The 144,179-nt window shown below is 34.6% G+C and overlaps 1 protein-coding gene and 1 pseudogene across 1 annotated transcript; one reads left to right on the forward strand and one right to left on the reverse strand.

Annotated features, from left to right (window-relative positions):
• Window positions 1–3,937: 3,937 nt before the first annotated feature.
• LOC142627160 (NADPH:adrenodoxin oxidoreductase, mitochondrial-like) lies at window positions 3,938–68,413 on the reverse strand (annotated as a pseudogene).
• A 59,452-nt stretch (window positions 68,414–127,865) lies between these two features.
• Window positions 127,866–129,080, forward strand: LOC142627188 (uncharacterized). Its single transcript, XM_075800991.1, has 3 exons — window positions 127,866–128,309; window positions 128,403–128,590; window positions 128,711–129,080. The coding sequence occupies exons 1-3, from the start codon at window positions 127,866–127,868 to the stop codon at window positions 129,078–129,080; spliced, it is 1,002 nt and encodes a 333-aa protein (XP_075657106.1).
• The last annotated feature ends 15,099 nt before the right edge of the window (window positions 129,081–144,179 follow it).

Genomic DNA, 144,179 nt, shown 5'->3' on the forward strand with positions numbered 1-144,179 from the left:
TCCTTCAGATGGTACAAGTAGGTGAACTCATCCACCTTGATCATATCTCCCTCAGTGGCAGCCAACCATATCTCCGTATAGCTAATCACTATCCTTTACGAGTTGGGCATAAGTTGCCTAGGAGCAATATTGAAGTGACTTAAAAGCTCCATGATAAAGGAATGGACGGGGAATCTAAGCCTATATAGGAAGGTAGCCTTGTAGAAGCACACCTCCCCGGGTGAAAAGTGACAGGCCCGTTCCTACTTATGAAGAAGATGAACCCTAACCCTCTCGGGAAACTGAAACCTATCGCTAAACCTAGAGAGGGTCTCAATATCCATCCCACACTCCTCCCCAAGAGTAGAGAAGGCTCTAACCTCCCTGGGACCAGAGGTCGTAGTATCTTCCTCCACGGTATCATTGCTAGACGACAACCTCGTCTCGAGCTCACTAGATCTCACCTCTAACATCCCTCTTCGCTCACCTACCAAATCTTCAAACCAATTAACAGATTGACAAAGCAAGGGGACCAGACCAGCTAATGCCATGCCTAAACTATTACCCTTACACACAAAACCCTCAACTAAAGGAGAGAAATTGCGAGAAATTCGCAGAGAAGCCTCTAAATGCGCAAAAAGGAATGAAACAGAAGGGAAAGGGCAAGATCCTAAGAAGACCCAAAAAACAAAAACAAAAACAAAAAAGGGGGAAATCCAAATCCTTTGCGAAATTGCTATGGCAAGAGAAATAGAAAGAAAAGGAAGAAGACTTACCTCAGAAACGCAACCCCAAAAGAACAAAATGCAGGTAATCGCAAGAGAAGCAGCTCGGAGAAGAAGATGGCAGAACAACAATGGCATAAGAGAGATGAAAAGTGAAGTAGAAAGAGAAAAGGAAGGGAGTTTAAAAACTAAGCACAAAAAACTGAAAACCAGCGGGAAACCCAAAAAGTCACACAAGTGGAGCATTAACTCCGCCAGCCATAACTCGCCACGTGGCCACGATGTGTGTAGCGCAGTCACGACACATTAATGCGCCGCCACTTCGCATCAAATGCGGAACGGAACCCTAAGAGTCATGTCTGGGCAAAAGACCTTTCACCTCTTGGTGGTCGTTAGGAAATGCAATAACGACTATAGGGCTTGGGGGGGCATCTGATGGGACCGACGAACCTTCTTGCCCAGACGACATTACCAAACACCTTCGTCCATCTTGCCACGTAATGGACGAAGGCAGGTTAGTCATTAATAAGAAGCTTCAATGCCCTGGACGGCTACCAATTAGTTGTCAGACTATTGGGAGCTCTTAAAAGCTCACGTTGATAAACCCAGAGGCGTTACAAAAATCCTCAATTAAGGTCCCAACGGCTAGAAACTATGAAACCATATATATGCGCCCATCAGAACCAAACCAGGTACATACACACACACCCAAAATACTAGCATATGTAATTTTACTATTTTAAGTTTTCTTATTTCCTCAAAAGCTTTTGGGCACTGACTTAATCATCGGAGGTGTTGTGGCAGGTACCACACCAGTGACTATCTGAGGGAAGCTCTTGCATCACGTTTGTAGGTACAGTGATGAAGGCTCAACTCCATCTGGACGAACCTACACAATTGACGATTTTTGCATCATCATTGCACAATTTCAAATTCCAACTTAATTGTATTCTTCCTCGAATGAATAGTTTCATTTAGATTGCACTACTTTTTAAATGCACATCTTCTTAGTTTCTTTATTTCAGTTATGCACACTTTTGTATGTTATTATTGTCACATAGTTTTGTTGTGAACAGTGTGTCCAAAGGTTAAACTAGTGCGTCCAGAGGTTTATTACTTAATGCTATTGTCACATATTATGCTATTTCCATTGTATGCTATTGTCACATATTTACTTTTGCATGCACCTTGGGATACTGAATCACTGATCCGTTAGTTAAACTAGTGAGTCCAAAGGTTTATTGCTACGGTATTTATGCTTAACATTGGTATGCCAAAAATTTTAAGAACGACAAAAGCAACTCTGCCAGAGGATGGTCCACTTTAATCCATACCATCCAAGTCAGCATCTCCCCACCGCGCTTTCTATAGATACTAATATTGTTGGGCAATTGGCTCTTCTGAGAATTTGCTAAATAAGCTTACAACTCAGATCATGAGCAGTCTCATTGTTTCCCTATAGCTTTGTTGCACAAATCATCAATTTTTGCAAATGAGCTTCAAAAATCCAGAGTTCCACACGTATTTTTCACCTTCAAATTTTGAAAAGGCATAAGCAGGTAAAGAGTACATATGTTGAGCTAGTAAGGAAATAATAACCGCTAAAGAGGCTACAACAAGACCTAATTAAAAATGAATCGAATTATTTATTGTGTCAAAGACTATTATGTCCATGCCCTAATTGCCCGCCTAAAGGGGTATATGTGCTTCTAAAAGATCTATTATTCTGTTCCCAATATCGAAGTTCGTTCTATACAAACGATCAGTAACGAGAAAAATTAATGCAATAGCTAAATGATGATATATCAGTCAACCATAAACTCTACGTTTGCAGATTTAATCCCCTGTGAAAGGTTAGAATGGTAGTTCTTGCGCCTTGGGAGGTACCAAATAAATGATTACTTGAATCGGGGTTTTGAGCATAAAGATTCCATTAACCTGTAAAAAGTGGGCCTAATCCTTGGGGATGCAGCAATACTTATTCCATTGAATGTATTCCCCCCTGGATCCAGGAATAGTGACATGGACTAAATGTTCTGTCCAAGCCAAGAAATTTACTCCTAATAGGCCTAACAAATGATGACTATATTCTCAAGTCAAGACTGCAAATTCAATGATCTGAACCAGATCAAATTTCTAAATGATCTAAACAGTAAAGAAAAAAGAGAAGGTTTTGATCACCACTAACTTTAGTTCAATAATTTTCCAAGATTTTGTATATTACAATCTCAGCAACCATCATGACTTCATGTAATTCTAAGTAATTAACTACTCTCTCGAGATTGTGTATGTGATGTTGCTCCAGCATTTCAGTGCATACAATGGAAATGAGCTGGTAGTTGACATGCAAATGATAGGTCAGTTTAACGGACAGCTGAACTTCCTAAGTCAGCAGCAAAATGAGAAGGTAAGAAGAATGAATTCCTCTATAATTTTTTTGGCCCAAAAGAATTCATGGCTCAAACGTGATGCTCAACAGGGCATTCCAACAGGAAAAATAATGAATTCCTCTCCATAATTTTTCTTTATTCTATTTTCTGTGATACAAAAGGGGAAGGGGGGGGGGGGGGGGGGAAGGTTTGGGAAGAGACTATTCAAGCAAGAGAAAAAAAAAAATCCCTACGACAAGGGAAATAATGAATTCCTCTCCATAATTTTTCTTTATTCTATTTTCTGTGATACAAAAGGGGAAGGGGGGGGGGGGGGAAGGTTTGGGAAGAGACTATTCAAGCAAGAGAAAAAAAAAAAAAAAAATCCCTACGACAAGGGTGTTGATTTATTCCCTTGCAGCTTTGAGTACCCCTCCCACGTAGTTAAGAGGCTATTTGACAGTGTATTTTAAACAACAGTTTTCAGTGTTTAAATAATATTACACGCATTTTTACATACTTTTTTACCCATACGTATTTAAAAAAAAATACAAATAATGTTATTAAGAACGAATTCAGATCCTTTAGAATTCCTAGGGTACTCTACCAAGTAGAGTTCATTAAATCCTAACCACTCTTTAATGATTTAATGGTCTAGATTCTGCCATGTCAGCATTTCATTAACAATCATCTTAATTGTTTTGTTTAAGAATATTATTTTATTATTTTAAGAATATTATTAATGAAATGCTGACATGGCAGAATCTAAACCATTAAATCATTAAAGAGTGGTTAGGATTTAATGAACTCTACTTGGTAGAGTACCTAGGAACTCTAGAGGATCTGAATCCTATTAGAACAACATTACCAGATGAACCCTAATTTATCCCTGGGTTTGTTTTCAAGATTCCCAAGCCTATTTTCTATAGAGTCTAATCTTTTCCCAGGCCAAACTGCACAAATTTGACTTTCCGGTTATCTAATAAATGGAGTAGACCCTCTCTGCCAGGCTTGGGCAAGCTGGCTTTTGATGCCAATAGATTAAGATCTTCAAATATACTCACAACCTACCATATCAATAGGCCAGATTAGCAGACCTCTAAAAAGATAATGATAGACAAAATTTAAATTCTCATAAAAGTTTGCACTTTGTTTTTGTTGATAAGTAAATAAAAATTTGTACTTTCATTCTATGTAACACAATAGATCACTTACGGTTTCCTCGGCACAATAGAGGTTTGTAGCAATTATCCCAGTTGGTCCTCTTTTCAACCATCCACATACATTCAATCCCTCCTCAAGCAGAGTTGGATCTCCTGAAGTATCATGTAGAACTCGACCTCTGATGTTGGGAACCACACCTGAATACAAAGTCATTGCATGGGTTAGCGTATAAATTCATTTGTGAAGTTGTGCAGCAGGTGACCTACAAGCTAAGAGGCACGGACACTTTCTCAGGTGTGTCCAAAGACACTTCTGAATGCATGTTGGAAAGCTTTTTGGTAAATTCCTTTGATTTTAGACATGTTTAAAGATTTTGATAGTTTGTTTTTTATTTTAAAACTTAAATAAAATATACTTAAAGATATATATTTTGAGAAGTAACAGAGTTTTACTAAAACTCAAAGCTTTTATACAGGAAGTATACAACACAAAAACAAGGAAAGAAATATATACAGGACGAGAATTTGTTGGCTAATAAGTATCTACGAAATCCAAAAAAAGAATTCATAAAGTATAGGGCGTGAGCCACCACTCATAGAGTCGTTAGAAATAGGAACTTAAGATTTGGCAATTCGAATGATTCCTCTCTTTCCAAATGCACCACCTGAGACACATAGGAGCAGCATAGCAAGAACAGAATTGGGAATTTCCCAATTGAGTCCAACTAGGCAAAGTAAATAAACCCACAAATCTCTAGCAATAGTGCAGTGTAAAAGGAGATGGTTCATTGATTCTCCATTAGCCTTACACATACAACACCAGTCCATAATGAGAATGCCCTCTTTCGTAAATTATCCGTTGTCAAGATTTTCCCTAAATCTACTTATCAAAAACCATTTCTAGGGAAAATCGGTGGAACATACATATCCTTCTTGGAGCTCTCTCTATAAAACCTTTTAACCTGGAATCCTTTTGTTGGTGATGGAAGCCACACCAATTTATCACCTCCTGTGGGGGTGACCTACTGTATATTAATCATCAAAGATATGTGCCAAGGATTCTCTCTTCCAATCTTGAGCTTCTCTGATAAACACTGGCTTCCAATGTTGCTGACCGTTAACCTACTCCGTATAATCCAAAATCAAGGCCTTGTATCTCTAGAAAATCCGAATAACTCAAGGTACTTGCAAATGAAAATTCAATTGCTATTTACGCTTGCCATCACCCACCTCAAAGTGTGTATATGAAGCAAATTTAGCCCAACCATTTCTAATGTTTTTTCACAAATCCACCCTGTAAGGTCCTTTAACAGTTCCAAAGCACCAACCACCACTACTAATACAAAATATACCTAAACCTCTCTCTCTATATATAGAATTAATAAAAGCTATATTGGAAAAGTACATTGTGTTCACCATAGTGAACAAATTGTTCTTGAAACAGTTACAACAAATCAAGAAGGAGGACCAGCCAAGCAGAAAATTTCTGATATTTTCATCACAGAAGAATCCAGAGAGTCTATTAAACATGCTGTTAAGAGAGATAATGATGGTATGCCCATTTTTGATGAAAATATTAATCAAGGAATTCCTGATGGTGTTAATACCTTGGTTTATACTACTCTTAAACATTTTGTTGGTACTCCATCTAATATTTCATCTAGGATTTCTGATTATTTGAATAATTTGAGATGTCCTACTATGCCTGATTACAAATGGTACCAAGATGTGTTTATTTCCAGAGTAATGCTCCGGAAAGATTCCGAGAAGCCTTATTGGAAAGAGAGGTTTATTGATGGTCTGCCTCCTATCTTTGCTCATAAGGTAAAAAATGAATTAATAGGAAAAAATGATTCTATTGACTATGATAATTTAACTTATGGTGATATTTTCAGTACTATTAAAAAACTTGGAATTAACATGTGTAATGATGAAAAACTGTTAAAGCAACAATTAAAAAACAAGAAAAAAGCTAAATATGAAATGGGTAATTTCTGTGAACAATATAGTTTACCTCCTATTGCCCCTTCCAGGCAAAAAGAAAAAAGTAAACATGATAAAGTTTACAAAAGTTATTCCCATAAAAAGCATAAAAGATACACAAGGAAGGATGACAGCGCAGAAGGTGGAAGCACAACATATATATAATAATTCAAAATATTTATAATTGAAAGTAAGGTAGTAGAACCAGCCAAGCAGTTATATTAAAATAGATCAAAGATATTAAAACATAAGTGTTTATTGAAAGTAATTCAAAACACTTATAGTAGTTAAAGGGTTGCAGTAGTTACAAGATTACAATAATCAACAGGGATAGTAGTACAAGGCTTGAAAGTTAGTCCTGGTTCTAGTTACAAGCTTTGTGGAAATAGTGAGATATTCTGATCTAAGGGAAGTCCTAAAGATAGTTTTAAAGGAGATCCTAAGAAAGAATTCTGAATTGCAATAAGGGACAACCCCCCTTATATAGGTAAATAAAACAGTGAATAGTGATATTTTTTACTATTCATATCAGGACCCGTGAGGGGCAACAAGAACGCATAATTAGGACCCATGTAGGGCAGCAGGGGCATATAAACCAGAAGCTTATCAGGTTGGCTTTTGTGCCAAAAGTAGTTTGGCATGTTGTGCCGAAAGCATCAGTAGTAGGAAGTAAAGCAGTGGGAAAATGATTTAACTTGGGTAAATATTGTAGCAGTATTGCCCGTTATGCAAGCCAGACAAACAGTAAGATCATCATCATGCTCCTAGATCAGGAGTATTTTCTTCATCATATTCTTTATCATGTCCAAACCAATCTTTTGGATAAGGTTGGGGGTATGGATAATAAGGACTTTTTGCAACAAAGCCTTCTTCATCAGAATTTCTAATAGCAGCATCCTTTTCTTCTCTAATATTTTTTTTCGAGAAGAGTATATAAAGCTTCCTTGCATAGATCATCATAAGAATCCTTAATCACCTTGGAGGATGAAGTAGATGGTGTAATGTCAGCATGAGCCAAATGCGCCAGAGAAAGCTGCGTGGGCAGAGGCTTAGGAGACATTCTTTTGTAACCATTATCTATGATTTGTAGAACATAACCAAATTTATGCCACCATTTAACACACCAATGTCTGGTAAGGATATCATCTTCTTTTTCGTATTGCCATTTTAAAATCCAAGGGATTCTGACGTGTTTAACAAAATGGAGAAGGGATGGAAACTTGGCATTATGAGCATTTGTCTTAAGGTTTTTTTCAAAAGACTTGAAGCAGTTTGAAAGAGGTTTGGCGAAAATATCAGTACCAGGACCATATTGATTCCACCAACTAGTAAACCAAAGAGGCAAATTAACAGTTTCTTCAAATTCTTTATCAAAGTTAATAAACCATGAATGAGTCATTGTGTCATTCTGATGAAGCATGAATCGGAACCAAGTAGTAATATAATCATAATATAAGTACGAAATAGGGTGCTTTGGAAGTCTTCTTGATGTGGCAAGGGAGTGTCCCCATTTGGCTTCAGAAATAATATTTTTCAAATAAACACTGTGGTAAATAATTTTGGACTTATCATTTTGATACTAAATAGTTTGAATAACAATGGATACTTCCTAGCGCAAAATATCTAAATAATATTCTAACTTTTTATCACCATGTTCTGGAATGCAGTGAAACAACGGAGGGAAGTAGCTTTTTGCAATCTGAAGAGGATTCCTGATTGCAGACCGGTTTGGTTCAATAAAAAACAGGTTTTGGAAATATTGCTTTTTAATATATTAGGAAGCATTGGGTTTTCTTGGGTAAATAGTTTTAACCGGTTGGTTAACAGGGGTCAAGGCATAAGGATCATAGGCCGAGGCCAAAACAGATGAGTAATTGGGCTTAGGAATTGTTCCTAGAGGGGGTGAAACAGTTAACAATGTCATTGGGAGAAATAGGTTCTTTTTTCACAATTTGATTAGGTGGTTCAACAGGGTTTTTGTCTTTGGATATTTTACTTGCCATTGTGGTACTGCAAGAATTCACGAGTGAGGAAATCAGGAACAGTATTTTGAGAACCTTTTATATATTCAATAGTAAAATAAAAAACACTTAAAATAGCTTACCATCTGGCAAATATATGTTTTGAAGCAATATTTTCGACATCTTTTTCAATGACATATTTTGCGCTTTTGCAATCAATTCTCAATAAAAACTTTTGGTTTAATAGATCACTTTGAAACTTTGAAATACATAATACTATGGCTAAAATCTCTTTCTTTATAGTACTATAATTTAATTGTGCAGCATTCCAGACCCCAGAGTAGAAGCGAACAATTTGTTCGGATGAGTCTGATGAAACTTTCTGTTTCAGAATACCTCCATAACCAATGTCAAAGGCATCAGTTTCAACAATCATGAAAGCATTAACAGTAGGGATATGAAGACAAGACAAAGTTTTGACATGAGATTTGATTTGCTTAACAAGAGAAGTGTGAATGTCAATCCAAGGAGGAGGATTACTTTGCAACCGATCAAAGAGTGGTTTGCATTGTTTCCTCAGATCTTTGTAGAAATCAGCAACATAGTTTAGGGAACCAAGAAATCTTTGAAGTTGGGTTTTGTCAATAATTTCATCAGGAAATTTGTCAGCAAATTGAATAGCTTTGTCAATAGGATGGATTTGTCCTTCAAAAATATCATAGCCAAGAAATCTTACTTTGGTTTGGAAAAGTTTGATTTTCTTGGCAGAGACAACAAGGCCATTTCTTTTGATAGTATCTAGAAACGAGTACAAATGTTTCTAGTGTTCATCAATAGAATTGGAGAAGATCAAAACATTATCAATGTAAACAATAGTAAAATGACTGAAAGAATTGAAAATATCATTCATAATATTTTGGAATTCACTTGGAGCATTTTTAAGACCAAAAGGCATAACATTCCACTCATAGTGACCAAAAGGTGTGGTGAAAGCAGTCTTATACCTATCCTTTTCACTAACCTAGACTTGCCAAAATCCAGATTTCATATCAAACTTGGAAAAAACTACAACATCACTCAACCTATGAACTAAATCATTTTTATTGGGGACAGGATACCTAATCCATTCTAAGACTTTTTTCAAAGGCTTGTAGTTAATCACAAGGCGAGGGGTTTCTCTCTCAAGCTCAGCATTTTTTTGGACATAGAAAGCAGCACAAGACCAAGGGGACTTGCTATTCCTAATCCGTTTTTTCTTAAGTAAATCATTTATTTCATTTTTACAAAATTCAACAGTTTCAGCATTCATTTGAATAGGGCGAGCTTTAGTAGGAATATTCTTTTCACTAAAATCTTTAATATAAGGCAGGTCAACAATATGTTTCTTCCTATGCCAAAAAACATTAGGAATATCAGAACAAACATCATTCATCAGGATTTTCTGAAAATTATCAATTTTAGATTTTAATAATTTATTAAAAAGTTGTTCAACAATTTTTTTGTATCTAATTTCTTGCTTAAGGAAGTCGAGATGTTTAACTTTAGCATGAATTAGATTAAAGGCATCATTATTTTCAAATTTTGAACAGAATTTAAACTTTACTTTTTGTCCAAAAGGATCAGTAGTAATTCCATCATCTTCAACAAAGAAAGGATACAAGATAGCAATAAAAGGTAGACCAAGAATTAATTTATTAGTCATGTTTTCAACAAGCACAGAGGGTATCTTAAAACAAACATTATCATGGCAAACATGAGCATTATTCAATTCATACTTGATTTTCATTTGAGTTCCATTAGCAGAAACCAATCTTTCAGTAGATTTTTCAAAGTATTTAAAAGGAAAGATAGGAATAGTTAAGAAACCTAGAATTTCTTGTTCTTCACTTTTAGTTAACATATTTCCTTTGGTTAACATATTAATAGATTTAATAACATTACAACAAGAATCTCTACAACCAAATTTAACATTAGGAGAATTGGAAGTATCACTACAAGAGTGATAAGCCGAATCAAATGAGGAGGAGAAATCCTCTTCAAAGGAATCAATTAAAGTAGTAGAATCAAGAATTTGAAATAATTCTTTTTGATCATCATCATTAATGTTCAACATGTTCAATTTATTCTTTAATTTACCAAGCTTTTGGTTACAGTCTTTACTGAAATGGTCAAATTTGCCACAGTTAAAGCATTTACCATTACCTGATCTTTGTTTATCATGCTTTTTAAATGCAGATTTCTTTTTAGCATAAAAATCATTAGGTTTAACAAAATTGGTTCTGTATCTTTTATGCTTTTTATGGGAATAACTTCTGTAAACTTTATCATGTTTACTTTTTCCTTTTTGCCTGGAAGGGGCAATAGAAAGTAAACCATATTGTTCACAGAAATTACCCATTTCAGATTTAGATTTCTTTTTATTTTTAATTGTTGTTTTAACAGTTTTTCATCATTACACACACTAATTCCAAGTTTTTTAATAGTACTGAAAATATCACCATAGGTTAAATTATCATAGTCAATAGAATCACTTTTACCAATTAATTCATTTTTTTCCTTATGAGCAAAGATAGGAGGCAGACCATCAATAAACCTCTCTTTCCAATAAGGCTTCGTGGAATCTTTTCGGAGCATCACTCTAGAAATAAACACATCTTGGTACCATCTGTAACCAGACATAGTAGGACATCTCAAATTATTCAGATAATCAGAAATTCGAGATGAAATATTAGATGGAGTACCAACAAAATGTTTAAGAATAGTATAAACCAAAGTATTAACACCATCAAGAATACCTCGATTAATATTTTCATAAAAAATGGGCATACCATCATTATCTCTCTTAACAACATGTTTAATAGATTCTCTGGATTCTTCTGTGAGATGCGAATCCCACCATCCTCGAAGAGTATTAGAAAAACCAGTAGCAAGCAAGTCAACAATATCAGGGTGATCAAGATCATTATGGTTGTTCATGTATGCAATATCAACCATAGACATGTGAGCCATTTTGTTAATAATTTCTTGTTCAGACAAACCATCAATATTCCATTCATAAAGTTTTTTAGTAGAAACAGAAAATTGAGTTTGAAAAGATCTTTCTTCAAACTGTATATCAGGAGGAGTAGGTCTAGAATACTAATTTTTTGTAAAAGACACGGGATTGGGTTTTCCAACAAATCTTTTAACTTCTGGTAAACCATCATCAAAAATATTTTTGTAAGAAACAGAAGATATTGAGTCAGAATTTGTGTCTTCTTCAGAAACAATTTCTTTCTCATTTCTTGAAATAGCACAAGTAGCATTTTTTGAAGTAGAAGTCTCTTCAGGTTTGACTTTCAAATCAGTTTTGGCATTTAAATCAACAAGAATTTTTTCAACCTTGTCAAGAGTTTTACTCTGAGAATTTTTAAAAGTAATTTTTTCTCTTTGACTGGGTAGATCAATCAAAGGTTTCTCAGGTTTTGAGGCAGTAGGTTTTTTAACAATTTTTTCTTCAATATGATCAAGCTGTTGACCAATAACATGCAAAGATTCATTAGTAAAATTTTTTTGTTCACTAACAATAGGAGTTTTATCATTAGCAATTTTGAAAGGGGAGGCCTTCACCTCAGCATTTTGGTGAGATATCAAAACAGTTTCAAGGGGTGGATGACTAGACCGAACAACGGTTTTGTCTTCCTTTTTGAAATTTGATTTTTTTATTACATTCAAATGATTAGTATGAACATCATTTTTTGAAACATAATAATTTTCAAGATAATCAAAAAACAAAATATGTTTTCCCAACAAATTCATTTTTTCTTTCCATTTCCTCTTAACTTTATCTTTTTCAGACTGAGCAAAAGTACTTTGGTAATATTTCCTTTTACTTCTATTTTTTGGAAGCATAAACTTATTATACAAAGCAACCATATCAATTTCAAAATCATTATTGACACGAGTTAAAACTCTGAATTGATTTTGGTAAGGAGGAGTTTCAATAGGAGGAAAATCAGATCCAGAAGGAGCATCAGAGTTTGCATCATTTTCTTCTTCATTAGCATTCTTTCCTTGGCTAATAGTGTTGTTGTGTCTTTCATATTCTGTCTGTGTCTATCTGACCTTGTGATACTTCGTTGTTATGTTCCTTCTTACCGTCATTGGCGCCACCATAGCCGTAAATTGAAGTCCTAGATCCGAACAGTAAGGCCTATGAAGCCAGGAGAGCGTGAGGGCATGAGAGGAATAAGGTTGGTTGCGGTATGTGTTACGAAATGCAACGGTTGTGAGACAAAACATGATAATTGAGTGTTATAACTAAGATAGCTATGGATAGGATGTGGAGATCCAAGTCCTCTATTAGCTCTAGGACTGGTTGTTCTCCTGATATTGTGAATGAAGAAGATCACACTATAGAAGAAAGTGAGTACCCTGATTTCAGAAAATGGAATATTCCAAAAGTTTCTACTAAATCTGTTTACAAACTCAGTTGGAAAGAAAATAATGTTTTCTCCGAATATATAGTTAGAACTATTGAACAAACTTTTTCTATCTCTAGAACTCATGAAAAATGTTGCTTATTTTCCTAAAAAGATATTAATGATTTCATGACTAAGAAACTTAAATATTTACATATTGGTATTGTTCAAGTTGCTGTTAAACCTTTAACTAGAAAAGGTATTAATGCATCTGTTCTCATGTGTTTACGTGATGCTAGATTTAAAAGATTTAAAAGATTTAATGATAGCATTCTTGGTATGATTACTGCTTCTTTATATGATGATCCTGTTTTCTTTGATTGTTATCTTGATCTCACTCTTGCTTTGGATGATCCTAATATTGTTAAAGCTTTGACATTGAACATATTGACATCTGGTTATGATATGGTTGAAGGTAGTAAGCCTTTTACTCTTATTTACCGTATTTATTACCGATTGCTTGATTCTCAGTTAATTCCTCGTGCTAGAGGAAGAGATCCTGCAGGTAAGATTATGTTAATTCAATGTTCAACCCCTGATGCTAAGATCCAAGTCCACAAAATGATTCAATGGCAAGATATAATTCTTCCCAAAGAATGGACGGTGGAACGTGAAACTCCACCTGTTAAATCTGTTTTTGATGAACTCAATCTTACTAATATTCAACAATATGCTGATGGTACTGTTAAAATTTGTTTTGGTGAAAATAAACCTTTGAGGATCAACGAAGGAAGACCTTCCTTTGCTGGATCTAAAAGTTTTAGAGATCATGATATTGACGAGTTTTTGAAAAAGAATTTTGAAAAACCAGACTTAAGGCTAAAAGGAGTTGCGAGCAACAACTCTCAAGTTAGCACTGCTTTTTATTGAACTAGAGCTGAATCTCCCTCTAATATTAGCAAAAATGCTAATGAAGAAGAAGATGATGCAAAATCTGATGCTCATTCTAGATCTGACTTTCCACCTATTGAAACCCCTATTCACTACAATCAATTACGAGTTTTAACTCGTGTCAATAATGATTTTGAAATTGATATGGTTGCTTTGTATAATGAGTTTATGCTTGCAAAAAATAGAATTAAAAGGAAATATTACCAAAGTACTTTTGCTTAGTTTGAAAAAGATAGAGTTAAGAGGAAATGGAAAGAAAAAATGATTTTGATGGGAAAACATATTTTGTTTTTTGATTACCTTGAAAATTATTATGTTTCAAAAGATAAAGTTCATACTAATCATTTGAACGTAATAAAAAAATCAAATTTTGAAAAGGAAGACAAAACCATTGTTCGGTCTAGTCATCCTCCCCTTGAAACTGTTTTGATAACTCACCAAAAGGCTGAGGTGAAGGCCTCCCCTTTCAAAATTGCTGATGAAAAACTCCTATTGTTAGTATTATTGAACAAAACAATTTTACTAATGAATCTTTGCATATTATTGGCCAACAGCTTTACCGTATTGAAGAAAAGGTTGTTGAAAACCCTGTTGTTTTAAAACCTAAGAAGCCTTTGATTGATCTACCCAGTCAAAGAGAAAAACTAGTTTTCAAAACCTCTCAGAGTAAGACTCTTGATAAGGTTGAAAAGATGCTTGCTGATTTGAATGCTAAAACTGATTCAAAAATCAGAACTGAAGAAACTTCTAGTTCAAAAAATGCTGCTTGTGCTATTTCAAGAAATGAGAAAGAAATTGTTTCTGAAGAAAACACATATTCTGACTCATTATCTTCTGTTTCTTACAAAAATTTTTTTGATGATAGTCTACCAGAAGTTAAGAGATTTGTTGGAAAACCCAATCCTATGTCTTTTACAAAAAACTAGTATTCAAAACCTACTTCTCTTGATATACAGTTTGAAGAAAGATCTTTTCAAACTCAATTTTCTGTTTCCGCTGAAAAACTTTATGAATGGAATATTGATGGTTTGTCTGAACAAGAAATTATTAACAAAATGGCTCATATGTCTATGGTTGCTATTGCTTACTTGCATAATCATAATGACCTTGATCACCCTGTTATTGTTGATTTTCTTTCTACTGGGTTTTCTAGTACTCTTCGAGGATGGTGGGACTCACATCTCACAGAAGAATCTAGAGAATCTATTAAACATGCTGTTAAAAGAGATAATGATGGTATGCCTATTTTTGATGAAAATATTAATCAAGGTATTCCTGATGGTGTTAATACTTTGGTTTATATTATTCTTAAACATTTTGTTGGTACTCCATCTAATATTCCATCTCAAATTTCTGATTATTTGAATAATTTGAGATGTCCTACTGTGTCTGATTACAGATGGTACCAAGATGTGTTTATTTCTAGAGTAATGCTCTGGAAAGATTCTACGAAGCCTTATTGGAAAGAGAGGTTTATTGATAGTTTGCCTCCTATCTTTGCTCATAAGGTAAAACAAGAATTAATTGGTAAAAATGATTCTATTGATTATGATAATTTAACATATGGTGATATTTTCAGCACTATTAAAAAACTTGGAATCAACATGTGTAATGATGAAAAATTGTTAAAACAACAATTAAAAAATAAAAAGAAAGCTAAATATGAAATGGGTAATTTCTGTGAACAATATGGTTTACCTCCTATTGCCTCTTCTAGGCAAAAAGGAAAAAGCAAACATGATAAAGTTTCCAAAAGTTATTCCCATAAAAAACATAAAAGATACAAAAACAACTTTTTTAAACCCAATGATTTTTATGCTAAAAAGAAATCTGCTTTTAAGAAGCATGATAAACAAAGATCAGGTAAAGGTAAGTGCTTTTACTGTGGCAAATTTGGCCATTTCAGTAAAGACTATAACCAAAAGCTTGGTAAATTGAAAGATAAATTGAATTTGTTAAACATTAATGATGATGATCAAAATGAACTGTTTCAAATACTTGATTCTACTCCTTTGTCTAATTCATTTGAAGAGGATTTCTCCTCTTCATCTGACTCTGATTATCACTCTTTCAGTGATACTTTTAAACTTGGATGTAGAAACTCATGTTGTAATATTATAAAATCTGTTAATATGTTAACCAAAGGAAATATGTTAACTAAAAGTGAAGAACAAGAAAATTTGTTGTTAACCATAATCAGTAAAATTAGTAACCCTGAGTTGCAAAAAGAATATCATGACAAGTTTAAGAAAAACTTAACAAAAGATGAAAAGTCTAAAAAACTTAAATCTAAAATAAGTTTTGAAGAAACTTTGGAAAGATTTAATAAAAATAAATCCAAAGAAGTAACTGTTATCGACCTTCAACATGAAATTACTATTGTTAAACAAGAAATAATCCAGCTGAAAAATGATATGAAAACTGTTAAACATGATAATCTTGATCTTAAACAAGAAGTGTTAATTCTCAAACTTGATAAAAAAATGGATAAACATCAGTCTGATAGTGATGAGCAACAAGATGGAGATGAATCCACTCAACAAGCTCCTCCTTCTGGTAATGTTTCTGATAATGATTTGATTAATTCGATTGATAATCAACTTGCTCTTGTTAAACATATTATGCCTCCAAAATGTTTCACTAAAGTCAAGATTGTTGTTTCACATGATTATGCTTTCAAAATTGTTGCTATGATTGATTCTGGTGTTGATGTTAACTGTATCCAAGAAGGATTGATCCTTTCTAAATATTTTGAAAAATCAACTGAAAGATTGGTTTATGCTAATGGTACTCAAATGAAAATTAAATATGAGTTGAGCAATGCTCATGTTTGCCATGATAATGTTTGCTTTAAAATACCTTCCGTGCTTGTTGAAAATATGACTGATAAAGTGATACTTGGTTTGCCTTTTATTGCTACTCTGTATCCCTTCCTTGCTGAGGATGATGGAATTACGACTGATCCTTTTGGACATAAAGTAAAATTTAAATTCTGTTCAAAATATGAAACCATATTGATGATGCTTTAGTTAAACATCTTAACTTCCTTAAGCAAGAAGTTAGATACAAGAAAATTATTGAACGACTTTCTGATAAATTATTGCAATCCAAAATTGATAGATTTCTGAAAATCTTGATGGATGATGATTGCTCTGATATTCCTAATACCTTTTGGTATAGGAAGAAACACATTGTTGACTTACCTCATGTAAAAGATTTAGTAAAAAGAATATCTTCACTAAAGACGATCCTATCCAAACGAATGCTGAATTTCAACAAGAAATTCTTCATATTAATCATAAACTTTTGACCGAGTCCTTAGAATGGACCAGATACCCTATCACCAATGACCAGGTCAAGTCTTTTCTCTACCCCAGTACTTTCGAAATTGATCATTACCATTCTAGAGTCTGTCACCTAGCACAACTAATACATATACTATGGATTTTGGAAAGGAATTTTCAAAATACTTTCATCACAAGATATTTTATTATCTTTTTTCGTGCTTGGTAGGCAAAAGAAAATATTAATACCACTAATAAGTGGAATATAATGCCTTCTTTGGCAAAGAAGAAGAACAAGGGAAAAGTACCAGCAGAGGGCTATCCTCAAGACAAAAGGCGCCCAGCAGGTCAACCTTTTGTAATGCATGAAGGCGCGTCTTTTGGAACAAAATCCAATGGTGCAACATCCCTTCAGGAATTTTTCCCGGCAGAGGAGACATATTCTAGTGGTGATATCATAATTGCTTTACATGAAGTTTTGTCCAGAGAACTGCAATTCCATAATGGAATCTTTTGTAAACTGCCAGATTCCATTAAATTCATTCTTGACAACCTTCAAGCTGCCTTCCTATTAAACCGTCATAAACTTTTCAAAAGAAGTATGAGAGCACTTGAAATTCACCTTGTTAACCTAACTACTCAAAATGAAGCCTGCACAAGTCATCCTGCTGACCTTAGTGCTCAAATTGAGGCTTATGCCAACTACCTTGTTGACTACCTTATTAACTCCAAGAGCCATCCTAATAAACCAAATATTGCAACCCTCATTAGTCAACTCTTTGGCAAAGAGGAAATCCATTCAATGGATTAAAAGACTATAATGGGTACTGATTATGCTAGACTGAGTCTTAAGACCCAATCTTTGCTAAGAAGTGTTGTTGCCAACTTGCCCCCAGAAGTACAATCATGTATTTTTGAAAGCAAGGCTATGACCAATGATCTTAATCTTTGGCTCAAATATTTCAAAACTCTTGTTACAATCACTCCTGATCTTATTGAACCTGATGGCCCCAGTAGTGCTTACATAAAAAAGAAGTGCGGAAAGTACTTTGGGAGTAGTCTTAGAGTTCATGAAATGGGCCATCCTTTCCCTGGCCTTTTGATCAATTATGAAGACGGCTCAGATGATGATCCCTCCTGGCTATCTCAAATGTTTGAATTTGGCTTTATTAGACTCATAAGATTAACGAGTCAGGCCCAGATTAGCTAATTTCCTGATATTATTCAAAAAGCTGTTACAAATATTGAAAGTCCTTATGTTTCCATCCAATGTTGAAGCACTTTACCTAAATGGGAAAAGAATAATTGGATGAATGTTCAACCTTCTAAGCATATTGTTCTCATTAATGGTTATACTCACCAAGGACAATGGTATGAAGGTCATTCTTATGTTTCATATAAACGTCCTTAAACACTTGCTGAATGTTGGAGAAGTTATTTCAATAATCAGATTCTAGATGTCAGCCAAGAATTATGGAAAGATTACCACTTCTTTGGATGTACAGATAGAATTTCTATTTTTGTAAATAAACTGTATGCTTCAGCTGTCCACCATCTTCAATGGACAAAACATGATGACCTAAGAATATTTCTCACAAGAGATCCTGTTTATGAACCATTGTTTTATTGTGGCTTTTGCAACCAGTATGTTACTTATCATGAACATGATTGTGATGATGAATGGGATCCTTATCCAGCACGAGATCCCAATAATGGTTACCCATCTGATGCTTCCTCTACTAATTAAAGACCTCTATTTTTCCAGTCTGCATAAAGGCCAATTCCAAAAAATCTTTTCCCAAGAGAAATAATTACTATTTCTTTACCCCCTATTTCACTTCCTATTTCACCCATCAATGATGCTCTGGTTGACTACTTACTACAATATTCTACTTCTTTTTGACTTCTTTGGCTCCACTGACACTCCATCAATAACTATTGAAGTTCCTACTTTAATGATATATGATATATTCATGTCATGCCAAACTTTACAATATTCACCTAAGGTGAAAATGTTCACTATTGCCTTACCTGTTACCTTTAATGATGTTCCTAAGACCCCTTTGTTGACTGCTTTTGGCAAGAATCGCCAAACTACTTTTGGCTTAAAAGTATGTTTTTTTTTGGGATAAGCTTCCTATTTATGCACCCCTCACGAGTCTGGATTATGCGCCTCTGTTGCCCCTCACGGGTCCTGATATGAAGAGTGAAAAATGTCACTATTCACTACTTTATTTACCTATATAAGGGGGTTGTCCCTTATTACAATTCAGAATTCTCTCTTAGAATCTCCTTTAGAACTCTCTCTAGGACTTTCCTTAGATCAGAATATCTCACTGCTTCTTACAAAGCTTGTAACTAGAACCAGGACTAGCCTTCAATCCTTGTACTACTACCCCTTGCTATTGTTGTGCTCCTGTAACTACTGCAATCCTGTAACTACTGTAAGTGTTTTGAATCACTTTCAATAAACAATTCTGTTTTTAATATCTTTTGATCTATTTTGATATAACTGCTTGGCTGGTTCTACCGCCTTATTTTCAATTACATTTACTTTGAATTATTTTGATATAACTGCTTGGCTGGTTCTACCACCTTACTTTCAATCATTATTTTGATATAACTGCTTGGCTGGGTCTACCACCATACTTTCAATCATAACTATTATATCTGTTGTGCTTCTGCCTTCTGCACTTTTGTCCGTCCCACATTAAAAATCTTTTGAAAATCGTTTTCCAAAAACCATAATATAGCAAAAGTTTGTGCAAGATAACAGACTCTAGAATAGTACTAATCAATCTTGGAGGTATTGAGATAGTGGAAAAGCTTGGTTAGGACATTGGTGGTAGGGTACCTAGCCCACTCAAAGGAGTTGGTCAAAAGTTTATGATGAATGAGAGGACTAGGAATTCTTATTTGAAGTGCAACATACGTAGGACAATTTGTTGTAGAAATATTTTCACTAAAGTCTTTAACATAAGGTAAGTCAACAATATATTTCTTTCTATGCCAAAAAGCATTGGAAATATCAGAACAATCATCATTCCTCAAGATTTTCTGAAAATTATCAATTTTGGACCTTAATAATTTATTAGAAAGTTGTCCAACAATTTTCTTGTATCTAACTTCTTGCTTAAGGAAGTTGAGATGTTTAACTTTGGTATGAATAAGATTAAAAGCATCATAAGTTTCATACTTTGAACAAAATTTAAATTTCACTTTCTGTCCAAAAGGATCAGTAGTAATACCATCATTTTCAACAAAGGAAGGATACAGAATAGCAATAAAAGGCAGACCAAGAATCACTTTATCACTCATATTTTTAACAAGAACAGAAGGAATCTTGAAACAAACATCTTCATGGCAAATATGAGCATTACTTAATTCATATTTAATCTTCATTTGAGTTCTGTCCGTGTAACTACAAGGCGAGGGGTTCCTCTCTCAAGTTCAGCATTTTTCTATACATAAAAAGCAGCACAAGACCAAGGGGACTTGCTATTCCTAATCAGTTTTTTTCTTAAGTAAATCATTTATTTCATTTTTACAAAATTCAACAGTTTCAGCATTCATTTGAATAGGGCGAGCTTTAGTAGGAATATCTGTTTCACTAAAATCTTTAATATAAGGCAAGTCAAACAATGTGCTTCTGCCTATGCCAAAAAGCGTTAGGTATATCAGAACAAACATCATTCATCAATATTTTCTGAAAATTATCGATTTTGGATTTTAATAATTTATCAGAAAGTTGTTCAACAATTTTCTTGTATCTAACTTCTTGCTTAAGGAAGATGAGATGTTTAACTTTAGCATGAATCAGATTAAAAGCATCATCATTATGGAATTCAAACTTTGAACAAAATTTAAACTTTACTTTCTGTCCAAAAGGATTAGTAGTAATTCCATCATCTTCAACAAAGAAAGGATACAATGTAGCAATGAAGGGAAGTCCCAGTATCACTTTATCAGTCATGTTTTCAACAAGCACAGAGGGTATCTTAAAACAAACATTATCATGACAAATAGTAGCACTATTCAATTCATACTTGATTTTCATTTTAGTTCCATTAGCAGAAACCAATCTTTTAGTTGATTATTCAAAATATTTAGAAGGGATTAATCCTTCTTGAATACAATTAACATCAGCACTAGAATCTATCATAGTAACAGTTTTGAAAGCATAATCATGAGAAACAACAATTTTGACTTTAGTAAACTATTTTGGAGGCACAATCTGTTTAACAAGAGAAAGTTGATTATCAATTAAATTGATCAAATCATTGTTAGAAACATTACCAGAAGGAGGAGCTTGTTGAGTGGATTCATCTCCATCTTGATGCTCATCACTATCAGACTAATGTTTATCCATTTTTTTTTATCAAGTTTAAGAAATAACACTTCTTGTTTAAGATCTAGATTATCATGTTTAACAGTTTTCATATCGTTTTTTAACTGGATTATTTCTTGTTTAATAGTAGCAATTTCATGTTGAAGGTCGTTAATAGTTACTTCTTTGGATTTATTTTTATTAAATCCCTTTGGTAATTCAAAAATATTTCCTTGGCTGTTTTGAATTATTTTGAAATTAAGACTTTAGTTACCTCGGAGAAACATATTTGCCATGAATATGTTTGTTTCAAGATTCCTTCTATGCTTGTTAAAAATATGAGTGATAAAGTGATTCTTGGTTTGCCTTTTATTGCTACTCTGTATCCTTTCTTTGTTGAAAATGATGGTATTACTACTGATCCTTTTGGACAGAAAGTGAAATTTAAATTTTGTTCAAAGTATGAAACTTATGATGCTTTTACTCTTATTCATACCAAAGTTAAACATCTCAACTTCCTTAAGCAAGAAGTTAGATACAAGAAAATTGTTGGACAATTTTCTGATAAATTATTAAGATCCAAAATTGATAATTTTCAAAAAATCTTGAGGAATGATGATTGTTCTGATATTTCCAATGCTTTTTGGCATAGAAAGAAATATATTTTTGACTTACCTTATGTTAAAGACTTTAGTGAAAATATTTCTACAGCAAATTGTCCTACGTATGTTGCACTTCAAATAAGAATTCCTAGTCCTCTCATTCATCATAAACTTTTGACCAACTCCTTCGAGTGGGCCAGGTACCCTACCACCAATGTCCTAACCAAGCATTTCCACTATCTCAATACCTCCAAGATTGATTATTACCATTTTAGAGTCTGTTATCTTGCACAAACAATTGCTATATTATGGTTTTTGGAAAACAATTTTCAAAAGATTTTTAATGTTTATCCTTACCCTATTAAATTACCCAATACTAATAAATTATTCACCATTGCAACCTGTTTTACTATCTTCCCTTTTGCATGGCAGGAAAGAGAAAATATTATTAATACCACTAGTAAGTGGAATAAAACGCCTTCTTCAGCAGAGAAGAAGAACAAGGGGAAAGTACCGGCAGAGGGCTATCCTCAAGACAAAAGGCTCCCAGTGGGACAACCTTTTGTAATGCATGAAGGCGCATCTTCTGGAACAAAATCTAGTGGTGCAACATCCCTTCAGGAATTTGTCTCGACAGAGGTGACATATTCCAATGGTGATATAATAATAACCTTACAGGAAGTATTGTCCAGAGAATTGCAATTCCATAATGGAATCTATAGTGAATTACCAGATTCCATCAAATTCATTCTTGATAACCTGCAAGCTGCTTTCTTATTAAACCGCAATACCCTTCTCAAGAAGACTATGAGAGCACTCAAAACTCACCTTGTTAACCTTACTGCTCAAAATGAGGCTTGCACAAGTCATCTTGCTGACCTTACTACTCAAAATGAGGCTTATGCCGACTGCCTTGTTGACTACTTTGTTAACTCCAAGGCCCATAGGAGCCAACCTAATAAACCAAATATTGCAACCCTCATTAGTCAACTCTTTGGCAAAGAGGAAATCCATTCAATGGATAAAAAGACTATAATGGGTACTGAGTATGCCAGATTGAGTCTTAAGCCCAATCTTTGCTAAAAAGTGTTGTTGCCAACTTGCCTACAGAAGTACAATCTTGTATTTTTGAAAGCAACGCTATGACCAAAGATTCGGACCTTTGGTTCAGATGTTTCAAAACTCTTGTTACAATCGCCCCTGATCTTGTTCACTTAAATGGTCCTGATAATGCTCAATACAGGGCAGAATGGGGAAAACACTTTGGGAGTAGTTTTAGAGTTCATGAAATAGGCCATCCTTTCCCCGGCCTTTTGATCAACTATGAAGATGGTTCAGATGATGATCCCTCCTAGCTATCTCAAATGTTTGAATTTGGCTTTATTAGATTAATAAGATTAACGAATTATGCCCAGATCAGCCAATTTCCTGATATTATTCAAAAAGCTATTACAAATGTTGAAAGTCCTTATGTTTCCATCCGATGTTGGAGCACTTTACCTAAATGGGAAAAGAATAATTGGATGAATGGTCAACCCTCTAAGCAACTTGTTCTCATTAATGGTTATACCCACCAAGGACAATGGTATGAAGGTAACTCTTATGTTTCCTATAAATGTCCTTATGCACTTGCTGGATGCTGGAGAAGTTATTTCAATAATCAAATTCTAGATGTCAGCCAAGAATTTCGGAAAGATTACCACTTCTTTGGATGTATAGATAGAATTACTCTTTTTGTAAATAAACCGTATGCTTCAGCTGTTTGCCATCTACAATGGACAAAACATGATGACCCAAGAATATTTCTCACAAGAGATCCGGTTTATGAACCATTGTTTTATTGTGATTTTTGCAACTAGTATGCCACTTATCATGAACATGACTGTGATGATGAATGGGATCCTTATCCGGCAGGAGATCCCAATGATGGTTACCCATCTGATGCTCCCTCTACTAATTAAAGATATTCTATTTGTCCGGTCTGCAAAACTTTCCTCGGGTGAAAATAGTTACTATTTCTTCACTCCCTATTTTTACTTATCAATGATGATTCCTTGACTACTTTTGATATCACCATACGGCTTCCTTTATTGACTTCTTTCAATGTTGGAATATTTTCTCTATGGTGACTACCATTATCCTACATAAGAATAATGTCTCATTTATTGACCACTTTCCACAACGGCCAATACTGCTACAGTATTTACCCAAGTTAAATCAAAATAATTATAATTGAAAGTAAGGCGATAGAACCAGTCAAACAGTTATATCAAAATAATTCAAAGTAAATGATAATTGAAATTAAGGTGGTAGAACCAGCCAAGCAGTTATATCAAAATAGATCAAAGATATTAAAACAAAAGTGTTTATTGAAAGTAATTCAAAACACTTACAGTAGTTACAGGGTTGCAGTAGTTACAAGATTACAATAATCAACAGGGATAGTAGTACAAGGCTTGAAGACTAGTCCTGGTTCTAGTTACAAGCTTTGTGGAAATAGTGAGATATTTTGATCTAAGGGAGGTCCTAAAGAGAGTTCTAAAGGAGATCCTAAGAGAGAATTCTGAATTGCAATAAGGGACAACTCCCCTTATATAGGTATAAAGTAGTGAATAGTGACATTTTTCACTATTCATATCAGGACCCGTGAGGGGCAACAGGGGCGCATAATTAGGACCCTTGTGGGGCAGCAGGGGTGCATAACCCGGAAGCTTATTAGGTTGGCTTTTGTGCCAAAAGTAGTTTGGAATGTTGTGCCAAAAGCATCAGCAGTAGCAAGTAAAGCAGTGGGAAAATGATTTAACTTGGGTGAATATTGTAGTAGTATTGGCCGTTATGCAAGCTAGACAAATAGTAAGACCATCATCATGCTCCTAGATTAGGAGTATTTTCTTCATCATGTCCAAACCAATCTTTTGGATAAGGTTAGGGGTATGGATCATAAGGACTTTCTGCAATAGAGCCTTCTTCTCTAATCTTTTTTTCGAGAAGAGCATACAGAGCTTCCTTGCGTAGATCATCATAAGAGGGGGAAGAAAAGGGGGAAGGACGACGGCGCAGAAGGCGGAAGCACAACAGATATAATAGTTATGATTGAAAGTAAGGCGGTAGATTCAGCCAAGCAGTTATATCAAAATAATGATTGAAAGTAAGACGGTAGAACTAGCCAAGCAGTTATACTCTCATAGTCTTCTTGAGAAGGGTATTGCAGTTTAATAAGAAAGCAGCTTGCAGGTTATCAAGAATGAATTTGATGGAATCTGGTAATTCATTATAGATTCCCTATATGGAATTGCAATTCTCTGGACAATACTTCCTGTGAGGTTATTATTATATCACCACTAGAATATGTCACCTCTGTCGGGACAAATTCCTGAAGGGATGTTACACCACTGGATTTTGTTCCAGAAGATGCGCCTTCATGCATTACAAAAGGTTGTCCTGCTGTGAGCCTTTTGTCTTGAGGATTGCCCTCTGCCGGTGCTTTCCCCTTGTTCTTCTTCACTGCTGAAGAAGGCATTTTATTCCACTTACTAGTGGTATTAATAATATTTTCTCTTTCCTACCATGCAAAAGGGAAGATAGTAAAACAGGTTGCAATGGTGACTAATTTATTAGCATAGGGTAATTTAATAGGGTAAGGATAAACATTAAAAATCGTTTGAAAATCGTATTCCAAAAACCATAATATGGCAATAGTTTGTGCAAGATAACAGACTCTAGAATGGTAATAATCAATCTTGGAGGTATTGAGATAGTGGAAAAGCTTGGTTAGGACATTGGTGGTAGGGTACCTGGCCCACTTGAAGGAGTTGGTCAAAATTTTATGATGAATGAAAGGACTAGGAATTCTTATTTGAAGTGCAACATACATAGGAAAATTTGTTGTAGAAATATTTTCACTAAAGTCTTTAACATAAGGTAAGTCAACAATATATTTCTTTCTAAGCCAAAAAGCATTGGAAATATCAGAACAATCATCATTCCTCAAGATTTTTTGAAAATTATCAATTTTGGATCTTAATAATTTATCCGAAAGTTGTCCAACAATTTTCTTGTATCTAACTTCTTTCTTAAGGAAGTTGAGATGTTTAACTTTGGCATGAATAAGATTAAAAGCATCATAAGTTTCATATATTGAACAAAATTTAAATTTCACTTTCTGTCCAAAAGGATCAGTAGTAATACCATCATTTTCAACAAAGAAAGGATACAGAGTAGCAATAAAAGGCAGACCAAGAATCACTTTATCAGTCATATTTTTAATAAGCACAGAAGGAATCTTGAAACAAACATCTTCATTGAGAATATGAGCATTACTTAATTCATATTTAATCTTCATTTGAGTTCCATTAGCAAAAACCAATCTTTTAGTGGATTTTTTAAAATATTTGGAAAGAATCAAGTCTTCCCGGATACAATTTACATCAGTACCAGAATCAATCATAGCAACAGTTTTGAAAGCATAATCATGTGAAACAACAATTTTGACTTTAGTAAACCATTTTGGAGGCATAATCTATTTAACAAGAGAAAGTTGATTATCAATTAAATTGATCAAATCATTGTCGAAAACATTACCAGAAGGAGGAGCTTGGTGAGTGGATTCATCTCCATCTTGATGCTTATCACTATCAGACTGATGTTTATCCTTTTTTTTTATCAAGTTTGGGAATTAACACTTCTTGTTTAAGATCAAGATTATCATGTTTAACAGTTTTCATATCATTTTTTAATTGGATTATTTCTTGTTTAACAGTAGCAATTTCATGTTGAAGGTCGTTAATAGTTACTTCTTTGGATTTATTTTTGTTAAATCTTTCCAAAGTTTCTTCAAAACTTATCTTAGATTTAGGGTCATATACCATTTCATCTTTTGTTAAGTTTTGCTTAAACTTGTCAAGATATTCTTTTTGTAATTCAGGGTTACTAATTTTACTGATTATGGTTAACAACAAATTTTCTTGTTCTTCACTTTTAGTTAACATATTACCTTTGGTTAACATGTTAACAGATTTTATGGCATTATAACATGAGTTTCTACAATTAAGTTTAACATTAGGAGAATTGGAAGTATCACTACAGGAGTGATAAGCCGAATTAGATGAGGAGGAGAAATCCTCTTCAAATGAATCAGTTAAAGCAGTAGAATCAAGAATTTGAAATAATTCTTTTTTATCATTGATGGGGTACTGATTTTGCCTATCTCCAAGTCGTCCATAAAGGTCGTCCGTGGCCGGTTGGGAATTGTAAACACCCTTCGAAACCTACTTGCAGCTACCTCGTCCAGGTAAGAAGAGCTCTGGACGAGGTAGGCACCACCAGAAAATAGACACTCATCCAAAGCGCGGATAACCTCGTCCTGAAGGTGTGACTGTTAGACGAGGTAGCCTCTGCGCCTGTGCCGAAACATACTCGACTAAGGAATCCTAGGACGAGAGTATCATACTTAGAAAAATCTCCGAATATAATGCGGTAATTCCTTATCCCACGCATAACTGCCAGGTATCCGTTGTGGAGACAAAAGCATAACTTCTAAACGGTTATGCAAGTTACGTTTGATTTCTACCTCTCCTTAAATCCAGGAGAAGTTCCAATTTTGGTAACCGCCTATAAGAACACTATATAAAGGCTGTTTCAGACAAGGCCAAGGTATGTTCATTTTACTCCAAAAAAGTGGGAACTCAGATAACATAGAGAGAAAAACTAACTTTGCCATCGGAGGGTTTTTGGCCGGCAGCCCCGGTCGCCTTTGATTCGCTTTTCTTTCTTTTTCAGGCCGCAGAGAGAACCAGTAGTCCTTTGAAGTCCGAAGCATCCAGCCTATTGATCTTCTTTGCATCATCAATCATCATCATTAATGTTCAACATGTTCAATTTATTCTTTAATTCACCAGGCTTTGGTTACAGTCTTTACTGAAATGGCCAAATTTGCCACAGTTAAAGCATTTACCTTTACCTGATCTTTGTTTATCATGCTTTTTAAAAGCAGATTTCTTTTTAGCATAAAAATCATTAGGTTTAACAAAGTTTTTTCTGTATCTTTTATGCTTTTTATGGGAATGACTTTTGTAAACTTTATCATGTTTACTTTTTCCTTTTTGCTTGGAAGGGGCAATAGGAAGTAAACCATATTGTTCATAGAAATTATCCATTTCATATTTAGCTTTCTTTTTATTTTTTAATTGTTGTTTTAATAGTTTTTCATCATTAAACATGTTGATTCGAAATTTTTTAATAGTAATGAAAATATCTCCATAGGTTAAATTATCATAGTCAATAGAATCATTTTTACCAATTAGTTCTTGTTTTATGTTATGAGCAAAGATAGGAGGCAGACCATCAATAAACCTCTCTTTCCAATAAGGCTTCATGGAATCTTTTCGGAGCATTACTCTGGAAATAAACACATCTTGGTACCATCTGTAATCAGACATAGTAGGGCATCTCAATTTATTCAAATAATCAGAAATTCGGGATGAAATATTAGATGGAGTACCAACAAAATGTTTGAGAATAGTATAAACCAAAGTATTAACACCATCAGGAATGCCACGATTAATATTTTCATAAAAAATAGGCATACCATCATTATCTCTTTTAACAGCATGTTTAATAGACTCTCTGGATTCTTCTATGAGATGTGAGTCCCACCAACCTTGAAGAGTACCAGAAAAACCAGTAGCAATCAAATCAACAACATCAGGGTGATCAAGATCATTATGGTTGTTCATGTAGGCAATACCAACCACAGACATGTGAGCCATTTTGTTAATAATTTCTTGTTCAGACATGCCATCAATATTCCATTCATAAAGTTTTTCAGCAGAAATAGAAAGTTGAGTTTGAAAAGATCTTTCTTCAAATTGTATATTGGGAGGAGTAGGTCTAGAATACCAGTTTTTTGTAAAAGACATGGGATTTGGTTTTCCAACAAATCTTTTAACTTCTGGTAAACCATCGTCAAAAACATTTTTGTAAGAAACAGAAGATAATGAGTCAGAATCTGTGTCTTCTTCAGAAACAATTTCTTTCTCATTTCTTAAAATAATACAAGCAACATTTGTTGAAGTAGAAGTCTCTTCAGGTTTGACTTTCAAATCAGTTTTGGCATTTAAATCAGCAAGCATTTTTTCAACCTTATCAAGAGTTTTACTCTAAGAGGATTTGAAAATTATTTTTTCTCTTGACTGGGTAAATCAATCAAAGGTTTCTCAGGTTTCGAAACAGCAGTTTTTTCAACAATTGTTTCTTCAATACAGTCAAGCTGTTGACCAATAATATGCAAAGATTCATTAGTAAAATTGTTTTGTTCAATAATACTAACAATGGGAGTTTTGTCATCATCAATTTTAAAAGGGGAGGCCTTCACCTCAGCCTTTTGGTGAGTTATCAAAACAGTTTCAAGGGGAGGATGACTAGACCGAACAATGGTTTTGTCTTCCTTTTTAAAATTTGATTTTTTTTATTATGTTCAAATGATTTGTATGAACTTCATCTTTTGAAATATAATAAATTTTAAGGTAATCAAAAAACAAAATATGTTTTCCCATCAAATTCATTTTTTCTTTCCATTTCCTCTTAACTCTGTCTTTTTCAGACTGAGCAAAAGTACTTTGGTAATATTTCCTTTTACTTTTGTTTTTTGCAAGCATAAAATCATTATACAAAGCAACCATATCAATTTCCAAATCATTATTGACGCGAGTTAAAACTCTTAATTGATTGTAGTGAATAGGGGTTTCAATAGGTGGAAAGTCAGATCTAGAAGGAGCATCAGATTTTGTAGCATCTTCTTCTTCATTAGGATTTTTGCTAATATCAGAGGGAGATTCTGCTCTAGTTGAATAAAAAGCAGTGCTAACTTGAGAGTTGTTGCTTGCAACTCCTTTTTGCCTTAATTCAGGTTTTTCAAAATTCTTTTTCAAAAACTCGTCAATATCATGATCTCTAAAACTTTTAGATCCAGCAAAGGAAGGTCTTCCTTCGTTGATCCTCAAAGGTTTATTTTCACCAAAACAAATTTTAACAGTACCCTCAACATATTGTTGAATATTAGTAAGATCGAGTTCATCAAAAACAGGTTTAACAGGTGGAGTTTCACGTTCCAAAGTCCATTCTTTGGGAAGAATTATATTTTTCCATTGAATCATTTTAGGGACTTGGATCTTAGCATCAGGGGTTGAACATTGAATTAACATTGTCTTACCTGCAGGATCTCGTCCTCTAGCACGAGGAGTTAACTAAGAATCAAGCAATCGGTAATAAATACGGTAAATAAGGGTAAAAGGCTTACTGCGTTCATCCATATCATAACCAGATGTCAATATGTTCAATGTCAAAGCTTTAACAATATTAGGATCATCCAAAGCAAGAGTGAGACCAGGATAACAATCAAAGAAAACAGGACCATCATATAAAGAAGCAGTAATCATACCAAGAATGCTATCATTAAATCTTTTCTTAGTCATGAAATCACTAATATTTTTTCTGGAAAATAAGCAACATTTTTCATGAGTTCTAGAGATAGAAAAAGTTTGTTCAACAGTTCTAACTCTATATTCAGAGAAAACATTATTTTCTTTCCAACTGAGTTCGTAAATAGATTTAGTAGAAACTTTTGGAATATTCTATTTTTTGAAATCAGGGTACTCACTTTCTTCTACAGTGTGATCTTCTTCATTCACAATATCAGGAGGACAGCCAGTCCTAGAGCTAACAGAGGAGTTGGATCTCCACATCCTATCCATAGCTCTCTTAGTTATAACACTCAATTATCATGTTTTTCTCACAACTGTTGCATTTCGTAACACATATCGCAACCAACCCTATTCCTCTCATGCCCTCAAGCTCTCCTGGCTTCACGGGCCTTACTGTTCGGATCTGGGACTTCAATTTACGACTACGGTGGCACCAACGACGGTAAGAAGGAACACAACAATGAAGTATCACAAGGTCAGATAGCCTCAGATAGAATATAAAAGACACAACAACACTAAACAGTATGTAAGAAATCAAAAATGGAAAAACATTGTGTAAAACCCCAAATCCGAAACCTAAAAGATATATATTAATTAATTAATTAATCAATTGTTTTATCCTCACCATGTTGTATCCTAATTTTACAAGACTTGAAATGTTACTCATGTCATGTTGTGTTTGTGGCCGTTGTTAAAGTTGAGGAAGTGAACAATAGTAGCATGTGTAAAGTAAGGAAGAAAATAATAGAAAGTAGCAAAGGCATTGCATATGCCAGTGAAAGAAGAAAGAAGAAGTTAGTGACAGCTGTCAAGCATTGATTGGAGGAAACAAGTGTCAAGCATTGATTGGTTGTATTGTTGAAAGTTTGTTAGTTAGTTATTTAGGTGGGAAACTAGCCTCAGTTCTCAATGTATATATATAATAGGTGCTAATTATTTTGTAACTGTTTTTCATATCAGAAACTCTTAGTAATCAATAAGATCTTTCTACTTTCTTCTAGGATTTTCTTTTACATGGTATCAGAGCAATTTCCCTTTGTTTCAGAGATTTTTCTTTTGATTTCTTAGTTTCCAAACAAAGCTTGTTGAGATTTTCTTTCTCGTTCATGGCTTCTGATTCCACAAACAATACTCAATCTCCAACTGCACATTCAGTGCCTTCTTCAAGTGCAGTAATGGCAGATGTATTTGCGAATAATCCTTTCTTACTTCTAGAAAATGAGAATCTTGGTCTTGTTCTCACATCACAGCCTCTAATTGGCCCTGAGAACTATATGAGTTGGGCAAGATCTGTGTTCTTGGCTTCGAGTGCCAGAAACAAGTTTGGCTTCTTGAATGGAACAATTCCTGAGCTTGATCCATCTTCTCCATTGTTTAATTCTTGGAGTAGGTGTAACACTACAGTGCTTTCATGGTTAACAAATTCACTTAGCATGGATTTGAAAGCAAGTGTCATGTACATCAATATTGCGAAGGATTTATGGATTATCCTCAAGGACAGGCTTTCTCAAGGTAATACTCCAAGGTTTTTTGAGCTTCAAAAGGAGATCTCTCATCTTTCACAAGGATCACTCTCGGTGCGTTCATATTTCACAAAATTTAATACCTTGTGGGATGAATTTACCAATTATCAACCTATCATAGTTTGTACTTGTGCTTGTACTTGTGGATCCAAGTCTTCTTAACTAGATGCTCAGCACAAGGAGCACATATTTTATTTTTTGATGGGGTTGAATGATAGCTATGGGAATATTATTGGTCAAATTCTGTTACTTGAGCCGTTTCCCTTTCTTAGCAAAGTGTGTTCTTTAATTTTGCAAGAAGAGAAAAGGAGGAGTATTGGTCATGGTTTCAATCTGCAGATGCGTTGCTATGTATGTGAATAATAGCAAAGGTTTTCATGGTAATCAAAGTCATGATCATGGTGGAAAAAGGGGTAATTCTAAGAAAGAAAGGCATGTATGTAATTATTGTGGTCTCACTGATCATATAGCAAATAAATGCTATAAGCTTCATGGTTATCCTCCAGGTTATAAACCAAAAGGAGGTAACAAGGCTATGGCAAATCAGGTTTCTGCAGTATTTCTGTTGGGAAATTCTAGAAATTTTGGAGTGGATGTTTTTCCTTCACTACTGAGTCCTAGCTTAATGATTGCTGGTGCTTTGCCTACTAGTGTTTTACCCAATGTTGGTGTTCAATCAAACATAGTTCCTACCTTACAGAACTTTATTGGTCATTTTTTTGTAGGTTCTCATTTGCAAGCTAGTCCACAAACTCCTTTGTCTCAATGCCCTCTTTCTCAAGCCCAATGAGAGAAATGCCTCAACTTTCTGAAGAATTATATGGCTTCTGGATCAGGTAATGGTGCTTAGACTTCCCATTAGGTTGCTTCTGTCATGGCACCAAATCCTTCCATTCCACAAATCTCACCTTCTACCTCTATTTCACCTTCTTGCTCATCCAATTTTTCAGGTAATCCATATTGGATTCCACCTAATTTTTCTCATTCCATTTTTTTTTTTTGCTCAAAGTTGTTGATAGGCATGCATATAAATCTAATACTTGGATCATTGATACTGGAGCAACTGATCATATGGTTCATTCCATTACTCAATTCACTACAATTACTTCTATAGTCCAAACTTGCGTCTATTTGCCAAATGGGGAACAAGTTTTAGTCACACATGTAGGCACAGTGCAAGTTTCTTCCACACTCACACTCACTGATGTTTTGTGTGTACCTTCTTTTAGTTTCAATTTGATATCAGTTAGCAAACTCACCAAGAGTCTTTCTTGTTGCCTCATTTTTCTTGGTGGTTGTTGTTTCATTTAGGACCTTGCTCAATGGAGCACGATTGGTCTGGGTAAAGAAAACAATGGATTGTTTTTGCTGCAAGATTCAGATCCTAGAACTACTTCATCTGCTCTTGCTGCTACTGTTAGTCACATCTCTCCTTCAAATTTATGGCACAATAGGCTAGGACATCCCTCTTGAAAGTTCAAATAGCTTATAAAACACCAATGAATGTTTAGAATCCCAAATACAAAATTACCAACACAAGCTTATACACAAACAATATATGTGCAAAAAAATAAATATGAGCTATTCTAGATTGGTAAAACACTCTAAACCAAAATTAATTACAAACACAACAGTAATTAAATGGTAAAGAGTAAGGGAAGAGAGATGCAAACACAAAGATAACATGGTGATAAGTTATCGAAGAGGAAACCAAAGTACTCGGTGAAAAACCTCTTCGCCGCCCTCCAAGTGGTCAAATAATCCACTAGAGAATGAAGTTGGGATACATGAATAGCAATAGACCCACCAAGCCTAATCTACCTGATGCACCTAAGCCCTCCAAGCTTCTTGCTCCAATAGGGTTACGCCAAACCTTGTCTTCTCTAACTTACTGGATCTCGTAATAAGCCCATTACATCAACCAAGCGAATTGATCCTCTCTGAACTGCTTCCCAAGTACCAAAGTACCTTCTCACTGATATGGGTATGGTGAGATAAGGATTTGGCAAATGAACCTCTTAAGGGTATGTCAGTGGAGAGGGTGGGAGTAGAGGAATTTGGAGAATCAAAAGATTAAGATTGTGGATGAGTTAATCTTGTTTTTCTCTAGGGTTTCTCTCTTAAAATTCTCTCTAGAAGCTCTCTACATTCTGTGGGTATAAGAGGATTTATAGTAGGGAACGTGAGAAATATGAAAAGACATTTTTCATCCAAACAAGGCATTCTAGTGACTTGGCCTCTCAATTGGAACTAGTCGTGAGTCTGAGTCGCGAGATAACTGCCAAGCCAGACTGTACTTTTTGTCCTGTAGTGCTCCAGCTGTCGTGACCCTTTATCTCCTTGTATGCTTCACACGTGTGTCACTTTGGCGACTTGCCAGTCATGAGCCAGTTGCGAGATCCAGTTGCGAGACTCCTTTGAGTGCACACAGAGTTTTCTTCACACTTTCCTGCACACAACCCTTACATAATTTCCACCTAAATATAGGGTATCTAATCGCTAAATTACAGGCAAATTTGGCATGGAATAAAGCCAACACATGATGGAATAAATTCAACTTTACACCTCTCATTCAAAACTTCATTTGTTGAAGCAAATTGTACCTTTTAATGTTTCAAATAAAACACTTTGTTGTGATTTTTGTCATTTTTCAAAGCAAAAGAGGCTTCCTTTTGCTTCTAGTACTCATGTATCATCTAAACCTTTTGATTTGATTCATTGTGACCTCTGGTGCCATTTTGCTACTAGTATTGTTGATGGTTTTAAGCACTTCTTGACAATCGTGGATGATTTTACTAGATGCACTTGGGTTCACCTTCTTAAACATAAGTCTAAAACTCAAAATTTTCTTCCTCAATTTGCTTCTTTGGTGAATACTCAATTCAATATCAAAATTAAAACCATTAGGAGCGATAATTGTACTGAATTTTACTTAAAAGATTTCTTTCACTCTCATGGCATTTTGCATCAATTGTCATGTGTTGATACTCCTCAACAAAATGCTGTTGTTGAGAGGAAGCATCAACACATTCTTAATGTTGCAAGAGCTTTGAAGTTTCAATCCAAAGTTCCTTTATATTTCTGGGGTGATTGTTTCTTAACAGCAGTCCATTTAATCAACAGAATTCCCTCCAAATCATTGGGAAATAAAAGTCCTTATGAGCTTCTTTTTCACTCTCGACCTTCCTATAATCATCTTAGATGTTTTGGATGCTTGTGTTTCATTTCTACCCTACCTCATAATAGGAATAAATTAGAAAGTGTGTGTTCTTAGGCTATCCCTATGGCATAAAAGGATACAAAGTTTTGGATCTTGAATCAAATATTGTTCATATTTCCATAAATATAATTTTTTTTGAGCGTATCTTTCCATATGTTCTTTCATCTCAACCTTCAGCTTCCTATCTAGATGATTTTTTTATTGTACCTCAAACACTACTTCCATTCCTACCTCATACTCATCTTTACCATCAATTCCTCCTTTAGTTGCTCCTTCCTTACCTAGTTTACCCACTGAACCTAGTACTGATCTCCTAGGTACCTCCCTTGCACTTTTGACAGAACCCACTGCTTCCACTGATTCAATTCCCTTTATTCCAATCTATGACCTTATTCCATTTGATTCTTCCTCATCTATTACTCTTTTACCCATCTTAAGAAGGTCTACTAGACCTCATAATCCTCCACCTTATCTTTCTGACTATTCTTGCAAGTCTGTTAGTACCAAGCCTGTTTCTGGTTTGCCTTATGATATTTCAGATTGTTTGGATTACTTTCATCTTGGTCCTACCTTTCATTCTTTTGTCATGGCAATCACCACTTCTCCATTAGAACCTGTCTCTTTTCATCAGGCAGTTCAATATCCTGAATGGAGGGTTGCCATGGACAAAGAAATTGAGGCCTTGGAAGTTAGTGATACTTGGACTTTGACTCAATTACCACCTGGTAAGTCCCCAATTGGTTGTAAATGGGTATACAGAATCAAATACCTTCCAGATGACACCATTGAAAGGTATACGACTCGTTTAGTTGTTAAGGGATTCACATAAAAGCATGGTTTAGACTATTTTGAGACTTTTTCCCCAGTAGCTAAATTTGTTTATGTCAGAATTGTCTTTTTGTTGGCTGTTGTGAAAGGGTGGTTCCTCCACCAAATGGATGTCAATAACGACTTTTTACATGGTGATTTGGTTGAGGATGTCTACATGTGCTTACCACCTAGCTTTCACAGCAAGGGGGAGAATATGATTTGCAAATTGAACAAGAGTCTTTATGGTCTTAAGCAGGCTTCAAGGCAATGGTTTAAGAAATTTTCAAACACTATTTTGCAGATGGGTTTTGTTCAATCTAAATCTGATTATTCTTTGTTCACTTGCACTCAAGGGTTTTCTTTTACAGTGTTGCTAGTGTATGTGGATGACATATTGCTCATTAGGAATAACCGTGCATATGTTGATAGTTTAAAGAAGTTGCTTGATGACAGGTTTGGGTTGAAAGATCTTGGTTCATTAAGGTATTTCTTAGGACTTGAGGTAGCCAGAGCTGATGAAGACATAAGCTTGAACTAGAGAAAGTATGCCTTTGAGATTATGAAGGACACTGGTTTCATTGGTTCTAAACTAGTAAAGTTTCCTATGGAGTAGAATTTAAGGCTTTCCAAATATGAAGGCAAGCCACTTGCAGACCTTGGTCAGTTTAGAAGGTCAATTGGAAGGTTGTTGTACTTAACTTTAATAAGACTTGACATTACCTATGATGTGCATAGGTTAAGCCAGTTTGTATCACAACCAAGGGAACCTCACCTGCTTACAGCTCATAGAGTGCTTCAGTACATAAAAGGGTCACAAGGAAAGGGAATTTTCTTCTCAAGGAACTCTGATTTGCACATTAAATCATTTTGTGATGCAAACTGGTTTGATTGCCCTGACACAAGAAGATCATTGACAGGTTATGCAGTCTATTTAGGAGAATCCTTGATATCATGGAGATCAAAGAAGCATGGGGTGGTCTCAAGGTCCTCAGTAGAAGCTGAATATAGAGCAATGGCTAGTGTAGTATGTGAGATAACTTATGTTCTGCAATTGCTCAAAAACTTGAAGATTGAGCATCCGTGGTCTTAAGGTCCTCAGCAGAAGTTGAGTATAGAGCAATAACCAGTGTAGCATATGAGATAACTTGGGTGCTGCAATTGCTCAAAGACTTGAAGATCGAACATCCTAAACCAGCTATGCTATTCTGTGACAATCAAGTAGCGCTATATATAGCTGCTAATCCAGTCTTCCATGAGAGGACTAAACATATTGAAGTAGATTGCCACCTGGCTCGAGACAAGATTTTGGAAGGGATGATTAAGACTTTTCATGTGGCCACAAATGCTCAAGTAGCTGACTTTTTTACTAAAGCCTTCAGTTTTAGTTCTTTTACAAGACTTTCAGAAAAGCTAGGATTTAAAGATATATTTGTACCAAGACAATTGAAGGGAAATGCTTCAATTCAAGTCATTGATCTTAAAGCTCAGGACTTGAGGGGGAGTGTTAAAGTTGAGAAAGTGAACAATAGTAGCACGTGTAAAGTAAAGAAGAAAATAACAGAAAGTAGCAAAGGCATTGCATGTGCCAGTGAAAGAAGAAAGAAGTTAGTGACAGCTGTCAAGCATTGATTGGAGGAAACAAGTGTCAAGCATTGATTGGTTGTATTGTTGAAAGTTTGTTAGTTATTTAGGCGGGAAACTAGCCTCTGTTCTCAATGTATATATAAGATAGTTTGTAATTATTTTGTAACTGTTTTTCATATCAGAAACTCTTAGTAATCAATAAGATCTTTCTACTTTCTTTCAGAATTTTCTTTTACAGCCGTACTTCTTAAGTCTACAAGACCTTTTTTTATTTATTTATTTTCAATATGACTATTTTAGTCTTATTATTGAGGTTCTATTCATATTTTATTTTTTTTAAGGTTCAAAAAATTCAATATGTTAGGTACAGAAAAAACTGGTGAAAAAGTTAACAAAAACTCCACAAAATATGTACTAACTCGAGAATTACCGATCCAAGGAAGGGTTTGGATTGGCCACACACACATTCAATTGGCAAATGCTTTTGGAATAATAAAAATTGAATTCAATGAATAAATTCAAAGTAATTATCAGGTACTCAACTTTTGAATCTCCCTCCCTCCTCTCGCCCTAAGGTTTTACATACATGTTTTAATTAAATTTTTTATCAAGTATATTTTGGGAAAAAATTAAGAGCAAGTCTGGAGAACTTTGCACTTAATATAACGACATTTATGTTTGGGCTAAGTGGATTCTAGTAACAATGTTGTTAAAAGCGTGTTTAAGCGCAAAACGCACAACCCTTGGGGCTTTTTCCCTCTAAAGCGAGGCACCCTTACAAAAGCGTGCTTTAGGCGCACCTTTTTAAGCTTTTTTTATTAAGCGCAATGTGTGATTTAAAAAAAAAAATCCTTATTTGATTTTTAGCCATTAGATCTAAATATGTTTGATATAAGCCATTGATTTAATATATAAAAACGAATAGTGTGGTGTGCTACCATACACCTAATAGATGATAGCAATGAGTGGTTGACTGGAAGAGTAAAAGAAGATGAACTAGATGAATTTGCTGAAGATGATCTTGTGTTTGATGATGATATTTTGACATGGGGTAGTGTTGCTAGAGCTTCTGAAGTTGAAGAAGAAAGATTGAACTTAAGATCAAGAATGGTGCCCCTAGGGCAAGCAACAAGTTCAAGTTCTGGTTCACAACATGCTTGTCATGATGGAGACGAAGGTGATGAGGGCTACAAATCTTGTGATGACAATGATGATGGTCCCTTGCTTAATGAGGATGATGATAACATAGGTTAGGATTGCATTGCATATTTGCATTGATTTTGTTTGGCAAAGATAACATCACTTTACATTCTAGTACTTTCTAGCCTTTGCCTTTTTGGTTCTATACTTCTATTTTGATGCAACCATGTTTTGTAATCATGGCCATCAAATATCATGGTTACATATATTTTGTAAAGTACAAGAGAATTATATAAATGTTATATAAATTATATAACATGTTTTATTGTAATTTATATGATTAATTGATCACTTGATTGTTGTATTGACCATTAATAATTTTTTTAACTTTATTAATTTTTTTTAAAAAAAATGTGCGCTTCACATCGATCAAGCGTGCACTTGAGTTTTGCACTTAAGTGCATTCAACGCTTTTAACAACACTGGTCTAGTTTGTGTTTGATTTGGATTATGACCCAACCCGATATAAAAGTATTATGATTTTTAATGAGAGATTTTTTGAGGCTTAGTCCATTAACGCTTTGGCTTTTTGGCCTCCTTTTTTAGCCCATTGTGAATCCGCTATGTGGGATATAAATACCGTTGTTTCAAATCAGTGTTAGTAATGGTCGTGTTGTTTTAGAGAGAAAACTGTATTGCCGCACTTTTCGTATAATTTCCCTGAAATTAGTAAAATCACTGCACTTCGTGGATGTAGGAAAATTGTGGAACCATGTAATTTCTTGTGTTGTTTGATTGCCTTTGTGTGTGTGTTATTTTTCTTTCTTTTTTTGCATCTCACAAATTTGGGAATTTATGTAAGCAATGAGAATTGAGAAGAATGAGAAGACCAACTAGGTGCATCCATCCTTTTGTTTTACCTTTCTGATTATCAAAGGGTAACCCATCAACTGGAAATGATTTGTAACCAATGCTCTTTAGCACCATCCTACATAAAGAGAGGGCACATTGCCATAGAGTTAGTACCTTAATTCAATGACTTGGACAGAAGATATAGTAGGCACAATTTAGTTTGTTTATTCTTTATGTTGGTTTCACTGATCATCACCAAGAATAAAGGAATTCATTCATCTTCTAGTAATTTAGATGGTTTTCCTTTCTAACCATGACATGGCATGGCATGATCTAGAATTATATATATTTTTTTTATTAAAAAAGTTGTAATATTTACAATTAAACCTCAATAGAGTATTAGTAAAATTATTAATAGCTTACTATGTTAACTATATGAAGATTCAAAGCTTCTAGCAGAAATTACCCGCATTCAAGGTCTTTTCAAATTGTCCAGTACCAACTGCAATGCGTTTTCCACCGCCAACATCTACAAATAATATTGAATAAATTCCATGTAATTATGCACACCTGGACAAACTAAGGCTTACTACCTTTAAGAACTGTGTTCTCAAAGTGCATGCCAAAAATATGGCCTCTTCTTTCATCCGACTCTAGAAACCTATATGGTTTCCGGAAGAAAACGGAGTGGAGTTCATGTTGACCGGATCTTGGAAGGGAAGGTCCCTGTGGTGGCTGCCTTAGAGTGCATAGCATTTATTTTTAGCTGAAGCATAGCATTTATTTTTGCTACGCTCCAGTTGAGCCACATCAGCGTTCCCGTCATTATCATTTTTCTATAATTTTTTTTCTAACATTTACTCTTTTTATTTATTTATTTAATATTTACACTTTCTTTAATCTTTCTTTATCCCTTACGTTTTCATCTTCCCACTACTCTCTACCTTAATATCATTTTTCATCTTTCCTTTCATCTTTCTTTTTTTGTCCTTTCTTATTTACACTCTTACTATAATTTTGTCATTTTCTCTTCCATTTTTTACATACTTTTCCCTCACAAAAAAGGTTCTCTCTCTCTCTCTCTCTCTCTCTCTCTCTCTCTCTCAATTTCTTGGTGAATTTTTATTTTTTTTATTTTTCTTGCATTTCTGCTTTAGGTTGATAAATTTTTGTGTTCTTTAGAACTTTATATTGAGTTGATGTAATTTAGTTTTGTGATTTAAGTTTTTTTTTTCTTCTCTCTTTAATTGTTAATTTTATCACATGTGTTTTTCTTTAAATTCTTAGTTTGGGTTGCTTCGAATCCACCTATTTAGTTGTTCTATATATGTTATTTTTGGACAACATGACATTTGTTCAATGAAATTCCTTTTAGACTTGATACGTTATCTTTTGTTTTGATTTTTTTCCCTCCTATTGTGTAGTGATTGACTTCTATCAAAAAAAATATTCTATTTATATATTTAGAAATCTATTTCTTCTTAATTCCAACCGTTTAAATTTTGCATGGGCCATGGATTCCATTGAGCAATTAATATGAAAAATAAAATAAAAGCAAAATAAATTCTACAATAATTTGCTTTATAGGGATTGGCTTCTCTAAGTTATACATTGTTCCCTAAAAGTAGTGTGAGAGAAACTAATGTTTAGTCTGTCTATGTAACTAATGTTTCTAATCTTTTGAAAGTTTGTGGAGCATATACCCTACTAATTAGGCCATCTAAATCATTTGAATTAAAAATCAACTGTAACATAAGGAACAAAGGGGTCATTATACATTAATGTTCTCCTCATATCGTGATAAATCTGAGTAGTTGAATAGTATTGTTGTTTAATTTACCACTACTACATATTTTTTCTTGAAAGCTACATACCATCGATCGTAACACCAAATGGATATTTCAAAGTTCATTTGCATGATTACTTTGCTGTGTGGTGAGTTGAAACATTGTTGGGTAATGATGTACGTTAGATTGTATGTATAGCCTTTTGACTTGCAAATAATAAGTATTGATTTATACTAAGTTTTTCTTATTGATGTTCTTTAGAGCTATAATGGTTGATAGGTCTATTGAGGCTTCATTAATTTATATGAGGCTTCAATTTCACCCAAATGACAAGCAATAAAGCAAAACAATTAATGTTTAGCTTTCAGGTTTATTCTTTTTTTATTTATTTATTTAAATGCTTAGCTTTTGGGTAACCACCAATTCATTTTGTTAACCCAACATCATAAAGTAACTTTAATTTAGTTATATGGATAGGGTTTATCATTTTTCATGTTGCAAAAAAAAAAAAAAAAAAAAAAAAAAAAAAGCTAAGATTAATAGCATTACTACCATTGACCATTTAAATTTAGCCATATCTTTTATATCATTAAATTATTAATATTTTATTTTACAAGAGGATTAGAAGCATATTAGATTGTTGTTAGTTTTCTCTGTCGCTCAGAGAGGGGGAAAGCCTTGTCCCTTATTGTAAGGTGTCGTGTCCCCTAGGGTAACCCAGTTACCAGTAGAGCTAGTGGGTTTTTTTGTTTGTGGGGTTTGGGAAACACAGGCAAACGGAATGGACAACCTCATGAAGCATTGGAGCACTCTTTCTTTGAATGAGAGGGAGGGTGGGAAAATGGCAGTGACGAGAGGCAGAGGCTCAAAGGGATTCACTATTGTGGCGAAGTTTCTTACCAAAATATCACTAAATAAAGATGCGATAATCAGGACTTTCAGTCCATTATGGCGGTCAAAAAATGGTTTCAAGGTTGACATGGCGGTGGATCACACAATGCTGTTTGTTTTTGACAATGAAGATGAAGTGGAAAATTTTTGGCTGGTGAACCATGGAGCTTTGATAGGCACCTAGTTGTTCTTCAAAAAATGGACAACACAACTCCAGTGCAGGATCTAGCCCTCAATAAAGTCTCTTTATGGGTCCAAGTTCACAATATCCCATTTAGTTTCTTAAACAAGGGGGTCGCGGAGGAGTTGTGTGAAGTAGTAAGAGAAGTGAACCGGTCCTCGGAAGATGCAGATGTCGAAGGTGGTAGTTATATCAAGGTGTGTGTCTGGGTTGATATATCATTGCCCCTATGTAGGGGTCGAGTATTGTCAATTGAAGGTGGTGAAGATGTTTGGATTTCATTCAAATATGAACACCTCCCTAACATATGCTACTGGTGTGGATGCCTGGACCATTCCAATAGGGATTGTGATCTATGGATTGAAAGTGATGGATCTTTAGACAGAAGTGCTCAAGAATATGGGGCCTGGATTCGAGCAAGTATAACTTCAGCGAGTAAAAAATCTATGGTAACAGTGCCAGTATTCTATGAGACCAGGAAGAAGGGAGGGCTGAAGCCAAAAACCACAATGCCTCGGTCATCCATACCAGTGGCGAGGGTGGCTCCGGTAACGGCTACTAGGGAAGTAAGCACATCAGATAAGGAAATTGTGAGTGTGGGGAGCATATCGTGGAAAACTTAAATGCCTCAGAGTCATCCGTTTAAAAAACGCCTTCCCTTTCAAATATTAAAAATCCAAAAAATCAGGGAGAGTTAACTAACAGCCAGATTTTGGAGATTAATAGGGAGCTAAATAAATGCGATATCTCCAAGAACGAAAAAAGGGGTGAGACTAGGAGTCCTAATAAGGTAAGGGTGGACGACCACTATGTGGATACGTTGCAAAAGTCTCCTCCTCGGTTTGAATCAAATTCTAAAGCACGTGCTAGTCAAGTAAGTAAACCACGTGCCCCTCACGTTGAGTCTGAAGTTGAATTGCTATCTGACTTCCTCGTTAAAAATCTGGCAAAAAAGGCAAGGGGGGCTCTTCACCAAAAACTTAGAAGCGGACTGACAGAATTGTTAACAAAAATCAGGTGGTTCTTCGACTGAGGTCTGTTATTCCTCTGAACAATCTCACATGGACATGGACTGCTATGAATTACCAACTAAAAGAAGACAGGTTTTTCATGACAGTAAGGAAGAGGGTCGAGTGGTGGAGGCTGGTTCCCAGCCCGCCATAATCAATGAATGTCCTATGTTGGAATTGCCGGGAGCTTGGGAACTTTTCAACAGAACAGGAGCTTAGAGACTTAATCCGGGCACAAGATCCCTCAGTTGTGTACTTAGCCGAAACATGGCTAGATAAGGCAAGGCTAGAAGATATTTGGATTAGATTGAATTTTGGTGGTATGATAGAGGTTGGTTGAGAAACGAGAGGGGGAGGTATTGCTATTTTTTGGAAAATGGATGTCGACTTCTCCTTAGGCACCTTTTCTCCAAGTCACATAAATGGTATTTTGAACAAAGGAAAGGAAGATGAATGGAGGTTTATGGGGTTTTATGGGAAGCCGAATACAAGCAATCATCATCTTTCGTGGTCATGTTTGCGCAAGTTAAAAACTTGAAATTCCATACCTTGGCTTTGTGTCGGGGATTTTAATGAGATTGTTAGACGCCATGAGAAACTCAGGGGACGGTTAAGACCCAGTAGACAAATGCAAGAGTTTAGAGACGTGTTGGATGAGTGTGGCTTTTGAGACCTTAGTTTTGAGGGAGGAAAGTTCACATGGTGTAATGGACACCTCGATGGATTTACCATATGGGAAAGATTGGATAGAACGGTTGCCACTATAGATTGGCTTGACAAGTTTCCTGCAACCAAGGTAGTTCACTTAGAGTGTGGTTCTTTGGATCACAAGACGATTGTCATCTGCCTCAATGGAATACCTTTGCGTCGACAAAAACTGTGGCATTTTGAATACATGTGGTTGGAAGAGGATGGGTGTATAGAAATTGTAGAGTCAGCTTGGCGTTACAATGCAACTGGTCATGCAATGGCTCGGGTTGAAAGGAAGATTACTTACTGCCAGACTAAGCTCAAATGGTGGAGCCGTGTAGCTATAGGGAATATTACATGGCTATTAAAAGAGAAGAAACTTCTATTGCGAAAGGCTGAGGATGCTACCACAACAGGAGGGTCTATGCACTGGGTTTTATGGCTGAAAAGGGAGATCAATGACTTATTATCTAAGGAGGAAAAAATGTGGAAGCAAAGGTCCCAGGCACTGTGGCTGCATGAAGGTGACATCAACACCCGCTACTTCTATAGCAGAGCTACACACAGGTTTCAACAGAACAAAATAGATGCGCTGGAAAACTCTTTGGGTGAAAAGTGTGTGGATGAGATTGAAATTGCCAACATATTGGTGGAGCACTACCAATCCTTGTTCACCTCTTCTTCGCCAAACCTGATTGAGGCAGCACTTGAAGCCACCAACGTGGCTGTCACACATGAAATGAATCAGGAGTTGATTGCTCCCTTTAGGAAGGATGAAGTTGATATGGCTTTGCAACAAATGGACCCCTTGAAAGCGCCGGGCCCTGACGGAATGCCCCTATTGTTTTTTCAGAAATTTTGGCCGACTATTGGGGATAAAGTGGTAGAGGTAGTGCTGTTTTTTCTTAACACTGGTTGAATCCCACCTTCCATTAACCTGACTTTTATCACTCTCATTCCTAAGGTAAAAAGCCTGGTGAGAGTTTTAGACTATCGTCCTATTGCAGTTTGTAATATTCTCTATAAGCTTATTTCTAAAGTCCTAGCAAATAGACTTAAGAAAATTTTACATTATGTGATATCTGAATCTTAAAGTGCGTTTTAATCTTCTAAAGCTATTAAAGATAATATCTTAGTTGCTTTCGAGACCTTACACCACATGAAGTCTCAAAAATCTAAGAAGATGGGGTTCATGACCATGAAGTTGGATATGAGCAAGGCATATGATCGTGTGGAGTGGAAGTGTTTGGTGAGGATTATGGAGAAAATGGGATTTTGTGAAAAATGGGCCACCTTAGTATTGGAGTGTATTAGCACAGTGTCTTACTCAATCTTGGTGAATGGGGAGCCTAAGAGAGATATCAAGCCTTCTAGAGGGATTAGAGAGAGAGATTCATTGTCACCTTATCTTTTTCTTCTATGCTCGAAAGGCCTGAATAGGATGTTACAACAGGCAGCTGCTAATGATCACATAAGAGGCTTTTCCTTATGTAAATGGGGTCTAAGGATCTCTCACTTATTTTTTGCAGACGATAGCTTGCTATTTTGTAGAGCATCCAGGTCTAATTTGTAGGTGATTTAGAACATTTTAGTGCTGTATGAACAAGGTTGTAAGCGAAGAAACAAAAGCTAATATTTCAGATTTCCTTGGGGTGCAAGAAGGTAAAGAATATGATAAGTACCTTGGCTTACCAGCAGTAGTGGGGAAGAACAAGAAAACGAGCTTCAACTACATAAAGGAGAGGGTTTGGAGTAAACTTCAGGGGGTGGAAGGAGAAGTTATTGTCCCAAGCAGGTTGAGAGATTTTACTGAAGGCCATGGTTCAAGCAATTCCCACTTTCGCTATGAGTTGCTTCAAGCTTCTAGTGGGATTGTGTGATGAGATTGAGGCGCTAATCCGGAAATTTTACTGGGGGGTAGAAGAGCAAACAAAGGAAAGTCCATTGGAAGAGATGGAATATTCTTTGTAAGCCTAAAGGGGAAGGCGGGATGGGCTTTAAGGAGTTGGCAAAATTCAGTGATGCAATGCTAGCAAGGCAGGTATGGAGGTTATTGAAGGACCAAAATTCTTTGTTTTACTGAGTTTTCAAAGCAAAATATTTTCCTAGAGGGACAGTTTTTGAAGCGTCAACAGCTACTGGTTCTTTTGCATGGCAGAGTATCTTAAAGGCTAGAAAGGTGGTTTCCTTGGGAATGAGGAGGAGGTTAGGGGATGGAAGGAGTATAAAAATTTATGATGATAGTTGGTTGCCAGGTAAGGAGTCAGCCGAGGTGTTATCTCTGTGAATACCTGCCTTAGAAGGAGCCACTGTGGACTCTTTAATTAGGCCTGACATAAGAACATGGGACCACAGTGTAATTGATCAGCATTTCCTATGGTTTGAAGCTCAAAGAATAAAAGCTATCCCTCTCTGTTGGTCAAGTCAGGAAGATAGTATAATCTGGCCACACTGTTGAAGTGGTGAGTACTCAGTTAAAATCGGGTACAAATTGCTGTGTGAGGATGAAAGAAGTATGGATGCAGCAAGTTCAGACACCTTGAATCAAAAGACTTTCTGGAATCGTATATGGAAGCTTCGGGTACCTAATAAAATAAAAACTTTCCTTTGGAGGGTTTTTTCTAAAGTGCTACCTACCAAGGAGAATCTGAGGAAAAGGAAAATTAAGGATAGTGTAGAGTGCAGCCTCTGTCAAGCGGGGTAGGAGTCAACCTTTCATGCCATTTGGAGATATGATTCGTTGCAGCATATTTGGGCACCTGTATTTAGTTGGATCAGTTCAGACTTCCCAGGAATACATGATGTCTGTGAGCTAATTTAGCTAGTGGGGCAGCAACCAAGAAGATTGGAATTATTTGCTACTGTGGCTTGGTTTATCTGGCACCGTAGGAACAAGATCAGACTTAAGGAAGAGTTTTTGCCTACTAAGAAAGTGTTCGATGTAGCCAGGAACTATCTCACTGAGTATCAGAAGAAATTTTCGATGATCAAACCGAAGACTATACTTGCAAGAACCAAATGGAGACCACCGATGGGGGAGATGTAAAATACAAACTTTGATGGGGCAGTATTTACAGAGTCCAGAGAGGCAAGAATTGGAGTTGTAATTAGGAATTCAAATGGCGAGGTGGTAGCGGTGTTATCTAAGAAAATTCCATACTCGAATTCTGTGGAGATCATGGAGGCCTTAGCTGCAAGAAGGGCAGCTCAATTTGCAGTGAAGGTGGGCATATGTCAATCTATGTTTGAAGGTGACTTGGAGGTGGTGTGCCACGCTTTGAAGGCAGCTGATGGTGGCCACCCGTCTATTGGTTAGTTTGTTAAAGACTTTTTGTCTATTGTGAGTTCGCTTAGAACTTTCTATTTCTCTCATGCAAGGCGGCAGGGTAATAGTGTAGCTCATGCCTTAAGCTTAGAGAGCAAGAGGGTCATGACCTTTGTTAGTCTGGATGGAGCATGTTCCTCCGGATATTTATGAGTTTGTTTTTTCTGATTTTGTAATAGTTTAATAAAATTGCTTCGTATTGATTCTCAAAAAAAAAAAAATATATATTTTCTCATTTTTTTTAATTTTTTAAAAATGAAACATATAATTTTTTAATTAAATACAAATAAATAAAAAATTCCTTATAAAATTGTACTCATTTTTTTATATTAAAATTTACACTTTCTTCAACATTTCTCATTTCTTTCACATTTTCATCTCCCCACTACCGTCTACCTTAATATCACTCTTCATCTTTCCCTTTATCTTCATTTATTTTGTTTCTTCTTATTATTATCCTCTTATTATAAAATTTTCATTATCTTTTCTATTCTATATTTCTATGCATAATTTTCTCTTGTAAAAAAGGTTATTTCTCTCTCTCAATTTTTTGTTGGATTTTTTTTTCTTGCATCTCTGCTTTAGGTTATTAATTTTTTGTATTTTTAGGAACTCTACTTTGAGTTGATGCAATTTAGTTTTGTGTTTTAAGATTTTTCTTTTTCTTTTTTGTTCTCTCTGTACGTTTTTAGACCCCTTAAAACAATATGCTTAACCTAATATTATACTAAGTTGATTAACAAGATTGTTATTCAAGATTAGGTTTAGCACAAATAACCATAATAATAAAGCAGTGGAAAATATAAAGAATACAAAGATCTGATGACCCAAGAAAACCAAACCGGTAAAAAACCTGGGGAGGATTTAACTTAGCTATCCTCAAGGTAAAACAGATTCACTATGAAAGAATTAAAGTTTTTACAATAGAACTTAGACCACTAACATCCTATTCCTACCTCGAATAGAAAACTTACTACCATGACCACACGATAGTTCCGAGTCCACGGACTACTTCTTTCTTTGATCCACAACAACCACAAGTTCTCCTACTTGTGACTTTCTTTAAGTTCATTAAGCAGCAACTAAAATGATCACCAAGCTCTTGACATGAATCTTGATCTTAATAACCCTAAGTATGTATGAAGGTAAACACCTCTAGATTTCACAAGAGATTCAACACACAGCACATCAAAAGACTTCTAAAATGTGGCTAGGCTTTTTCCTTTTATACTTGGAGTAAAACATAAAAACCTACACGTCACATGGGCTTGGGCTGAGATGGAAAAATCTGCAGAAAATTAATTTGCACGAGGTTTGATCGATTGAGCCTAATTTTCGATCGATCGAGCCTTGCAGATTTAGACCAATAAATCCTGCAATCACTCAATTCCAACTTTACAAATAAACACACTTTGAGTAGTCTAAATCTAGACTCTAAGTTTTGATCATGGTTTGCCAACACATTACAAATTGAAGTTCTAATACATTTAGTTCCTAAAATCTTAGAACTTAGCACTCTTTAATTGTTAAATGTTATCCTATTGTATTATAAAGAATATAATATTATTCTATTACATAGCATGATTTGGATAATTTTTACCATATAAGAATTTTACATAAGTTACATAGACAAAAGTAAAACAATAATATATATATATATATATATATATATATATATATATATATATTTGTATATTTATGAGATAACTCTAAAAAAAATTATCACGTGTGACTAGTTATTATTATTATGGTTGCTATTGTTGTCATGCTATTATTTATTTATTCTTTTTGTAACAAATATACCCTATTAAATTTTGTGAACAGCATAAAGAAATAACTGAAAGTAGAGATATACCTCATCTTTCGAGGTTTTAAGAAGATCAACCTCTGTAAATGAATACAAAGATCTTTAATATCTGCAATAAGATGCCAATTATTCTATTAACTTCACATTTTAAAGGAGCACTTCCTATAACAACATCAAATTGCAAATAATTTGAAGCAATTGTTACTCATTGCATGATGAAGTCATATAATTTTTAGATGCAATAGAAGGCTGAACACTCGAAAATTTGCACACTGCATAAACAATTTTAATAAATTGAACATTGTAAGACTTTAATCAAAATATTATTTAAGTGGGGGAGGGGAGATTTGGAACCTCAGTTATCCTTATAAAGGAGACCAGACAATGCCACTAAGTTACAAGGCTCTCGACAACTTCAATAAAAATATTATATACATATACCCAATAAAATGGGGCACATGATTTGTGGATAATTATAAGTATGGTATGGTTAAGAGAGAGAGAGAGAGAGAGAGAGATTTAAATCAATTTAAATCAATCCGTTGTTCTCTAGTCCTTACTTTGAGGACAATGATCAAAACAGTGGATAAAAACCGAATAGTGGAACTTGATTTAAACTGATCAAGTCATTATCTATGAATGATAAAAAAAAACTAGTAGCATATGAACTTCAGAAATTTTTGAATTAAAGCAGTTGACAATGCCTGTCAAAAGACTCAGATGTTCTGCATATGGTCAATACAACAAAATGTATTTTCAGTGACGAAAATATTCGTCATTAAAAGTCTAGTTTTTCTTCGCAAAGGACCTCTAGCGATGAAATCTACTAATTAGCGACGAAACTCATTTCGTCGCTGAAACCCTATCACTAAAAGTCTTGGTGATGAAAATTTCGTCACTAAAAGTCCTGTCGCTAAAAACACTATTCCGCGAATAAAATATTTCGTCTCCAAAAACACTTTAGTTTATTTCATCATATTTAGTGACGAACAATTTTGTCACTAAAACTATTTTAGAGTGCATATAGTGTCAAAAAAGTTCGTCGCTAAAACTATTTTTAAGAAAATCTAGGCACATATAGCGACGAAAATTTTCGTTACTAAAACTATTTCTTACAAAATTCAGCTATATTTAGCAACGATCCATACATTCCACAAGTAAAAAATAAAACAAGTATCCAATTCAAACTCCTTCCATACAATAATTGTTTGCAACACATACAATAACACAAGATGTTTTATAACAATACAAAAAGTGTAGCATAATATAATTAGAACCAACAGAAGATGTCCTCAAATGTCTTCAAGTAATGCCAAAAGTAAATGTCCTAAAAGCCACCAATAAAAAATCTGCACAAATATAAAAACCATACTACATTAAAATCGTAAAGTAAAAACATTAAATATGTTATAAGAAACATTTCTAACACTGCATTAAGAGTAGCCATGCCAATGAATTAAAATCACAACTCCTAATGTATAAGTTGTAGAAAGCAAATATAGATTTTCAAGTGTAATATAATACAATTAGTTTCAAATAATTCATTAAAAAAAGTAGTCACACCATGTAGTGCGGGTTAATTGTTAAAATAAAGTACTAACTAGTAAGTGTTTTAACTTGAAGATGAATCACCCCTATAGGTAAGAGCATCATCATAACCCTTGCTCTTCAAAAAGTTAAGAATATTCTTTTGGAACTCTTCTTGCTTAGCTTGCGTGTCTTGGTCCCTAACTCTTGCCTCTTTGAGCTCAATTATCTCACTTTCTAGTCGATGAATATATTCCACCGAGGAACTAGATAAGACGGTGGTTACTAGAGAAGAGGAAGGTTTCATGCCAAGTCCTTTTACAATACCGGACTTCTTCTTAAAAACCAAGTTTGAGATCTCCTCTTGTGTAAGGGGAATTGCATTAGGATCTTGACAATGATCCTTTTGCAATTTGATAATAATTTATTATCATTTCGAAGAGAGAAAGAAAGAAACAATCACAACATTAATACTACATATGTTATATGTTTACAAACATGATAGGGATGGAATGATACACATACATATGTCGCTTCATCCTCATGGTGTATCCACATATTTGTCTTTGGATTGAAATGAACATCTTTGAAGATTGTTGCCAATTTAGAAACTTGACTGCCATTATTATTTTTCTAATTAATTAACATTTGAGTGTTAGATAGATATCGTTAATTAATCACAACATGTAATATACTAAGCTTTAAGAAAATGAAAAAACACGCACCTCCTCATCAACCTTAACAATAAGTGCCTTTGTTCCGCATCTATGTTTTCCTGAAATGTTTTCCTACTTTCAGAGTTTTTTATTTTATTTTATTTTTTCTAATAAAGAACATTCAAGATATTTATTAGATCATGAATAAAACAGTATACATTTACTTCATCTAAGTATTAATCTAATCATTTGACAACATAATATAGTAAACATTGGATAATAATAATATACGCATAAATAATTTACCAACCATTCCTCGTTCGTCCATTTCCCATCAATGAGTCCAGTCCACTACTTAAATGTGGCATTCTTTTGTGGGTGGCTTCTTGCATATTCAGCACCATGAGATTGTACGAGCTTTTTATAAGCCTGATGCAACTTGTTGGTGTTACAACTCAATAATCTTCCACATTTTGTATTTAATGTTTTTGTTACTAAGTTGGAATCTCCTTATAGCTCAAACTGATCCTTTAAAATGAAGTGTATATGTATTATAAAAATATTATTATATGAATTTAACATGCTTAGTGACAACAAAGACGAGTTAGATGTTATCAATGTAAATTTATTGCGATATTTTGAAGCACCACATCTCTAGTAGCAGCATCAACACTTTTCCAATTTTTCACGTTGTAACTGGACAAATTACTTCACACTTGTATGCCAATTTGATTGACAAGCTTGCATGCATTGTTCCCAACAGGAGCAGCATACTCTATAGCTATACGTACTGGCAGCTTACCACTTTTTTCAACAAGTGCTCGTACTGCTATACCACATGTTGTTCCACAAGTATTTCTGCTAGTACATCCTATTTAGACATTATCAATGTTAAAAAATTATACATTCCATGTACATTATAGCTAAATTAAGTAAAGTATAATCTCAACAGTAAAGACAGGGAGCAATTGTAATTAAGTATGTTCTATGTAATTACCAGTCGTGCTAGCTAATGTGTCGGTAGCCTGCGCCTTCGCACCAGAAGAACTTTGGACGGGAGGATTTGCTTCAGGAGGTGTTCCCGTAGATTGGACCACTGGCATAGATGCCTCACGTCGCAAGCGTGTAAGTCATCTTGGTGTCATTTGTAAGTAACAAACATACATATAATGGAACAACAAAGTCATTAAAAATAATGGAACAACAAAGTTTTTATCTAATGTAATAATTCTAATAACAATAACATCTATTGTAACAATACATCACATTTATAGTACCTTATGGATTAAAGGGTAAGACGACTCATCATCATTGTCATCGTCACCAAGAGGTGGTACATAATCATCATCTACCACAACACTAACTCTTGTTCTTTTCCCTTTTGCACAATTGGACTGAGCATAATTCTTTTGAGAAGTTGAGATGTGTTTCAATCCCAAAGCATCAATTCTCTCTTGGTTTTGCCTCATTCTATCCAATCTTGCCATCTCATACCTCGGTATATTATGAGTGTATTTGGTCTTTTTGGGCATTTTTTGAAACTATGTATTGACATGAAAGATAAGTACAATTTATAATTTTACAAATGACCACATCAATATCCATATCAAATTCAAGATAAGTACAAAACTTTTAGAAATTACTACTAACTTTACATATCATAGTCCACACCATTATCCATATCAAGCAATTCACAAGTGCAAAATTTGAACACAATTTCTACTAACTCAACACAACAAATGACAACATCAATATTCATATCAAGTTCAAGATAAGTACAAAACTTTAAGAAATTACTACTAATTTTACATATCATAGTCCACACCATTATCCATATCAAACAATTTACAAGTGCAAAATTTGAACACAATTGCTACTAACTCGACACAACAAATGACCACATCAATATCCATATCAAGTTCAAGATAAATACAAAACTTTAAGATATTACTACTAACTTTACATATCATAGTCCACATCATTATCCATATCAATTCACAAGTGCAAAATTTGAACACAATTGCTACTAACTCAACACAACAAATGACCACATCAATAACCATATCAAGTTTAAGATAAATACAAAACTTTCAGAAACTACTACTAACTTTACATATCATAGTCCACACCATTATCCATATCAAGTAATTCACAAGTGCAAAATTTGAACACAATTGCTACTAACTCAACACAAAAAATGACCACATCTATATCTATATCAAGTAAAGATAAGTACAAAACTTTAAAACAATTGCTACTTAGACAAGCATAATAATTTAAGACAAGCATAAAACATTTAAGACAAGCATAAAACATTTAAGACAATTGTTATGGACTTTACATAACATAATCCATATCAAGATCAACATTAGGTATGTCATGCTCTTCATTTTGATTAGTGTCTCTTGACGTTCCACCTTCAAGAACAACCTCAATTTCAACATCACCCATACAATACTCAATATTGTCTTCAACATTGATAGGGACAACATCAATAATCACTTCTTGTTGGAATGCATCACTATCTTCTGTATTATCATTGGATTCTCCACGCTCGACTTTCGGGACATCAAACACTCCACTATGTTGGATGCATTGCACAATTTTACAAGGTTTACCCAATTTGGTATCTTGAAGGTAGAAAACTTGTTTCGCTTGACTAGGAAGTATAAAAGGGTCATTTTAATACCACCGACTTGTAACATCAATGCTTGTGCAGTGTGCATCAGTTCTTATCATTCTCCTTCGACCATTTGTACCAGTATTGTACCATTCACACTGGAACAAAACAACTTTATGGTGAAACACATACTCTAATTCCCAAATTTTGCACACATGACCATAGAAGTCGTGCATTTCTCCCTCATGGTCCCCTTCGGTACATACACCACTGTTTTGGGTTACATGACGATTGTTTAGGTCCTTTGTATGAAACTTTACACCATTGACCATACAAACTGTGTACTCCTTCACATGCGGCTTAGGACCATTTGCTAATGACCATAGCTGTTTAGTAGTGTTTGATGACTCGTTAACTTTCAATCTATTCATCTATAATGACATACAACAAGTGATATTAATTAGTAATAAGCAATGACGAAACTATTTAAATGTTTAATTTTTATTAGTGTGTGATTAAATTTCAAATGTTTTACACATTCTTTGAACCACTTGGGAAACTCTTGTCGTTGGATTTGAGGTATGGCTTCTCCAGTAGGATTATGCAATGTGCTTTTATGTTCATTGTTAAAAATAAGGTGACTTATTTTTAGCTAAGCATTGCAAATAATATTCAAAAATTGATCAAAAAATATATACATATGAAATCACATACTTTAAATAAGGCTCTAACTAAGGACTATTGTTCAACAAGTACCAATGAGTAGCATCAAGCAATGCATGAGACAAGTTGCCATCATTCCGCCTACCACCTATAGGTCGGGCAGTTTGTGAAAAAGCCATCAATCCTTCGCTAGATTCACCAAAATATTAATTTCTTTCTCTTCGATTATGCATATTTTCGATCTCATCAATATACAAAGACCAGTTGTTAATACATTCTTTAAGAATGTAAGTCTCTGCAATTGAACCGTCTGGTCAAGCTCGGTTGGAAACGTATCTTTTCAATTTTCCAAGGTACCTATGTGGAAAAAATATTTGGAGCATGTGATTTTATACCACATGGGAAAGATGCAATTGATGGATGCATCAAATGATCTAATTACCTTTCAATTGGGTACATCCACCAATATTGTACTGGGCCTCCTAGAATTTCTACTCGAGGCAAGTGAATAGCAAGGTGGACCATAACATCAAAGAATGCTAGAGGAAAGAACCTCTCAGGATTGCATAGTATAAGAACTATACGTTCTTCTAGTTTCTCCAATTCACTCCGCTTTAGGGTCCTTGAACATAAGTCTTGGAAGAAGCTGCCCAACTCAAAAAATACAATAATAATGTCTTTATCTGCAAACCCTCACAGCCAAATTGGAAGAATTCGTTGTAGTAGTACATAACGGTCATGGCTTTTCAAACCAGATGATCTACCATTTTTTGCATTCACTGACCTTGATATGTTGGCTGAATAGCCATCCAGATACTTGACTGATTTCAAAAAGTCATAAAAACCACCCATTTCTTTGGGGTTTAATGAAAAGAAAGCCTAAGGTTTGTCATATGATCCATTAGGACGTTGTTTCAAATGCAATGTGTGCCTCAAGTTTATATTTTGCAAGTCTATTCGTGCCTCGACAGTATCCTTGTTTTTCCCCTCAATGCCCAACAAAGTACCATAAGTACTCTCACTAATGTTTTTGTCCATATGCATGACATCAATGTTGTGCTTAAGCTTCTTATTTTTCTAGTATGGAAGCTTATACAAAATACTTACATTTAACCAATTTGGCTCCCTAATGAGTTGTCTCCCTTGTTACTTGGATGCTTTCCTAAAATTATATTTGGCATTCTATCTAGCTGCTCTTGTATCTTTTCCACCGGTAACTCTAAAGATCTCTTCCGTTTCTTCAATAAACCATTATGCAACTAACTATGTCACCAACAATGTGCCATAGACAAATAAGCTCGATGGTTAATGAATCCAATTTTACTTTCCAAAGCTTTTGAATATGGTTTATCATTGCAAGTTTAACAAGAATGATAATCATTTGTCCTCCACCTAGAAACGTTACCAAATCCAAGATAGTCATGTATTGTCCACAACAAAGTTGCACGCATCTGAAAATGCTCTTTACTATAAGCATCATAAGTTTTTGCACCTTCTTCCCACAACTCCTTCAACTCATCAACCAATGGTTTCAAGTAAATATCAATTTCATTTCTCGGTTGATGGGGACCAGGAATAAGCAAGGACAACATAAAATATGGCTCCTTCATAACCAACCAAGGTGGTAGGTTATAGCGGATAAGTATGACAGGCCACGTACTATAATTGTTCATATTCCCAAAAGGGTTAGACCCATCTGTAGTCAACCCCAACCTTACATTGCAAGGTTCGAGGGAAAATTCAGGATATTGTAAATCAAACTCCTTCCACTCCTCACTATCAGCCGGATGCCTTATTGTCCCATTGTCCACACGTTTGTCTATATACCATCTCATGTCCTTAGCTCTTTTTCCTGACATGTACAATCTCCTCAGTCTCGGTGTCAACAGGAAGTAACACAATACCTTATGAGGAATCTTCTTACCTTGGGCACGTGTATCCTTGTACCTAGGCGCCTTACACACTGGACATTTATCAGGGTTTTTATTTTCCTTCCAAAATTGTGCACAATCATTTTTGCATGCATCTATATGCTCCTATGACATGCCCAAGCCATGTAATATCTTCTTTGCTTTATAAGTTGACCTTGGAACCAAGTTATCTTTCGGTAAAACCTTTGTTAGCAATTCTAGTATCATATCAAGTCCCTTATTACTTAAGTTGGTCATTATTTTTACATTCAAGATCTTAATAACAAACTTCAAGATACTATAATCAGTGCAACCTGAATACAACTCACACTTTGCATCTTCCTCAAATTTGTCAAAATTATGCACTTCCTCATCTTTGGTTGCATTTCTTGGTTCCCCTCTAATTCGGTCACCTACCAAGGCATTGATACCATCCATATGATTACCATCCAACATTTCAGTATCATGAATATTCTCGTTCAATACACAAGGTTTTCCATGATTATACCAATTAATATAAGATTGCATAATCCTATGATGAAGCAAATGGATACGCACAATATGAAGAGATTGTCGATAGAAATTTACATAGTGAATAAACGGGCACATAATATTACCACTCAAGTCCACAACTGCCCTATGAAAATTAATAAATGTATTGACCCCTTCAATATATAGATGACTTAATTTGCCATCAGATGTCTTACCCATTGTCATCCAACTTTTATCCATGTTTGACTACAATTACATGGTGAATGCTACTTTAGTAAATTAAGGACAACTCATGCATAATGTATTCTAACATCTAAGTCTATAAGCTACTTAGATAAAGTTCTATCATATTCATGAATACACAAGTCTATATTAATACTTAAACAAATATACATTGCACAATAAAACAATCCCTATATGAATTTAAACCACTTTATAACACCATATAAGCCACCCGCTTGCTCCAACACAACAATCCACCACAATACCAATCATCAACATCACAATATAAAATGTTTACAAGTATTGAAAAAAACGTTAATATAATCATACAAAAGTAACTCAACAACTCCATCCACAATTCCAAGAAATAAGAATTACTCCTAGTATAATATTAGACCACCTTATATCACCATGCAAGCCACCCGCTTGCTCCAACACAACAATCTGCCATACTACCAATTTTTAACAAAACTATATATAATACTCACAAATATTGAAAACAATTAAATAATATCCATCACATGTAAGTCAACAATATTCATTTACAATTCCTAAAAAAATAAGAAACACTTCCAATATAAATTTAAACCACTTTATAACACCATGCAAGCCATCCGCTTGCTCCAACACAACAACCCACAACAAAACCAATTACAAACACACAATATATAATTCCTACAAGTATTGAAAACACTTAAAGTATTATTCATCACATCTTTTAAAAATGTCCATTCACATTTGCAAGAAATTAAAAACACTCCCAATATGAATTTAAATCACCTTATAAGATCTTGCAAGCCACCTACTTGCTCCAACACAACAACCCACCACAAAACCAATCACCAACATACAATATATAATGCTTACAAGTATTGAAAACACTTAAAATATTTCCATCACATGTAAATCAACAATACCCAATCACAATTCAAAAGAATGAAAAACACTCCCAATATTAGTTCAAACCACCTTATAACAACATGCAAGCCATCTGCTTGCTCCAACACAACAACTCACCACAAAATCAATTACAAACATCACGACTATAATGCTTACAAGTATTGAAATCAAATAAAATACTATTCATCACATCTAATCAACAATACTCATTCACATTTGCAAGAACTGAAAAACACTCTCAATATGTATTTAAATCACCTTATAACACCATGCAAGCCACCCGCTTGCTCCAACACAACAACCCACCACAAAACTAATTTCCAACATCACAAGTATAGAGTTCTACAAGTATTTAAATCAAATAAAATACTATTCATCACATCTAATCAACAAGACTCATTTATATTTACAAGAAATGAAAAACACTCCCAACATGTATTTAAACCACCTTATAACATTATGCAAGCCACCCGCTTGCTCCAACACAACAACCCACCACAAAACCAATTTCCAATATCACAAGTATAGAGTTTTACAAGTATTTAAATCAAATAAAATACTATTCATCACATTTAATCAACAATATTCATTCACATTTGCAAGAAATGAAAAACACTCCCAATATGTATTTAAATCACCTTATAACACTATGCAAGCCACCCGCTTGCTATAGCACAACAACCCACCACAAAACCAATTTCCAACATCACAAGTATAGAGTTTTACAAGTATTTAGATCAAATAAAATACTATTCATCACATCTAATTAACAATACTCATTCACATTTGCAAGAAATGAAAAACACTCTCAATATGTATTTAAACCACCTTATAATACTATGCAAGCCACCCGCTTGCTCCAACACAGCAACCCACCATAAAACCAATTTCTAACATCACAAGCATAGAGTTTTACAAGTATTTAAATCAAATAAAATACTATTCATCACATCTAATCAACAATATGTTAGGATTAATGCCCTTAAATCCTATTGTATGATGCTATGTATGATATTATGTATGACATTATATATGACATAATGTATGACTTAATATTGTAATTAATAAAGTTGTTTTATTATAATCTAAAATAATGGCAACATGAATATTGGATATTATCATATAGTCCATGAGATGCATAATATGTGATTTATGTGAAAAGTCACAGAAGATATAAATCACAAGTTCTTTGTAAACTCAGAATTTTAGTTCATAGTCGGTGATGAAATTAGAAATTTCATCTGCGAAGACTATGACATATCAACTAAGATGATTTGTCTTGATCATGGAAGTCGAGACTTCTATTTGGTATGTTGATATGTTTTAAGAGTTAAGACATATTGAACTAGACCGCTTTGAGATTTATTATTCTTCTAACAACTGTCAAATGAATAATAAATCTCACGACTTCTATTTACCTAAACTCTTAATCCTGAGAGGATAATGGACCTGATCATGAAATGTAAGTTGCTTTGATATATCAGGAGTGAGATTTAAATACACGGTCAAAACCTTAGTATGTTGGGCAGCCACATTTAGTGTTAATGGAACATATATTCTCAAGATGGAATTCATAGTCTCTTAACGGAGATACAAAATATTCCCTTGAGATAAGTTTAATGGGTTTGGTTATTCAGAGTGTTAGGTTTAACCACTTTAGTAAGGAGTTATTAAAGTATATATTTATGAAATTGGATTTCATAAATATATGATGAATAACATAGAGGATTAAACCGGGTACTCAAAGGTTAAGATGTAGTAATTTACAAAGTGGTAGCGTACATTCATGACTTTGTATTATTACGAATATTTTATGAAGGGGTTGCATGTATAATAAGGTCTTGGGATATAATTTATAAATAATACCTAGAGTGCAACTATATTTATATAATGGTATTAAATATAGTTACTGGTAATTTTGGACTTGTCAAAAGTTGACAGAAAAGCCCAAGGCTCATTGGAGCTTGTATTTTATTGGTCCTTTTTTGGTCCCACTTCAAGCCACACACTAAAGCCCAATTGGAAAGACTCAAATGGCTAGCCCAATTAGATAATCAGTTAGAAACAAAGGGAGAAACATACAAAATATTGAGATAGAGAGTGACATTATTGTAAAATGGTGTGTATATAAGTGTGAGACACTTTCTAGTTCTCCTTTTGAAACTGATTGAGAGACCACACTTCTTGGGTGTAAAGTGGAATTAAGTGAAGATTAAAAGTGTTCCCGAGTACTTCTGATATTTTATTTTGAATTTCACCGCACCAAAGTACGTTTTCTTGTTCTTGAATTCTAAAATTTGCATAGTACATGATAACAATTGCGAATGAAGTAGATCTGTTAATTTTCTGCTGCGTATGTTTTGTACTCGATACAAATATGTATTTTCCATCACAATACTCATTCACATTTGCAAGAAATGAAAAACACTCCCAATATGTATTTAAACAGCCTTATAACCCTATACAAGCCACCTGCTTGCTCCAACATAACAACCCACCACAAAATTAATTTCCAACATCACAAGTATAGAGTTTTACAAGTATTTAAATAAAATATAATACTATTCATCACATCTAATCAATAATACTCATTCACATTTGCAAGAAATGAATAATACTCCCAATATGTATTTAAACCACCTTATAACACCATGCAAGGCACCCACTTGCTCCAACACAACAACCCACCACAAAACCAATTTCCAACATCACAAGTATAGAGTTTTACAAGTATTTAAATCAAATAAAATACTATTTATCACATCTAATCAACAATACTTATTCATATTTGCAAGAAATGAAAAATACTCCCAATATGTATTTAAACCACCTTATAACACTGCAAACCACCTACTTGCTCCAACACAACATACTACCACAAATCCAATTTCCAACATCACAAGTATAGAGGTTTATAAGTTTTTAACTAGAATTGCAAAGTTATTGCAAACAATGTGTATTTAGCCTGAAAAAGAAAAGTTAAATTTATAAATACTTCAGTCTTGAAAATGATCTTCTCATAAATAACTACACAAACTCATAGCTTACACATGTAATACAGCTGGTGCTTACTATAATCAGAAAAGTAATGAGAGGAAAGTAAGATGTAAAGAAACTTAAGGATATCTAATATAAACTATTTACACCAGGAAAGGGGTAAATTTCTTCTGCCTTGCCTCTCCACAATCCAGCAGTCATCCAAATTCCACATCCTACAAGAATATGACACCAACATGCTTTGTTGAACTAAACTTAGATAAACCAAATTGTTGTATGAATGAAAACTTTAGTATTCAGATTCTTCAAAAAAAAAAATTGTAGCATTTAGTATTTCCCCCCATTTTCTCAGCAACCAAATCAAATGCAAACTAAAGCAAAACAAACACATATATATACACATAATTTTATTAATAAAACTGTAAATTACAACAGTTTACACACAACACCATGAACTTCTAAAGTTGCAATGTATATTAACTTACCTCCCAAAACAGAAATAGCAACTCACCAACCATCTTAGTAAACAATTTGAAGCGGAGACAGCCACTAAACGGATTAGCCAAGCATTGGCCCTTCAGAACCAACAGGTTTTGAGCAACCCTACCAATCAAGGGAGTCAATACCGTACCGGAGGTTGTACCGGTTTGACCAGTGGTATGATATATTTCGAATACCGGTCAATACCGGTGTACCGTTTCGGGTTTACCGCTATATATATATAAATATAAATAGTGTTTAAAGCCCATATATATATATATATAAATTCATAGATTAAACTAATTTGTAATCTTAAACCCAACACAAGCCCAAGCCCAAGTCTATACATCTATATCTATAAAAAGAATTAAAAATCAAGTTAAATTCAAAATACTAAGCTTACCTTTCACACGTGAACTAGTTGAGGGCTTAAACAAAAAAAATAGAACAACTGATATTTGAGAGACATTTGAGAGGACTTTTGACAGTTTTTAGGGGCTAGGAAATAATTAAAAAAATGAAAAAAAATCTGACATATAAAAGTTGCTTTTGACTTTATACATAAACTTTGCAAGGTATCAACTTTATTGGGTGTTTAAAGAAGCCGAAAGTAAATCTATTGGCTGGCTTAAGTTGGACGCACCAAGAAAGAGGAAAGATAAAGTAAATCAGAGAGAAAGAGAATGCCGGAGGAAAGAGAAAGTAAATCTGAAAGAGAGAAAGAGAACGTCGGTTTTGCATGTCAAGAAGACCTAGAATTTGAGGGAGGAAAGACCATGCGCTATGAGTTTGAGCAACTGTGAGTGATGCCAGTGAGTGGAGAGATGGGAGAGTGAGAACTTTTTTTTTCTTCTTTTTCTTGCTTCCGTCCGGTATGCATTTACTGGCCGAAATGCGGTATTTTTCCAGTATGGTCGGAACGATCTGGTATGGCCCGTATTTAAACCGAAATGAAACAACCATGTTTCTGTACCGGCGGAGGTAACGGAATGGTAAATATCGGTTGTACTGGCCGGTATGGTACGGAATCAACTTCCTTGCCACCAATGCACATAATAACCTAAACCCTAGAAGCCTTTGCAACTTGGAATTGAAACATGAAACCCAAATAGTGATACACTAAATAAGAATCGCCAAAATAAAAATGACACAAAATCAACAAGGTCTGATTGGTAAGTTACAAAGGCACAGGTTCCAAATTCAAAAAAAATAAGCAAAAATTTCACAAATGATCTCTGGCTCAAAAGGGTTTAATTCATAGATTCAAAACCCATTGAGTGGGTGGGTTGCATAACTTGGAAAAAATTTTGAACAAAAAATCAAATCAAGCCTAAAATTCAATTCAAGAGTTAATTTGCGAAGGGAGATCGGAGAAGGGGAGAAAGGATATCGGCGAAGGGGAGGCTAAGAAGATTGGAGAAAGTAAACTTTACCATTGGCTGGGGGTGTGGCAGCAGCGTTGGCGTCGACATCCGTTTTGGCTGTGGTTGTGAGGGGAAGGGTGGTTGTGAGGAGAAGGGAGGGTCAGGATGGGTTTGTGAGGGGAAGGGAGGCGAAGGGTTGTCTGTTGGGGGTGGGAGGCGAAGGGTCGGCTGACGTTTGGCTTTGTTAGAGAAAGGAAGAAAGGAAGGGAAAGAGAGTAGGGGCTGGGGACAATAGTTTGTGCTTGGGAGGGAAGTGACTAAAACAAAGGTGGGAAGTGAAATATATTTGTTGAAATGGGTTAAGGGAATTAGAAACCCCTATAGCGACGAAATGGGTTGTCGCTAAAAAATTAAACTTTTAGTGACGAAATCTTCTCGTCGGTGTAGATTTATAAAGTTTCGCGCCCACATTTTCGTTTGGCGGCCTACATTCAACATAGCATATAGCGATGAAATCTAGGTTTCGTCGCTACATTTTATTAATTTTTTTATACATAGCGAAGAAGATAAATTTTGTCGATGTAGGATACGTTTTTGTGACCAAAAAAAAAAAATAATAATAAATTCATCGCCAAAATTCGTCACTAAAAATACAGTTTGTTGTAGTGGGTTTTATTTTACTTTTTAACTTTTGGCATGAATATACTCTCCATGAGATAATTTATCTGTGCTACACCAAAAACTAAATGCACTGTAATATAGAAAAGGGAAATGAATATTAGTTAACATTGTGCCAAAACAAGTAAATTCAAGATTTACCAAGAATTTCACGTAGCTCTTTAGCAGTACAAGCTGCTTGGACTGGTCCACGTCTTCCAACCAACAACACCTTCCTGCATTATTTGTTAACTTAAAAACATAACACACAAGTCATAAGTTTATCAAGCTGCTACATAATGGCAAGACAAGAAACCTGATAGAGCTCTCCTCTAAAGCAGCCAAAGCATGACTTGCGATATCAATTGTTGCCAATTCTGTTGTTGGTCGTAAAAAGATACGTGCTACGTCAAGAGCTACATTACCCTGAAAGTCTAGACAAAGATTTTTTTTACCAACAAATATTTTTAATTTACAACCTCATACTTTTGGAATCTCATGTTAATGTTATATGCTTTCCATCCATGTTTTATTGTTCTCTAGCACATCAATCTTCGAGTATAGTTTCTACGTATCTGTTTTCCGATTCACATATCATTTCTCTACTTAACAGAATTTAATCCAAACTATTTGGTATAGGTCATATCAAACAGAATAAGCAAGTTCACTCCATCTAGGGTCTTTTTTATTGTTAAGTTACACATGCACCCAATAACTCTTAAATCCACGATCTCAACCGTCTAACTAGCACTTACAACAAGAGAAGGTGCCAATTGAGCTAGAGCTCATTGGCCCATGTAGGATCATATTTTTAGTTCAATTGTAGAATACATATTAGTCCAAAAACATTTTGGGATTCAAGCTTGGTTGTTATTGTTGTTGTTGTAACTTGTAACCATACGCTAACTAATTCCTCCTTGTCCCTAATGGCCTGTTTGGATGGAAGGGGAGTGGAGGAGAGTAGAGTAGAGTTGGCTAAAAATAAGCTAATTTTGTGCTAAATCTATTCTACTCTACTCTACTCCCCCTCCCTCTCCCTCAATTCAAACGGACCATAAGTTGGGCTCCTTATCTGGGACCATACACTACCTATTAGTTTTGCAATACATGTCCTAAATGTGATTACTTATTGTGTTATAAAGAGGAATATTTGGACAATGATCTATAAAATACATTGCTTCTGTACAATCAATAAAACATGAACTTACCTGGCCAAGAATGACAGCTGTATCAGTGTTCTCCAAGTCGTGATCTAGGTTTTTGCAATCTTTTTTTTTTTTTGATAGGAAAACATATGAAATTTCATTCATATGAAATTGAATTACAACAGAGAGAATAAACTACAAGAGCAGCTAAAAGCCACAATCATCTAAAATTACATGCTTTACACAGCTTGGGCTAATGCCCTTCCAAACCTAAGAAACTCTTGAAAATCTTGCTGCTCTTGCAAGTTCGTGGGCAGCTCTGTTGCCACTAACGTTCTGGATGATGTGCCCCAGCTCACCACCCAGGACTCCTTCGTTGGTTGCTTGAACAACTGAGAGAGCATCAGATTCAAAAATGGCTTGAGAAATCCCCATTTTCGACGCAAGTAGCACCCCTTCTTGCAACGCCATTGCTTCTGTGATCTCAGAAGAGAAAGGTACTGGAAGGATCCTGCTTGAGGCTGCGATGGGAGAGCCTTGACAGTCACGAATTATCACTCTAATGCATGAGGGCTTGCCATCATCTGAAGCTGCGTCATTAACATTAACTTTGAAGAAACCTGAGGGAGGGACTGTCCAAATCGTTGGGGTTGGGGCTAGAGAGAGTAGGGAGGGAACATGCATCCTTATATCCACCAAGAATTATGTTTGCCATTTCCCATATTTGACTTGGAGGGGAACCCGAGTCCTCATATAATGCTTTGTTGCGATTCCACCAGATGGACCATGCCACTGCAAAGAAGAGCTCCAAATCATTTGGGGAACCTTTCTCAATGAAGTCCAAGGCAATATCCACTAGTTCTCTGGAGAAGGAAGTTACTTCAACTGGGCAATTATGCCATTTTGCCTAGGTCAACTTGGCATGATCACAAAGGAGTAGCGCACGGGCAGTGGATTCAATGGCCTTGTCACATAGAGGGCAGAAGCTTGAGCAATGGATACCTCTATGACTTAAGTTGTGCATGGTGGAAAGGCCATTTACACAAGTCCTCCAAGCAAAAATTTTGAGTTCTTGTGGAACTTTCTGGCGCCAAATCCTCTTCCACAGTAAGGTTCTTGAGTCATTTGATGAACACTCACCCTCCTCATTTGAATCCGTTAGGCTTGAGGCAATGTGGTATGCACTGTTGACCGTAAAAACTCCTTGTTTATTGCCTAACCAGATGAGGCTGTCCTCGGGTAAATTGTAATTCAGGGGAATTTTTAAAATCGTGCTAGCTTCAAAGGGTAAAAAGATGGATCTGACCACTTCTACTTTCCACCATCTAGTATCATTGTCAATAAGAGAGGAAACCATAGGATAGTTTTCAAAATCTATTTGGGGTGTGATCACTTTGTAAGATGTTGGCGTTGGCAGCCACTTATCATCCCAAATAAGGATTTGTCGACCATTGCCTACCCTCCATCTTGTACCCCTCTTAATTACTTCAAGACTATTGTGGATGCTCCTCCAAGCATTGGAGGGATTGGTGAGTATTCTCCATCCTTGCTTGGCCAACATGGCTAGGTTGAAATCTTGGAGGTTTCGGAAATCCATCCCTCCATGAAGCTTTGATTTACACATCTTCTTCTAGCTGACGCAAGCCATTTTGTTCTTTTCATCCCTTTGCCCCCGCCAAAAATTCCGCATCATATTTTCTAGATCCTTGCATAAAGTCCTAGGGAGTTGGAAGCAACTTATCGTATATGTGGACACTGCTTAGGCTACCGCCTTGATAAGAATCTCTCTCCCTCCAATTGAAAGAAGTTTTCCTTTCCAACCAGCAAGGTTTTTAGCCACTTGTTCCTTTATTTCCACAAACACCTAAGTTTTGGATTTTCCAATGATGGAGGGGAGCCCTAGGTATTTGTTATGCGTGGAGTCTTGCATTGGACCAAGGATATTCAGAATGCTTTCCTTTCTATCTTGAGGGGTGGTTAGGCTGAAGAAGACTAATGAATTGTCAGTCTTAATTTTCTGCCCTGAAGCCGTTTCATAGCTATTAAGGATATTGACAAGTTTCTGACATTCTTGGTCCTTTGCTTTGCAAAAAAGGAGGCTGTCATTGGCAAAGAAGAGATGAGTGATTATTGGGCAGCCTCTACCAATGGAAATTCCATTGATTTGTTGGTTTCGGGCAGCTTTTTGGATGAGCACTGAGAGGCCTTCAATACAAAGGAGAAAAAGACAAGGGTAGAAGGGGTCTCAAACAAATTCTCTGGCTAAATGAATGCCAACCAGATCCTAGAAAAAGTTTATTACATAAAAAACAGTAAGCAAACTCCAATCTTCAGCGTTTCATCTAAACCCAAGACTCTGCATTAGATATTTTCAAGGATAGCAGTCCTACTGAGCACTGACAAACTGAAGAAACAACCAAGCAAACTCTAGTTCTTATTAAACCTACTTCTCCTGGAATACCAAGCACTCTGTCACTTTCAGCACCGTAGGCAAGAACAACCTGATCAAATTGTTAAACTGTTAGTCAAACAAATTTAACACTCAGAACCATTTTTACCACCAAAAAGATTTTTTAAAAAAATAATAATAAAAAAATTCCTGCACAGTAAAGCAACGTTAGTGCTAGCGTTCTCACCACATGGTACAACTCGCGAAGCTCCAAAAGGGAAACTGAGGACCCAAGGGCCACATTTCCAAGAAATGAGCACCGGTCATGGCGTGCAACCCGAGAAAACTCGTTGATGACAATCTGTTGCAAGTTTTCTGGTAAACTAAACTCAATTAAAACAAGTATTTAATAACAAACATTAGAATAATTTGACTAAACACCTCAATAGGCCTTGGAATCATCTCTAAGACATACAAATTGTGACCCACACGACATGCTATTCAATTATAATTAGGACAAAGTTTAGTTATAAAATTGGTTACAGCTTTAGGCTATAAACTCACTCAATAAAATAAATATTACTACATATTTTGAAAATCTAACCGTTGAATTGCATGTTCTTTACGCTCTTAATACACATGTCAAATTTTGTGTTAATTAAATATTATTTACTATATAATCTATAAAATTATATTTTATGTATAATTTTAAATTACAAAAACTTGCAATTTAAAGCTTTATTGATGACAAAGTTATTAATCTTTAATTTTCTTGAAATTTTGCAAACATGGAGGATATAAAAAGAAGATGTTATCCAATGGTGGATTTGTCAAAATTCACCTCCAACAAAAAGATATTGAGTGAGTTTGTAACCTAAGGCTACAATCGATTTTGTAGCTAATCCTTATAATTATTACAAAATCGTGAAGAAGCAAAAATTGAAATACTTTCTTCACCTTTGTTTCAGGATGATCAGGTGCTACACCAGACCATACTAGTCCAAATGGAGTTGGCAATATATCGATGATATCAACTCCACATCTTGATGTGCCTCCAGCATCTATTCATTCGCAATTCAATTTCAAACACAGAAAAATAATGAAGCTTGTAATTATGAATTCCTTTACTTTCTTAGCAACCAAACGTACATACATACATACATTTTTGTGTGTGTGTGTGTGTGAGAGAGAGAGAGAGAGAGAGAGAGAGAGAGAGAGATTTACCTTTTAAGCAATGTAGAAGCTAGTAGGTCCACTTCGAATGACACAAACACGCAATGGATGGGAAGAGAGAGTTGAAAAACTTCTGCAAAGCCAGGTCTGGGTCCTTGCTTCGAAGATCACCATTTTTGTTGAGAATTTGAGCTTTATGCAGGTATTGATTTTAGGTTTCAATTCCAAATGTTGTGTGTGTATATGAAGGAATATAAAGAAATAGAATAAAAACTACTCCATTAGACTAAGAAGTTGATGCGTGGGAAGACATATTTATTATATTTGATTTGATTTTATGTATCAAGGGCAATTTTGTAAGTTCATAATATTGGAGAATAGACCGTGCTAATAGTTCATTAGGTCTTACTTTAGTTTTATTTTAGTTTAGTTATTTGGTTGGGCTTAGTACTAAAAACCCAAGAGTCCAAGTCTTATAAGGGTTCTAGGAAATCCTAGTTCTACTAGGAATAGGTATTAGTCTTCTATTTAAAGAGTTATGAAACCTTGTTTATGGTTTGTGTGTACTGATAGGGATAAATCCCAAGGAAGACAGATCCAATCAACAGAATTAGCCATAAGCGACGGTGTTGCCAAAAGAGATGGTCTAGATGGCATAACAGTCAAGGAACTAGTAGAAGGAATCGTGTCTCGGACAGAAAGGCAGATAGATAGACGGACCCTTTGAAGTGGAAGAACTTAAGTAAGACGAGCGGATTCTTCGTAATGGATAGTTCCAATGAGACAGACGAATACAAGGGAGACAAGTAACGGAGCCATGTGGCACCTACGTGGCCTATGTAGTCTCCAAGAAACCTAATATGAAAATGTCTTGCATCTCACGCTTAGAATCCCTACAAAGAAAAAATCTCACGATATATGGGCACTGAAGAGGATCTTCTCTATAAGGAAATACCTTCTCCATCAAGAAATGTAAGTCAGCTCTACACTACTATAAAAACCCCAAAACCCTCACAAATCAAGGTACGCATAATAATACCCTAACTCTAGCACTCTAGAGTGATAGAAAACTCTCTTTTCTAACTTAACATTCGGAGAGTCTTTGGCCGGTACCACACCGGTACTCTCTGCAAGGTTTTCACTTTATTTGTGTTCCGCAGGTCATCGAGGGCACGTGGGGACTATCCAATTTACTGACGATTTTCAGCATTATCATGTACTAAAGCTGTCTGTAGTCTTTCAATATAGTCATGTTTTGTGCGTAAGAGTATGGCTACTTGTGAGTTGTGATGGAGAGCGAAGAAGGGGTAACGGCAGTTTCAAAGACCAAAACCAAAGATAGTGACAGAGTTATTCATCTGGGATGTGATCTTTTAATGACCATTAGATTCTTTAAATACCACATGTCTCCTTACATCCAAAAATAGGAGAGAATTAGAGGTTTCTAAATTGAAGAGAAACCAGACTTAGAGAGTTATTCTATGCTTCTCCTTTTGTTTTTGTTTCTTTCTCACTCTTGGTATGATGACTGAAAACAAATTGTGGACTTAAAGCAATAGCATTGGCCTAGCCAAATTTTAACATAAGAAACTACTTTCAAAACACTCCACATCCGGCTCTATATTCTTTAAACTATATTCCATTTAAATATTCTTTCATTCAATGAACATATTTTTCAAACTCTAACTTTCTTCCCATGGTCATGTTTTTTCAAATTCTAGCTATCAAATTTAGCATTTGAAAGCTGTTTCCGTGTTGTTTCAGGCCATTTAGGGGTAGAAGATGAATCCAGGGAAATCTAAATTTGTTCTAGTGGGTGATGTATCGAATGTTGATGCCTTGACAGATATTTTGTGGTGCAAAGTATATAAGCTTCTAATGATTTATTTGGGGCTTCCCTTGGGATTCACTTTTAAGGTGAAAGTCGCATGGAAGAAGGGTAGAGTGACACTTATAAAGAGCACCCGTATCCAACCTCCCTACATACTACTTGTCTTATTTCCTGGGAGTTGTCCGGCATATACCGACGTTGTAGAGGGATTTCTTGTGGGGCAGGGTTAGAGACGAATTCAAATTCCACCTAGTGAATGGAAGGAAAGTCTGTGAAGTGTGAACCACTTTCAAGTGGCAGACTAGGCATTTAGAAGTTAGTCTAGTTTAATCAAGCTTTGTTGGGCAAATGGTTTTGGAGGTTTGCCCAACAATTTATTGATGACATAGCTCCTAGGATGAATTAAACTTTATGTTTTATTTCTCCGAGGAAGACAAGTACTTTGTTGTGTTTCTAAGTTTCTATGAGTCATATTTGATTTGTCAGACTAAGTGAATGTATTTGTTATTATTTACGTTTTCTTATGCTTGAGGGGCAATTCCAAGCTTTATTTAAGCATTTGGCTGAATCAAATAATATTCAAAGTGTATTTTCAGAATTAAAAACCTTGTGATTTTCAGAAGATGGATTTCTTCTAAATTTACTCTTATCCTTTGGGTGGCGAGTCTCAGTTTCTTATCTCTCGGGTGGCGATAATCTATATATGATAGAGTGGTGAGCCAAAATAGTTCTGTATCCTTAGTTAAATTCATTTGGGTAGTGTTATTTGTTTCTCTTTGGGTTTACTTAGATGGTAAACTTTTCTATCTTTTAAATTATTGAGTGTTTTATTATCCCATAGAACCAAAAAATATATAATATATTTTGATGGTGAACCAAAAATTGGACTATCTCCTGTTCGTCCATATGGTCGTCCAAGTCTTGAAGAGCAGTCCCAATCCAAGAAGGTTGTCCAAGTGTAAGAAGGTTGTCCAACATGGAAGCACCTGGATGACCTTCTAACACATAGAAATTCTCAAGGTAAATTTATATTCAAAAGCTTATAATCCAGATCACGTTCTACTATTCTGAAATACAAGAAAAATCCTTATTCATCGCTCTAACTTCCCACTAACTTCTTAACTTCTAATAGCAGTTATAGAAGATAAGTTTGAACCTTCTAACTTTTATAGCAGTTGTGGAAGTTAAGTCTGAATCTTCTAACTTCCATCCATGTTGAGGAAGTTACTAAACAAGTAACCACTCCAAAGCTCACTATAAAAGGACTCATACATATCAAATGAAGGTAAGTTTTCACCACTCCTAAAGTTGGAATTCTTGAGTTTTAGAGAGAAAACTAATTTAAGTATCGGAGGGTTCTTGGCTAGTTCACCCTGGTTACCTTTGATCTTGTTTTCCTTTCTTTTCAGGCCTTCCAAGCAACTGCTAGCTCATTGAAGCCCGAAGCATTCAGCCTACTGATTTTCTCTGCATCATCAGTTGGCACCGTATGTGGAAAAGTAAAAAATTTTATTTTTATCTTTTTGCAATTTATTTTTCTTTGATAAAAGGCTGTATGGTTCGGACAAGGTCAATGGCCACTAGTCCAGGCCACTAGGAGAGTGAAACACTTCCAGCCACCCCAACTGTGCTCACTAGTCAGCGCCTGTTATGCAACCGCCTTCCGTCCAACAACTGCAGTCTATAGCAGCTGCCATGGCAGAGCTAACCTGTCAGAACCAAGAGCTTACTCGGGAAATCAACCAAAGAAGGCAATGTCATGAACGATGTGTCGAAGGACAAGCTCAGAGTCAAGAAGTAAGAGAAGGAGAAAATGTTGAGCGCGAGAATCACTCAAGGGGTACCACTTTGCGTAGGGTGCCACACTTGGAAAAGGAGATGGATCAAATGAGGAAAGCCATGGACGAGATGAGGGAAAATATGAGAAGGACGAATCCTATAGATGACTTGGTTCATCGAACTGATTCCCCCTTCATAGCTTCCATCAACAGTCACCTCTTGCCTTCCAAGTTCAAGATGTCTGCGTTAGACTCATATGATGGAACGCGTGACCCATGTGATCACATTGCCACTTTCAAGACCACGATGCACTTTCAAGACCACAATGCACCTTCAAGGGGTTCTAAACAAGATAATGTGTAAGGCCTTCCCTACCACCCTTAAAGGACTAGCACTAGTGTGATTTAGTAAGATACCACCAAATACCGTTAATTCCTTCGAAGAGCTGAGTAAGTTGTTCATCAATAACTTCATTGGAGGTCAAAGGCATAAGCGCTCCTCGACCAGCCTATTAACTATAGAGCAAGGACATAATGAAAGTTTGCGGTCCTTCATCACTCGCTTCAATAGGGAAGCCTTGACAGTGGACAAAATGGATGATAAGCTACTATTAGCAGCCTTCCACAATGGAGTTAGTTCAAATTTATTCATCCACAAGCTCTATGATCAAGAACCATAGACAATGGCTGAACTCATTCATTCAGCCCAAAGCTTCATGAATGCAGAAGACATGATCATTGCCAAGAAGAGGAAGAGAGCAAAGCGGACAGAAGTGGAGCTCTCACGTCATCCTGAACAAGGTCCTTGTCCAAAGAAGGCCCGGATAGGAGAGAAGAAGGATAGCGACAACAGGAAGGCAGTTTCGTCTTCAGGACAAAATTTGCACTACACGCCCTTGAACGTTCCATCCTTAAAGTGGCCAGAAAAGATGAAGGGGGATACTATTAAGCGCAATAAGAACAAGTATTATTGCTTCCATAGAGATAATGGGCATGACATGGACGAATGCTATGATTTAAAGTAGCAAATTGAGAATCTCATCAGGCAGGGAAAGTTGAGAAATTTTCTTGGACGAGATCACAAGGATGAGAAGTTAAAAGGGAAGATAGAAGAGCCATCACGACCCCCACTTGGAGAAATAAGAGTTATAATAGGAGGAACTTCAGTAGGGCAATCTTCCCAGTCAAGGAAGACCTACGAGCACCAAGGACGAGGAGGGCATACGAGCAGGCTATCACTTTCATAGACGAAGATGCTGGAAGGGTCCATCATCCACATAATGATGCAATCGTCATAACTTTGCTCATAAAAGACTATAAGACTAGAAGAGGTTTGATAGACAATGGGTGTTTAGCAGATATCTTATATTATCGTGCCTTCCAGCAGATGAGATTTGGAAGAGATCAACTTCATCCAGTGAACACACCCTTAGTTGGATTCGAAGGAATGAAGGTACAACCAGTGTGTACTATTACTCTACCTGTCGTGGTAGGAGCATATCCACAGCAGATAGCAAAAGAGGTGAATTTTCTTATCGTAGATTACTCATCTTCCTATAATGCTATCATTGGATGACCAACTCTGAATAATTGGAAGGCAGTGACGTCCACCTACCACCTATCTGTCAAGTTCCTAACAGATTATGGAATAGGACAAGTGCAAGGAGATCAGTTAGCATCTAGAGAATGCTACTTAGCCATGTTGGCTATGGACGAGCATGTGCAGGCAATGAGTATAGAAGAGGGAAGGGTTGCTGCAGAGCCCACTGAAGTACTAGAAGACATTCCTCGGGACGAAATTAATCTAGAGAGGTTTACCAAGATTGGAACAAGCATGGAAGAGAAGAAGAAGCAAGACCTCGTCCAGTTCTTAAGGAAGAGCATTGATGTTTTCACATGGAGTCACGAAGACATGCCAGGGATTGACCCATGTGTCATTACCCATCTTCTAAATGTATATCCTTCCTCCCAACTCGTCCATCAGAAGAAGAAGGTCTTCACTCCTGAACGAGATAATGCAATCAAGGAAAAGGTTCAAAAGTTAACCATGGAAAAGTTTATTTGAGAAGTCTATTGCCCGGATTGGCTAGCTAATGTGGTGATGGTCAAGAAGGCTATTGAAAAATGGAGAATGTGTGTGGATTTCACCGATTTAAACAAGGCTTTCCTTAAGGATAGCTATCCATTGCCACGCATTGACTAGCTAGTGGACTCAATAGCTAGTTATAAGTTGTTAAGCTTCATGGACGCCTTCTCAGGTTATAACCAGATAAGGATGGACGAGGTAGATCAAGAGAAAACATCCTTCATCACTAGTCATGGCCTGTTTTGTTACGAAGTGATGCCCTTCGGTTTAAAGAACGCAGGGGCAACATATCAGAGGTTGGTCAATCATATATTTCGTCCACAGATAGGGCAAAATGTAGAAGTGTATGTGGTTGACATGAAGCTTGGACGAGAAGAAGTACCTAGATGACCTTCAGGAGACCTTTGATACGCTTAGACGATATAACATGAAGTTGAATCGAAGCAAGTGTGCCTTCAGGGTTTCATTAGGTAAGTTCCTAGGATTTATGATTTCACAGAGGGGAATTGAAGCAAATCTTGACAAGATCCAAGTAATACTAGACATAAAGCCACCAAAAAACATCAAAGAAGTCTAGTCTCTCATTGGACGAGTTGCAACCCTTAACAGATTTGTTTCGAAAGCTACTGACAAATGTTTGCCATTTTTCAAGGTTCTCAAGAAGGCGTTTGAATGGACGGACAAGTGTCAGAAGGCCTTCTAGGTTCTTAAGGCCTATCTTACAATGACTACTCTACTAAGTCCGTCTATACCTAGTGAGGAATTGTACTTATACTTAGCAGTGTCCCCACATGTAGTAAGTTCGGCATTAATAGAGAAGAAGGGAGGATATAGAAGCCTGTTTATTATACAACCCGAGCGCTAAGGGGAGTAGAGGGATAATATCCTATGATAGAAAATCTGGCCTATGCACTAATAACAACTCCAGGAAGCTAAGGCATTACTTCTAGGCTTATGTAATCAATGCCTTGACAAATTATCTACTCAAGAAGGCAATGAACAATCTAAAAGCCATAGGATGACTGATCCAATGGGCTATAGAGATAGTGAGTTTAATATCAGGTACCAACCAAGAAGTTCGATAAAGGCTCAAGCCTTGGCAGATTTCATTACAGAATTCACTGCAAACCATAATGATCTAGATGAGGTGAATCAAGCTAAGAAGTGGCTCGTTTATGTAGATGGTTCGTCCACACTATATGCAGGAAGTATAGGAATTAAGCTGAAATCCCCAAAGGGGGACAAGTTGAAATATGCAGCTCGTCTACAGTACCAAACAACCAACAATGAAGTTGAATATGAAGCCTTCCTTAAAGGGCTGGAATTGGCTAAGTTCTTAACATGTGAAGCTAAGGAAGAGCGAATGAAGAAGTACCTTAGTAAGGTGAAGTGACTTATTAAGAAGTTCAAGGAAACCAGTTTTCTTCAAGTTCCTAAGGAAGAAAACATGGAAGCAGATGCCTTAGCAAAAGCAGCATCGGCAGAAGAGTCTATGGACGAGCTTGATGAAGTCTAGTACATGCCAAGCATAGATCTTCTAGAGATACAACAGATACAAGGAGAAGAAAATTGGATGACCCCAATAGTGGCCTACCTCAGGGAGGGAAGGCTTCTAGAGAAAAGAGACAAAGCCAAAAAGTTAAGGATGAGATCAGCTAAGTATGTTCTAATAGACGAGGTGCTATATAAAAGAGGCTTCTCATAGCCTTACCTAAGGTGTTTAGCTCCAGACGAATCAAATTATGTGTTGAGGGAAGTTCATTAAGGAGCATGTGGAAACCATTCCAGAGCAAGAGCACTCGTTTATAAGGTCATCTGTGCAGGCTACTACTGGCCGACCATTAAAGTAGATGCTAAGGTTTATGTTAAGGTGTGTGATTAGTGTCAGCACTTCAGCAATATCCCTAGATAAACATTGAAGTACCTCACCCCGATGATGGCCCAATGGCCCTTTGCACAATGGGGATTAGATATTTTCGGTCCTTTTCCAACAAGAACTAAACAGATGAAGTTTTTAGTAGTGGGGATTGATTACTTCTCTAAATGGGTGGAAGCTAAACCTTTAGCAAAGATTACACAGTAGAATGTCAAGAATTTTGTCTAGAAGAACATCGTCTGTTGATTTGGGGTTCCTAGGGCATTGGTGTCAGACAATGGAAGGCAATTTGATAACACACCCTTCAAAGATTTTTGTGAGCAACTTGGGATAAAGAATCATTATTCCTCACCATCCCACCCATAAGAAAATGGACAAGTAGAAGTAGCAAACCGATCCTTGTTGAAGATCATCAAGACTCAGCTTGAGGGGGCAAAGGGAGTATGGCCAGACGAGCTACTAGGTGTTCTATAGGCCTACAGGACGACCGTGAGGACTCCTACAAGGGAAACTCCTTTCAAACTAGCCTATGGAAGTGAAGCAGTCATACTTGCAGAAGTACACATGGCTAACCATAGGGTGATGAAGTACAAGGACGAGAAAAATGAAGAGCGACTTCGTCTTAACCTTAATCTTATAGATAAGGTAAGGATGGATGCAGAACAAAGAACAACGAGGTATAAAATCCTCATGGATAGACAGTATGATACAATGGCGAAACCCAGACGCTTTAACATTGAGGACCTCGTCCTAAAAAGGGTCTCTTTAGCAACTAGAAACCTGGCCTATGGAAAACTGAGGCCTAATTGGGAAAGACCCTACAGGGTTATCAATTGCAAAAGGCAGGGATCATACTACTTGGAAACCCTAGATGGACGAAAATCAGAGCACCCCTAGAATGTTGAGCATCTAAGAAGGTATTATCAATAAGGAATCATCCTGAATGCGACTCATCTTGGACGAGCATCATCCAGGACGAAGTTGAAGTTATGTGTTAGTTGCCAGTATTACATGTTTTTTAGTATTTTAATTTCCTAAAAGTGCATTAGCCTCTAGCTTATGCACTGTCTATGGACATATTTGTTATGGATGAGGTCATGAACTTAGTCTATTTGTACATAACTATTTTCAATTCCCTTAAGGCACCAACTTCTAAGCATGTGCCATGCTTGTGGACGATATTTATGTTGTGTATATATAGTTTGGATTTCCAATGTACATAATGTTGTGTGAATTTTTATTTTATTGAAGGTCTCATTAAAACTAATCCACAAGAAGACTAAAGGCCCAAGACGAGCAAAATCTCTAGACGCAGGGATGTAACGTCTATAAGCTTTCCTTAAGTAAGGTAAAAGCAAGGTAAAATAAACCTAAGGTATATTTGTCTAACTAATGGACGAGATAAAGCGTACACGCAAGAATGTTCAAAATCCATGGATGAATGTGACCAGCTAAACAATCCAATCTTTGGACAAGTAAATGCTGAAAACGTCTTGCCCAAAGATGAGTAAAGAACCGTCCAACCTATGGACGAGAAATGATGCAAGCTACAAGTCAAATCTATGGACAAATAAAGCTAGAAAAGGAAATTCCATTCATAGATGAGTTATACTTGTAAAATATAAAGAATGGTAAAATGTTGAGCATGAGAAAGTTAGCCTAACATGGATGAGCTAAATGCCTTTATAAGTGGACGGGCCACACTTAAAACCATAGGATATAATATGGATGATGTAAATAAAAGAAATTCGTTCATACACAAAAAGTAATATGTTCAACAGTAAATAAAAGATGGAAACAGACATTCATTCATAAAAATTTAAAGAAGGGTAGATGATCATCGTCCAAAAAACCTTATGTTATTCAAAGCCAATGAAGGCTATTGTCTCTGTTGCATGTCCATAAACTTGGACGAAGAGATTGTACTTAAATAAATTTTAAAATAAAGCCCAAACAATGGGCATTCCCAACAAATTAAATAATTAAATTTTTCTAAAAAGAAATAATTTTTACTGGGATAAACCACGAGGGGCATTGCCCTTGGACTTTGGGTTGTCTTTGCTTCTCTCAACGGCGTCCGTAGCAAGTTTTGTTGAAGCGTCGTCCAAAACATTGATATCCTCGGAGCTCGTCTGAAGTAGGGAACTCTCTACTGTAGTAGGGATCTTGAAGGAATCAAAATCCATCTCAAGATAGGCCTCATTGGCGTCAGACAATTGGTGAAGTTGTTTGACTTCAAAAAAGTTGCAATGGCTTCTTTCTGAGTATTCTTCAAAGACGAGGTAATTGAGGAGGCACCACGTTCACTGCCAGGTCGTTAAGGACTACTGTTGTGCCTTGGGGCTTTAGAAACTTGGGAAGATGGGTCTTGCTAGATTTTTGCTTCTTCTGGCCTCGACGACTTGGAAGGTCTCCAAGGTCGATGTTGCTTGAAACACTTTTCCTTTTTCCAATAGGAATTCAGACAGCAGACTTTTAAACACTAGGTTTCTAGACAGTCAAGGGAGTTGGCTCGCCCTGAACCTGGACGTCTTCCTCTTTTTCAGTACCACTAGCCACTTTCTTCCCTTTGTTCTCTTTCATAGTGGCTAACTATGTGGTGAATAAGATATAGGCTTAAAAAAAGAGGAAAAAGGAAAAATATGATGGACAACACTTCAACGAGTGGTCTCCTCATGTGCAAGATTCTCCTCAGTAGGCTTAAGACCAAGTCCCCAGACAGCAAGACGACGAAAGGTCACCAAGCTATGGAAGGACCTCTCAGGATGAGCACAAGCTCTATCTATACGCTCCAAGTGAAACTTTTCCAAGTGTGGACGAGTAATAGTTGCACCAATATCAGAGAGGGTTAGATGAGGAAAAAAGTAAATAAAATAGACGAGGTAAAGAAAGAAAGACATACCTTTAGGACAAAGACGACCTAAGGCATTGGTAAAAGGAGGGAAGGGGGCATTATTTACATCAACTGGGTCCCTAACCCAATTTCCAGAGACAAAGAAAAATTCTTTCTTCCATAACCTATTAGAAGAACTACGACCCCTAATCAAACTAAATTGGGAACCCGTAGAAGAGAACTGATAAAAACCAGTGGATTGTTTAATTTCTGAGGGTTTATGGCAATAGAGGAACTTGTCTATTGTGATTGGATGATTCCCCTCGAACACCTCATGCCATAACACTTGCATGGCTACTATCATCCTCCATCCATTAGGATTGAGCTAGTTTGGTCCAATACCTAACCTATGGAAGAGACCTCTACAAAAAGAATTAAGAGGAAACCTAAGACCTGCTAACAGGTAAGATGCATATACAGCCAAACTAGAAATAGGAGAACGACACCATTCTCCACTTTCAGGAAGACAAGGTCTAAACTCATGGGGAATTTGGTATCTACCAACAAGGGTTGTTAACTTATTCGCGTCTAGGGTGGACGCTACTTCCAGGGCATAGCTATAGATGACATTTTCATCCTTCTCTTCGTCTTGAGGGGGGACTAGGTGACTTACTTCTTTTGGACGAGCTAGCCTCAGTCCCAAAAGTCGTCCTACGTTGCATTTCTTGGAATTTCTTTAAAGGAATTCCGGGGACGCTAGACGAATAATACTCATCTTGGGAACTACTATCACTGCTACCACTACTACCAGGGGACTTGTCCAGATACTCGTTTATTCCTCTCTCTGTACTACCACTAGACGTAGACATATTTATAAAAATGCACAGAACTTCCTAAAGACGAAAACCTAAAGAGGAAGGGAAGAAAATGCCTGACGAGAGACTAGAGACGAAGATGACTAGACGGAGCTCTTGGACAAGATGGAAGAAAGGAAAATATCAAAAAAGTGAAAGGGTAAGAGTGAGGGTGTACATATTTATAGGCCCTAGAGGTGGGTCAACGAAGTGACGTGGACCAACCAGGAGCTGACACGTGGCATATTTCTAAAAAAATGAATCAACGCGACAAGTCAATCAATGAGATTGTAACACGTGGCATAATATGAAGCGACAAAATCCTACCAAATCAGGGACGACACGTGGCACATCAATTGACCATTAAAATATCAACATGTGTCAAGAATAAATAGTGAATCAAAATTCTACTATAGTTTCCAAGGTGACCCTTGGACTGAGCGGGCAACTAATGGTGGACCAAAAATTGGACTATCTCTTGTTCGTCCATAGGGTCGTCCAAGTCTAGAAGAGCAGTCCCAATCCAAGAAGGTCATCCAAGTGTAATAAGGTCGTCCAACATGGAAGCACTTGGATGACCTCCTAACACTTAGAAATTCTCAGGGTAAATTTATATTCAAAAGCTTATAATCTGGACCACGTTCTACTATTTTGAAGTATAAGCAAAATTCTTATTCATCGCTCTAACTTCCCACTAAGTTCTTAACCTCTAATAGCAGTTGTAGAAGATAAGTCTGAACCTTCTAACTTCTATAGTAGTTGTGGAAGTTAAGTCTGAACCTTCTAACTTCCATCCACATTGAGGAAGTTAATAAGTACCTACTCCAAAGCTCACTATAAAATGACTCATCCATATCAAATGAAGGTAAGTTTCCACTACTCCAAAAGTTGGAATTTTTGAGTTCTAGAGAGAAAAATAATTTAAGCATTAAAGGGTTCTTGGCCGGTTCACCCCGGTCACCTTTGATCTTGTTTTTCTTTCTTTTCAGGCCTTCCAAGCAACCACTAGCCCATTGAAACCCGGAGCATTCAGCCTATTGATTTTCTATGCATCATCAAATAATTTGATTAAGGCAAAATGAAAACTCTTATGAAGAAAAGATACTACCTTTGGCTATACTTGAAGAGTGATGTTGCTCTCTTTATATAGAGATGTCTTAGATATCAAGTGGCCAAGGGTGGAATCCAAAATACAGGTTCACATTTGTTCTTACTGATTCCTAATACTCATTGGGAGCATTTTTCTATGGGATTTGTTCCTAATTTGCCTGGACAGCATGGTTTTCATTGCATTTTTGTTAAGACTGATCAATTTTTGAAGAAGGTTCATATCATTCCATGTATGAACTCTATTGATGCATCTTATGTCACAACTTTGTTTTCCAAAGAAGTGTTTCATTTGAATGGAGTTTTTGAGTCCTTCACTTCATATTGTGATGAGCATTTTGTTTGTTATTGGAGAATACTTTGGAAGCTCTTAATTGGCAAATTGCATTTCTTCAGTGCTTTCTATTCTAAAGTTGATGGTTACTCAGAAGTTATGAATAGATTTCTTGGGAATTCGCTGAGAAGTTCAGAAGGAGAGCATCCAAGGAAATGGGAGTTTGTTATTTCTCAAGATGCAAAGCCTCCATTTGAAGTTATTCATGGTAGAAATCTAATTCATGTTGTTATTCTCTTACAATTCTCCAATCAAGTTAAAGTATGAAGGCTAATGCTTATAGAAGAAGTTTGGAGTTTGAAGAGGGTCATTTGTTTATGATTTTCCTGGCTGGTGTTTATAAGAAACTCAAGCAAGGAAAGTTTGGTTCATGCGAAATAGTGAGGCGTCACTATTACAAATGTATTTTTGGCGATGAATTTTAGTGAGGAAAATTTTTTTGTCACGGAAAACTTATATTTAGAGACATAATATGAATTTCGTCGCCAAAAATGTAAAAAATAATAACCTTTAACAACGAATGTTAAATTTCGTCGTTATTTTTTAATCTGAAACAAGGGTGAATTCAATTAGTCTACAAAGATGAAAGTTTTCGTCACTGAAACTTTAAGTTTTTTGCGACAAAAAACTTTCATTGCTATAGGTGTTGCTAGGACATTATTGGTGAAGAAACAAATTTCGTTGCTAAAAGTCCCCAATAGCGACAAAACACAATCATTGCAAAAAAGAAGAAGACTGAAATTAGGATGTTTTAGGAGAAGAAACCGTTTTCGTCGCTAAAAGTACCCAATAGCAACAAAACAAAGTCATCATTAAAAATATTAAGGAGAACTTTTTGGCAATGAAACTAGTATTTGTTGCTAAAAGTGGCCTAAATTTCATTGCTAGGACATTATTGGCTTCGAAACAAATTTCATCGCTAAAAGTCCCCAATAGCAACAATTGTGAAAGTCCCCAATATAGAAGAAACACAATCGTCGCTAAAAATAATTGACTTAAATTAGGAAATTTTAGACGATGAAACCAGTTTCGTTGCTAAAAGTATCAAATAGTGAAAAAAAAAAAAAAGTCGTCATTAAAATATTAAGGAGAACTTTCAGCGATGAAACTGGTATTCGTCGCTAAAAGTGGCCTATAGAGACAGAAGGAATTTTGTCGCTAAAAGTTTTAATATAAAAGCATCTTTATCCTCTCATTTTTCAGAACCCTAGCCTAAACATATCTCTCTTATATTTAGAACCCTAGCCATTCAGCCTCGCCTTTATGGACACAACGGGGAGTCACCACCTAGTTTGCAATGTTCTAGGAAGCATATATATATATAGAGCATCCTCTCGAGGAAGGACTATTGATCTTACTACCAAAGATATGGGTTCGGAGTTAAGGTACGGTCTTGGGAAGGTGTTAGGCTCTCGAGGAAAGACTATTGATCTTACTACCAAAGATATGGGTCCGGAGTTAAGGTACGGTTTTGGGAAGTGTTAGGCACCCAAAACCGCCCAACCCTAAGGTTGGCTTCCTCTAACTCACACACACACTAACATACATCTAAGCATACAACATGGCATCAATCATCCCTAACCATACATCTATCATGGCAATCAACCAATGCCTAACATTCATCTATCATGGCATCCCCTAACATACATCTAGCATACATGTCAACCAACCTAGCATTCATCTAGCATGGTATGGTATAAACCCTAGCATATATCTATCATCACATCATTACACATACCCAAGGCAAAAAAACACAAGCATTAAAAAGGTAGAAATAAGACAAATCATGTTATCACCCAAAGCATTAAGAACATAAACATATCATCAAACCTAAGCAAGATCATATCACAAATAAAATGCATGTACATTTTGAATGCATGACTTAGCTCACTTACTTTCCAGCAACTCAGTACCTATGGCATCTATGCATGAGCATGTGAATGCGTGATCATGACATCAAAGCAAAGAAAACACAAGATAAACCCTAATTATAACATATGAAAGCAAACAAGCAATTAAACATGTGAAACAGAAGCTTATAATCAATAAAAACATAAAAAGGAGTCTAAACAGATGCATACATGTGAAAGCAGAAGCATAAAAAGATAAAAAAAAATTATTGTTTCTGGGCTAGTTTATGCACACGCATGAACAATCCTACGTGCGCATAATTAAGCCTGTGTGCGTAGGCAAGATTATGCGCGTGTGGGTTTCTGGATAGAAACCCTAGAAACACAACAAAGATTTAAAATGCTAAATCTAACATCCTAACATGCTTTTTAGACATACAAATACGTAAACCTAGACTACATAAATATATTTTAACATACCACAACAAGAAAAATAAAGCAAACAAAAAGATTAAAATGCAAAAAGGAAAAGAAAAGTTTAGACTAAATACCTCAAACAAAAGGTCTTTAAGGTAGATTTTTGACCATTCCCCTCAGTCAAATCTATTCACAATTCAATAAAAGAGTGATTAGTAATCTTAAACTCAAAGATTAAGGCTAGAAAAGGCCCTAATTAAAAGAAAATTGACTTGAGGATGTTTTGTGAAAAACTCCTTCTTTGATTCACTATTTTTAGTGAATCTTAGTGTTTTCTCGTGGGATTTCTGTGTGTTTTGAAATATACCATGTAAGGCTACTTATAGTGTGAAAATAGGGTTTTGGAATGACTCTCAGACGATGTGGGATTTGTTCCAAACCTCAATATAAATGTAGAAAACTTGTCTTGTTTAGTTTCTGGAATTCGCTATGCGTGCATAAGATCGTGCTTGCATGCGTATGCAGAAAGCTGCATGCACAGGCCGATTCTTGTGTGTGCATAACAAGGGTTTTCTTGGCCTCACTTTTCATAAAATATATTTATTTGCTCATTAAAATTTATATTTTTTATTTTAACATTTCTTAAGTCAATTTAACATTTGATTGGGTCCAAAACCAACCTTGGGTTTTAGAATTCAGCATCATTGGAGAATAGGGGCCCGAATTGTAGGGGGTACAAAATGTGGAGTCTATAGCCACTACCGCCGTTCAACCTCGACGCTGTTTCGTCTCCCCTCTGTGCCTTTCCATCTACCTTGCCACTGCCACCGATAACACTCCACCTTGGTGCAGCCATACTGAAGGAAAAATTCTGGTTTTGCATCTCATGCAAAACCCACAACGGAAGCAACGAACTAGGATCTATTTCATTCATGATTGATAACGTGCACTATGTAAATTTCGGAATTTAAGAACAAGATAGCGTACCTTGGTGTGGAGAAATTCAAAACAAAGATTAGAAGCACTTGGGAACACTTTTAATCTTCACTCCAATTCCACTTTACACTTTTAATCTCTCATTCAAAGGGAGAATGAAAGTGTGTCTCACACTCTCTCACACACCGTTTCTTTTTCTTTTCTAATCTCTTCACATAAAAATTCTGTATGTTTCTCCTTTTATAACTAACTGATTATCTAATTGGGCTGGCCTATTGGGCCTTTCCAATTGGGCTTTAGTGTGTGGCTTGGAGTGGGACCAAAAGGGACCAATAAGACACTAGCCCCAATGGGCCTTGGGCTTTTTCGTCAACTCTTGACAAGTCCAAAGTTACCATTAATTATATTTAATACCACTATATAAATATAATTGCACTCTAGGCCTTATTAATAAATTATATCCCAAGACTTTATTATACACGTAACCCCTTCATAAAATATTCGTAGTAACACAAAGTCATAAATGTAGACTGCCACTTTGTAAATTACTACATCTTATCCTTGAGTACCCGGTTTAATTCTTTAAAGTTATTCATTATATATTTATGAAATCCAATTTCATAAATATATACTTTAGTAATTTCTTACTAAAGTGGTTAGGCCTAACTCTCTTAATAACTGAAACCATTAAATTATCTCAAGAGAATATTTTATGTCTCCATCAAGAGACTATGAATTCCATCTTGAGAATATATGTTCCATCAACACTAAATGTGGCTGCCCAACATACTGAGGTTTTGACTGTCACTTCAGATCTCACTCCTGATATATCAAAGCAACCTACACTTCATGATCAGGTCCATTATTCTCTCAAGATTAAGAGTTCATGCAAATAGAAGTCGTGAGATTTATTATTCATTTGACAGTCGTTAGAAGAATAATAAATCTCACAGTCCTGTTCAATATGTTTTAACTCTTAAAACATATCAACATATCAACTAGAAGCTTCCACTTCCATGATCAAGACAAATCATCTTAGTTGACACGTTATAGTCTTCGCAGATGAAATGCCCAATTTCATCACCGACTACGAACTATTAATTCTGAGTTTACAAAGAACTTGTGATTTACATCTTCTGTGACTTTTCACATAAATCACATACAATGCATCTCATGGACTATATGATAATGTCACATATTCATGTTACCATTATTTTAGATAATAATAAAATAACTTTATCAAACACAATATTAAGTCATACATCATGTCATACATAATGTCATACATAATATCATACATAGTATCATACAATAGGATTTAAGGGCACTAATCCTAACACATACTAGATCACTCCAACTCACCTCTGCCTTCGACGACGACATTTGGCTCTGATCCTCCATGCTTGGTTCATCAAGCGCTATTCAACTTGAAAGGTATAAATGGTAATGTTGAGTGCTTTTGTTGAGAACTAATGAGATTCTACCTTTTTTCATTGGGTTTGTTTATTAGTATTGTTTTGTGACACTATTTGTTGAATTATTTTGTATATGGTTCTAGGCATCTAGAAATATTAAATTGGTAAGATTTTATACTTGTTTGGAGTGTTTGGGTGGGTTATTGGGTATGACTAAGTGGGTTATTGGGTGCTTATTTGTAGGTGTTGATATTTGAGTTTAAGATTGAAGTTTGGTGAGAACTTTTAATTTGATTTATTTTGAAAATGAATGATGGGCGGTGACATTCTATTGATATCAAAAACTGTAGTAGCATTGAGGAGAGTGAGGTCACTGAGGGATCCAACAACTAATTCTATGAGCAAATTCTCTTCATTCTTGTTTCTCTTCATTAATTCTTCAATCAATTTTACATTCATTTTTTGATGATGATGATGATGATTGATTGATTAGGGCTGAAATATGGGTACAAAGCAGTTAATTTGTTGAAGGGAGAGCGTTTCAGTTTCGGTGAGATTCCCTTTGCTTTACATACGTAATTTTTAAAGGAAATTATTTCCTTTCTACTACTACTGCTGTATATAATAGTAATATGTATGTGTGGTGTAGACTTTACAAAGCTCAATCCTATTGGTTATGTTCCCGTGCTTGTCAATGGACACTTGGTGCCTTTCGACTCTTGCCATTTTACTGGTTCATATCTATTTCATTTTCTCATCCTACCTTCCCATTATTTTATCATCAATTCATACATTTTTTAACTAAGTAACTTACACAGTATTTAGAAGAAAAATACCCCCACCACCATCCATTGTTACCTCAAGATCTTCACCAAAAATCCATCAGTTTCCAGGGACCATCTATCTGCTTTCTTTTCTTTCGAATTTAATGGGCCATGATTTGGCATGTTAAACATTATTTGTTTGTTGTCACTTTGGATTTCTTTGGTAGAGGTGTGTGCTAGCTTGAGCATACTAAGTAACTTCTTATTAAATTTTTGTAAACATTATATATTGTGATGTTAATAACTGGTTTTGTGGTGGGTGGTTATGTTGGAGCAAGCGGTTGGCTTGCATAATGATATAAGGTGATTTAAATTCATATTGGGACTGTTTCTTATTTTTTGGAATTGTGGATGGATATTATTGAGTTATATGTGATGGATATTAATTGAATTGTTTTCAATACTTGTAAGAATTATATATTGTGATGTTGATAATTGGTTTTGTGGTGGATTGTTGTGTTGGAGCAAGCGGGTGGCTTGCATGGTGATATAAGATGGTTTAATTTCATATTGGGAGTGTTTCTAGTTTTTTGGAATTATGAATGGATATTGTTGAGTTATTTTTGTTTGATTACATAAATTTTTTTTTTAAAATACTTCTAAGCTTTTATATTGTGATGTTGATGATTGGTATTGTGGTGGGTTGTTGAATTAGAGCAAGCGGGTGGCTTGCATGGTGTTATAAGATGGTATAAATTGATACTAAGGTTTCTTCTTAAACCTTAGTATATTATATGTTGTGATTAATTGACTACATCTATCTAACACTCGAATGTTAATTAATCAAAAAAATAATAATGGAGGTCAAGTTCCTAATTGGAAAAAATCTTCAAAAATGTTCATTTCAATCCAAATACAAATATGTGGATACACCATGAGGATGAAGCGACATATGTATGTGTATCACTCCATCCTTATCATGTTTGTAAACCTATAATATATGTAGTATCTATATTATGAGTGTTTCTTTCTTTCTCTCTTTCAAATGATAGGAAACTACTTTGAAAGTGCAAGAGGAGCATTGTCAATATCCTAATGCAATTCCCCTAATCCAAGAGGAGATATCAAACATAGTTTTTAAGAAGAAATCTGGCATTGTAAAAGGACTTGGCACGAGACCTTCATCTTTTGTTATAACCACCGACTTAAATAGCTCCTCATTAGAATATATCCATTGTCTAGAAAGTGAGATAATTGAGCTCAAAGAGGCAAGAGCTAGGGACCAAGAAACGCAAGCTAAGAAAGAAGAGGTGCAGAAGAATATCCTTAACATTTTGAGGAGTAAGGGTTATGATGACACTCTTACCTAAGGGGCAGCTCGTCTTCAAGCTAAAAGACTTATTGGTTAGTATTTTATCTTAGCAATTGAGCCACATTACATGGTGTGACTACTTTTAATGCATTATTTGAAACTAATTGTATTATATTACACTTGAAAATGTATGTTTGCTTTCTACCACTTACATGTTAGGAGTTGTGATTTTAATTCATTGGTGTGACTACTCTTAATGCGATGTTAGAAATGTTTCTTATAACATAATTAATGTTTTTACTTTAAAATTTTAATGTAGTATTTTTTTTTTTTTTTTTGTGCAAATTTCTTATTGGTGGCTTTTAGGCATTTTCTTTTGGCACTACTTGAAGACATTTGAGGACATCTTCTTTTAGCCCTAATTATATTATAGTAAAGTTTTTGGATTTTTATAAAAACATCTTGTGTTATTGTATGTGTTGCAAAAAATTTGTAGGGATGGATTGAATCGAATACTTGTTTTATTTTTACTTTTGGAATGTATGGATCATTTTCTTATAAATGTGTTGTTGAAATAAATGTGTTATTAAAATATAAGGTTTTAATAATGTAATGACAAGTTATAGGTTAATATCAAAGAAAGGAAAAAAAAATTAAAATAGAAAATTAGTTTTAGTGGCAAATTTTTCCGTCACCAAATATAGCAAAAATAAATAAATAAATAAAAAATTGGCAATGAAATATTTCGTTGCCAAAAATGGAAGAAAAAAAATTGTTTTGGCAACAAAAATTTTGTTGCTAAATGTAGCCGAATTTTCAAGAAATAGTTTTGGCGACAAAAAATTTCATCGCTATATGTACCCGAAACTTTTAAAACATAGTTTTGGCAATAAAATCTTTCGTGAATTAATAAAATAAAGTACATTTGGTGATGAAATATTTTCGTCACTGAATAGTGTATATTGCGAGAAAAACATTTTGTGACAAAATAGTTTCGTCGCCAAAAGTTTTTTTTTTTTTTTAAACTAATCGAACCTTTTGGCGATGAAATTTTTCATCGCCAAGACTTTCAGAGATAGGGTATTAGCAACAAAACGAAGTTTGTTGCCAAAAAAGCAGATTTCATCGCCAAAAGTCATAAGCGATGAAAAATTAGACTTTTAGTGACAAAAATTTTTGTCACCGAAGATATATTTTGTTGTAGTGAGTTGATATAAGCCTACAACCCAATCCAATCAATTTCTTAAGCCCAACCATTTTAATTTTCAAGCCCAACAAATAAAGCCATTATTTGCCCAACAATTCAGAAGATATTTGAAGTCATTTTCTTTGATTTCGTAAGAAACATTCAACCATTATGTTTTATTCTTCCTGACATTAGAGCATCCCAAGTTCCAGTCGGAGTGACCCAAGATCCAATAAGCCCGATCTAATGTCAGTCTAGCCCAAAAGCTTTCCTTGAAGATCAGAATAACAACACATTATTTTAAAACATTTTTTAATTATTAATTAAGTGAAATAGTTTTTATTTAGTGTCTCCTAGGATGAATAAGACTTTATGTTTTATTTCTCCTATGCAGACAAGTATTTTATTGTGTTTCTAGGTTCCTACAAGTCATATTTGACTTTGGTTAGGTTAAGTAAATGTCTTTATTATTATTTTTGTTTTCCTATGCTTAGGGGGTTGTTCCAAGCTCTATTTAAGCCTTTGGGTGACTCAAATAAAATTCAGTATTTTCAGAATTAAAAACCTTGTGTGTTTTCAGAAGATGGATTTCTTCTAAATTACTATTATCCCTTGGGTGGATTCCTTTGGGTGGCGAATCTCGATTTCTGTATTTCTTGAGTGGTGGTAATTTGTATCCTATAGAATGGTGAGCTAAAATAGTTCTGTATCCTTAGCTACATTCCTTTGGATGGTGTTATGTGTATCTCTTTGGGTTTACTTTGGTGGTGAGCTTATCTATCCTTTAAATTATTGAGTGTTTTTGTATCCCAAAAAACTAGATTATATAATATATTTTCATCCAGCTTATTTCCATTTATCATATTGGTTAAGTTTGGGTTATCCCTTATAAATCCTCTATCATCTCTCTTTCTCTCTTTCTTTCGTTGAATCACCATGTGTATGTGTGTGTGGGGGGAGGGGGAGGGGGAGGGGGGGGGTGGGGTTTGTGGTGTTTTGATTTTTTTTGGGTGTAATTTTGAGTCTTTGACCAATTGATCATCTCTTCCTATGTGTCTTTACTGTTAGTGTTTGTAATGTTTTGATAGGGAATACTATCCATACACCCCTTGAACTTTTTTAGTAGCCAATTTACTCTCTAAACTATGCACACCAGCCAAATCAATGCTCCAGTTAGTTTCATGTTAAAACACTAATAAAATAAAAGCATGTGAGAAGCACGTGACCTTTAAAAACTAACTAAATCACTATTTACACAATAGAAAGAAGAGAGAGGAGAGACTAACGGGCAGAGAAGAGAGAGAGAAAGGGTTTTGTTTTTAGTTGAACTTTTGAGATGCGCCTAAGCTCTTGGGTATTCTTCCTCATTACACTACAAAATACACATTTTTTTTTTAAAATCATTGCAAAAGCTCATAAAATAGGAATTTGGAAAACATGAATTGGTACCTTCGGTGCAAATAAACAATTAGATAGAAAATAGGGAGCAGCATTAAAGTCAGTATTGCAATAGCCAGGTAGAATACACTTGTTTCCTTTTGTGATAGTGAATATTAAATAGGAAGAAAATATTTAAAAAATAAAATTCAATATGCCAACAGGATGCCTAGATTATCTTTTTGATGATATGGAAATCAGGGAGAGATAATATCTATCGCATGACATTATGAATCCTCTGGTACAAAAACTCCTCTTTGGCTAATACGTTCTCTCTCTTCTCTGCCAGTCAATCTCTCATCTCTCTTCTTTCTATCACGTAAATAGTGATTTAGTTAGTTTTTAAAGGTCACGTGCTTCTCATATGCTTGTATTCTGTTAGTGTTTGAGTTCTGATTTGGCAAGTGTGTATAGTTTAGAGAGTAAATTGGCCAATAAAAAAGTTCAAGGGGTGTCTTGGCCACTAATTCAAAATTCGGGGGGTGTATGGGCATTTATCCCCTTTTGATATAAAGTTTTTGAGTTATGAGTTTTTGTCTTTTGCACTTGAGACTTTGACCGAATTTGTGACTTGTGAGTGTGAGTGGTTGTTGGCTATGTGGTTGGGTTAGTACATTAACACTAAAACACAATAAAAATATGAAACATTTAAAGAATCGTAAACTTATATGTTAAAGAATTGTAAAGAAATTAAAGAATTACAAACTAATAAACAATTAAATAATTGTAAACACTTGGTTAGTTGGGAGTATGATAAAAACTAGCAAATTAAATTAAAGAGTTGTAAAGAACATACAAAGGAATTTACCAAAATGTCTTGTGAATTCAATAAAAATTTGGTAAAGAGTAAAAAAGTTCTGATATGCTTCTCATATGCTTGTATTCTGTTAGTGTTTTAACGTAAAACTAATTGGAGTTCTGATTTGGCAAGTGTGTATAGTTTAGAGAGTAAATTGGCCAATAAAAAAGTTCAAGGGGTGTCTTGGCCACTAATTCAAAATTCGAGGGATGTATGGGCATTTTTCCCCTTTTGATATAAAGTTTTTGAGTTATGAGTTTTTGTCTTTTGCACTTGAGACTTTGACCGAATTTGTGACTTGTGAGTGTGAGTGGTTGTTGGCTATGTGGTTGGGTTAGTTCATCAACACTAAAACACAATAAAAATATGAAACATTTAAAGAATCGTAAACTTATATGTTAAAGAATTGTAAAGAAATTAAAGAATTACAAACTAATAAACAATTAAATAATTGTAAACACTTGGTTAGTTGGGAGTATGATAAAAACTAACAAATTAAATTAAAGAGTTGTAAAGAACATACAAAAGAATTTACCGAAATGTCTTGTGAATTCAATAAAAATTTGGTAAAGAGTAAAAAAAATAATTATAAAAGATAAAAATTAAACTATACAGGGGTGGCGCAGTGTATTTACTAGTTTAGACTTTACATTGTGGTAATGGGGCGGGTTATAGACTACTAGTGGACAATAAAGAAAAATAATTAAACAACAAAAATTTATATTGGGTTAAATTTTTAATAGAGTCATTAACACAATAATAATTAATATTTTTATTGAATTAAAAAGTAATATTTTAATTGAATTTATGGTAATTGTTTTTTTTTTTTGCTAGTATTATGGACAAATATTTGATACAGAAACCACGTACCCAAGATTCATCTCATACCCAAAATATTATGGACAAATATTTTTTTGTTGTCAATATATAAAGTTCTCTTTTTGTTATATTGTTTAATTTAAGTTTCTAAGGGATCACTCTAGAAAAAATTCCTAGAGCCATCATTGGTAATAGTTGATTGGTTAGTTAGGTTAGTGGAATTAAAGAATGCAAATCCAAAGAAAACCATTTTTAAAGGTATTCTATGAAAGAAGAAAATTATAGAATACTGATATTCTCCTTCAACGTTAGTATCATCTTCCACATACGTGTGATTTGTCCTTGCAAATTATAATTCAAGCCTTGAAATCCCTCCTTAAAATTACCTTCATTTAGAGCCAATAAGCTCTTAGTCATTTGTAATTTAGTTAAGTTTATGTTACGGGATTAGTACTTGCCAATATGGTAAATCTGAAACTTTTGTGGGTAGTAGAAACAATAAGAACACCAACAAGCTTTAGAAATTGCACAGAGAGAGCGAGAGAGAGGGTAGTCAAATTGCAGAGCTCTAGTAAGGGGAGAAAAAAATTCCAGAGAAGAGAGAGCAGCAACTAAGGGGGAAAGGAATGCAATACCTGTTGAAATAGTCAAATAGGAGATCTCTACTAGTAGCGTGAGATTTCTGAGAGAAGAGAGATAAAGAATTTTGAAGAGGAAGGAGATGAAAATTTTGGAGAAGAAGCAGATAAGAGGCGGTTAGGGTTTTTGGATTTTTTTTAATGCATTGTGTTAGGGGAAGGAATAGGAATTCTTGGCTTTTAACAAAGAATAACTATTCATAAGAAATAATTATTCTCTGTAATAAAAACATAACCAAACAACGTATAGCTAAACCATAGGAATAGCTATTACATTATAGTGTATATTACAGTTTACCAAACGTGCCCTTAAGTTCAAATACATTCAATTTGTTTCTTCCTAAGTTCCTCTCAATTCTATGTTCTTTTTCTCAACACCATCTTTTCTCAATCTCTATACCTCAATCATCATCTTTTCTAATTGTTCCACTCAACAGCCACTACAGTCTCTCTATTGATGAGGGTTTCGCAATTCACAGTTGGTTTTTGTTGAATTTGTGTATGTTACTTTTGCTAAATTCAAAATATTAAGGGGGAGTTTGGTTCTCTTGATGCTACATCAAGTGTAATGCTACATTCTTGTAATCCTAGATTCATGTAATGTGATTAAAGGAGTGCAATAATATAATGTTTGGTTCATTATTTAAATTTCCATCACATTTCAAAAATGCAATGTTGATTTATTTGATTAATTTTCATAAATGTCCCTTGAAATACCTTTACTAAATTCTATAAAAAGATTTTTATAAGTAACCAAAAAGTTACTAATGAAAAATATTTATATATTTTATTTACTTTCTTTTTGACCAAACAACCAATACAACTCAAACAAAAAAAACAAAAAACAAAAAACAAAAAAAAAAAATCTTTCACTTTCTCATGAACCAAACGGTTACAATCCTCCATTTCATAATAAAATAACCACAAAAATCCAAACTTTCCACTTTCACCTTCCCAGATTTTCTCACAAACCAAACAACTCAAATCTAAGACAAATGAAACAAAATTTTCTCAAATCCTCCCACTACCACCTCCATCACATAAACCACCATGATCGACTGTGAAAAAGCTCCCAACCAACTCATTCATCACCTCCTCCACGAGTCCACACCTGCACCACCACAAATCTTAAGATTTCAGCTCCGATTCATCATTCTCTTCATCTTGTTTCCTAGCACCACCAAATCAGAGAAGATGATGCGGTAGAAAAGAAAGAAAAGGATTTAAAATTCATAAAGCTAGAGAGAGAGAGAGAGAGAGAGAGAGAGAGAGTGTGTGAGAGAGAGAGTGTGTGTGTGTGTGTGTGTGAAATCGTCCATGGTGGTCAGTGATGGAGGGGGCAGATAAAGAGAGATGGCCATGGATTGATCTAAAGGGAGAGGGGCTAGGGTTTCCAACTTTGAATGGGATGGGAGAGAAACTAGGGTTTGAATTTGATATGAGAGAGAGAGAGAGAGAGATTGAGGTTTGATGAGAGAGAGGAGGCTAGAGTTTGATAAATTTATATTAGGATAATTTTGTAAATAAAATTTATTAGTAAAGGTAGTTTTATCGATTGCTAAATTATTATATTCTCACACAATAGGTAATGTAAGATTAGCCCCATTTAAGAAGGTGATGTGATTAAGGTGATATGATATATTTTGTAACTTAATGTTAGAAAAATCAAGTGAGCCAAACACCTTAATGTCACATTGCCGTAATGTAAATCTCATTAAGGGAAATCATAGCGAACCAAACGCCCCCTTAAGCATACCGCATTTGGTTGTCAAGTTTTGATATTTATTCTCTGTTAAGACTGTCAAAATTTATTTACGTTGTAGACATTCGATTTTGTTCCCATGATTTAGTTCTAGAAAATGACTAAAATGAACATTTCAAATACCCAAAAATCATAGTTGCATTACATGCATTAAATTATTTATTGCGTAGCGTAAAAATGATCTTGTGATTCTAACAATCGCGATGGTATGCCCAATTCCCAAATCGGACTGTCGGATTGAAAGATATCACAAGATTAAGTTTTCACGGTCTACATGCATTGTATGGGGGTGAAACCAATCATGTGTGATTCATTGGAATTAATTATGATTGGTTAAACAATTACAATTAATTAAATAATTGTGTGATTGGTTGTTGGTTTTTGTCAAAAATAAGCTTGGTTGCATAGGAATAAAATGGACAATCAAATAAAAAGGGAATTGTTGATAATTATGTCTTTTTAGAATATTTATGTATCAGATAATTATTGTTTTAAAGACCTAATTATCAAAATAAAAGGGATTTATTTTATAATACGAGTTAAAAATATGCCATGGTGCAATTCTCGACTCAAAAAATCCCAAAAAAAAAGAGTCTAAGTTGAAAAAAAAGTTGGGAATTGGGCTCGGCATTTGAGAGGGCTAATCAGCACTCTAGGAGTGCCAATCAGAACATGGTAAGTGTCGATCAGCACTTCCCAAGTGTCGATTGGCACATCTTCAAGGTCCGGCCTAAAAATGTTCTAATCAAGATAAAACGCATCTATTTCAATTTTTTAGAGATAAGAACTCGACCCCATTTGTATCTAATCCAATCCAGCTTATTTTCTAAGCACTAAACCTCTATGAATAGTGGACTAAAATCAGAAATTAGGGCCCTTTTTTGACTTCTCTCTTCCATTAAGTTAAAGAAGTTCTGGAAGCTTTCCTTTAGAGACTTCTTTTCTGTTAAGAGGCTTCACTAAAATCCTTAGAAATTCACTCTCTTTGATCTGAAGGATAGTTTTCCGTTGGTGGATTACGTTCATGCAAGTATGATTCTAACTTTGTTTTAATAATGTGCTTTCATATATGCTCTGTTTTCCATGAATGTGATCTTGTTTCTTTTATTTTTTTGATAAACTATGTTTGCCATATGCTATTACATGTTCTCCTTTGCTTTCCAAAAATTTTCACATGATCAATTGATGAGCATGCTTAGATCTAGTGTTGAATCTTTCCTTAAGATTTTAGATTTGTACTTTTTGGTGTTTTTTTAAAAACTAAAATCAGATTTACAATTTTTCTCCATGCTTTTTTTCAAAACCAATATCAAATCTACAAATTTTCTCCATGTTTTCAAAATTAAAATAAGATCTGCATTTTTCTATATGGTTTTTTTTTAAACTATAACTAGATCTGAATTTTATTTATAAAATCTGATCTGTATTTTATTTATATTTTATTTATAAAACAAGATCTGCATTTTTCCAAATAAAAATCTGCCCTGTTTTTAATTTTTTTTAAAAAAAAAAAAAAAACTAGATCTGCAATTTGCAAATAAAAATTGGCCCTGTTTTTAGTAAAAAACCAGATCTGCATTTTTCAAAATGAAAATCTGGTCTGTTTTTAATAAAAAAATCTGGTCTGCAATTTTTTTCAATTAAAAAATCTGATCCCTTTTTTAAGTAAAAACCAGATCTATTTTTCTTTCATAAAAATTGGAGTTTTCAAAGAAAAAATATGTTTTTCTCCAACATTTAAAAATCCCAACCAGATCTGAATTTTTATCAAAAATCCATTCTTTTTCTTTTATGGAAACTAAAAATTAAAATTTTCATTAACCATTTTTCATCAAATCTTTTCACACAAAATAAAATGGTAGATCTAAGGTTCTTAAACAGCATTTTAACCCTAGGTCTAGGATTTGATTTGGCATGTGTTGTACATCATTTGACATTTTTTTATGGTTATCTAATTGTTATTTAAAGTTTAGAAGACCAGACTGTGTCTGGGCAGGGTGGATACCTAACACCTTCCCATCCTATAACCTAGCCCCCAAACCTTAGAATTTTAGGTTGGTAAATTTAGCGTCTTATTTTATTTTGGGTAAGATGTAACTAGGAAACAAAGTTTTGTATTTTTCTTTTTATTGGATTGTACCTAGGAATCAAAGAAATGTAAAGTTCTTTCTACCAAGATGTAATTGTTTCAATCAATAAACATGCATGCTATTCAAGATATATTGTAAATTGTAAAGTTTTCTTATTTTACTTATAAAACAAGTGGCGACTCCATAGAGCCCTAAAAAGGGAAGGAGCTGATGCCTACACCCTTTTTTGAGAGCATTGAAGTTCTTCAAATGCCGGTCTCTCATAGTGGCGACTCTATTGGTGACGTTGAGGGCTTAACTTCACATTAGACTTTAAATGACCAATTAAATACACTTGGTTTTGTATGATGTTTTTGTTTGTTTGATTGCTTATGTCTGTGTATTATTTGTATAATATTTTAGTTGGAATTGCCATGTTGTTTGTTAAAAGCTTTCCCTAACTGTCATAGTGTGTGCCATCAAAGAACAAATATGCATGTACCCATCTCAGCATATGGTGGTAGTAATCATAGATCACCAGTCTTCATTAGATTTGTGTATCCAATGGTGAACTCACCAAATCATAGCCCAAAGTCACTAGATCATTTCTTGTTGAATAAAAAGGATAGACCATGCCATTCGGACCAACATAATGTTCATTACATTACAAGTTGGGAGGTGTAACGTCCTAGTTATGGGAAACAATACAACAACAAACCCACCTTACGATGTAATGACTTAGAACCTATCCTTAGGTCGGTCCATGATAAAATTGCATTGCATTTTGTGTGTTTTTGTTTGGTTGATAAATTGATATAGATGGGGACCTAGCTTTGTTTGACCTAATCAAGCCTTTTCTTAGGGGATAATTCGGCTAAGATCAAAGGGAAGACTCCAAAGAGAATCCAAGAACGATAGGCAAGCTAACAGTTCCAACTCTAAGCCTATCATAGTACTGAAGCCCTTGAGTATAGAAGGAACCTCGTAGTTACAACACCTTAACCCCGTGTTCGACTTGCAAGACAGCCAAAGCCATAAGAAATCCGAAGACTCTGTCACTATGGCAGAAGGGGAGGAGCACCAAAACACTGAGGAGCCAATGACCACTTAAGAGCTACTATACACTATGGTTGTAAGCCAAATTCAGTTAAAGAAAGACATGAACCTTATGGTACAGTAGTTTCAAAACCTGAAGGGTAGCCAAGAGGAAAATAAGACCGATCAAAATCCCCCTATCTCGGAGAGTGAGAAGAAGATTGATGAGAAGATAAGTGTGAGTGTACGTTTTTAGACCCCTTAAACACAACCAGATTAATCTAGTTATTTAGTGAAGTGATTAACTTAGGTAAATTATGCATATAAATCATATCATTGAAACAGTGTGGAAAATAAATAACATAACGATATGATAACTCAGGAAAACCAAACTGGTAAAAAACCTGAAGAGGATTTAACCTAGCTATCCTCAAGGTAAAACGAATCCACTATGAAAGAATTAAAATTTACACAATAGCGACTTAAACCACTAACATCCTATTGCTACCTGGAGTAGGAAACTTGCTATCTCGAGTAGGAAACTTACTACCACGACCACGGGACAGCTCCGAGTCCACGGAATACTTCTTTCTCAGATTCACAGCAAATACAAGCACTCCCGCTTGTGTATCTTTAAGCTCTTAATGCAGCAACTGAATGATCATCAAGTTCTTGACATAATCTTAATTCTTGATAACCCTAAGTATATGTGGAGGCAAGAACCTCTAGATCTCACAAGAGATTCACATACATAGCACAAACAACAACTGCAACAACCTTTAAAATGTGGCTAGGGTTTTCCCTTTTATACCTAGGGCAAAACATAAAACCCTACACGTCAAACGGGCTTGGACTGAGTTGGAAAAATTCTGCAGAAAAACAACCTGCACGAGCTTCAATCGATCGAGTCTAATTTTCGATCAATCGAGCCAGGCATATTTACACAGTAAATCCCGCAGTACACTCGATTCTAACTTTACACATAAACATACTTTGAACAAGTCTAAAAACAAGACTAAACGTTTTGATCATGTTTTTCCAACACTACAAAGTGAAGTTCTAATACATTTGAACCTAAAGTCTTAGAACCCAATAGTGAGAGACCGCAAAACTTGGGGTGCTCTCAAAAAAGAGATTTGGGTGCTTTGAAAGGCACCTCTCTTTTTGGGTAGTGGTGTAGAGTCGCCACTTATTTTTTATACCGAAAAATAAGAAAAAATGAATACAAGTTACATGATAAAATGCTTCATTGTTATTGATTGAATAAAGAAAAGTACAATCTTGGTAAATTAAACCTTACAAGGGTTGAGTCCTAGTTACAACCTATACAAAAGGAATACAAAGCTTTTGGTCCTAGTTACAATCTACCAAAATTAAAAAGACAAAGCAATAATCTACCTATCCAAAAAATCCTAAGCTTGGGGACTAGGTTACGCATTAGGAAGGTGTTAAGCACCCATTTCACCCAAATAGAGTATGGTGTTCTAGACTCTAATGACCAATATACCCTTTTTTACATGATGTTGAATAATATGTTGAACAAATATGACAAACACTTGAAAAAAATTAATCTACGTAAATTTACCTCATGAATATGTCTTCTTTTTAAAAGAAAAAAAAATTAGATCTGTTTTGTGAATTAAAAAAAAATTAAAAATCAGATCTGTTTTTATGTAAAGAAAAGAACAAGATTTTTGTTAAAAAAAATGACAAATTGGTTTTCGTGTAAAGAAAGGAACAAGATTTTTTTTTTTTTAAATGTCACATATGTTATTGGACATAAAATAAAAAAGACTTTTTGAAAGAGGACTCATACCCATGAGATAAATTCATTATGCATACATCACATACATAAAACTTCAACCTAAATTTTAATTTCTTCTTTTAAATTTCAAAATCTGCAATTGTATGAGAAATAAAACTTTTTAAAAAAAATCAGATTTGCATTTAATGAAAATACAGATCAGTTTTGTATGTTAAAAAAATCAGATCTATATTTAATGAAAATACATATCAATTTTTAGAGTTTTAAAATTAGATCTATATTTAATGAAAACGCTAATCATTTTTATTTAGAAAATTAGATCTGAAAAATTCAGATAAGTTTTTATAGAGATTGGGATGCTTCGAAAAATTAGCTAAATTATCAGGTATGAATCGGGACGCATCCTTATCTCTAAAAAATCGAAAAGGGCAAGATTTATCTCAATCCAGGAGCCCTCAAGCCGTGCCAACAATTTGTGCCAATTGGCACTTGGAAAGTGCCAATCGGCACTCCAAGAGTGCCGAATGGCCCTCTTGGGTGCTAGACCCGATTTTGAGTTTTGGTCCACTTTGGACTCCTTTTTGAGGTTTTTTTGAGCCGGGACTTAGACTTAGACTTAGACGCATTTTTAATCCGTATTCTAAAAATTAAACACCTTTTCTGGATATTCAGGTTTTTACAGTAATGATTATCTTGTAGATAAACACTCCAAATAGTCTTGAGTATCCACAAATTTGTTGTCTTCTGATTATCCACTTTATTGCCATGCAAGCAAGTCTATTTTTGACACTAACTATCAACCAATCACAAAATTATTTAATTAATTTTAATTGTCTAGCCAATTAGAATTAATTTAAATTAATCGTGTGTGGTTGGTTCCGCCCAAACAAAATGCATGCAGACCGTGCAAAATTGATCATGCGATATCTTTCAAGCCGACAGTCCGATTTGGAAATTGGGCATACCATCGCGACTGTTAGAACCTTAAGATAATTTTTATGATATGCTATAAATGAATTAATGCATGTAATGCAATTATGAATTTTGGGTATATGAATAGTCATTCTATCCATCTTCCTTGATTAAATTATGGGTGTAAAATTGAGTGTCTATAGAATGCCCCTCAATAACAAAGCTTGCAAAGCAAATGTCAATGTAAAACAAAGACGCTGATTTTATTAGCCATGATTTAATTGAGGTTGACTTGTTCAAAGATTACCTAGCCCTAAAACCTAAAACATTGGAATACAGAACTAATGCCTTGCTGATTTACAAAAATAAAAATTGTGAATCCTTGACCTAATTGTTAACTGATAAATTTGAATTGAATCTTGAAATCTGAGGCGACTAAGAGGCTTCTCTATCTCAGTCTAAATGTGGGGAGGATTGAGAGGCTTCTCTATCTCAATCCATATGTGGGGGCGACCAAGAGGCTTCTCTACCTCGATGTTGATGAAGGTATCCAAGGGGGTTCTCTACCTCGGAACTTGGGGTGATTAAGAGACTTTTCTATCTCAATCTTGAATTGTGACGATCAAGGGGCTTCTCTACCTTCATCTGAATGGAGGTAACCAGTGGGCTTCTCTACCTCGAAACTTGGGGCGATTGAGAGGTTTCTCTATCTCAATCTCGAATTGTGACAATCAAGGGGCTTCTCTACCTTGATCTGAATGGAAGATAACCAAGGGACTCCTCTACCTCATAACTTGGGGCAATTGAGAGGCTTCTCTATCTCAATCTTGAATTGTGGCAACCAAGGGGCTTCTTTACCTAGATCTGAATGGAAGGTAACCAAAGGCATCTCTACCTTGGAACCTGGGGTGATTGAAAGGCTTCTATATCTCAATCTTGAATTGTGGCGACCATGGGGCTTCTCTACCTCGATCTTGATGGAAGGTATCTAAGGGGCTTCTCTGCCTCGGAACCTGGGGCGATTGAGAGGCTTCTATATCTCAATCTTGAATTGTGGCGACCAAAGGGCTTCTCTTCCTCAATCTTGATGGAAGGTGTCCAATGGGCTTCTCTACCTCGGAACCTGGGACGATTGATCTCAATCTTGAATTGTGGGCAACCAAGGGGCTTTTTCACCTCGATCTTGATGGAAGGTAACCAAGGGGCTTCTCTACCTCAAAACCTGGAAATCTGGAATTGTTCTTGAAGATTTGTTTTAGAGATTTTTCCTTTTGAAGATTTGTTGAGGAGAACTTTCCTTTTATGAAGATGTGTTCATGGAGATTTGTCCTTTGAAGATTTGTTCAGGAGATTTTTTTCTTTTGAAAATTTGTTTTGGAGATTTATCCTTTGAAAAATTGTTAGGAGATTTGTCCTTTTGGAAAAAAATTTAGGAGATTTTTCCTTTTGAGATTGATGTGAAGGAGATTTATCCATTTTCAAAGATTTGCTCATGGAGATTTGTCCTTTGAAGATTTGTCCAGGAGATTTTTCCTTTTATGAAGATGTTTTTATGGAGATTTGTCCTTTGAAGATTGAAGTGTAGGAGATTTATGAAGATGTGTTCATGAAGATTTGTCATTTGAAAATTTGAATAGGTGATTTATCCCTTGAATATTTGTTCATGGAGATTTGTCCTTTGAAAATTTGAATAGGAGATTTATCCCTTGAAGATTTGTTCATGGAGATTTTTCCTTTGAAGATTTGTTTAGGAGATTTTTCCTTTTGATGAAGATGTGTTCATGGAGATTTATCCTTTTAAAAAAAAATTAGGAGATTTATCCTTTGAATTTTTTTTTTTTTAAATGAATGAGGCATGGTTGAATGCCCCCAGTTTGCGAATTGATACATGATTTTTGAAAACCTTGATATTTGAGGAAAAGATGATTTTTTTTTTTTTCAAAATGGATGAGGCATGGCCGAATGCCCCTAGTTTAGAAATTGATGCATGATTTTTGGAAATCTTGATTTTTGTTTTTCAAAAGATGATGATGATGATGATCTTTTTTTTTTTTTTGGAAAATGAATGAGGCATGGTCAATGCCCCTAGTTCAACTATCAATGTGAATTTTGAAAAATCTTATTATGTAAGGACCTTCAATAAAGAAAAATTTGAGTAAAACAAGATCAAAATCACAAAAATGGGCAAAATAAGGACTACTAGAATGATGGTAGCATCTAAACTGAAGATTGATGGTGACTATTGAGAAGATGAAAGATCCATATCCACCTCCTGCAAAAGATTCTTTCCATGAGCTTGTTAGTAATCGGTTATTATAAAAATGTTTTGGGCCAATGCCCCTAGTTTGGACATGCTTGCACAGAAAATTGATGATATGCTTCATGCAAAATAGATGCTTAGCCTAAATTCACACAAATAAATGTCTTGATTTCGAGTCTTTGAAAAAAAGAAATTGAGTGATTGTGACTAAGCCTTTAGAAAGGCTGCCTTCGTACCTCTCTCGTAGAGGATTAGGTCCAGACGTAGTTGGAAAAAAAGTTTTGAAAAATGAATTTTTGAAAAAATCTTTTTTGAAATGAAGTTTCTTTTTGGGTGATTATGACCAGGCCTTTGAAAAGACTGCCTACGTACCTCTCTCATAGAAGATCAGGTTTAGACGTAGTTCGAAAAAAAAATTTTGAAAAATGAAGTTTTGAAATTTCTTTTGAAAAATGAATTTTTGAAACGAGTCTCTTTTTCTTTGTTTTAAAAAAAAAAGCAATTTAATTAGAATGAGATTTTTTTGAAATTTTATCTTTTACAAATGAACAAATGGTGATCCTTTGAACAACCTCCTTGACCAATCATAATGCTCAATTGTTAACTCGATCTCATTGGCTAGAAAGGATTTGAAATCATTAAAAACATGTAATCAAATTTGCTTCTTCATTTTGAAAAAATTTTAGATTAAGTCTTCAAAGACAATCAAAAAAATGAAATGTTTGGGGATCACACATGTTGGGAATAAACAAGAAAGGGAAAAATCCCAAATTTGAAGATCTAAAAATTTTTGAGAATTTGGAAATTTGTTCTCTTAAGAATTAATTTCTGTTGGAAGCAAACAAAGTGAGTGTTTGGAACTTAGGGGAAAAAAAATCCAATCACTTGAGAATTTGTGAAATATTGTCTTTTAAAGATATCAGTCAGTGGAGCTGAATAATCTTGAACAGTTTCCTTATTAAATCAAGAGAAAGTATTATCAGAGCTAAATGTGTGCTTTCAATCAACAAGACTTCAAGGAGGGCTTTATTCAAATGAAGGATATAAAAGGCTCAAAACCCTTATGATATTTCCCCAAGTATGCAACGCTTTAAATTCAAGCATCGGAAGATTTTTCCACATCTTCCATCATTGACTCTTGCACTAAAATCATCTTCTCATTGGTCTTCATTGATTCCTTTCATTTGGTCTTAATTTTTTTTAGCTTGACAACTTCCTCTTTTGGTCTTCTTAGCATCCTATCTTGTGGTTAGATCACTCACTCTCATTTTTTTTGTGAAAGAATTTTTTTTTTTTTTTGGCCCTAATTTTGCCTAGACCGCCATTTCGGGTTTTCAACCTAGTAGGCTCTCTTTTTTTCTTTTTCTTTTTTTTGGCTCTAATTTTTGCCTAGACTGCCCTTTCAGGTTTTCAACCTATCGAGCTATTCTTTTTCTTCTTCTTCTTTTTTTTTTTTTTTTTGCTCTAATTTTTACTTAGACCACCCTTTCGGGTTTTTAGCCTAGCGAGCTTTTTTTGTTTTTTTAAATTTTTTTTTTTTTTGGAATTTTATTGGCTTTTACTCAATTGCATTTTTTTCTTTCAATTTGACAGACTTCCATCTTTCCTGGATGAATTTGTATTTCTCCTTGATACCCTTCTATCCTTTCTAATGCACTTTCATTTTTCTTGACTTGATTGAACACACTTTTTTTTTAATATGAAATGTGTCTTATATTTTTCTTTTCCTCATCTTCCTCAAGTTGATTAGATTTTGCTCTTGATGAGTCTTCATTTTTGCTTATTCTTCTCAACTTGAATGATCTTTTATGGAATCTCATGTCTCTCGTGTCTTTTGATGAATTAGTATTCTCTCACAACTTGATGAAACTTCTTGCATTCACTTCTCTCTTTCTCTCTCTCTCTCTCTTTTTTTTTTTTTTGGTTGAAGTCTTTTCTAGCTCGATGGCCTACTCTTTTTTCTCACAGTTTGAAACTTTTTCAAAATCTTATCTCTCCTTGATGGGTTTTCTTCCTTTCTAGCTTGATGGAGTGAATTATCATTTCTTTGATGAACTCTCTTTTTTGAACTTGATGAACACTTCATCGGTCTCATTGTCTTCATTGAGGACCTTATCAAGTGGTGCTGAATCCATAAGGTCAACACTTCCTCATCTTGAGATTTAAGCATGCATACTTAATTTTCCCATCCAATGTTTAAGTTTTTAGTGGGTTCATTGAAAAACAGGCTAACTGTTTAGAGGCTCAAATTGGCTAGCAATGGATAATTATTGTAATAAGTGTCAAGGAATAATGTGGGTTACCAAAAGCGACCTCCTATCCCTAGTGATGCTTACTTGTTAGCACAATGACTTAAGCTCTTTTAATAAATTATTCTTGGACTAAGAGTTCAAATGCTCCAACGATATGACAAAATCTTGAGAGATTGGGATTGAGTGTATGTGGCTTGAGAATTATGAATGAATTGATGAATATCTTTGATTGCCTTTTAGGACCTTTTCTTCTTATATTCTAAATGTTTAGCAAAAGTCCTTACATGGATTGAATGAAGTTAAATCCCTCTTTGGAAAAAATTGATTGGTAAAGCAATTAATCATCATGATTTGGAAAAAGTTTATCAAATGGATCTTCTTATATTCTCTTGAAAAGAAGGCTTTTGAAAAAAAAAAAAATTGGACTCTTTGAAAGGGAGGCTTTTGGGAAAAATCTTGTAGTCTTTGAAAGAACAAAAAGAGTTTTTTTTTAAAAAGTTACTTAAAAGGCCCAGTTTCCCCAATCCAATTTTTTTGAAAATGAATTAAAATGATTTGAAGGCCTACTGCCCCTAGTCCAAAAGGTCTTTTTCTTTTTTCTTTTTTCTTTTTTCTTTTTTCTTTTTTCTTTTTTCTTTTTTCTTTTTTTTGAATTTTTTATGTACATATGAACAACATGATGAATCAAATGCATCAAACACAACATGGATTTTATTGAGTAAATGACCAACTAGAAAGCAAATCCTAAATAAACAATAAAACCAAAGAGCCAATCTAAAAACTTGTAGGATGAAATTCAAGCAAAGTTTGGATGGTTGGCCGATGATGGCGGAGCAATGACTTGTTTGTCAATCAGATTTTGAATGGCATGTCGCAGATTGATGCTTTTTTCTGTCTGATGGCCAGGTTCTTGATGATATTTGCAAAACTCATGTGACTTGTAACCGTTAGGCAGTGGGCATGGAGGAGGTTGAGGTTCAAGTGGGCCAAGATGCCCTTCAAGTTTAAGCTTTTCAAACAATTGGCTCATAGGCATGTGTAGTTCACTAAACTTTCTTCGAGGCCTAGAATTGACAGTTGATGATGTTTGGGGAACTACAACATTGATTGCCTCCTCATTGGTGGTGTGGTTTGCAACTTTCTGAAAAATGAAGCCTTCTTCATTCTTCAACATGCCATTATTGATAGCATCTTCCACTTGAGTACCAGTTATGACTAAGGCTTTAAAGTTTGGAAAGTATTGGGCAAAAAGATGCTTGTGGAATATGGGTAATAAATTCTTCACTGCCATTTGGATTTGCTTTTCTTCACTAGGTCTTGTGATCATCTGGGCTGGCTTGGCTCTCCATTTGGTTATGAAGGCGGAAAAGGACTCCTTCGGCTGTTGTTTAGTGGTCTCCAAGTCTTTCGTCGTCACATCCACTTCTATGTTGTACTTCTATTGATTGTGAAACTCACAGTAGATGTCCTCCCAACTCCTTGCTCTAACATCATCCAGGTTGAGGAACCACCTAAGAGCGGTTCTAATCAAGGTATTTTGAAACATTTGAGCATGTAGTTCTTCAATCGCTCCTAGGGGCTACATAGCCCTCATATACATCTTCGAATGGGACTTTGGGCAGCGAATCCTGTTGAACTTGTCCAAGGTTGTCATCTTGAACTTGGGAGGCAATCTCACATTAGGAAAAAGTGAGAGTGATTGGTAGTTCATGAGGTATTCCATCTTGTGAGCTCTCTTGATCATCTCTTCGATCTTGTTTATCCTCTTGTTGATCTTCTTCCCACCCTCCATGGTTGGGGAATTATAGTCAGTCTTGTTCTCCTCTTGGCCACTTTTCAGGTTCTAAAATTGTTGTACCATAAGGTTCATATCCTCTTTTAACTGGATTTGACTAGCTACTTTAGTAGTTCTTAAGTGTTCATGGGTTTTTCATTGCTCGGATGCTCTCCCCCTTTTGCCATAACGATGGAATCTTCAGACTTCTTGTGGCTTGGACTACCTTGTAGGTTGAATACAGGATTGTGATGTTGCAATAGTGGAGTGTCTTCTATACTCATAGGCTTTAGTACCGTGATGGACTTGGAACTAAAACTACTAGCTTGAGTGTCATCCTTGGATTCTCTTTGGAGTCTTCCCTCTGATCTTGACCAAATTCTCCCTTCTCTCTCTCTCTCTCTCTCTAAGAACAGGCTCTCTTGGGTCAATTAAAGCTAGGTTCCCATCTACATCAACCAACCAAGCAAAACAAACACACACAACATGCAATGCAATTTTAACATGGACCGGCCTAAGGGTAGGTTCTAAGTCATTACATTGTAGGGTGGGTTTGTTGTTTTATTGTTTCTCATAGCTAGGATGTTACACCTCCCAACTTGTAATGTAATAAACATTACGTAGGTCCGAATGGCATGGTCTATCCTTTATAGTCAACAAGAAGTAACCCAGTGACTTTGGGCTATGAGTTGGTGAGTTCACCACTGAGTACTCGAATCTAATGAAGACCGATGATCCATGGTTACTACGACCAAATGTTGAGATGGGTGCATACATATTTGTTGTTTTGATGGCACACATTATAACAGTTAGGGAAAGCTCTTGACAATCAATATGGCAACACAAACAACAACATAAATATCATATAGACATCTCAAGACATAAATAAGCAAATAAACAACAATATCATGCAAAATCATGCAAAAGACAAGGGTATATAGTTGGTCACTTAAAGTCTAACACGAAACTTAGCTCTCGACATCCCCAGTAGAGTTGCCACTGTGAGAGACCACAAAACTTGGGGTGCTCTCAAAAAAGAGATTTGGGCTTTGAATGGCACCTCTCTTTTTGGGTAGTGGTGTGGAGTTGCCACTTATTTTTTATACAAAAAAAAAAAAGAAAAAATAAATACAATTACATGATAAAATGCTTCATTTTCATTGATTGAATAAAGAAAAGTACAATCTTGGTAAATTAAACCTTACAAGGCTTTGAGTCCTAGTTACAATCTATGCAAAAAGAATACAAAGCTTTTGGTCCTAGTTACAATCTACCAAAAATTTTTTTTTAAAAAAAAAAAGAAAAAAACAATACACTAATCTACCTATCCAAAAAATCTTAAGCTCGGGGGCCAGGTACAAAATGGGAAGGTGTTAGGCACTCATTCTGCCCAGACAGAGTCTAGTCTTCTAGACTTTAATGACCAATATACCATTTTTTACATGATGTTGAATGATATGTTAAACATACGTGACAAACACTTGACAAGAATTAATCTAAATAAATTTACCTCGTGAATATGTCTTCATTTTAAAAGAAAAAAAATCAGATCTTTTTATGAATTAAAAAAAATGATTTTATTTTTTACAAAAAAAAAAAAAATCAGATTTGTTTTTATGTAGATGAAAAAAATTAGATTTGTAAAGAAAATCAGATCTATTTTTACGTAAAGAAAACAACAAGATTTTTGTTAAAAAAAGGTCAGGTCTGTTTTTGTGTAAAGAAAGGAACAAGATTTTTGTTAAAAAAATGTCAGATCTGTTTTGAACAATTAAAAAAAATGATTTTTTGTTTATAAAAAAAAAATTCGATATGTTATTGGACATAAAATTGAAAAAAGACTTTTTGAAAGAGGATTCATACCCATGAGATAAATTCATTATGCATACATCACATATATAAAACTCTAACCTAACTTTTAATATCTTCTTTTAAATTTCAAAATCTGCAATTGTATGACAGAGAAACCCTTTCCTAAAAAACTCAGATCTGCACTTAATGAAAATACAAATCAGTTTTGTGTGTTATATCTATATTTAATGAAAATACATATCAGTTTTTAGAGTTAAAAAAATCATATCTATATTTAATGAAAATACATATCAGTTTTGTTTAGAAAATCAAATCTGAAAAATTCAGATAAGTTTTTAGTGAATCTTAGATAATTAGCAGATTTTGAGATTCAAGAGAGAAATCACAACAAAAACTCATCTAAGAATGTATTTAAAGAAAAATTTCAAACAAAACATGGCAATTATATCAAGAATCAAAATAATAAAACATCTTAAACCTATTCATTCATCATCAAACAAAATTAATAGAGAAGAACAGAAAAAAGAAAAGAAATAGACTACCTCTTGTATGAACATGCTCTTCTTAATGAAATAATATTTTAGGATTCAAAGAAATTTATTGAAATCATTGAAGACTAAAATATTTCGCTTAAAAAAAGAAATTCCTAAGGCAAGAGCCTCCAAAACGTCTTTAACGTAAAGGGGAATTGAAAAGAAGAGAAGAGCTAGAAAGAGGGGGGTCAGAAAGCATGAAAAAGTCTGGTGAATTTTGAGACACATCCTCTATTTATAGAGGTTGGGATGCTTCAAAAAATTAGTTGAATGATCAGATACGAATTGGGACGCGTCCTTATCTCTAAAATATCGAAAAGTGTAGGATTTCTCTCAATCCAGGAGCCCTAGGGCCGTGCCAACGATTTGTGCCAATCGGCACTTGCAAAGTGCCAAATGGACCTTTTGGGTGCTAGACCCACGTCTAAGTTTTGGTCCACTTTGGACTCCTTTTTTTAGGTTTTGTTTTAGCAGGGACTTAGCCTTTGACGCGTTTTTAATCCGTATTCTAATAATTAAACCCCTTTTCTGGATATTCAAGTTTTTACAGTAATGATTATCTTGTAGATAAACACTTCAAAAAGTCTTGATTATCCACAATTTTGTTGTCATCTAATTATCCACTTTATTCCCATGCAAGGAAGTCTATCTTTGACATTAACTATCAACCAATCACAAAATTATTTAATTGATTTATTAGTCTAGTCAATTAGAATTGATTTAAATTAATCATGTGTGGTTGGTTTCACCCAAACAAAATGCATGCAGACCATGCAAACTTAATCATGCAATATCTTTCAATCCGACGGTCCAATTTGGAAATTGGGCATACCGTCGTGACCGTTAGTAAGATGAATGTAATGCAATCATGAATTTTGGATATATGAATGGTCATTCTAGCCATCTTACTTATATTATGGGTGCAAAATTAAGTGTATACAATTAGTAAGATGGAGGAGATGATCAAAAGGGCCCGCAAGATGGAAGAACTCATGGATTATTAGTTGCTCTCTCTTTTCCCAGACGTAAGATTGCCCCCAAAGTTCAAGATGTCGGTCTTGGACAAGTTCGATGGCATCGGCTACACCAAATCCCATCTAATGATGTACATGAGGGCTATGCAACCTCTGGGGGCTATTGAAGAAATGTTGACACAAATGTTCCAAAACATCTTGATTGGAGCTACTCTCAAGTGGTTCCTCAACATGGAAGATAACAAAGCTAGAAACTTGGAAGACATTTGTAAGGAGTTCCATAACTAGTACAAGTACAATATAGAAGTGGACATGACAAGGAGAGACTTGGAGACTACCAAACAAGAGCTGAAGGAGTCCTTTTCTACCTTCATTACCAAGTGCAGGTCCAAAGCTGCACATATGTTGAATAGGATGAATGAAGAAAAGCAATTAACCTTGGTTGTAAAAAAGTTGTTACCTATATACCATAAATATTTGTTTGCTCAGTACTTTCCAAATTTTAATGCTTTAATTGTTGTTGATACTTAGATTGAGGATGGAATAAATAATGGAACCACAAAGAGTGAGGATGCACCTAAATTTAAAAAGAACTTTGGACCTTTTAGCTGCAAAACTATAGAAATGTCTAATATATATAAAATTGTTCCCTACCAACTTATTCCCCTACTGCAAATATCACAAGGGCCGCCTCCAAGGCTTAGGAGGGAATTTTATGAATTGTATATGCAGATGAGTCAAGTATTTGAAAAGCTAAAAGGATAGGGTTACTAAAACCCTTAGACCCAAAACCAGTCCAAACCCATTACCTGTAAAGTTTGTTGTGAGTAAAAGATGTGCCTACCATCAAGGCCCAGGCCACGACACTGACAGGTGTTATAACCTTTGCCATGCAATTCAAAATTTAATAGATACCAAGGTGATTACACCACCTACAAGGCCTAATATCACCAGCAACCCCTTGCCTAACCACAATTTGGGAGAAAGGAGAAGATGACCCATCTAAGTTGATCTATGACCTGCCCGAATGCTTTACGATGACTTGGGAAGAGTTAATGGGCATGAGGTCCTCAATAGGGTACGATATATGGAGTGAGTATACTGCAGAAATCCCAAATTACCCAACACCCACATATAAGGGGAGACACTTTAAACCTTAATCAGATAACCCAATATCCACATATGGGGGGGAGACACTTCAAAACCCAAATAGATAACCCAACAGTCACATATGGGGGGAGACACTTCAAACCCCAAGACTTTGAATCAAATGACTTATAAAAAATTGTCCACATCACAAAAGGAGGAGACACTTCAAACCCCCACATCTGGAGACAAAAAACCCGATAGAGGCCTTGAACAAGATTACCCAACAAACACCCAATGAAGAGGATAAGGTCCTCAAGTAGTTGCAAAAGATGCAAGCCAACATATCCTTATGGGGTTTACTCATGGCCTCATACAAGCATCGCCAAAATCTGGTAGACCTTCTCAATCAAATCCAAGTCCTTACAACCACTACTTCTCAGGATTTGAATGCTATGATTGGGTCTATAAGTAGGGAGCTGACTATTTCCTACGCCAACAAATATTTGACTAAGAAGGGGAAGCATCACAATGATCCATTGCACATTACTGTAGATGCCAAAGGTAAAAGGATACCCATGGTCTTAAGTGATGATGGAAGTGCTTTGAATGTGAGTCCTTTAAAAACTGCAAGTTACATAGGCCTGAGCATTGAAGATTTTGTGCTATCTAATCAGCATGTGAGAGCATATGGCAACAATAGAAGGGAGGTTTTAGGGACTGTGACACTGGAGCTCACCATAGGGCCAATGACCAAAAAAGTGGTATTTCAAGTATTGAACATAGCTTCATGCTTCAACATGCTCCTTGGACGACCACGGATTCATGATAAAGAGGTTGTGCCTTCATCCCTGTACCAAAAGTTTCAATTTCCACATAAAGGAGCTATAGTTACCATATATGGTGACACTTTAACCATACCAAAGCCCATTTTTGGTATCGATCCCTAGATGGCTTTGAGATTGAGAAGCTTGGTTTTGAAGGAAGGGAAGAAGATGTTGAAAAGATTCCTACGACTTTGATCCTACAATAATAACAATGTGGTAGCAATGATGAGGAAGATGAGTTGTTTTCCAGGGATGAATCTATGAAAGACCGTGAAAGAAGCAACTATATGGGTTCATGATTCCTACAACCACAAGACCTTTCGGGTTAGGTTATAAACCTACGGATGATGACTCATTAGAGATGGAAGTAAGAAGGATGGCTTGCGCAAAGGCTAAAGCAAAGGGACTTCCTAGTCCCCCAAAACCCTTAAAGCCTTACACTCCTACACTGAATGGAAAGTTTGTCAAAGTTGGAGATAGTCAACGCTATTAGGGATTTCCTGAACCGAGATACGATCATGAGTCGAAGACAATGGTGCCTTTGAATTATTCTTTGATTGTGACAATAAGCTTCCTGAACCAAAAGAGGGAAATACAAATTGGGTCCCGACTGATTGGCCTGATTGCATGGATCCTGATGCAATGACTACCTTGTTGGGAGATGCTATCTTCAACATAAAAGAGGAAGAATATTGGGAGGCTTGCCAACATGCATTGAAGAACCCATATGAAGTAAGAACAAATGATGAAGATAATGATGGGGGAGAAGCCCCTGGTGATGACGATGAAGGTAGTGGCAGCGAAGATGATAATAGTGGTAACAACGATAGTGATGATAGTGGAAACAGTGACAGTGGTGACAATAGTAGTGATGGTAGTGATAGTGAAAGAAGTAATGGTGAAGACTATGATAGCCAAGATAGTGGCAATGATCCTACTGATAAAGAGAATGAAGATGCAGGAGCCTTATATGAAGACAATTTTGATGATGATGATGTGGAATACTATGATGGAGACATCTGTTGATACCGTATTTTGTCTGCCCTTGATTTACGTGCCGGACCCCGAAAAACCAAAAAATATTATTTTCTCTCCATGAGGCCATGAGAACATCCAGAATGATGTAGCGTAACCGATTCGGACACTGGAGCACCCAAAGTGCCTTTTCGGCTAAAATGACCAAAATGCCCCTAGTCAACCCTAGGTTGACCGAAAGTCAAACAAGGTCAAAATCCTCACAAAATGACAATTTTCATGGTTTTACATCAAACTCGAGCATCTCGGAGATTTTCGGCAACTTTGACCAAGATTAACTCGGAGTTGACCCTTAGCGAGCCTAGAAACCCTAATTTTGATCTGGCTGTTAGAACGAGTTGAAACGAACGCCATCATAAAGATTATCACATTTTAAATCCAAAGACTATTCATGGGTCAAAATAAAAGTTAGAACGGCCGAGATATCATGAAAATCAGGCTAACGTACCGATCGATGCACCACTAACTTTTGGGAGCCATAACTTTTGATTCAGCCGTTGGATTTTCAAGTTCCATACCTTTTTAGAAATAGGAAGTCAAGATATTTTCAAGGGTGTAAAGATCAACCCGATTAGAGGCCATTCCAAGGTGGCGGCCCTACAAGGGCCTCCACCTCAAAAAGCAAGCTGGGCTATAAAAGGCCCTAGGCACCCCCCAAACCAAAAAAAAAAAGGATATTTTTTGAGTTTTTCTCTCTGCTTGGACGCTGCCTACACATTTTTTCTCCCTTCCAAACACAAAAAGCACACAAAAACACACACATAAAAAACACATCAAAGCCTCTTGATTCTTCCTTCTTCACAAACATACAAGGTATTGTTCTTCAACACAATCTTCTTCCTCTTGCTTCTACACTTTGGCTTTGAGGTTTAGGGGTGTGGGTGTAGCTTTTTAGCTACTATCCACACCTCTAACTCTCTAAATCTTTTTCTAGCATTTATCTTGCTCTTTTTGCCTTAATAACATGATTTATTATTTTCCTTAGCATGTTTCTTGCTTTATCTTGCTCCTAGCATGTTCTTAGTTTAGATCCATGTTCTTCCATGCTTGTTTATATGTTATTTGTCTTGATCTACATGCTTTATGCTTTATGCCATGTTTTCCCATGCTTTGTTCCTCTTTTTGTTCTATGTTGATGTTAAGGTTACATGCTCACAGCCTTGATGTCATGACTTTGGCTATGCCTTGCTTAGATCTACATGTTTACATGCATGTTGTTGTGCCTATATGTCTAGATCCACGTTTTCACATGCTTGCAAGCTTGGATTTGTGCTCTTCCATGCCTTTATGCTTACATCCACATGCTTAGATGTACATTCACATGCCTACATGCATATTTCCATACTTATATGTGTAGATCGATGTGTTTACTTGCTTAGATCATTGCTCTCTACATGCTTTATGCCATCATCTATGTGTTTGTGTGCTTCACACCATGTTTGTGTGCTTAGGCCTAGACCTTGTTTGTCATGCCATGTACTATTGTAGCCATTTTATTCCTTTTATCACATTTTCTTGTGTTTTGGCCTAATGGTTAGGACCCGATCTAGACCCTATGGTCTTTGTCATTATCCATACACCAAGGCCCTCATCAAAGGGTTTGGATCATCCTATTTACATGTCTATACTTGCTTGCCCCTATGTTTTATGCTTATGCTAGCCTCTCTTGTTCTAGGCTTTTTCATATTTGGCGCCCTCCGTGGGCTTGACCTTGTGTGTTTACACCCGACGCCCATGAGGCCTTGTTCAAATGTAACCATTTGGGAGGCATCTTTGGATGTCAGGTTGCTCCATGTGTACCCTTCCTTTTTCCGCTCCGCGCGATGCTGTGCTTACCATGCTTGTTTATGCCACCCGTTGGCTTTCTACGCATCTTTACACGCTTGCTTACATGTCCATGCATGAGTCTTGCTTGCTAGTGTGTCCTCCATGCTTCAACACAATGAAGTTATGACATTCAATCCAAACCTACATTTGTCCCTCGCGAACACCACCTTTTTGTTTGCTTCCTTGCTTGTTTTGCCTTTCAATTCGTTTGCTTATCTTGTTGCTTGTCATACCTCCTGCTTTTCAGTCTTGCTCATGTTTACACGCTTGCTTACATGTCCATGCATGAGTCTTGCTTGCTTGTGTGTCCTCCATGCTTCAACACATTGAAGTTATGGCATTCGATCCAAACCTACATTTGTCCCTCGCGAACACCACCTTTTTGTTTGCTTCCTTGCTTGTTTTGCCTTTCAATTCGTTTTCTTATCTTGTTGCTTGTCATGCCTCCTGCCTTTCAGTCTTGCTCCTGTTTACACGCTTGCTTACATGTCCATGCATGAGTCTTGCTTGCTAGTGTGTCCTCCATGCTTCAACACAATGAAGTTATGGCATTCGATCCAAACCTACATTTGTCCCTCGCGAACACCACCTTTTTGTTTGCTTCCTTGCTTTTTTTGCCTTTCAGTTCGTTTGCTTATCTTATTGCTTGTCATGCCTCCTACCTTTCAGTCTTGCTCCTGTTTAATTTATGAATTTAGGTTAATTGGAATTAATTCTGATTGGTTAAACAATTACAATTAATTAAATAATTGTGTGATTGGTTGTTGGTTTTTGTCAGAAATAAGCTTAGTTGCCTAGGAATAAAATGGATAATCAGATAACAGGGGAATTGTTAATAATTAAGTCTTCTAAGAATATTTAAATATCAGATAATTTTTGTTTTAAGGACTTGATTATGAAAATAAAAGGGATTAATTTTAGAATACGAGTTAAAAATACGTCCAGGTGCAATTCCCAACTCAGAAAATCCCTAAAAAAGAGTACAGGTCAAACCAAAGTTGGGAATTGGGCTCGGCACATGGCAAGTGCCGATAGGCACTTCCTAAGTGTTGATTGGCATGGCTTTGAGGCCTGGCCCAATAATGTTCTAATCAAGATAAAACACATCCATTTCAAATTTTTAGGGATAAGAACTCGACCCAATTCGTATCTAATTCAATCTAGCTTATTTTTTAATCACCAAACCTCTATAAATAGGGGACTAAAATCAAAATCAGGGCCCCTTTTTTGACTTCTCTCTCCTTTACGTTAAAGAAGTTCTTGAAACTTTCCTTTAGGGACTTCTTTTCTGTTAAGAGGCTTCACTAAAATCCTTAGAAATTCACTCTCTTTGATCTTTAGGATAGTTTTCCGCTGGTGGATAATGTTCATGCAGGTTTAATTCTAACTTTGTTTCAATAACATGCTTTCATATATGCTCAATTTTCCATGGATGTGATCTTGTTTCTTTTTTTTTTCTTTTTCTTTTTTTTTGATAAACTATGTTTGTCATATGTTATTACATGCTCTCCTTTGCTTTCCATGCCTAGATATAGGGTTGAATCTTTCCTTTAGATTTTAGATCTGCACTTTTTCTTTGTGTTTTTCTTACACTAAAATCAAATCTACAATTTTTCTCCACGTTTTCAAAATTAAAATCAAATCTGCATTATTCTATATGTTTTTTAAACTATAACCAGATCTGTATTTTATTTATAAAATCTTATCTATATTTTATTTATAAAATCCGATCTGTTTTATTTATAAAATCTGATTTGTATTTTATTTATAAAACCAGATCATCGTTTTTCAAATAAAAATCAGCCATGTTTTTAATATATATATATATATATATATATATAAAATAAATAAAAAAATAAAAACCAAATCTGCAATTTTCCAAATAAAAATTCTGCCCTGTTTTTAGTAAAAAACCAGATCTGCATTTTTCCAAATAAAAATCTGATCTGTTTTCAATAATAATAAAAAAAAAAAATCTGATTTGCAATTTTTTTCAAATAAAAATCTCGTCCCTTTTTTAAGTAAGAACCAGATCTGTTTTTCTTTCATAAAAATTGGTGTTTTCAAAGAAAAAAGTCTTTTTTTCTTCCACATTTAAAAATCCTAACCAGATCTAAATTTTTATTAAAAATCCATTCTTTTTCTTTTATGGAAACTCAAAATTAAAATTTTCTAACCATTTTTCATCAATCTTTTCACACAATATAAAATGGTAGATCTAAGGTTCTTAAATAGCACTTTTAACCCTAGGTCTAGGATTTGACATGGCATGTGTTGTAAATCATTTGACATTTTTAATGGGTATTTAATGGTCATTTAAAGTCTAGAAGACTAGACTCTGTCTGTGCAGGGTGGTTGCCTAACACCATCTCATCTTGTAACTTGGCCCCCAAACCTTAGAATTTTAGATTGGTAGATTTAGTGTCTTATTTTATTTTGGATAGAATGTAACTAGGAAACAAAACTTTGTATTTTTCTTTTTATTAGATTGTACTTGGGAATCAAAGCAATGTAAAGTTCTTTCTACCAAGATGTAATTGTTCCAATCAATAAAAATGCATACTATTCAAGATATATTGTAAATTGTAAAGTTTCTTATTCTACTTATAAAATAAGTGGGGACTCCATGGAATCCTGAAAAGGGAAGGTGTTGATGCCTACACCCTTTTCTGAGGGCATCCAAGTTCTTCAAACGCCGATCTCTCAAATATATACTGGTGCTAGTTTAAAATATACAAAGTGCCCACGTTTTTTGTCTTGGTTGTTAGTAAAACATTGTTTTTTATTTATTTTTTAAATAAAAGCTTTTTACTAATATTTTTTAAAAAGTAAAAGATTTTTATTCAAATACACACTGTGCAATACCAACATTATCTTCCATTTTGTTAGGACATATGTGGTTCACTTGTTAAAAACATATGTCGTTCTTTTATGTAATTGGCTAATCCTTTGACAAAACGCACTTTACTTGTATTTGGATTGATCTAGGATGTGTTTAATACTTCAAAGAACATGTTGTTCAAGTCTAGTATTAAAACCATGAAGATTGGACCAAGAAACAAGTGAAGAAAATGTGTTTACTATTGCTGGACACCTGCGGATAGCTGCTGGACACCTGCTCGACAAATAGCTATTTATCGAGGTTTAATGAGGCTCGACAGATGCTATCTATCGAGGCTATCTATCGAGGTTACAGAAATCAGAATTTTCAGATCTGATTTTTGGGCCAGGCTTTTGTATTTGTGTAAGGTTTCTTTTCTCACAACCCTAGGCATATATAAGGCTTATTTTAAAGGTCGTCACATAAGAGAATACAAGGAGAACATATGCAAAAAGTGACCGAAGTCTTATTCTCTCTAAAAGAAGCTACTGCGTCTTTGCGCTTTAGGGTTTTGTAACCAAGTGCTTCTTGATCTTCATTGTTGATGAAGTGAAGAACTTTGCAACTAACATCTTCTTCTCTAGTTGGTAATTAAAGTCGCGTACTGGGATCCGCACAATTGGTTAGTCACGTACTGGGATTCGTGCATTAAAGGGTGGCGTTCATATATTGAAGAGTTCAGAGGTTCTAAAGCGTTAAAAGGTTTCTACTGTGAGTTCATCTACAGGAATTGTAGAATCTAAGGACAAAGGTTTTGTACTAGATCTGAAACTTCTCTTTACTATAGTGAATTGCTTTTTGGGAAGGTTTCCCTCCAGGTTTTTTACTGTGAAACTGGTTGGTTTCATTGGTTTTTCTAGGTCATCATATCTTGTCTTATTTATTTTTTCGCTGCACTTATATTTGACATGATATTGATGTTTGTTTGTTTTAACAAGTTTTATGCCTAATAAATCTAATTGACAACTTGGGTTTAAAACTTGTTAATTCTATCAACCGGAGTCTAAATTTCCCAACACATTTAGGGTATGTTTGGTTGGGGGCGGAATAGGGTGGATGGAAAATAATAGAGAGAAAATAGGGTGAAAAATGGGTTTGTGTGATGTTTAGTTAGGAGGGGGCAAAGAAAATTTTTAGGTGGGGCCCAAGCATTTTCCACCTAGGTCCACACAAAACTTTTCTCCCAAAATGAAGAGAAAAGAGGGATGAAAATGCTGGCTCAGTTGGGAAGACAAAATGACTCACCTAGCCCACGACTCTCATCATCAATTCTCTCTTCAGCCTTCTACTAATTTTCTATCCTCTCTCTTTTTCACTCCTCCAACCAAACGGACCATTAATATTTGTTTTTCTTATATTTAATACATGCTCTCTCTTTTTTGTATCTTTTTTAAGGGGTCGCATGTCAATAATTTTGTTGGATTGTAATTCTACGTTAGATTCATTAATTGAAACTACTACAGTTGAGCTTCATTAATTTTGATTTTTTAGGCATTTGAATTTTTTTTGTTATGGCTGTGTACCGGTGGCTAACTTTTAGTAGTTTCAATTAATGAAGCTAAACCGTAGTAGTTTCAATTAATGTTATGGATGGGTATCAAACTACTAATTAGTTTGAAACTAATTAGTAGTTTCAAACTACTACGAACTAAATACCATTAACAAATTATTTGATGGTACCATAGATGATATGAAACTACATAATAAAGTATAGTTATATGTTATCAACTTTGGAGGCATTTTGGTGTGCCTTACTCAAGTTGTAGAATGAGGTCATCTACATAGCAGTCAACCTGGAGATGAAGTTCTTTGAAAATGTTGGTAATGCTCTTGTAGATTTTCAGATTTACAAAGGTGATAACAGCTGCAGAGGTTGGATTATTCACTTTGGTTTGTTGTTTTAGCTTCAATAAGCTGTAGTGGGTTGAGCAGTGGCGGTGATAGGGTCTAGGAACCCATTTAACCCATTTAATAATTAATAAAAAAAATTAAAAAAAAAAAACTTGATAACTCTCGTTAAAAGAAAGAAAAAAACTTGAGAACAAAACAAATCAATGTGTACAACCTTTCCTATTTAATTTATTTTTTATTTTTGGATATTTAGGCATTTGAAATTTTTGTTATGAATGTCTACTTAGTGGCTACATTATAGAACTAAGTTGCTACTTTTAAGATAAATAAAACTTAATAGCTCTGGGTATATATATATATATATATATATATAACTTGATAACAAAAATAAAAACAACGTGAGAAAATGTAATAATCTCTAATGAATGAAAAATATTAGCAGACAAAAAAAAATTGAAGAGCTTTTGAGCAGACACATTAGCACGTGCTCAAGGCTAGTTTTGACTATTCTTTTTAATGTATTAGTTATTTAGGCAAACTTTAGCGTGGCTAGATAGTCCGATGCCAACGCTTTTAGGCCCGATCAATTTTTATAAAAGTATATACTTTCGAACTTGGAGGTTGGAGCATCTTAATTTTAATCTTGTTTTGTTTCTCTTCGAATGTGGGCTTGGAAACTAAATCTGGGCTAAGAGGCTTTGGGCCCTCTATTCAAACTTTAGATATATTTTGAGTTAAGGCTGATGTTACTCTAATAGTTATCCCATTTTGGATTGGGCCTGCAATTGTTGGGAAAATTGGAATTGAAAGTTTGCAACTCTCTTTTCTCTACCTGTTAGCTGAATAGGTGTTTCGGTAGCAACCGGGGAAAAGATAAAGGGAAAAGGCAAGTTGTGCATTAGCTAAATTAGTTTTTTTTTTATATATATTTATAGTTTTTAGATAAGATAGACTTTAAATCTATGACATCTATTTCATAATACTTGCATTTCATTATTAGATAAGATATCAATTAATTTTTGGTGTAGATAGATTTAAACCTCAAATCTTTTATTCAATAAGAAAATATTTTACTAATTGAGCTAAGTACAATCCATGCATTAGCTAAATTAGTTGGTGAAGTTTCTTTTTGTTTTAGAATTAGTGAGATATTTGGGATAACTAGTTTAATTTACAATAATAGGAATTATATCACCTTTTATCCATTGTATACAACATGTTCTCTTAAAACATCGAGATCTCACACGTTAGTGGGCCTCATATAACAGTTACATGATATACCACCTCATAATCTAGAGTAAATAGGATGTTTAAGATGAGTGATAATTACCTTCTATTATGTGGAGAAAAAAAAGTAGAAGAAGAAAAAGGACGAACTTACATAGAAACTATTAATGAACTGGAAAAAAGAAAAAAAAAAGTATAGAAAATGTAAATCCATATCGGAAATTGCTAGTAAGAGGTGCATTTAATATTATAGTTAAATTATTACGAGCAAAGAATATGAAGATTTGGAATTGGCATTTTGCTGTCGAGCTTGTTGAAGCTACATAAACATAATGCACACATACTCTCTCAAAGGTTCTTCTATATATGCTTCATTTTCAAAAGTTGATGTAAAATTACGATTCAAATATGCATTTCTTGTACTTTTGAAAAATACTCATTCCGTCCCAATTTATTTGTCTTATTTGAAAAGTCAAATTTTTAAGGGAACATCATTTAGTGTATTGTCTGTCTTATAAAAATGTATAAGTTTACAAAACTACTCTTAAATAATTTTATCATTTAAAAAAAAAATAGTTATTCTTAATGAGGCAACTAAAAATGTGTTTCAATTAGATTGATTTTTTAAATATTTGTTAGTTTTCTTTTCAAATAGTTTTGAAAATAAAGTAGTAGTATAATAGAAACATTAGTAAATTAAGAATTTTTATTTTTAGAAACAGGACAATATTTTGGGACATCTTAAAATGAAATAGAAGACAAACAAATTGGGACGGAGAGAGTAATAAAGCACCCTTTCTTGCAAAAGCAATCTATACCCTATAATTATAATAATCAAAGATAAATTACACAAATCGTCTCAAGAAAGTCATATAGTCATCACATTGCTCACAAGGTCAATGAAAATATACCATTTTATCAATAACAGTAGTTGGATAAGCCCATTAGAGGGAGACAAATAAAGTCAAGAATGAATGAACATGGCTCTTTTGTGTATAAAGTAATTATGATGGATTAACTTAATTGGGTTAGACTAACTAAACAGATTTGACAGTGATGTAACGTAGGTCAAAGTAGTCTTCAAATGCAAAATACTCTCTCTCTATATGTAAGTTATTGTTGCGTTCAGTGTTTACCAAACCCAAGTTGTGCCTACTGCCAAGTCAAAATAGATCTACGTGGTAATTATATGATGGTATAAGATTAAAATTCAAATGAAGATGTTCCAATTTGGTGCTTACTTTGAGGTTAATTAAGTGCTTGTTATTGTATTTTAAAAAATAGTTTCTAAGAATCATACATTAAAACAAAAATAAAAGGGACAAAGTTATGAACATGATATTTTCAAGAGTAACTAATACGTCTTAGAAAACAAATTGACAGCGTCTTATTCACTTATTCATGGTTTTTTGTTTCATTTTTATCAATTTAAAAGAAAAACATTTGTTTCTAAAAATAGGGAGCAATAAGAGCTTTATTAAACGTTTAAGTTAGTGACACATTGATTTATCTCTCACTTTCTTTTATTATCAATAACTAGCATGTAATTCATGTAAACATATAGATACATTTAAAATTAAATACAATTTTTATTATAAAAATATAAATATTTAGTCAAATTATTAAAAAATAAATATCATGTAACCCATGCAACATATAGATACATTTAAAATTAAACATAATTTAATTTTATCATAAAATTATAAATAATTAGTCAAATTATTATTTTTTAAAGTAAAGGTAATTAGTTGCATATTACAATTCTTACCTAAATTTAATACTACTTATGATCATTTTTTTTAATTTTTAATTAGATAGAATATGTAGTAATCTTTGTTGTGTGATGATTTTTATTGAGTATATGTGATTTTTTTATATAATTTATTAATATTATATTCTTAGTATTTTGTACTTATTTACTCACTTGGCACAAAAAAAAAAAAAAAAGTTATGCAGACATATGGCAAACTTAAGCGGATAATTCTAGTGTAGTCCTAACATAAATTTAGACATATGGTCTAAAATTAGATTCTATTTACAAATTCTAATTCAACTCTCTCTCTCTCTCTCTCTCTCTCTCTCTCTCTCTCTCTCTCTCTATATATATATATATATATATATATATATATATATATATATATATATATATATATATATATATATATCTAGCATTTGGGTTGGGGGTCTCTATTGCCTATTGGGCAAGAAGCACTCGTGACATGAAAGATATTTACGTCAATGATTGTACTTAGGAAATTAGATCAAACAAGAATTAAGAAGATAATTATCCATAAACAAATATTATTACACGTGAATTTTTTTTTTTTTTTTTAGAATTTCAATCTATGGCGTTCGCTCTTGATAATAGCTTTTTATTATCAGACCAAGACACCAATCAGTTTTTGGCGTAGGCGGGATTTGAACCCCAGATTTCTTATACAACTATTAAAGACTTTACCAGCTAAGCTAACTAAAACTCACTATTACGTGTGACTTGATTAGGATGTCTTTGGGGACAAGCGGTAAAAAGGAAGTTAAAACCTTTTTTTTAAAAAGAGTAACCAATGTTTTTTAGAAAACCAAATTAAAAGACACAAATTAAGGTTCACAAATTTGGACTGTGATGGCTTTTGAGCCACATCTTGGTAAGAGTAAGAGGCCAATTGTAATTCCAATTAGCAACACTTGCTGCCATCATCTCATCTTATGCTACGTAAGTAAGACAATATATCTCTCCCTTATAAACTAAGGTAAAGTTATTTATTTAACTACTCATTAATTTGTGTGCTTCACAATAAATTTTATCCAAAAACATTATTATAAGTTAATATATATATTTAAATATATGTTCATAAATAATAAAACAAATCAGTAAAATAATAACTTGCATGATTAAATTAATATTTATTTAGAAAATTTTAACTTAATTTAATTATAATTTAAAAAAAAATTGGCTTGTTTTATTCTAATAAACAATGAGTTCTTCTTGATTTTACTTTATATATAAAACAAAAAATTTTAAAAAAATTATAATAATGGCTTGAAAGAATCTAGATTTTTAAAAGCCTACGTGACAACTGAAAAAATAATTAAAAAGAAATTAAAGGCTTCAGTTTTATATATATATAACGAAACCTCTAAAACTCTCATAATTTTTCACGTCAGTAAAATATTTAAATAAAATTATCTTTTTATTTAAATATTTTTATTTTTGTTTTAGTTCAAATTTAACAAAAAGTGAAACTTTATTTCTCTAACAAGTCCAACTTAAACTTAAACTCAAACTTGTCATTATCATTTTTTTAAACAAAATTTTTTTTTTTTAATCCAAACTTAACAAAGAATGAAATTCTATCTCTCTACAAGTCCAGCTTAAACTCAAACTCAAACATAGATAATTTATCTCCAAAAGCTTGCAACAATTGAAATTATTCTTTTGAATGTAATCCATCTTTCTCTTATATTTCTCTATTGTTTAGTCATATATATTTTGTTTTGTTTTAATAATTTCTAAGCAGTAAATCATCTTATTTTTTTAATATTTTTTGGTCTTTTAGAAGTTTTAATATCTGAATTTTTGAGTTATTTTTTTGCAGTATCTGAAACTGTCTGACAAATTTTTTGTAAGACATTGCACGTTCAAGCAATGACTTCTTCATCAAATTGTAACATAAATTGAAGCCATACAAGAGCAAATTATGCAATAGTATAGTTTTTCAAATTTTTTATAAAATTATTTTAGTCTACCTCACAAATAGGTAAGTTTTTGTGCATAGCACGGGTTAGCAATTAGTTTTATATAAAACCAAACTTTTATCTAATGGGTGCACTTAAAAACTTAGATAGTTTTTCTTATTCTAAAATAAATAAAAGATATTTTACATCATATACTATACAATAAAAGTTGGACTTAGAAGCCGTGGTTATGCCATGTGATTTCACCAAATTGCAGGAAATTTTTAAATTTCTTTTTTAAAAAAGATATAATTCTTTTCTAATTTATTTTTTTTTATCAACTTCTCCTCAAGATGCCCTTAATTTTTGCAGTTTGAAGGATTTGGGTTATAACGGCTTTCCATTTACATGGTGTAGTAGGCGTCCAAGAAATCAGAATGTACGGATCTAGCTGGATAGAGGGGTAGCTACCATTGACTGGCTTTTGAGATTTCCTTCCTCCAAAATCCACCATTTGGATGCTTTTCACTCTGATAACAAGCCTATTCTCCTAAGCCCAGATTTAGAAATAAATCAGTTTTACAGAAAAGGGCGTCCTTTCAAGTTTGAAGCCATGTGGTTGAGGAATAGATCCTGTGAAGAAGTGATTCGGGATTCTTGGGGAGCTAGGATGACACAAGTCACAGCATGGGGTTTCAACAACAAAGTTCTGGCTTGCTAGACAAACCTCAAAGTGTGGAATAAAAAGACTTTTGGCCATGTTAGAAATGCTCTGAAGCAAAAATTAGCTGAGCTGAAGTGGGAAGAGGAAAATGGAGGGTACACCCATAACCCTACTCGGATTTAGGCTTTACAAGATGATATTCAGCAATTACAGGCAAAGGAGGAATGAATGTGGAAGCAAAGATCCAAAAACAGGTGGCTTAAGGAAGGGGATAAGAACACAAAATATTTCCATTGTAGAGCTAACCAAAGGAACCGGCAGAATCTGATTATAGGATTAGAAGATGACAATGGAAATTGGGTTGAAGACGAGGCTGGATTGGGAAGGGTGGTGGAGGGATACTTTGATCAAATCTTCACTAGCTCAAACCTGGATGGCTTTGATACTATCTTGAGTGGGATTCAAAGCTTTGATGGGAGTGAGTTGTCAGAACAGTTGGAAGGAGATTTCCAAGCACATGAGGTTAAAGAAGCTCTCAATCAAATGGCACCCCTTACCGCACTTGGCCCTAATGGTATGTCCCCTATTTTCTATAAGTCCTTTTGGCATATTGTGGGGGAAGATGTGACTGCAGTGGTACTTCGAGCTTTAAGCACAGGTATTGTCCCAGACTCCATCAATACTACTTTCATCACTCTTATACCAAAAATTAAAAATCCCAAGAAAGTTTCAGATTTCGACCCATAAGCTTGTGTAATGTCATATATAAACTTATTGCTAAAGTGGTGGCTAACCGGTTGAAAAATTTTCTAGCAAATTTTGTTCCAGATTCTCAGAGTGCCTTCCTTTCGGGTCGGTTGATATCTGATAACATTCTTGTGGCTTTTGAGACACTGCATTATTTGAAGCAGAAAACTCAAGGTAGAATGGGATTTATGGCTCTTAAAATGGATATGAGTAAAGCGTATGACAGAGTGGAGTGGGATTTCTTGGAGGAAATTATGCAACACTTGGGGCTTGGGGAGAGGATTAGAAGAATTATCATGTCTTGCCTGAAATCTGTGTCTTACTCTATCCTTCTCAATGGACAGCCTGTTGGAAGTATTAAACCCTCTAGGGGGCTCTGCCAAGGCGACCCTCTCTCACCATACCTGTTTCTTTTGTGTGCTATGGGTTTACAAGGATTATTGCAGAAAGCGGAGGCGGAGTGTAGTATCAAGGGAGTGGCTATTAGTAGATATGGTCCTCGAGTATCTCATTTATTCTTTGCTGATGATAGTGTCCTCTTTTGCCGTGCTACTGAGGCTGAATGTCAGAGGGTCCTAGATATTTTAGCCATCTATGAAAGGGGAACAGGTCAAAAAATCAATAAAGAGAAGACGAATATTTTCTTCAGTACCAATACTCCTCACCAAACCAAAACCCGCATCCAACACTTACTCGGGGTTCCAGTGATCAGAAAATATGAAAAATACTTAGGCTTGCTAGCACTAGTGGGGAAGGAGAAAAAAAGGAGCTTTATCTACCTCAAGGAAAGGGTGTGGAAAAAATTACAGGGGTGGAAGGAAAAAATATTATCCACAGCGAGTAGGGAAGTCCTTATTAAAGTCGTTATTCAAGCCATCCCAACATATACTATGAGCTATTTCAAACTCCCTAAAGGGTTGATTAAAGAACTAGAAGTCCTCATTAGGAAATTTTGGTGGGGTTACAATGATGACTCAAAGAAGGTGCATTGGGTTAGTTGGGAAAGGTTATGTGAAGCTAAGGAAGTGGGTGGAATGGGCTTCAAAGAAATTGAAAATTTTAATGATGCCCTCCCTGCTAAACAAGTATGGCGGATTTTGCGTAATCCGGAGTCACTTTGCTTTAGAGTCTTCAAGGCCTGATTCTTCCCAAATTTCTCTATTCTTGATGCCAAGGAATCCAACACCGAATCCTATGCATGGAAGAGTATTCTTGGTGCTTGAGATTGTTAGGACATATGTGGTTCACTTGATAAGAAAATATGTCATTCTTTTATATAATTGACTAATCCTTTGACAAAACGCACTTTACTTGTATTTGGGTAGATCTATGATGTGTTTAATACTTCAAAGAACATATTGTTCAAGTCTAGTATTAAAGCCATGAAGATTGGACCAAGAAACAAGTGAAGAAAAGGTGTTTACTACAGCTGGACAGATAGCTGGACACCTACGGACACCTGCTGGACATCTGCGGATAGCTGCTCGACAGATAGCTATCTATCGAGATTTAATGAGGCTCGACACCTACTATCTATCGAGGTATCTATCGAGGTTACGAAAATCAGAATTTTAAGATCTGATTTTTGAGCTAAGCTTTTGTATTTGTGTAGGGTTTCTTTTCTCACAACCCTAGACATATATAAGGCTTATTTTAGAGGCCGTCACATAAGAGAATACAAGGAGAACATATGCAAAAGGTGACCGAAGCCTTATTCTCTCTAAAAGAAGCTACTGCGTCTTTGCGCCTTAGGGTTTTGTAACCAAGTGCTTCTTGATCTTTATTGTTGATGAAGTGAAGAACTTTGTAGCCAACATTCTTCTTTCTCAAGTTGGTGAGTGAGTCACGTACTAGGATTCATGCAAAGGAGTGAGTCACGTATTGGGGTCCGTGCATCAAAAGGGTGGCGTTTATATATTGAAGAGTTCAGAGGTTCTGAAGCGGTAGAAGGTTTCTGTTGTGAGTTCATTTACGGGAATTGTAGAGTCTAGGGACAAAAGTTTTGTACTATATCTGAAACTTCTCTTTACTATAGTGAATTACTTTTCGGGAAGGTTTCCCCCCAGGTTTTTTACTGTGAAACTGGTTGGTTTCATTGGTTTTCTTGGGTCATCACATCTTGTCTTATTTATTTTTCCGCTGCATTATTAGTGACATGATATTGATGTTTGTTTGTTTTAACAAGTTTTATGCATAATAAATCTAATTAAAAACTTGGATTTAAAACTTGTTAATTCTATTAACTGGGGTCTAAATTTCCCAACAGAGATGTTATTAAAAGGGTATGGTTTGGCGCATTGGAAATAGTCATTCGGTTAGGATCAAGGAAGACAAGTGGTTACCGGTGAAACCAAGTAGAGCAATCCTTTCCCCCCTCCCTTCAACTATGGCGGAAACAAAGGTGAGCTCTCTTATCAATCCAGATTTGGGATTATGGAAATCTAAGGAGGTGAAACGGGTTTTTCTCCCTCATGAAGCTTCCTTGGTGTTGGGCATTCCACTTAGCCATAGAAAACCCCCTAACCATGTGTCTTGGTCGTGTACTCCTTCCGAGGAATTTAGCACTAGCAGTGCCTACAAACTGCTGACTACTTCGGCTTCAACAGACCAAGCAATCTCATCCAATCAGGCCAATCAGAGAAGGATTTGGAAAGGAATATGGAAGATGCAGGTGCCCAACAAGATTAAACACTTTGTATGGAGAATTTTCAATAATGCTCTGCCCACCAAGTGTAATTTGAAGCGAAGACATATTATAGATTCGGACTTGCGCGAGTTGTGCAAAGATACTCCAGAGGATGCCCTCCATGCGATGTGCTTCTACAACCAAGTAGCCCCTATGTGGCAGCCTTTCCAATGGTTTTAGACCATGATATCTCCCCCTCCCCTGAATTTTTGTGATTTACTTAACAAGTTTATGCAGGTCCGAGATGAGCCAAGAACAGAGATGTTCGCAACAATTGCTTGGTGCCTATGGAACAGGATAAACTCTCTCCATTTTGGTCGTCCAGCTCACCCTTTATCAATTATCAGTGCTGTTGCAGTCAAATTGCTCCAAGAATTGATTGCCAGCCAGAGTACTGAAACTCCCATCCCTCGACCTCCGGCCAGGCATCAATGGCGCCCTCCAGAACCAAGATTTTTTAAAGTAAATTTCGATGCTTCTCTCTTCAAACACTCGAACTCAACTGGAATCGGTGTCATCGTGCGTGACTGGTGAGGTGCTACCAGGGGTGCTCTATTCTTGCCTATTCCACTATCGGCTTCGGTTGCAGATATGGAAGCTCTTGCCTGCCTCAGAGCGGTCCAGTTTGCTGCTAAATTAGATCTTCACTACGTAGTATTTGAAGGAGATTCGGCCACTGTCATATCTGCAGTTTCCCAGGGGATTTCACTGCTCTCTTCTTTTGGAAATATTGTAGACGATGTTAGGCTATTACTCCCTAGTTTTTCCTCAGTTACATTTAGTCATGTTAACTGCACTGGTAACATAGTAGCGGATGCCCTTGCTAAAAAGGCTTCGTCCAATGTTGGTTGCCAAGTTTGGATGAATGCCTTACCTTCAGACATTGCTGCTTTGGTAGACTTTGATGTTCATTAAGCCCTGTTTCATCCATTTAATAAAATCCCAGGCTTGCGGTCTGGTTTCTCAAAAAAAACAAAAACAAAAAACAAAAAACTTCTCCCCAGTGTTTTAACAAAACATGCAACTTTTATGTTATAAAAAATAAAATACAACCTTTTTGTTATATCAAACTATTTTTTCCCTTCACTTTTTTATTCTTTGGATAAACACCAAAATTTAATATAGAGTTATGATTAATGTTATACATGAGGCCTACTTTAATTGATATACATGAGGCCTTGCATCTAAAAAATTTCGGATTAGTTTGTGGAATATAATTTTTTCTGATTAATTGATATACTGATATACATAAGGCCTACTTTAATTGATATGCATGAGTCCTTTTATCTAAAAACTTTTGGATTAGTTGCGTGGAATACAATTTTTTTTGTTTTTATCTACAAATTTTATGTTAGACATTAATTTAGATTTTTCTATTGTCTCTCATCATGGCACAATTTTTTTTTCATATGAACTTCTTTAGTATGGAGAATTTTTGTTCATATCAGCTTCTTCGACTTGAAGTGTGTGTGTGTGTATATATATGATAAAATTATAATTTTTTACTGCCAACCGTACAATTTTCTACCAACAACAACCTTGCAAAGGTATGTATTTTTCATCAAATTGAATAGATTTTATATAATTGTTTTGTCTTTTTTTAACCTAATTTCCTTAAGTTTTATCCAATTTATATGCTTATAGTTTGAGAATCAATCATTAAATATGGTTAGAGGTGATTTTATATTATTTTGTTTAACATATAAATTTTCTTTTCATGAACTGTAGTATGTGCATGTAAAATTTTTCTTTTTATAATTTTTCTCTCATGATCTCTGTGGGGGATAAAAGGACCTAAGTAAGTATTTGGGCCTTGGGCTTTATTGATGGGCGCTAGTTCGTTTTAGACTAAAAGCCTCTAGAGCTGCAGGTCGGCCCATAGGTCGAGAGTCCAAGGATTCGTCTGAGGACGAATCTCTCCTCGGATAGACCCGCGAAGACCCTGGGATTCGCCAAAAAGATCAAGGCCGAGTTCTGGAAAAACCGTTGGTTAAGAGGGGGATTCAAGTACCCTCTAGACGCAACGGTATGAGGGAAATATCTCAGAAAAAGGCTGCTACCTCCACATTAAAGATCCGGCACCTACTTTCCTGGCCGCATTAATGAGGAAGTGACCCCTGAACAGTAGAGGGGGCCTTCTGGCCATTGCTGAAGGACTTCGAGAAGGTGGTGGAAAGAGGAGAGAGGATCTAAGGGTAAGATTTGTGTGACACGTGGATGAAGAGGGAAGGAGAAGAAGTATTTAAAGAGGGAAGGGAGTAAAGAAGAGAGAGGCTTTTTTGGGGAAAAAAAAAAAAAGAACTAGACAAGGACTAAAAAATGTAATCTTTGAAAGGAAAAAGAGAAATTATATACATAAATCGTCCTCGGCTTACATCTGAGAAGGTTCATTATGCCCTATTCGTCCATTGTTTGCAAATACTGTAACATTTCAGCCTGTTCATCAAGTTTCGAACACCACTAAACTAGATTGCGAACCCACACTCTACAAATTTAATTGTTTAAGGCTCATTGGGCCTGAGCCCACGTGTGTTTTTGGGTCCAGGTGCGATTGTGCACTTACAATCTCGCTTATTTTTATTAATATTAAATATTTTATTTAACTACAAAGATAAAGTGGGTTCCAATTTTGTATATCATATATGAATTACAATGGTAATATGTTGTTTTCATCCCTTAAATTTGATTTCGAGGAAAATCTTCTTTTTAGCATTAATTTGATGATAAATTGTTAATAACAATTTTTTTGTTCATATTAGCCTCAATTTTGATTTAGAGGAAAATCTTATTTTTGGGTTATTATTCATGACTCTTAGATTAGAAGAATAAACTCAATAATATTTTGGTAGAAGAAAACACAGTCAACCACAACAACTCATCTTTTAAGAGTTTGTTTCTCAAAAAAAAAAAAAAAAACCTTTTAAGAGTTGGTATAGACTGACGTACATTATGCATATGCACTATGCACACGCATAATTTTTTTTACTTTAATAGCTTACAATATCAATTTGCAGAGGAACTTTCCTCCATTGAAGTGAGTAGCTTCAACATTACCACGATATAAAGAAATGGGGAATGCATCTCTAATTTATTAGTTATTTTTATTAAAGTTCTTTTACATTAACATCATACTTTTTAATCTTGATATTAATTTGATGATAAATTGTTGATAACATTTGATGTTTATTTATTTCTTTGTTTATAATGTTTTATCATGAAGTTGACATTGGAAAAGACAATTGGAATATAGAGTAAGAGACACAAGAATGTGGGAGGTACTTAATAATAAAGCAAATAATCAACTTATGAGTCTTGATTTGGTACTACTTGATGAGAAAGTAAGTTTTAAAGTAAAATAATAAAATTACTTTTATGTCTTCAAATACAATTGAATTTTATTTTATTTTTATTCATTCTTCTCTCATTTTTTTTTTTCCAGAATAACCTTATTTAAGCAACTATAAGAAAATTATTAGTTGATTATTTTAGAGATATACAAGACATGGGAGGCATCACCACCGCCACTGACCTACAAACAAGTATTTTTTACACTTTAGATGCACTTGATTTGTCTTTCAAATATATATACGATTAGTTTGGTTGTGTATACTATAGTTGTTTGCCTTTATTTTTTTATTTTTGGGTCAAATTTTTGACAATGCTGAAATAACAAGAGTTACAAGATTAAAATGAAGATCAATTATAAATTTAATCAAGATCTGTAGATTCAACCAAGAAAAGACAAAGAATCACCATTCAAGAATCAACTATTCTTGTTTCTCAAAAAAAAAAAAAAAAAAGGAATAAACTATTCTTACAACAGACCATATAAGCAATGAACATTTGAAGGTACCAATATGGTCATACATTCATTTTACATAATAAATTGATAGCAAATTACAAACTCATCTGCTTAAATTGTGTACATTTATTTCATAATAAATTTGTTTTCAAGTGTTTTGAGCCCAATAATTAATAGTTTTTTGGCATAAACTTTTCACTTTGCTTAAAATAGTTGAACAACATTGAAATAACAAGAGAACAACATTGAACTAACAAGAGGTGCAAGATTAAGACGAAGATCCTTTATGAATGAACAACGACAAAGAGCAACAAATTCAATCTCTAAAAGGGGGGAAAAAAGCACTATTCAAGAATCGAATATTTATGCAAGAGACCATTCATCCTAAAAAGAAGACTCTTTAAAAATTTGTTATGCTATGACAATCAACAAAAGTCAGGTACAAACTCTAAATAATGTTTCAAATCCAAAAGACACAAAATTCTAACGCAAACAATTCGATACATGTAACAAGAAGTCTCATTATAGCACAATAAGATGTTTGATGATAATTTTTCATTGAGGTGTTATCATTTTATATTTGATGGTAATTGTTATGCCAAAACAATTTATTTCTTTTGTTATTATATTATATAAATTTATAATAAAACTACGTGGTCTTTAACTAGTTAGTCAAATTATTGAATTTAATTCTATACCACAGAAAACCTCGAAGCTCTTCAACCCCGAGAGAACCTAAACCCTTTATACTAAAAATGCTAAATGCCTACACCCTTCAACCTCACTACACATTAAACCCCAAAAGTTGATAGACTCTGCTAGGTAAATACAACTTAATAGTACATCTCTATTCATTATTATTATTTTAAAAATTGCAAATATACTTTTAATACATTATGCTCTCTCTAATAACACATAATGGGAAATTGTATTTCTTGAGATTGTTGATGCTTTTTAAGTGATACCACTTGAGTTGAAATATTTATTAATTTACTTTTTTTCAAAAGAAGACCATAGGTGTGGGACCAATTAACTATTTCTGTTTTTTTTTTTTTTTTTTTTATAAAATTTTTGAGAGAAAAATAGGTATACTATATATTATAAAATTTAACTGTCTATTATTTTTAAAAATGTTGAGGGCCAAAATAGTTTCTTCTCGTGAGTACAGATAAGTGTAGGTGGGAGAAATTGGGGAGACATATAATAGAACCGTACTAAGAACTTCTACTTCAAGAATAGACATATAATACGCTCTAACAATGCATAGAGCTTGTTAGACCTTACCCATTCCTGCCAAGTGAGGGTATTTATAGAGCATAAGAATAGATTTTTGGCAGGAAACGTGGTAGTAGAGCTCACCTATCAGCCAGTTGTCCATTCAGGTAAGCTAAAGGGACATATTAGGGCGACAAACCCAATAGGCAAATGAATGGGACAAACCTATAACATTAAATATGATATTTTGAGACCGGTCATAGAGATTATTAACTGAGATCAACCATGGTCTTTGGATAGTTTTGTATTTTCCTTTGGATTGTAGGGATGAACCACCCCCCTCCCCCCTCCCCCCACCCCCCACCCACAATAAGCAATACATGAAGGAAAAAAAAAAACAAAAAGTATGCCTAACTAAAAAAAATAAGTTAGAATTAAGGCCAAAATTAAAATTGACAACCAGAGATATCTTATACAATTTTTACCATCTAGAAATGGAATCACATTCCTCTTTACAAGGAAAAAGACATTAGAAGCAAGCTAAAACACTCAATGATTATCTTATAAGTTATTTGCTATCTTTTTTGCTCATAAAGTTATTTTTCATCTTAGGTAGCGCGAACTACTTTCAATTTTATTAGTCTAGGAAATTGAAATTTAACCTAGACTTTTACATGAGAGCAAAGTTTATATACAAAAAATTTCAAAATAGTTTTTATAACAGTTAAATTTGCAAATTATTGGTTTTTATTTGAGCTCATCACTGATATATAAATATATTTTTTTACCTATTACAAATAATTTGTTTATTATTTATTTATTTTGTGTTTGTAAACGTTCTCTTTACATGATATCTTTTCGTGTGTAAATGGAAGTTTTTCATGAATAACATGGGCGGGCCGAAGGGGAAAAATAAAGGTTAAAGAGAAAGAATCCTTAAAATTTTGTAGCCATGCATTTGATCCATCACCCACCCACCACAACAGCCCAATCCAATTCAAATGGCCTACGAGAACATGGGTTGGATCAAGGTTTTTATTTTTTATAATAAAAAAAAAACAAAAATAATATATATATTAGATGTGTGTGTACATGTATTAGATGTCATAATTGACGTGTAGATGACGTTGCGATGAAATATTTACTTTGAATAAAATAAAAATCAATTAAAAAGAAAAGAAAAAAAAGGTGAGAGAAATAATTACCTGGTAGGGCCAACGTTGATTGTGAGTGGAAAAACAATAATAATAAAAACAAAGAGAGAAGTTGTTAGAGGTCGGCGTCCAGTGACAGTTTTTGCTTTGTAATCGGGGAGGCAAAGAGGTTCGTACTTGGCCCCCACCACCCCCTCCCCAAAACTTTATTATTAGCTCCCACCTTTCACACTTGGAAAGCCCAAAGTTAGAAAATAATACTCTTTTAACTGTTTGGCCTATATTCTATTTTGAACGTCCTAAAATTATTTATTATTTAAAAAATTAAATATCATTAATTTATTAATATTTTCTTTATACCCTTAATTTATTTGTGAAAGCATTTTTTTAAATTATAAACCTAAATTTTGAAATCCACTTACATGCCATCTTTATTCAAATTTAAAAATTAAAAAAACCTTCAACAAAGAAAAACAAATTCGTTTAAGGGTAATTTAAGTAATTTCTAACTTTTTTTCAAAGAGATAAGGTGGTTAATTATGTTTCCCTAAATAATTGGTTTTTTCTAACTGGACCAAAAAATTTGGAATGGAGAGAGTAATTATAATAATAATAAGATAATAAGAGTGTTTACATCTACAATATTTTTCACAATAAATTTTATATGATATGGTAAGTTATTATTAGTTTTAATATTTACGTATCATTGAAGTTATCATTATTTATTTTTTTCGATTAATAATAACCAGTAATTATTTATTTTTTTGATTAATAATAATCTCACTTAAATTTTGTTAAAAAATTATTATATACATAATATTCCTTGCAAAGAATATATATAAAATAAAATGAAAGAGAGTTTTGTTCGTAGAGGACTCCTCTCCTACTCCGGACAATCATGGGCAATCGGGCCCCCACCAAAACGCTTCTCTCTCTATCTCTCTCTCAACACTCTTTTCATTGGGGGGTCTATCTTTCTAATCACTTTTCAACACTTTTAATCAAGTCAATATAGTTGTTGAGGATACTATTTCTACTATTGAAAAACCTTTTTCAGTCCACTAATTGGCAATTTTTTTGCCTAAGTTACAGCCTACACGAGTGGGATCTATTATGTGTCGACACGAAAATGATAGAGCCACACGAGTGAAAGTTTCTTTTGTTAAGTATTTTTTATTTTTATCAATGTTGACTCATTTGGTAATTGGATTGATCTGATAGGAAAGAGGATTTGAGTTTGGATGTTTAAACACTTTGAGGTACCGATTAACTTATAAAGCTTTTGGTGATTAATAAGTTTGCTTATATATATATAGTGAAGATTCAAACACAATATTTCATGAAAAGAAAAAGATCGGAGGGTATTATTAAGCCCCCACATAGCTCATGTAGATGAGATTCTCAACAACAACTAAAATCTCGCCTTGTCAATAACACTTAGGACGAGGACAGCGACGTGAATTTCACTTCGATTTGGCTGTTGAGGATTTTAATTCTTTCTCAGCCATCAAGTTAGTGGGATGATGGTTTCATCATTTGGTAAGGGCTACGGAATGGTTTTCCATTAGTATTGTAGGGCGTAAGAAACACACCTATAAATACAGTGGTGGTTCTAGAAATTTTTTTGAATGTGGTCATTAAGAAACTTAAATTATATAACATATAATAAAAAGATATTAACGGAAAAAAAAGCATATGCAAACACAAAGTCTTACAATTTGATTCTACGAATTTTCTTATTTTGAAATTTTTATAGGCATAAATGCACTTTTAGTCTTTACATTTTGACTTTTTTTCCATTTTGGTCCCTACATTTTAATTTCACCCCTTTTAGTCTCTAAATCAATTAACGCGTGATATTTTGGTCGTTTCCGTCAGTCAACAAACTGAAATATCTGAGGTGGTAGACGGAGGACTTAAATATTATAAAAAATCTACATCACCATGACACGCCAGAATATAAATTTAAAAAATTAATTTATTAATTTTAACTAAATAAAAAAAATAAAAACATAATTAAAAATCAAAATTCACATGAATTAAAATCTAAAAGTTTCTTGAACAAAAACACCAAGAATACCAACCCAAATCTAAAAGTTTCTCCCATTTTTTTCTCGGCAGCCAAACAATCAAATATCAAAAAGTACATTACAAAAGAAATGGCGGTGTGTAACTCATCTTCAATAAGAACACAATGAACACAAACCTAGATTTAAATATAAGAAACACACACCCAAATTTCCTAGGATTTTCTTGCCCTTTCTTGTCAACCAAACACAAAAAAAAAAAAAAAAACACACACACACACACAAACCCAAACTCCAACAAGAATTCAGTTTTGGAGAGAAGCTTCCAGATCCGTTCAATCAAATAACAATCACTTGCAGCATTTTCGAATTTCTGAGCTTTGACTAGCTCAGTGACTCGCTCAACGACTCGCTTCAACAATTGTTGCACCATGTGGATCCATGACTCAAGGATTTGAAGCATGGTGTACACCGTCTGATTCTGATTGTACGGGCTCCTTTTGAAACAGTGAAGCTTACTTGGCTTGCAAATGGCGTTGTATTCAAGGTTTGGCTCTCCCAAGCTTATAGTGTATGGGCACGTCCTCATTTCGCACTCGATGGAATACAATATCTTCCCAGCGATGTCTTCAGACCTTGTGGTGGAAGATCGACCATGGCGAGCAACCCCTTGTTCATTTAGGCTGTGCTTGCTGCTCTGTTGTTGCTAGATTTGTAGCAAAATTTTGGGAATATTTTGTTGAGGTTTTGGGTTTTATTTTTTGGGTTATTTGATGAGTTTATAGAGATATTTTTGCACATTCGTCTGGGATTTTTTTCTGATTTTTTTTTCAATGGTTTTTTTTTTTTTTGTGGCTTTTCTATAGATTTTTCATGAGTATTTTTGGCTGGAAATTTAAGTTTTTTCTATGGAGAGGTAGAGACATGAGAGGGGAAATATTAAGGACTGAGAGTTTTTTTTTTTTTTTTCCTTTTTTTAGTGGAGTTATTGGGGATTTTTTTTTTATTGTTTTGGTGGTGTTTGGTTGAATGTTTTTGCTGGTAATTTGTGTTTGGTTCTAAGTATAAGAAAATGAAAGAAAAGTTTACGTTAGTATCATGTTCTTGTTGGTAAATTTATTTATTTTTTGGGTTGGTGTTATTGTGATTGAATTTTCTAGGTTTGTGTTCTTTCTTGTTCATGTTTAAGATGAAACTAGATCTGAATTCATGTGTATTTTGGGTTCTATTTTTTTTTTCATTTTTGATTTTGTTAAAATTGATAAATTAATTTTTAAAAATCAAAGGTTGATGTGGATGCTAATGTGTCTTTTTTAATTATTATTTTATGCTGACGTGACATTTATTAATATTATTTTATTGGTCACATCAGCATTTAATGTGCCAACAGTGTACTCCGTCTATTATGTAGGATATTTCTATTAGTAAGATGATGGTAAGGACCAAAATAGAACGTATTTTTCATTTTAGGGACTAAAAGTGGTAAAATAAAAAAGTATGAGCCAAAATAGAAATATGGTCAAAATGTAAGGACCAAAAGTGCATTTATGCCATCTTTATATGATAGTTTCATTATCAATATTGCAAACTATATCTCTTTCAAAATTTAAGTTAAATAAAATTTTTCTTGGACTTTTATTTATTTATTTGTAAGGACCTAATATATTGTTAAAGAGACCAAAGTTTGAGGACAACGTTTGGTTATAAATTTAATTATAGCCTAAGACTACAACTCTTATTAAACAAATTAACAATGCTACATATTTTAAAAATCTAATAGTTGAATTGCATGTTCTCTATATTCTTAAAACACATGTCAAATTTCATGTCAATCGAATGTTATTTACTATTCAATTCATAAACTTATTTTATATGTATAATTTTAGATTACAAAAATTCAAAAATTAAAAATTTAATTGATAACTATCGATCTTTGATCTTCTTGAAAATTTTCATGTAAGGAGGTTATAAGAAGAAAATTTGATTAAATGGTAAATTTGTTAAAATTCACATCCAATAAAAAAAATGTTGAATGAAGTTGTAACCTTAGTCTACAACCAAACTTATTGCCAAAGTTTGTCCAAAATTAATTACGTTGAGCCTAACAAATATTTAGAGTGGTCATAAAGTTTTTTTAAAAATAAAAAAATCATAAATTTTTAAAATTTATATATAATAATTTTTTTTTTCAAGCTAGGGTGGTCCTATGACCACCTAGACCCTGTGCGGAACTGCCTTTTTTGAATATTATCAAATTTATGACAAGAGTAGCATTTTACCCCTATTTTTAAAAATATTTGGCAATATGCCTCTGTTTCCAAACTATTTAGATCCATGCCCCTGTTTTGAAACTCGATTTTCGTAAAATCAAGTTTCAATGAACAACTCGATTGGTTTAAAATCAAGTTATGCCCGATCAAACTTAAAAAAAAAAAAAAAAAAAATTGCATGGAAATCGAGTTCCATTAAAAACGCCGCTATAGGTGTTACTGAACGCCGCTATAGGTTTTTGGCTGATCAAACTATAAAATAATTGCATGAAAACACTACTGTAGGTATTACCGAATGCTGCTATGGGTTTTGGGCTAATCAAACTTAAAAAAAATTACATGGAACTTGAGTTCCAGGAACTCGAGTTCCATTGAAAACGCCGCTATAGGTGTTACCGAACGCCGCTATAGGTTTTGGGCTGATCAAACTTTTAAAAAAAAAAATTGCATGGAAACGCCGTTATAGGTGTTACTGAACATCACTATAGGTATGGAACTCGAGCTCCATAAACTCGAGTTCCATGCATTTTTTTTTTTAAGTTTGATTGCCCCCATACTCGATTTTCTACCAATCAAGTTCTTCATTGAAACTTGATTTTAATAAAATCGAGTTTTGAAAAAGGGGCATAAACCTAAATAGTTTGGAAACAAGGGCATATTGCCAAATATTTTGAAAAATAGGGGTAAAATGCTAGAATCTCCACAAGAGTAGTGTCATTTCTTCTCTCAAAAGCAAAAATTTAACTTTATGCTATGACTGATAATTTCCTAGTCTTATTATTATTATTATTATTATTATTATTATTATTATTATTATTATTTCACTTTTATGACATCTTTTCTTTTTTTTTCTTTCTTAATTTTGAGATTAAGGATTGTTGTGATTTTTTTTAGGACGTCTTTCATTTTGTTTCCTTAAAAAAACACATTTCTAGGTAAAAGGGAAATATCTTCAATAAAAAGTGAAGTAAACAACCGTAATTGAACAACTCACTGAGGGCAGGGACGGAACCAGGATTCAAATCTTGGGGGAGGGGGGGGGGGCAAAGCTTAAAACAAATTTTCTTATGAAAATAAAAACTAACATTTATTTCATATTCAAAAAAATAATACATATAAAATAAATGTTTCTTAAACATTTGATATTATAAAAATGTCAACAAAGTATAACATATAAAATAAGTATTTCTTAAACATTTCAACACATTTATCAAAATGAAACTCGACACTATTTCATATTCAACAAAATATTACATATAAAATAAGTGTTTCTTAAACATTTGATATTATAAAAATGTCAACAAAGTATAACATATAACAGCCCAACAAGTGTTGTATGGCCGTCTCTGACTTGTCTCCCCCAAGATACAACAGCCCAACAAGTGCTGTATGGCCATTTACTTACCAACGGATATGGTAATTACTCTAAATGTGTTGTCAAGTAGGAGGATCCCAGGTGCTGATTCATTTTCAAATTTGACACCTCCATCCTTCACCTCCCCTTGCGCACGTATCTGACCCAATATTTGAGACAATTCATGTTAGTCCATTAATCACCACAATTAAAAAGAACAAAATAGTCTCTCTCCTTTTCAATGTGGGATTAAATATTTTTACTAACTCCTCATCTTCCACATTCACTCCCACATCTTTACATTTATGTTATAACATTTATTTATTTTAATTATTTAATATTAAAATGCTCCAAGAATCTCTCATTCATTTTAATATTAAATTTTTAGTTAAAGAGAGATTACCAGGCAAAGATGGGTCACTATGCATCATGAAGGTGTACTCTGCATTGAACCTTCACTTAGTAAAACAGGGATCTCAACTCCAGAGTCGTAGTGGTCTCCGACTTGAACTAGGACTGCTTTAGGGAAATTGAGTGTCATTGCTTACACATAACAACATAAGTGTTGACATGAGCTTTTATAGCTAGCACTTTACGGCCATGTGCTGATCCCGGTTTCATGAGTGTATTTGAGATTAAGTCCAAATCTCATAGGGAGCGGCCCCACCCCCACACTCACATAGGTAAAATTTTGTCAATGGTGCTCCTGTAATTTTGACACCCCACTCATACGAGCTACAAATTTCATTAAGATTTTTTTACTTAACCTCTTCACATTACAGGATAAATGCACTTACATCATAGGGATGAACAATTAAAAAATTATTTACAAAATAAATAATTAAAAAAATAAATTGTGCATTTCTTACAACCATCGTATGATTCATTTTTCCCATTGAACCCAATTCTCAGAATCTCTGGTCTTTGGGTTGGGTATCCTCATGCATGGCTCATGATTCTATGGACTTTAGTCTCATCCCCCTCGATGTATTCCAGACTCTATCTTTTGCCAAGGCCTTGATAAATGGATCTGCAAGATTATCATTAGATTTAATATAATCCACAGTTATGATGCCACTACTCAAATAAGATCGCACGATATTGTGCTTTCTTCTTATAGGTCTGGATTTACCATTGTAATAACAATTTTTAACTCTACCAATTGCAGCAGTATTATCACAATGAATTAATATAGGTGGAATTGGCTTTTTTCAAAGTGGAATTTCATATAACAAATCTCTAAGCCAATTTGTCTCTTCACTAGCTGAAGCTAATGCTATTAATTCAGCTTCCATTGTTGAATTAGCAATTATTGTTTGCTTTTTAGATTTCCAACAAATGACGCCACTACCTAAGATAAAAATATAACCGGTGGTAGAGAGAGAATCACCTAACAAAGTATTCCAATCGGCATCACTAAAACCTTCAATCACAGCAGGGTACTTTTTATAAAGTAAGTCATAACTTTTGGTACCAATTAAATATCTCATGACTCGCTCAATAGCTAGCCAATGATCTTTACTAGGCTTGCTAGTAAATCTGCTTAGCACTCCTACTGCATATGCAATGTCAGGTCTAGTACAATTAGTAGCATAATGCAAACTACTAATGATGCTAGCATAATCCTTTTGATTAAAAATCTCATCATCATTATTTACCGGAAATAAATGAACACTAGAATCAAAAGGAGTAGCTACACTTTTGTGATCATGAAAATTATATTTTCTCAATATTTTCTCAACATAATGTGATTGATCAAGATATATTCCATCACATGCTTTTGTAATTTTCATGCCCAAAATAAAATTAGCCTCACCAAGATCTTTCATATCAAAATGACATTTAATCATATTTTTTGTCTCATTTATAACATGCATATTTGAGCCAAAAATCAACATATCATCCACATAGAGGCTAATAATAACATGTAAATTATTCCATGATTTAAAATAAATACATTTATCATATTCATTTGATTTATAACAATTCTCAATCATGCAGGAATCAAACTTTTCATGTCACTGCTTGGGTGCTTGTTTTAAGCCATATAGGGATTTAATTAGCTTGCATACCTTGCTTTCTTCGTCCAGGCTCTACAAAGCCTTCGGGTTGATCCATATAAATCTCTTCTTCTAGGTCCCCATTTAGAAAAGCAGTTTTTACATCTATTTGATGAATTTTCAAATCAAAAATCTATAGGCTGCACTATTGATCGCATAACCAAGAAAAGCACAAGTAGTAGCTTTTATACCTAATTTAGGCATTTTAGGGTCAGTAAGCTTTACATAAGCAAGACAACCCCATACTCTCAAATATCCCAAATTTGGCTTATGTCATTTCTACATCTCAAAAGGTGTGATGTGTGACTTTTTATGTAGCACTCTATTCAAAACATGACATGCAGTTAAAATAGCTTCACCCCAAAAATGTAAAGGTGCACCAGATTCAATTAACATGGCATTTGTTAACTCAATTAAAGTTCTATTTTTTCTTTCAGCCACATCATTAGAAGCAGGTGAATATGGTACAGTAGTTTCATGGATAATTCCCAAAGACTGAACAAATGAGTTGAATGCACTTGATTCATACTCACGGCCTCTATCACTTCTTATTCCTTTTATTTTTCTACCGAATTGATATTCAACTTCTTTTAAAAAATTTTGAAATTTTCAAAAGTATTACTTTTATTTTTCAACAAATAAATAGTTGTATATTTTGAGAAATCATCAATAAAAGTGATAATATATCTATTTCCTCCACGAGTTCAAATTCCTTCAAATTCACATAAATCGGAGTGAATTAATTCAAGCAATTCGGTATCTCTAACAACACTTTTATGAGGCATTTTTGTAATCTTAACTTGACTACAAGTTTCACATTTTTCAAAATCTTTTGACAGTCTTGGAATTAATCCTAAAGTACTCATGATTCCCACATATCTACTATTTATATGACACAAACGAGCATGCCAAAAATTAATAGAAGAGAGCATATAAACTGAACTGGTAGATGTTTTATTATTCTCAACATTCAATTTAAACATTCCATTACAAGCATAACCCTTGCCCACAAATAATCCCTTTTTAGTGATTACATAATTATCAGATTCCATTGTTTGCTTGAAGCCAGCCTTGTTAAGTAAAAAACTTGACATCAAATTCTTCCTCATGGACGGAGTGTAAAGTACATCTTTCAATGTGGACCGTGGACCCATCTCATTTGGTTCGTCTTCTTGTCATTTTGACCGGACCTTGGGGCAAAAAGTTCGGTTTGTTGTTGTCAGGCACGTGATCTAGCATGTGACCTAAATTCCTCTCTCTCTCTCTCTCTCTCTCTCTCTCTCTCTCTCTATATATATATATATATATATATATATCACCTCTTTGATATTGGTTACACGTCCTAAATTAAATCAGATTATTTAAGTAACCCAACCTAAAACTACCAAGTCTCAGAGCTTCAGATCAATATATATATATATATTTGATGCAATGGAATATATAACATTTATTATTTATCTTACATAACATGGGGTAGTGATTTTAATTTTTCACTTTGATGTGAGAGATCGAGATCGAGATCGATGTTCTATATTTATTTATTCAGAGTAAAATACTATTTTGGTCTTTAAACTCTACCAAAATTTTTTTTTTCATTCCTAAACTTTAAGAAATTCATTTTTTGTTTGTAAACTATTGAAAAGTTCATATTTCGTTCTTAAACTATTGAAAATGTTTTGTTTGTGTCCTTAAACTTTACTAAAAATTTGTTTTTCATCTCTAAACTATTGAAAAAGTTCTTTTTTCACCCTTATTTTTGCCTCTACTATTCTAATTTTTTTTTTTACAAAATTTAGGAATGAAAAAAAAACTTTTTAAAGTTTAGGGACAAAAAACAAACTTTTAGTAAAGTTTAAGGACCAAAATAATATTTTACCCATTTATTTATTTATTACCTGTTATACAAAAAATAAAAATTCCAACTCAAGTCAAGACCCTAAATAACCATTATTAATTAGTCCACAACATTCCTTGTTGGAAAGAATAGTAAGCAAAGCTTGTTTATACTATAGTCTATATGGCCCCATGACAATTTGTTCTTGTCTCTAATCAAGTGAGTATATTTGTGTTTTTGACTATGAGTACTGTATGTTTCAAAAGCATGCGTGTGCACGTGTACTTGTAGGCTCTAA

Source organism: Castanea sativa, chromosome 1, assembly GCF_040712315.1.
Source record: "Castanea sativa cultivar Marrone di Chiusa Pesio chromosome 1, ASM4071231v1".
NCBI lineage: Eukaryota > Viridiplantae > Streptophyta > Magnoliopsida > Fagales > Fagaceae > Castanea > Castanea sativa.

Excerpts from the sequence above, each read along its gene's own strand:
- LOC142627188 (XM_075800991.1), top strand. The coding sequence starts at position 127,866 with ATGGCGGAAACAAAGGTGAGCTCTCTTATCAATCCAGATTTGGGATTA. Across the intron at positions 128,310-128,402 it reads CGATGTGCTTCTACAACCAA|GTCCGAGATGAGCCAAGAAC; the intron begins GTAGCCCCTATG and ends AAGTTTATGCAG. Across the intron at positions 128,591-128,710 it reads ATCCCTCGACCTCCGGCCAG|GGGTGCTCTATTCTTGCCTA; the intron begins GCATCAATGGCG and ends AGGTGCTACCAG.